Genomic DNA, 108,788 nt, shown 5'->3' with positions numbered 1-108,788 from the left:
TGGTGCGGGACCCGGCGACCCGCCCTCCGGAGAGTTTGGAAAGCACCTAGCGGGCACTGCCAGGAAAAAGTAACCCGCTAGTTCCCTTCCTCGCCGGGCACGTTCTGACTGGCCTGGGGCACCGGTCTGAGTGTGCCCAGCGCCCTCCCTCCCCCTGGCTTTTAGCTCCGTGCCCAGCCCTACAATGTCATTAGCTCCGTGCCCGGCTCTACAATGCCATTAGCTCTGTGCTTGGCCCCACATCATGGCACGGGCTGAGCAGTGTAGGACCCATGTCAACATGTTCCCACCCTGCCTTTAGCTCCCCTTGTGGCAGGACATGTTCTGATGGCTATGGAACACAACTCAGAATGTGCTCACCCCATGTTTTCATCCTCTGTCCATAGCAGGGTGTATTCAGAAGGAGATGGGACACCTCTCAGAACATGCCCACCCTTACAAACCACCACTTGCACCTGATACACCAGCTGTTGTTTGCCATCTGAGGTGTGGAGCCAGAGAGATTAGTGGGTCAGGGAGGTATTTCTGATGGGAGGTAATATGGGGGATGTGGCTGAGGCAGGTAGGAGTGGGGCAGAGGATAATATGAGGGACATAAATGGGGGGTGGTGGGAGGGTGCCCCCAATAGATGATACCTAGGGGGCACAGCAGCTGAATTGGTTTAGGACAGTGCAAGTACAGATGATATGATGTTATCCAAAGATAATTGAGCCTGGTGGGTGTGGATGCACTGAACCAATTGAATTTAAAACAAGTTCAATACAACTGGTGGCTTAATTAAAAATGTTTCAGGTCACTAGCATAGACAAGGCCCTAATGGTAAAGCCAATCCTAAATCTCTAGTTTGCATCAGATAAGACTGCTGCTAGTTGAAAATCAAAACCACTATTTATAGAAAGACCTGGAGTTCTACTCACTGAATGAAGATTCTGAAACAATGACAGGTATTTCCAACAACTTTTAAAAAAGGAATCTTCAAAATACATTGTAGCTATAATTATACTGAAAGCTATAGGTAAGATTGCAAAATGGGTTCAATTATGCCATTTCCATTAGATTCTGAAAAGTTTTCCTTTTAGGATGAAACTGCTCATATTTGGCCTCAGGCTAAAGGTTGGTTTTGTTTGTTCAGTAAGAGGTAAAAACTATATTCTCTTCCCATTAAAAAACATGAATCATAATAAAAAAAACATTAGCCAGAGCTACAGCAAAAAACTTCTATAGTGTGAAAAATTGCATGTATAAAATAGTACCTATTAAATAGTGCCTTTACAAGTTGTAGAAGACAATGTTTGAAAAAGAATAAGATACCATATAGACAACTAAGAAGAAATGGGCATTTAAGACTGGCTTGTTGATTTTAACAGTGCCTGAGCAGGCCTGTTTGCTTCTTTGTAATATTACTTTTGTATATTTTTCTCTCCATCCAGCTGGACAGATGTAGGGCTGATAATAGGATTAAACTATACAAGATTGAGAATAGACTGCTAAGTGGTTTCAAACCCCCTCTCCCCTCCTCAAAAAAACAAACCTTGACAACTGGGATAGGAAAAATGTCAGGAGTGAAAGTATTGTGGCGCTAGTAATTTTATTGGTTTTGGTGTAACCATACCTCTACAAATTCTGATTTTTTTTTTAAAGGCCCTGATCCTTTAAGCACATGAATAGTCCCATTTACGCTAATGGAACTGTATGGTTGCTTAAAGTAAAGCACATATGTAAATATTTACAGGATTGTGGCATCTATTTCTTTCTCCTTCCATCATGAGAATAGGAGTCCCAGTGAAAATATATTACTGTCCCTTTAATTCAGCCTAGCAGAAAATATCTCCAATCAAGCAAACCTGGGAACTCAACATCTTCTCTCATTTCACACTAATGGGATGTGAGCCTGGAAGCATAATTGGAATCCCATGAATACTAACATTATACATAGGAATTTCTCTTTAAGAATGATGAAAATAAAAAACTCAAAAGGTAACAAACTTACTCTGCTGCAACATTAAGGTTGTAAAGTTGAACTCCATACAGAAGTTAACATTAACGTGGTCCACATTGCACACCAGGTATGTTTTATTGTCTAAATAGATATGCATTAAACTACACACTTAGCAGGAATGAAAATACACTGCAATGTAACTGAGTTAATATTCCTGGAGGGTTAACTTCTACATTTCCTTATTTTTAATTTTAGCTCTGAAGTCATAACCATTACTTTGCATTAAAATATTTTTTGCATTTAATATAGCTTGCTCAATATATGTTTTAGATATGGTATTAAAACTAAGCATATCCCTCCTCTTAACTCACCAAGTAAAAGACTGTTTCTAAAGAAGCCAAAGCTAATGAGTGGTGTTTTGTAATTGGTGTATTGATGATGTCATCTCTATGCATGCAGGTTAAAATGCCATCTTATAAATTTCGTTCCTTTAATGGTCAAAAATGGACTGCCACTAGAGCTATTTGCTATTCCATTTGGTCCCCAGCAGGTGTATTTACTTGGTGCAAAGACCATGCATCTTGGGGTGCCTCACTGGGAAAAATGTGCGACTCCCTCTGCAGGGTGGCCACCAGCATGACCACATCAGCTATCTTATTCTGAGCAGCAGTCTGGCCGTCCTGCTTAGAATGCAAAGCAGTAATGATCTATCACACCCTGTGCAGCTCATTTCATATGTACAGTCCACGTGCCCCAGTGAAGCAGTGAGCCTCTATATGCTGCCTTTGTAACCCCGCTATCTGCCACACCATGGCCTTGTTCTGGTTCACCAAGACCTTGATGCATTCCTAGGGATTTTACTCCTGAGAGTCCTGGCCACCCATCATCAGGATTAGGTGTGGGATCCGCTAGCCTACCAGATCCTCCTTAGGGGCGGCATGGGACAAGCACAGGTGGGTGGCTGTGGAACTGCTCTAGTGACAGATTTCAGAGATGCCATTAGACAAATTTAGTCCTAGGGTGTCAGAGCCTTCCTCTGATGACAGGTATCTGTATTGCTGCTCGAGGATAATGATAGCTGGTTGGGTGGCGGGAGCAGGTCATCTGGTGTGGTGTTTGGCATACTTCTAAGGGAGCTCAATGATCAGGGGGTGGGGATGGTGTGATGGCTGCAAGAGAGTAAACATACTTTGCTAAGTCTGTGCTTGATTTCATTGGTGCAAAATCAGCCCCAACACCTAGTGATTCAGGATCCATGGACCCATGCAGTAATGACATACAGCTAGGACTATCCTTAGGCTGCTTTCCGGGGATGGGAGAAGGGGACATGCCCTGGAGTACTGGACAGTATATTACAATAGTGCTGTTGTCCATGCACAGGCAGTGGGACATATAACGGGTGCATCCATGGCCTGGAAACTAGGTTGATGTGACTACTCACCATTAAAGTGCATGATTGGCAGAATTGCATTGCACTCTCCTGCTCACTATGGGCTGCTGTGAATACTTACATCTTGTACGTGACCCACTGGGCATGTACAGTACTAGCTCTCCCTCCCCATGAAAGACATCACAGGCCTAGGGGAGCTAGCCACTTGTAGGTATTTTGGCAGCTGGTTGCTCTGGCACCTATGCACTTTTGAAAATCCCACCCAGAGTCTACCTGCATCTTTAGGTGCTTAAATACCTTTTGAAAATCTGGTCCTAACTCTCTCATGGAGGGAAGAACCATGAATAAATCATTCACAAAAAACTCTGCAGACTCACACACATACATAGCATAGGAGATAGCCTCACTTGCTGTAAAGTGTTTATAAAAGCTCAAACCCCTATCTTGCAACTGGTTCTGCATGAGCAAGTCCCCCGGCTCACGGTTGCAGTGGGCAATTTAGTGGTTTACAAGGAAGTGGGCAATCAGGTAATCCAGGCCCTAAATCTAGGGTGTGTAGAGGGGAAAAACATACCAAACCATTTAATAGAAATATTTTAATTACATTAATAATGGTTAATTAAACAATTGTATTTCTTGATATTAAACATTCTCCTGTTGTGTTTGCAACCAGTACTTTGGAGCACTGTGCTAGTTATGAGAATAGGAAAGTAAAACAGGGCACACTTCTTTGTCAAAGCCAATCAAAGGACAAAAAGTAAGTAGTGAATAGTAAATTTAGATTGTTTCATTTTAAGCTGTTACTTTTAGTACTATAACCAAGGAAGCATTACTTTAACCTGATAACATGCCTTTAGAATTGTAGTATATGGATTATTTTTATCAGCTGGTACAACAGATAGAGGGTTGATTTATACTGCTGCCTTCCATTTCTAAGCTTTGTTGTGCCAATCATCAGGGCTACAGGTTATTCCAGGAATAAGGCATAATGGTGTCTTTCTAACAAAAATTAAGTTTTTTTCAGCTATAGATAACAGAAGAATACGGCTTACAACAGGTAGAGCACAAACTGAAATTATAGACAGTAGGCCTGATTCTCCACTAGGCTTTACCTTGTGTAGTTGTTAACACCTATGTAAAGAGGGTGTTAAATGCTAATAAATTAAAATTCTCTCACTTTCATTGGTGCTAATATGTTACACTCTCTTTACACAAGTGTAACAAGACAATGAATCTGACTCAGAACTTGCAGTTTAAAGGTTAAACATCTGTATGGTTAAACATCATGAGCCGCATTCAGTTTGTAACTTGTTTCAGCTGCAAAACACAGCCTGTCCCTGCTGTTAGTTTGTAGTCATCATCCATATACCTGTGATCAGTAAGGCTAAAGAACACAGGAAATTGTTGGGGTGTAATGCTCATAAGCCTAATTTGTTAGATTGCTGTGAGCAGCTGTGGGGTTTCTAACTGCCTACTCTAGGGCTTAAACCCTGGCTTGCAGGCACCACCTAGGCTTTACTCATGCTATCAATATTTTATTAGGCAACAAAACCATGGGAGAGTCAGTATTCACCACCATGCTTAGCAAATGGCCTTGAAAAGATTATTATTAAGCTAATGATGTATTTCTCTATTAACAAGCCTATCCCTATGAGGGGAGAGAGCACCCTAGTTCTAGAGGCTTAGCTCCCCAGTTTGAGCAGTGTTTGTATAAAAAGCCCTGCAGTTCTGGCTTCCTACTAGTAAGAGGTACTGAGGGACTGCTTTGTTGATGGCTACTTCACAGCAAGGCACGGTGTCTGCTCCACAGATAGCTGTCTCCTCATCTTGCACTGTGCCTTTCACTACAAAACAAGAGAGGGCAGAAGGAGTAAGTGTGGGAGATGCTCCTGGGGCAAGGGCCTCCAAGAGGCTGAGGAGAAGGAGGAGGTGGAAGAAACTGCCAAGAAAAGTCACAGTTGAGGTAAGCATGTTTAAAGCTTAGATGAGGGGTTGGTTCGGGGGGCTGAAGTCCTAGTAGGCTGCTGGGGATGGCAAAGGCTCAGGGTGGCTGAATATCTGGGGGTGATGGCGAGGGTATGCCTTTGTATGTGGGGACAATGAAAGGCTGGGGCTTGTCTGTAAGCACAAGGGGTACACCTCTACCCCGATATAATGCTGTCCTTGGGAGCCAAAAAATCTTACTGCCTTATAGGTGAAACCGCATTATATCGAACATGCTTTGATCCGCCAGAGTGCGCAACCTTGCCCCTCCCCCCGGAGTGCTGCTTTACCGTGTTATATCCGAATTCGTGTTATATTGGGTCGCGTTATATCTGGGTAGAGGTGTATTTTGAAATTCTTTGGGGATGCTGAAGGGCTGATGCACCAGGAAGGGAAGGGGGAGAACCCCCAGAAGTAGAAAATTGAAAGACAGACCTGGGGTAGGAAGAGAATGGGGCAAGACCTTGAGCATAAGGAAGAACATGAAGGAGTGGGTCCTGAGAAGGTGAAGAGCAAGAAATGAGGTGGAAGGGGGGAAGGCAGCTTTGGGGAAGGAAAAAGGGGAGACTGGGAGGAGGACCCTGGAGGGGGAGAACACTTGTGAAAAGAAGAGAGTGGGACCTGGGGAGGGAACGAACATTGTAGAAGATGGTAAGTGGGGAGGTCTGTGATGAGAGGGAATAGAAAAGCCTGGGAGGAAGACTGGAGAACAGAGGTGAGAGGGAGGAAGGATTGAAAAGAAGAGTTAACAAGAGGGAAATGAAGCCAAAAGAAAAGTGGGAGACAGCAGACTGGAAAGCAAGGTAGACTAACTTTATTTCTTCTTGTCTTATAACATGTTAGATGTCAAAACATTCCAAAAACAGTCTGCTTGCTTATATAGCTCACCTGACATTGGGAAATGTGATTCTATAGGTTGCTGGGTCGATAGACAGATGTGGCTGTGAATTGGAAGAGGCTAGAGAAGCCTGGTGTTCCTCTGAGTGAGGGAGAAAATATCCTGCTTTGGTGTCTTTTATATCTCTGTCTTGAATATGTTTGTTTCCATTTGCAGCTGAAGGGAGAAATATGAGGTGCATTGCAGGGAATGTGGGGGGAGGGTCTAACATAAGAATGGCCATACTCGATGAGGTCAGTTGTCCATCTAGCCCAATATGCTGTACTCTGACAGTAACCAGTGCCTGATGCTTCAGAGGGACTGAACAGAACAGGACAATTATCAAGTGATCCTTCCCCGCTCTCATCCAGTCCCAGTTTCTGGCAGTCTGAGGTTTAGGGACACCCAGAGCATGGGACTGCATCCCTGACTATCTTGGCTAATAGTCACTGATGCACCTAACCTCCATGAATAAGAGCTGGTTTGGTTGGGCGGGCTGCATGATGTGTGTGTAATGGTCTAACTTTTGCACTAGCAACTTATTCTAGTACAGAATTTCAGATGCTATATGGGTTTATTTAGTTCATTATCTTGAATTTTTGAGCCAGATTATGGTAGGTTGTGCAGAAAGGATGGGACAAGGGCACCAGGAGCCTTCCTTCCCCAACTCCTTCCCCTAGGCTAGCCACAATGGGCTTGTCTTTGCTAAAATAAATAAATAAACGAATGACTAAATCAGGTTGTGTTATGACAATCTTGAAGAGTTGTGGCAACTAACATTGTTAAACATGAGTTTACAGTCCGTAGACAGGACAAGTCATCCCTAATCTTGATTAAACCTTGATGGAACCATGAGGTCTGTCTGCAACCAGCTGACATGATACTAAACACAAAGGTCGCTGTCTGAACTGACTGCAAATTTGTGTTTAACACTGAATTAATATGACTCCTCATTAAAGGTTATAACATGATGCGATCTTCTAGAGTTGTTGATCCCAATGTGACTAGAGAGTATAGATGCTGTGTATGGCGTAGCACTACCAGCCTCCCCAAAAGATCAAGGGCAGTGCAATGTTTGCAGTCTTCAGTGGTCAGCAGAGCATGTTGTTCTCTGTCCCAGGGCAGTGGAATTCTCACTTCAGTATGTGCTCCCTAGAAGAGTTAGCCAGAATTCTTCCTGACCGCACTTGTTGCAGCGTGGCCTGCTGCACAGACTCTGGTTAACTCATATAGTCTAGAGCCCTTGGTTTTGAAATGTTTTTAAAAACATTTTGTATATTTGTTACAAGCTTAAAATAAAAGTGCCCCTTCTTGCTGACTGCAGGAAACTTTGGAATTTCAAAGCCTTCTGGGGCAGGAAGCCTATATCTTTCCTTTTTTAATGCCTCTCTGTGTCTTCTCAGTCTCGCTGCTTGAACCGGTCTGGTTGCTTGCCTGTTTGTTGGCTCCATTTTTGCCTTTTAATAAATCAGTTTGATTTAACAGTAACATTGCCAACAAAACTGAATATTGAGACTAGGCAATTATTGTAACTAGATAATTATCTCTGGCTGCTTCTGAAAATATGCTTTTCAGTTGCACTTCAATGTTTGTTTTGCTGTAAATGTCTCAGCATTTCCTTTTGCAGCAGGAGACCCATTGTTCTGTTTCAAAGTTTACTGCCGGTGACATTTTTTGCTTCATTTTTTATTAATAAAATGTATCTCATCACTTCTGTTGTGATGAGACTGTATCTGATAGTAAATGGATAAAACAGAGAGCAATGAAATTATGGGATAATTCTTCCAATATATATAGATATTGCACTTTAACATGTTCAGACTTATGATAGCTATGCTACCTTCCCTCACGTTAATAGAATAACATCACTTTATATAAACAAAAATTAAATAGTTGAAGCACACACTTCTGTCCAAAAGAATAATAAATACTCCTGTTAAGGCGCTGGACAGGGATTCAGGAGATCTGGATTCTAATATCGGCTCTGCCACAGACTTCCTCTTTGATCTTGGGCAAGTTACTTAATTTCTTTGCTTCCATTGCCCTTCTGTAAAATAGGCTAGTACGTCAACAGATACTACAGTGCTGGAGAGGTCATAGGTAAGACTATAAATAAAGACTTTAGATAAAATATAGATAAATGCATTCTGCACCCGTATGTTGTAAGACTTGTTAGAAATTAAGGGGTTCTTTGGTAAATGTTTGACAGTTGTGGTGGCTGAAATCCTCTATCCACAGAACAGGTACAGTGTTAGTGCAAGCTTCCTTATATGTGCTACCACTTCCTTTCATATGCCTTAGTCCAGACCTAGAAGGATGGTTTGTGGGGTGAGGAGGTAGTTTCTTTGTTTTTTCTAACTCCACGGACAATAGTGCCAAATAACTCCTGGTCTTTTGGCTTTTGTGATCTGAATGCTTATTCACTAAGAAGTGAATTCACCAAATGGACAACCAACACTTTTCAGTCATTATTTATCTGGACTAGATTTGAACTAGAGCTAGTTCAAGACTAGCTACTCTAAGATTTTTGTTGTGCTTATCTTTCCATCATGTCAAACAAGATTTGGAAGTCTTGTGCATTCTGTGATTTTTCTACTTCAGTTGTAAGCTTTCTGGGGCAGAGACGTCTTTTAATATATGTTCTGTGAACAAAGGGGCCCTGATCCATGACTGAGGCCCCTAGGCACTGCTGCAGTACAAATACATAGCAGTTTTGAGGAAGACTCCATTGTGAATTAGTTATAAAGCATTTTAAGGTATTTCCCTATTACCACATATAGTGGTAGATTACTCTTTTGAAAACAACTATCTTGTATATTTCTAAAACTCCTTTTATTGTGGTATGAGATACAATATACAACACTTGTAAAGGTTTATGGGGCCTTACAAACATATATGGTGATGTTCCCTGACCAGTCCAAGACAAGAGAATGGACAGTCATTCAGAAGAGGGAGGGTTTGAAGATGAGGGATTGGTAGAAGTGGTGGATTTTATAGGAAGATATTCCAGGCATGGGGGCACTTTACAGTGTGACATGGTAGATTTTAGATTGTAAATGGTTTACAACAGGGACTGTCTCTTGTTATATGTCCACATAGCAGCTAGAATACTTTGGATGCTATATACAATCAAGAATAGTTATATTTGGAGGTTGTATTGTGATGATATTCTGGGAGAGTGGGACAGTAAGTAATGCTGTGGTGTGAGGGGAAGCCAAGTGTTGAACTACACTGCAACACTGCAGTGGGGTCATGGGGGGGGGGGGGGGGGGGGGAGGGGCAGGCCATGGTGCTGTATGAAGGCCACATAATGTGGAAGGACGGTGCCTAGTGGAGAAGATGTGATGCTGTGTGGAAGCCTCATTGCAGGGGGCTGCCAAGAAGAGGAGGGGATGATGCCAGGTTGAGAGGGGGGCATGATGGGAAGGCCATGCTGTAAGGAGGCCTCATGGGGGTGGGGGAGGACAACAGTGACAGTTGTGTTTGGGACAGTCATAGTGATGTCTATGGGGTGGCCTTGTTGCAGGGGGGACAGTGCCAAGTGGGGAGGCTATGTGATGGGGGATGTAGCAATTCTGAAGGGAGGGGGTGTGTGGTAAAGAGGATGGTGTCAGGTGGGCAGGGTATGTAGTAGGGGCGAGACCCTACCCTCTACATCATCATGTATGTGGCAATGGGGGATGATGCCAGGTGGGCTGTAGGGAGGATATGTTGTTGGGAGAACAGTGCCGGGGGCGGGAGGGACGTAGTGGGGAACACAGGCTATGGGGAAGGATGTGGGGGATATGGTGTCAGGTCAGGGAGAGATGGGGGACATTGTGGTGCTGTGGGGAGGGTATGTGATGGGGGCGGGGGGGAGGGAACTGTGATGACATGGGCAGGATATGCTGTCAGGTACTAGGTGAAATGGTGATGCTGTGGGGAGGGGCTGTTAGGTATGGGGGTGCTGTGAGGAGGGCATGGGGGTGCTGTGGGGAAGGGACACTGTTAGGCATGGGGGTGCTGTGCAGGAGGGGATGCTGTCGGAGAGCATGAGGGGGCAGGGGGATGCTGTCGGGTGTGGGGTGGGCATGGGGTATGAGGGGGCAGGTGGATGTTGTGGGGAAGGGGGGGTATGGGGATGCTGTGGGGAGAGAATACTGTCGGGTGGGGTGTGAGCTGGTGGGCGGATGCTGTGGGGAAGGGGGATACTCTTGGGTGGGGATTCTGTGGGGAGGGAATGGGATGTTGTGGGGAGGGGGTGCTGTCGGGTGGGGTGTGAGGGGGCAGGCAGATGCTGTGGGGAGGGCATGGGGTGCGTGCTGCCGGGTATGGGGGTGCTGTCAGGTGGGGTGAGAGGGGGCAGGGGGATGCTGTGGGGAGGGCATGGGGTGCTGCCAAGTACGGGGTGCTGTCGGGGGGGGGGTGAGGGAGCAGGCGGATGCTGTGGGGAGGGCATGGGGTGCTGCCGGATACGGGGGTGCTGTCAGGTGGGGTGAGAGGGGGCAGGCGGATGCTGTGGGGGAGATGCTGCCGGGTACGGGGGTGCTGTGGGGGAGGGGGTGCTGTCAGGTGGGGTGAGAGGGAGCAGGCGGATGCTGTGGGGAGGGCATGGGGTGCTGCCGGGTACGGGGGTGCTGTGGGGGAGGGGGTGCTGTCAGGTGGGGTGTGCGGGGGCAGGCGGATGCTGTGGGGAGGGCATGGGGTGCTGCCAGGTACGGGGGTGCTGTCAGGTGGGGTGAGAGGGGGCAGGCGGATGCTGTGGGGGAGATGCTGCCAGGTACGGGGGTGCTGTGGGGGAGGGGTGCTATCAGGTGGGGTGAGAGGGGGCAGGCGGATGCCGTGGGGAGGGCATGGGGTGCTGCCAGGTACGGGGGTGCTGTGGGGGAGGGGGTGCTGTCGGGTGGGGTGAGAGGGGGCAGGCGGATGCCATGGGGAAGGGAGATGCTGTGGGGGAGCGGATGCCGTGTCCCCTCAGCCTGGGCACGAAACCACCCCTTCTCCCCGCACCCTGAGGGGCCCGTGGCCGAGCGCCCCCCTCCCCTTCTCGTCCCGCCCCCGTGCGCAGCGGGGCCGGATGGGCTGCGGAGCCCGCCCCGTCACGTGGGGGGCGCACAGAGGGTGCAGGATGGTGGCGGCTGCGGCGGCGCCCGGCGGCGGCAGCGGGTAGAAAATGGCGGATTTCGAGGCGTTGAGGGTGAGGAAAAAAAAATCCATCCCTAGCCCCACCACCCCCATCACCCCCCGCCATTGCCATCCAGAGCGGCCGGGCTCCCCGCGCCCACAGCTCGGGCGGGACCTCTCAGCCGGGGCCGGTCATTGATATAGGGTCTGACCCCCCACACTCCTCACCTGCTCCTTCGCGCCTTTTGGGGGTCCCCCGTCATCTGCCAGTCCCCCCCAGGGTCTTGCCCCTCCCCCCCGACCTTCCAGCCCCGCGGGGTCTTGACCCACTAGCCCCCCCCCCGTCTCCTTCACAATCTGCGCCTCAGGGTGCGCCCCCCGCCCCCCCAGTGCTCCCACACTGCTGAGGGTCCAGGTTGCATTCATGATTCTCAAACGGAGACTGGGGGCAGGGGCAAAGTGGAGGTGCCCTACTCCTGCTCCCCAGATCTGGAGCTTTCTGTGATTGCATGCCCGGGCGCTGATCTCTCTATTTATTATTTACCAGAGTTAGATGGGGAGTGGGGAGAGAAATCCTTCCTCCCCCCCCCCCCCCCCCCAATTCAATGTGAATGGGACTTTTTTTTTTGTTTTTTTGTTTTTTTTTTAATCTTTGGCTAGGATAAACTAATACTAGTATAAAATAGCCAGTTTTTTGGGGGTGGGGGGAGAAAGAAAGAGAGCTGCCAGTAATTCTTACCGGAAAATAATCAAAATTATTTTAAAAAGGGAGGACACTTGAGCTATCTTTTAAATGTGACTTGAAGTTAGAGATGAATGCAGGCCTCAAATTAAGGTGCTTTGTGCGCGCACACACACACTATCATTCATTAGCACATCTCAACGACCTTGTAGTCCTCACCTGTATGTTCTTTGACTTCAAGAAAAATGCTTTCTATTGTCTTACTTTTTTTTTAAGTGGTGGAGGAGTGGAAAACTTGCAAATCCTGGTTTCCATTTTCATGTTGAGATTGTTTTCCGACATCTTGAAATCATCCTTATGATTACATCCAGTTTACACTAGTATAGAAAATTTCTGCCTACTAAGTGAGATGATTTGCAATTGAGATCTGAAAGGAAACAATTCTGCGGTCATGTATGGCACAGTTTTTCTCTGTTTCACAGAAATGTGTATCATTTTGTATTAATTGTGGGAGAGGGCGACTCAAACTGATTTTTAAGATCAGATTTGAGAGGTTAAATTTGCCATGGAAATAAATTAATTGAATGCAAATTTGTGAACAATATGCACAAATCCAAGGGCTATGGAAATCCGGTATTTTTTGTGGCAGAACTATTCCATCTACCCACTTTCACTTGATGTCTTTTTACACAGTTACATTGAACTCCTGTAAACACTTTCAATATCAAGCACATTTCTTTCTTTGAAATATCTGTTAAAAGTCTAATGCAAAGAGCTGACTACTTCTGCTTTTTTAAAAATATAAACATCTTTTTAATTCCCTTAAAACATCTGCAAACATCTTTTTTTGGTATATGACATTTTCTTTTATATTCTTAATTCTAGTAAGTAGAGCCCAAGTCTGCAAGAGTGCCATGCTTGCAGTGGGAGTTCTATGTGTAGGACGTTTGCAGAACAGCTCTTAAACTTTGTCTGTGGTAGGGATTTCTGCTGTCACAATTAACATGAACCCCAGGGCTAGCACCAGTGGGAGCCCTGGTGTAGAGGAAGCTCTAGTAGCCAGGCCACTTTTCACCACTTTTAACTAACATGTGGGAAACACTGTCAGTTGCCAGAGCTCTGCCTATGTTAGGGCTCCTGCCAGTGCTAACATTGACCAATTTGTTGGAACCATAGCTCTGGTGGGGGAATTTTTTCACACAAAATTCCTAATCCAGATATCAAAGGGGTAGCTGTGTTAGTCTGGATCTTTAAAAGCAGCAGAGGTGCCTGTGGCACCTTATAGACTAACAGATGTATAGGAGCATGAGCTTTCGTGGGTGAATACCCACTTCTTCGGATGCATGCAGATTTTTTGGGGCGGGGGGAGTATGCATCCGAAGAAGTGAGTATTCACCCACGAAAGCTCATGCTCCTATACGTCTGTTAGTCTATGGCCTGGTCCCCACTAAGCCTCCACTTCGGACTAAGGTACGCAAATTCAGCTACGTTAATAACGTAGCTGAATTCGAAGTACCTTAGTCCGAACTTACCGCGGGTCCAGACGCGGCAGGGAGGCTCCCCCGTCGATGCCGCGTACTCCTCTCGCCGAGCTGGAGTACCGGTGTCGACGGCGAGCACTTTTGGGATCGATCCCAGAACATCGATTGGTTGCCGCTGGACCCTCCAGTAAGTGTAGATGTACCCTATAAGGTGCCACAGGACTAATCCAGATAGGATCTGAGGGAAGAGCAGAGTTTGGTCTTCCCGAATATGGGCTTTCTTTCTGATTTGATTTAGTAAGACTTCTTCTTTTTTTTTTTTTTTTTTTTTTTTTTTTTTTTTTTAATGCAATATAGGTGTGGTTTTGTTTTGTTGGCATTTTTGGGTTTGCTTGTTTAGTGTTCAACCCCCCTTCCCATGTCATACTATCGATTGTCTTGTCTCTCTACAAACTCTATACCAGGAAACGTCAGTCTTTTTTGTTTTAGCCCACCTGCAGTTTGCAATAGAAAGGAGGATTTAGCAAAATGGGTGTTGTCTCAAAGGAGGTATAAGATAAAAAGTTCCCATAAAGTTCATTCCGTCTAGTCCGTAATTACGTTGAGTGAATTGGAAATATACATCTGAAATGTCAAGTGTGAAGGTGGACATCCTGCATTTCTTCACTAGACGATGTAGGTTTTGAGACAGCTTAAATTATTAAGTTATTGTCGGGAAGGGACTCTTCCTTCTCCATACTTCTATAGATGGAAACTTCTGTAAATTTCCCCCTTCTACAATTCGATTGTTGGTAGTGCTGCTTTATCTTCCCCACTATCTTCTATCTCCTCATAACACCAAATAGCAGGAAGTAAGTTGTATGTGGTTTTTAAGCATATTACTACTGTGCAGGTGCATAGCTAAAGTAGTTTTAACTGTAAGCCCTTTGAGGCAGGGATGTGATTTGTATGATGTGCTAATAAACCATACACACCTCTGTAGATTGTCCCTTGCTATGGCTGATAGAGGGCTGTATGATCCAAGAAAGCTTTATATTATTACTAATGTGGTGAATTAAATGATCCAGTAGAGCAGTGGTTTTCAAACTGGGATACGCTACTCCTTAGGGATACGTAAAATTTCGTCGAGGCATGTGAGGAAAAAGCCTGTATTGGCAGACAATGCATCATGTGATCCCTTACAGACCTTAACCTCTCCCCCTCCTCACCCCCCCGACCCTCCCCGTTTTCACAGGTATATTATGACCCTTCCTCCAATGGGGGTACACAGTCAACTGCATTATTTGGAAGCTTAAAAAGTTTGAAAACCGCTGCAGTAGAGAATAGGGGCAAGATCATATTCGTTGTAAATGATAGGAGCCTCCAACTTCCATGATGAGGGTAGGATTTGATGAGAAAAACGATGCTTTCCCTTATCCTTGTACCCAGTTTATATTCCTGCCTCAGTTATTGGTTTAGATAAGATACCTTGCTAGGAAAAAAAAAAAAATCCCCATTATCATAGCACCTCAGTGCCTCACAATCCTCAATGTAGATATTTTCAGAATACTTCCTCTGAGGGAAATGTTGTTATCCCCATTTTACAGATAGGACAGTGAGGCACAGAGAGACTCAGGTACAGATTTCTAAGAAGTATTTCAGCATTGCAAGACCTAAGTACTATTGACTTCAGTGAAACTTAGGGTCCTAAGTCACATAGGCCTTGCATTGCTGAGCGAGTAATGTCCATATTTTTAGATGCATTTAGGTCTTAATGACTTGCCCAAGGTCACACAAGAAGTTTGTAGTGGAGTAGGGACCTGGGTCTCTTGAGTTCCAGGCTAGTGCTTAACCCCTGGATTACCCTTTCTTTGTAAAAGTTGTAGGGTAATGCTAGATAGTGACTGTTGGTCCAAAGTGATGGCTGTGATGTTTCTATTTCTATTTATCTTACCTGTAAACTGGGGTGTCAGTCTCTGGACTAGAAAAGCCAGATCACAATCTTGATGTCTGTTTAGCACAGGGAAGGTGGTGATTTAGGATCCCTTTTTGTGATCCTATGTGGCTGCTGGAGAGAGAAGTGCAGTTCATGTCTAGCCATTAAGGCCTTTACTCCCACTGATAAATCACAGTTTAAAAAACTGAGCATGAAGCTCACCTGTTTGGATTAGTGGATTTGAATTACAGAAATTCAATTCACAGGTATGAAGTTGCTTATTGACAGCCACTCTTGCATGCCCCACAGTCAAGGAGGAGAATGGCTTCTTCTCAAACCGCTTTTATGAATTAACCTCCAGAAATTTCCTCCCTAAATTAGTGTTTTGTGGATTAATCTACAGTATTGTTTGTTTCAGAGTGGTAGCCGTGTTAGTCTGTATCAGCAAAAACAACCAAGGAGTCCTTGTGGCACCTTAGAGACTAACAAATTTATTTGGGCATAAGCTTTCATGGGCTAGAACCCACTTCATCAGACGCATGGCAGAGTTGCTTGCTGCACTGATGCCGAGCACGCTGTTCACCTCAATATGTGGTCTCTATCTGTCTTGTGAAGGGACAATAGGGCAGCTTGGAAAGCTCAATTTTTATTAGTAAGCGCGCTTGAAGTTTAGAAGCAGCAGATCAGATTTCAGACTTCAAGCTTGATTCTGGGTTTTTTTTTTTTTAGGCCAGCAGAGTATGGGGATGCTGTAGATGCAGTGTGCTCGGTTTTCTGGGGTGAAGGAGCATTTTTATGTTGTGTTTTATGATTGTGGTATTAACATACTGTGTGGGGAGCCACAACCAAAGGGTTGGAGGCAGAAAGCCTTTGATTGTGGTAAAGAAAACCAGGAAATCTTGTAGGAGCCACCATATTCCCAATTTTTTTGGAGAGGTGTCACGGATTGTCTCAGTACAATTTAGTTTGTAAAATTGAATGCTTTTTATTATACTTCATACAAATACACCAAAGGCTATTGCATTAAAGTATAAGCTGTTGTTGTCTCTTGTAGAAATGGTCATTCTCTTTCCCGAGCAAAACAATACTCTGAATTTAGTTTCAAGAAAGTCTTGAGAAAAGTTGTCACCAAAACATCCAGCGTAAGCCTTACCTCTCACAGGCCTTAACATTCTGGAAAGATCAGATGAATTCTGATCAAGATGGTTTAACTGTATAATATAATGGTGTTTCTTTTAAAAGCATTTTAGCAATCTGAGGAACTTTTAAGGTTTAGGTTGAAAGAAGCACAATTTTGTGCTTCTCTTAATATTTTGTCTCTTGCAAGACTTCCATTTGTATGGACAATAGAAAAGTTTTAGGTGAACCAGAATATACATGTTAATTCCTTTTACATTAGGAAACATTAGGTGTGACATTGGGAACCTGTCATGCCATTTGGAAGGAAAGAAGAATGTGCCAGCAGAAAGAAATTCAAGTGGATCCACATTTCTGTACCTAAAAAGAAGTTTGAATCCACATCAGGTTTCGTTAGGGCTTGTAAACAATGGAAAGTAAGTAGCATCTCATTTTAATAACTACATCTGCTTTCTGACTGGGTAATACTTGCTGACACACATCTAATCAGTGAACAACGCAAGGGACTAATAACCTCCTAGTCAAAAAACACGGAGGAGTGTATGCAAGTTTGGAAGTCTCAGACTTCTGAGTTTTAAACTTCAGTTGCACAACAGAATCCTTGTGCCGCCAAAGACAAGATACTTAACTTTTCTGCATCCATTTCCACACTTTGTAAAATGGGGAGAATAGTTGCCTATTTAACTAGGGTATTGTGAGGATTAGTTAGTATTTGTACAATGTTTATAACATGTAAAGTGCTATATGTGTCCTTAGTATTAAGAAATAGAGTAAGAAAATGGTTATGGGATGTGCAGGTATATAAAACATTTTTGTATATCTACAGTATACTGTATTATTGCCATACTGTGTAACATTAGTTGTTCAAGTATAAAATTTAAAACCACTGCACTTAACACATTTAATTTTATCCAGTAGAATACTGCATTTTAAAGCGTGGGTTCTCAGTTGCTAGCCAGGAAGGAAACAGCATATTATAAAGTGGATGAATTTTGTTTATCTTGTCATGTCCCATTGTGCACATCTTTCAGTTTTTGTAATGTATTACTTGCATCAAGGGCTCTGGGTTTATGATTTCTAACCCAAAGCCAATGTGTAATTCTTGATGAAACTTGAGTGGTGGAATGCAGCTGTGACTAGACAGTGAACAATTGTCTGTAACTATATGCTGTAGAGATCTCAACATTGTTTAGAGCATTCCATTCATTATGTTTAATAAAATAACCGATTGTAGCTGTAAGGTAATCTGTAACATTTGGGACTTCATCCTGCAGTCCCTGCACACACACATCCCACTGATTTGAACAGAGATTTTGTGTTACAGGTTTGATACCTTAAATATTAAATGGGGGGAGGGGGAAGAGATGAATTGTAATACTCTAGAGTTTTAAGATCCAGTAATTCACACAAGCAGTATTTAAAGAATGAAAAGTGAGATCATCCATTTCATAGGATAAAAAAAAACTATGGGTTGCTCCTTAATACCTGAGTGATGAGCATGTAGGGCCACGTTTTCAGAGATTTGTGTGCATCCAGCACAAGCATGCAGTTATGGTTTACAATACCATGCACTGGGATGCATGCAGCTTGGAAAACCTACTGCTTAATTTATACATTTCCTCATTAGCTATCAATTGTATTCTTCTTCTTGCCCTCCCTTTTAGGGCTAGATAATCAGATGGTGTAAACAAGCATAGATCCATTTATTTCAATGCACATACTTATTTTCGAGTTAATCTTGCTAACATAATTTTTGTTACATGAGTGTAGAGCAGAGAACTGGAATCAGGCAGCCTGGTTCTGTTCTTGAGTCTGTCACAGTGTTGCTGAGCCACCTTGGCCAAATCACATAAACTCTCATTGCTAGGGTCCTTCCAAATTCCTGGCCGTGAAACAGGTGTCAGACCATGAAATCAAGCTATTGGATGGGAGGGGCAGGGCTGGGGGCACCCCAGCCAGGGGCTCCTACCTGGTCCCTGGCTCCAGTTGCTAGTCCCTGCCCTCCTCCCCGGGCTGGGAATGAATGGGACTTAATCTTCCCCTGCACAGCTGCTCAGGGGGATCAGACCCACCTCGGGGTACCTACCCCAGCTGCAGGAAGATCTGGGGCTGGGCAGGGAAGAGCAAGTCCTGTCCCTCCCCAGCCCAGCTGGGACTAGCAGCTAGGAGGACTCCCAGCAGCATGGGGGAGGTCAGACTCACCTCCACCTCCAGTAACCTCCTGTGACTGCAGGAAGTTCTGGGGCTGCTGCCTTCAGAACCTAGCTCTGAAGGCAGCGCAGAAGTGAGGGTGGCAATCCCATGGACCGTGCCTTTTCCCCCTCCCCCCCACACACAACAGCTTTGTGACCCCCCACCCCCATGACTCCCTTTTCGGTTGGGACCCCCACGGTTACAACATCCTGACATTTCAGATTTAAACATCTGAAAATGTGAAATTGACTAATTTTCAAATTCTGTGGCCTTGAACTTGACCAGAATGGACTGTGAATTTGATAGGCTCTACTCATTGCCTGTGACAGTCTTGAGATCTTTGGATGAAAGGTGGTATGTAAGTGCATCAGCAGCACTATTAGCAGTCTGCAGACTGCAAAATGAGTTGGGAAAAAAAATTTAGAGATTCAAGTACTTCTTGGCTGAGGTTTTTTCCAGGTGGAGTAGTGGATTTAGACATGTCTTCCATTAATTTCAGTGGAAAATACCTAAATTCCCTAGATTGTTTCAATTCAAGTCTTAAGTTTAGCAAGTGAACAGGGACTGAGCTTTCAAAGCAATCATGAATAGCTTTTGAATAGTAACTACTTCTTACTTGATTTCAACTTCTTTTTAAATGGGTGAAACTTTCCTGTCTATATTATTTGGATCTAATGACCTTCAAAATCTTGTTTTTGCAAAAACACACTTGAATTATAAAAGCACAGGAAAAATGCTTGAAGTTCCCAGACTATTTTTCCTGTTTAAAACTTAAACATGGTCCAACAGAACTTCCTTCAAACTTTCTCCTCCCCCCCCTCCCCCCCCCCCCAAAAAGAGAAGCTGATTGGGTGAAACTTTTACAAAGCATGAAGTCGTAGCTTGGAAGAGATTTGATTTTTACATCTGAAGCTTGCATCCTCGATTAAAAAAGGGTGAAGGTGGTTATATGTAAGAGAGACTGGAAATTAAAAGTAAATCATGAAAGTACCATCAATAGCCCAGATCAGTAGTGTGAAAAACACGCTGGTAACTAGGCTCTAGTTTTGCAGTGTCTAGAGAACAAACAAAAAAATGAAAACAACTTTTTGGAACCTACATTAGGTCTAACTTGTAAATGGAAATATTTACTGGAAATTACTAAGGCATGATCTTGCAAATAGATGCACAAGAGTAGATGCTTATGCCCCTACAGGCTCCTGTTGATGGGAATCCATAGAAACATAAGGTCCATTCTGGCAGATCTGTTTGCAGGATCAGGAAATAAATTATGAAATAAGGACTTGATCCTGCATTCCTTACATATCCAAAACTACGTTGACTTAAAGGGAAAGCAGAATCCAGCTCTAAATGGAATGCTCTGTTAATGAGCGTGTTTAATCACTTGCAGTAAAATCGATGTTAGCAATATTTTTCTTCAAAAGCACAAGTTTTGTGCATCAATGCAGTGTACATGGTTTTTCTACTTACAAGATGCATCTGAGGTGCATTGACTCTCCATTTAACTTGCGGGTTGTGACATTGATACTAATATGCGATAGCAAAATGCTAGTCTTTAGAATGTCCACATTAAGCATGAGTTGTTTCTATACATGCTTGACTGCAAATTTTGCCTTGATTAATTTTCAGGAATGCACAGAAGCAGCAGTAAGGGAAATGGAAAGTGTACTGTAAGCCATAGCCTGTTTCTTTAACCCTTGCGTGAAAGAGTTCCCACATTACATTTTGGTTTAAATTCTGTTAGTCAAAATGGATTCCATAAATACTATCAGCAAAAAGTTTTGTTCCCTAAACCTAAAATAAGAACTTCACATGGCTATTAAATTTCTTTGTTGCATTTTGTATATAAACAGTCTGACATCCAAGAGCATGTTAAGCCAATTAAGTATCTTTCTTTTAATATAGGAAAATAATAAGATTTTAATATTTTTTCTAAATTTGAAATACATTGTAAGACTCTTAATTAAAACTGTTAACTTAAGCTAATTTTTAAAAAGCCCCAACGTTTTCTTTAAATCTCTATCCCAAGCCCAAAAACAAACCTTAAAAATTTGACTTCATAGGGAGCATGATTGGACCTGAAGGAGGGAAATATGTTGAAGGATTTTAAAATATGTCCTTTTGACAGTTTGGTAGTCATTTCTGGATGGCTGGATATGTATATCTATCTCTAATCTATTTTTTTCCATGTGTAGTTTTTGGAGATTTTCTGATTTAACTGAAGGGAGTGAGAATTTGAGGTGATTTTTAATTTTTTTTTTTATTGGGGGGCAGTCAACTTGAGAATTCTGAGTGTGTGCTAATTTTAGCAGATGTATTATACTGTATAGTGTGAGAATTGTTACATATCTATCCACAGTAAATTTATTTGAAAAATAGAAGTTCAAAGATCATGATGATAGTGATTCTAATACCAAGTTGTTACAGAGAAATAACTGTATAGTGAGTGATGTGAATTGGACATGCAGAGCTGGGAACTATATAACCATAGGGGATGGGGGGAAGAGTAGGATAACAAATCAGTAACTGTGTTACATCTCTGTTCTGGTGGAGGCAACTGTGGTTTAGACTAAAAATAACTTTTTCCCTACCTACCTTGTCCACAATTATATGATGGATTTATCTGCTCTAATACCAAAATAAGGGATAAAACTATCTTGAAATGTATTGTCAACCATTTCCAATATCAATATTTTATTTACTTTCAAGAATTCAAGACCATTTATGATTTGGCAGTAAACAAATAACGTTTTATAGAATCCTAGGTCCCTGCCATTTCAAACTCCTATTTAGGTCATCTGGTTATCTCCCTGATAGTTAGTATTGTTACTTACAGTACATTTAAAGCTATCCTGGACAAAATACGAGAGTGTGTCAGATCATGGGACTCCCTCTACTTCCCTGGAAGACTTCCACATTCCACACCTTACTGTGTTTCACTCTCATGAAATTTCTCCTGATATTCACCCTAATTCTTCCCTTCAGCAATTTCGATTCTGTAACTTCTAGCAATATCATGTATCATTCTACATAATTCCTCTCCATATTTATACTGTTGAAATAACTGTTGCCAGTTATCATAGTACGTTTAGATGGCATCTGTTAGCCAAGTATTAATGGGAATTCCCACTAAAAAGATTTCAAGACTGTCCAAGACATAATCGCACACTTATGAGAAACTACCTTTCCAATCACAATTACTGTCAACTGCTAATAGTCTAGGAAAAACACACCCCACTTCAAACATTTAAATTGTAGATATTCAAGGTTAGTAATTAAAGGATAAAATTGAGGTTGAGTATTTAATGGTAATAGGGAAGAAATAATAGAAACTTATGGTCTGGTTTTCCTGTTTTCCCTTAATCTTTCTCCCTCAATTCCAGCTGAAGTCAATGGGAAGTGTGTGTGCTCCACACCTATGAAAATGAGGCTCTTAGTTGTCGTCCTAGTAAGATAGAGGGACATGCTTTACAGAACGTTGTCTGGGAACCAGGAATAAACTACAGTAGAACCCCATTTAACCAAGCCTCCATTATCTGGCTCTCCATATTTATCAAAGCACCAGCTGCCCGGGGCAGACAGTGGCCGGGGCTTGAGAAACCATTCTCTCTGGTTTATCCGGATTTTTGGTTATCCGATCTGGCTCTAGTCCCAGATAGATTGAATAACCGGGGTTCCACTCGAGTTTTAATACCAGCTCAGCAACTGGTCCCCCTGTTGTGTTGAATGAGTCTCTTCAAGGAACACTCAACTTGCAATTTTTTTTGTTAAACTGACTAGATCTCAAGTAGCTTCATGTACTAACCTGCCTCTGATTTATTCTCTCCCCCCCCCCCCGCCAATCTTGTGGTTTTGCATAAACATTTTTCCAGTCATGTTTCCTTCTCTCTTTAAAAATTATCTTCTCTGTGGAATAGACCCCGACTAGCAGAATATGTAGGAGAAATAGTAAACAGTCTAAACACAGAGGACTCTCAAATTCACAAAGTAAACAGTCTGAAGAAAGGTTTTATTTTTGTAGGTGTTACTTGTGATAATAGGGGGAAAGGTCAGGTAGGTGTGAAGTTTTAAGTTGGCAGTATCCTTTTAATTTTCTCAAGCATAAAATCAGACCGTTCCGAAAGTTAATGCGTTAATTATAAAATGCCATGTAATAACTATTTTTTGGAACCTAGATGCACTATGATGGGTACTAAAAAAAAAAAAAAAAAGTCATCAAAACTACCTTTTAAATGAGTTGCTAATCCTTTTAAAATTTTATTTTACTGATTTTTTCCAAAGTAAAGTTGAATGATAATTCATAATTCATATGAAATTTTGCAAAATTAGTTATCTGTCTAGTTCACTGTTTCCCTAACTCTGGAAAGTTGAGCCCTTCTTCAGGAGAATGAAACGAACTGCACCTCCTTTTGATCCTGCCTGAGGAAGTGATCCCACTTTTTAGGAAACACTAGTCTAGTTGAATAGGCAACATGATACTCAAATTTTGAAAATGCGCAAGGGGCAAAGCTATACTTAGGGAGAGGCACTACCGGTTTTTAAAGAATAAATATTAAACCTGAGCTATAAAAATCTATTTACTTTCAGAAATGAATTTTATATGCTATACATATTGGGAGTACTGTGCTGACCTTAACTTTTTTTCTCCCTTTAGAATATGGTATCAAGTTTTCGAGTTTCTGAACTACAAGTGTTGTTGGGCTTTGCTGGACGTAATAAAAGTGGGCGCAAACATGACCTCCTGATGAGGGCACTGCATTTATTGAAGAGTGGCTGCAGCCCAGCAGTTCAAATTAAAATCCGAGAGCTTTATAGGCGTCGGTACCCAAGGACTATTGAAAGTCTGTCTGACTTGTCACCTATAAAACCTTCAGTTTTCAATTTGGATAGTAGCTCCTCTCCTGTGGAACCTGACTTGGCTGTTGCTGGAATCCACCCACTACCTTCTACTTCAGTCACCCCTCAATCCCCTTCGTCGCCTGTTGGTTCTGTGCTGCTTCAAGACACTAAGCCTCACTTTGAGATGCAGCAACCATCACCTCCAATTCCACCTGTCCATCCTGATGTTCAGCTAAAAAGCCTCCCATTTTATGATGTGCTTGATGTTCTCATTAAACCTACAAGTTTAGGTAAGTGTTTGCTTAATTTAAGACTGACTAAAGCAACCATCATTTTGATCATTACATCTGATCAGAAAATCCAGATCCATAAAATAGTGAGCTTCCCAAATTAGACATTTGTATAGAGGTCAATATTTCCACTTTGTAAAGACAGTAAATGCTGCTTGGCATTTTATAAATTGCTTTAATTTCCACTCTCAGAAGCAATAATGTTCTTTACCTGCAGCCAAGTGACATTCAAAATCATGGTTCTTTTCTGCCTTTCAAAATACTAAAGAAATTACTTCCTATATGATCTTTGCAGCAAAATGTACCTATGATCAGTATAAGCAAGGAGAAACCTACAAGGGCCAGTAGAAAATGGATTTTGGAAAATAATTTTTGATCCTTGTGTGTGATCACAAATTGCGCTGTCACGTTGCTAGAAGGAAGTTGTCAAGGCTAGCTTGTCCTCCAGCTACAGAAAATTTGAGATGTTTGTTTTCAGGGTAGGGTCTGAAGAGCCTCGCTCTTCCATAATGAATCTGACATTATACCAAATGAGTGAAGTAGATTTAATCATTTGATGAATGTTGGTTGTGCAGAAATGATTGTTCACCTTACCTGTTATTGACTGAGGCTATGGCTACACTTGCAGAGTTTTTGCGCTGTCCGTTTCACCAGTGATAGGGAACCTGTAAAAGAAAAGTGCCGGTTTGTGTTCTCACTTACTTCCACAGGCATCAGATCGTGTTCACATTTGCAGCACTTCCATCGCCGATGAGAGCAGCGCACTGAGGGGAACTATCCCACAGTGCAGCTCTCTCCATTTTGAGGCTAGGCCTTGTGGGAAAGGGGGGTGATCGCGGGGCATCCTGGGTCCCTGCACAGCCTCCTCTCCCCAAACACTGATCAGCTCCAGTGGCTCAGCATGGCTCTAAGCAGGGGATCGTTTGCTCCGATAAGTGAGCGCTTGCCAAGAAAACAGGAAGGGGAGTTTCAAAGTTCCCGGGGCTTTACAGGGGGAGGGTCGGATGTCTGTTTACCTGGCAGCAGAACTGCTCGCCAGAGTGGTCACCTTAGACACTGTGGGATATCCTCAGGACGCTAAAAGCTGTGTGAACAGGAAGAACGTGTCTTCACTTGCGTATCACCGGTAAGAACTGTACGCATCTCGTGGAAGTGGTTTTCTGTTTGCGGTGAAACTTTCACCGCAAAAAGTCATTGGAAAGTGTAGATGCTCTCGCGGTTTTTGCATGGAAAAAGGGACTTTTTGTGCTTTAAATGGCAAGTGTAGACATGCCGTGACTGTTTTTATTGGAGTACAGAATAGAGCTGTTGTGTGCACTACAGCAATTTGAAGTCCTGCTTATCCTCAGGCCCAGATTTTAAAGGTATTTAGGCCTTGGTGCACTCAGTGTTGCAATGCTTATGTGATTTTAGGGGCCTAAATCTCATTTTCAAAAGTGATCTAGTCCAAGGCTCTAAGTGCCTAGATCACTTTTGAAAATGAGATTTAGGCTCCTAAATGATATAGGCGTTGCAACGCTGAGTGCACTAAGGCTTAAATACCTTCAAAATCTGGGTCTAAATTCAGCTCCTTGAAAACATAATATTGTATCTTTGTGAATGTTGGTTTCTGCTTCTCCCGCGGGGGGGGGGGGCCCAGTTCAGTTTGTTGCATCACATTTAATATTCATGCCTTTAAGACTGCACATAAGGTGGTCTCTACCTCTATCTTTGCTCTCATTTTCCCTCACGCTCCCTGCTTATTGTGGGGATTTTTCTTTTCCTAATTACTTTCTTTTTTTCCCCTCCCCTCTTCTGTACCTGCCCGCATGACTAGGATAGACTATTTTGTCGTTCGTTAGTAGCTCCCTCTTTCCTTAAAACCCATTTCTTCACGCAATCTTTTATAAGTGATCCCTATACTCTCTCTCTCAATTGAACTTAATCTTTTGAATTGTAAACTCCACAAGGCAAGGATTGTATCATTTTCTGGTTTTGTACAGTACCAAGCACGCTGGTGCTGAGCGAGTGATATAACAACTAGGGCTGTCGATTAATCAGTTAACTCATGCAATTAACTAAAAAAAAAATAATTGCGATTAATTGCAGTTTTAATCAAACTGTTAAACAATAGAATACCAATTGAAATTTATTAAATATTAGTGAATGGTTTTTCAACATATATTGATTTCAATTACAACACAGAATACAAAGTGTACAGCGCTCACTTTATATTATATTTGATTACAAATATTTGCACTGTAAAAATAAAAAATAGTATTTTTTAATTCAGCTCATACAAGTACTATAGTGCAATCTCTAGCGTGAAAGTGCAATTTACAAATGTAGATTTTTGTTATGTTACAGAACTGCACTCAAAAACAAAACAATGTAATACTCTAGAGCCTACAAGTCCACTCAGTCCTACTTCTTGTTCAGCCAATCGCTCAGACAAACAAGTTTGTTTACATTTACAGGAGATAATGCTGCCCGCTTCTTATTTACAATGTCACCTGACTGTGAGAACAGGCGTTAACATGGCACCTTTGTAGCCAGCATTGCATGGTATTTACGTGTCATACATGCTAAACATTAATATGTTTGCTTGTAATGCTTTGGCCACCATTCCAGAGGACATGCTTCTATGCTGTTGATGCTCGTTTAAAAAAAAATGCATTAAATTTGTGATTGAACTCCTTGGGGGGAGAATTGCATGTCTCTGCTCTTTTTTTTTTTTTTAACAACCTGCATTCTAACATATACTTCATGTTTATAGCAGTCTTGGATGATGATCCAGCACATGTTGTTTGTTTTAACAACACTTTCATTGCAGATTTGACAAAACACAAAGAAGGTAACAATGTGAGATTTCTAAAGATAGTGACCGCACTTGACCCAAGGTTTAAAAATCTGAAGTGCCTTCCAAAATCTGAGGGAGGAGGTGTGGAGTGTGCTTTCAGAAGTCTTAAAAGAGCAACACTCCGATGCAGAAACTCTAAAACGTGAACCACCAATACAGAAAATCAACCTTCTGCTGGTGGCATCTGACTCAGATGATGAAAATGAACATGTACTGCTTTGGATCGTTATCGAGCAGAACCTATCATCAGCATGGTTGCATGTCCTCTGGAGTGGTGGTTGAAGCATGAAGGGACATATGAATCTTTACCGCATCTGACACGTAAATATCTTGTGAAACTGGCTACAACAGTGTCATGTGAACACCTGTTTTCCCTTTCAGGTGACATTGTAAACAAGAAGCAGGCAGCATTATCTCCCGCAAATGTGAACAAACTTGTTTGTCTGAGCAATTGGCTGAACAAGAAGTAGGACTGAGTGGACTTCTAGGCTCTAAAGTTTTACATTGTTTTATTTTTGAATTCGGGGCGGGGGGGGGGAGGTTGTACATAAATCTACATTTGTAACTTCAACTTTCATGATAAAGAGATTCCACTACAGTACTTATGTTGGGTGAATAGAAAAATACTATTTCTTTTGTTTTTTACAGTGTAAATATTTGTAATAAAAATAAATATAAAGTGAGTGCTGTACACTTTGTAATTGAAATCAATATATTTGAAAATGTAGAAAACATCCAAAAATATTTAAATAAATGGTATTCTTATTGTTTAACTGTGATTAATGACGCGATTAATCGCAGTAAATTTTTTTTAAATCGCTTTACAGCCCTAATAATAACTGTGTGTCTTATTTGGCTTGTTAATTTTTCAGAGCTGTGAACATGTCTTAATGATATAATAAATTATTGATGGTAAGTAATGGCTTGTTCCATTAGTGTGAATAACTACCACAGTTAGATCTTCAGCATGATCGTGTTCAACTGGCAACCTTTTTGGAAAAATACTTCTATATGGATACAGAATTACTTTAAACAAGGATGCAAGTGTAATCCAACTATTTATATATCCCTATAGCATGCTTCATTGGGTTACTACTAACCAGGTAGTCTAACGCAGTTTCTTCGTGTATTGGTACAGCCTGGAAGAGAGTAGTGCACCTGTCTTGGTTTTAGCCAGTGGCTAGATCTGGTTTTGGAAACATTTTAGATGTTCCAGATCTTGGGGTTGGTTTGTATGGTAGTATGTGTAATTTTTCTGGGTTGGTTTGTTTTTGTTTTTGAGGAGGAAGGTAGAAAACCTGCATGAATTTTTTTTTTCTCCCCAATATTTCAACCAGCTCTGGCAGCGTCTGTATCTTCCAGGGTGCACAGCATGCTGTAAGTGAGTTTGCTGACAGAGAAATGTGAGGCAATGAACACACTAAGTGTTTTTGTTTTTGTTTTTTTTGAATCTACATCAATGTAAACTGTTTCTCTACAATGGCTATGATAAAAAGGAAACTGATTAGGTCTTGAAAATGACTTGATATTGAGTATTGCAAGCACTGAACCAAGAACAAACAAATCAACATACTGCAAGGAAGTTGTAATTGAGATTTGGTGGTTGTCAGTTTTTCTTTTAAATTAAGACATTTATTAAAATAAATTTTACTTAAAGTTTTGTGGATTGTTTATAAACAATCTACGTATATTACTATTCTTAAATGGCAGGGTACAGGATAACTGTTTTTTCACTGTTGTATATCCTGAACCAAAAGTTGAAACTAGTCTGAAGTACTCTGGAAAATATGGCTGTATGTAGCAGGTACTCAAGCCATGGCTCAAATGAAAGTCCCCATGTGCTAGATTAAAGACAGAGGTCCTAGCCTTTGTAGATATTGGATGTTTATATACTGTGGTGTTGGGTGCCAATATAAGGACACAGATCATTAACAAGGAAAAAAGAACATAAGAATGGCCATACTGGATCAGACCAATGGTCTTCTCTAACTCAGTATCTTGTCTTCTGACAGTGGCCACTACCAGATATTTGAGGGAATGAAGAAAGAGGCAATTATTGAGTGATCCATCCCTAGTCATCCAGTCCCAGCTTCTGGCAGTCAGAGGCTTAGGGACATTGGAGCATGGGGTTGCAGCTCTGACCATCTTGGTTAATAGTCGTTGATGGACCTATCCTCCATAGAATAACCTAGTTATTCTTTTGGCCTTCACAGCATCCCCTGGCAATGAGGTTTATAGGTTGACTGTGAGTTGTGCGAAGTACTTCCTTTATGTTTGTTTAAAACCTGCTGCCTATTAATTTCATTGGGTGACCCCTGGTTCTTGTGTTATGTGAAGTGGTAAATAACACTTTCTTATTCACTTTCTCTAATCGGTTCATGATTTTTTTCAGACCTCTATCAGGCCTCTCTCTCTCTCTCTCTCTCTCTTCCCCTCCCTCCCTCCCCCCAGTTCTCTTTCCTAAGCTGAATTGTCCCAGTCTTTTTAATCTCTCCTTGTATGGAAGCAGTTCCATACCCCTGATCATTTTTGTTGCCCTTCTCTGTACCTTTTTAAATTCTAGTATGTCTCTTTTGCAATGGGATGGCCAGGACTACATGCAGTATTCAAGGGGTGGGTGTACTATGGATTTATATAGTGGCATTATATTTTCTCTTATGTATCCATTTCCTAATGGACTCTAACAAGGACCACTTTTGCTTTTATAATACTAATGTCAATTAGTAGAGTCAGCATAGGAAACCTTCCCAAAGAGATCTGGGGTCAAATTTTGATATACATGTGCATGGCTTGTTGGCGGGGATAGCATTTTCCTTACAGAATTCAGTACATTTTCTTTAAAAGATGACTAATATTGGAGTGAAATTTCACTTATTTTTTTTGCATCTGTATGCCCTTGAAAACAATGAAAGTGAAACCATATCCTGCAACTGCAATGAGATATGGCATTCCAGCTCTATGTTTTGAGAGCAATGCTAGTTAAGTACCTCTCTATCTTCTAGTGGTATTGAAGCTTCATTTTGTTGTTAGTATTTCTGTAGGGCGTTTAAATTTTAAAAGTACTGTGCATTGTGCCTCTAGTGATCTCCACTTTCGGGTGGCTTGTGGAGCTGCTTTTGTTTTAGTCATGATGAAACACTTAATTTTGATTTAGGGATATTCTTTTGTAGCCAAGTGCAGATTTCATATAGGATTTTTAGAAGGTTTCTTTACCATATAAAGTAACAGAAAAGCTCCTGGTTCATGCTTATTTAATCTGTTGCAGGTATTTATTTGTAAAAGTAACTGATAGTCTTGACAGATAACGTTAAATTAGACAGAGTATAGAACCAAACAGCAAAGTTTCCTTAAATGATTATTACAGTGGGAACGACCGGTAATATGGGGAGACTGGATAAAAATTAATGCTAAAACTAGGAAGAGGAAATGGACAGGTATTCCCACCTTGAGAAGCTGGCCACAATATAAAAGCATAATTGTGCTACATGTTTGCATTCCTGAAGAAATTAAACCCTTCTCCTTGTTCCCTACCGGGTATCATGCTTATGAAGTCACTTTTTAAAAAATGTGTTCAGCTGCAATATTTTTCAGCCTTTCAAAGCCATAAGCATCCTCAAGGATGGGGTGAGATGGGCCAGTAAGACCCTCTCCATTAACTTGCAAATTGTGAAGAGGAGTGATATCGGGCAGTTGTTGGCAGCATCATTTGTTGGCTTCCCACGTTTGAAGAGGGCAGTGACTATCACTTCATGACAGCTTTTTAGGCTTGTCACCTGCTAAGTATTACTAGCTATCTTTTAAGAGTTCTCAAGGTGAATAACGCTGCTGATAATCTATCAAGAAACTCATGCTGCAAACTGCAAGATGCAACATTCATGGTTATGAACTCATTGCTACTGTGAATGATGTTAAGTGTGGCCTGGGCATGGTCTTAAAGATGTCTCAGTCCTGGAGGACCTCAAGACCATGGGAATTTCTGTTGCTGCAGTAAGAGCTTGGACAACTGACCGTAATGAATGCTTGCAGACCTCCAAATCTTGAATGGCTGAAGCCTGTATTACCATTCTCTCCCCTCTCCTCCCCTCCCCCCCCCAAATTTGGCTTTGTACTTTGGTGACTTAAATAGCTACCACTCACAATAGGGCTATAGCAGACATGATGCAGTTGGTGGACCTCATTTGCAGATGTCTACCTTCTTTGTTTAAGTTCAAAATCAGGGACTTTTTGCTCTGGCAGATAGAACACTGAACACAAACCAGACCTCTGCTTTCTGATGAAAGACAATAGTGGTTTTCCTCTGAAAGCTTCACGAACAGTGCTTGGAAACTTTGCTTGCGGCCAACACTGCTCTGCTATTCTGCATGTCCGTTTAGCTGTGCATTGCATATGCCACAGTAATTATAGAAAGGATACACCATATCTGGTCAGTCCCAGGAATCTCTGACCGCCTTGTTTATCTTTTTACCAAAGGTGCTGTGAAACATGTTCCTCATAGCTATCGCATGGTCTATGCTTCTTGCTGGCAGCTGAAGAGTATGAGAAGAGCTATGATCTGGGCACAGCAAAAGCACTAATAGTCATTGAACTCTGCATGCCTGAAAAGATGGAACAAAATAATGGAGGGTCTTCACTACGCTTATTCTAGTAATAAAGCCTGGGCACTACTCTGTGAGCTTGAAGTCACTGACCTGGGAAAAACACTGTCAACCAAAAGTGACAGCCAATGCTGTCACCTCACCCTCCTTTGTAATTCAAAAACCAAAACTGACCTGTTTGGCTAGACAGAAGGTTTAGAAAGAGCTCTTTCTAAACATCCAACAAAGTTCTGCCACTTCACCTATATATCCCCGTATTGCATAGTAGAAGAAATCAAGGGTCTTGTAGCCACTAAAAAAGGAAAAGCTGCTCGCAAGGATAGCATTTATCCTGAATTCCTGAAGAATTTGGTGTCAAATGATGAGCATGGTTGGCAAATGTATCCACTGCCATACGTTCAATAGTAGAACAGTCATAGGTGGTTTCAGCTGGTGTCCATGTTAGACTAAGGCTGTACAAGTGATTTTGGGCGGTGGGGAGGAACATCACCACTCTTACTTAGCAAATGTGTTCTCTGTGCATATTCTGATTTAATAGAAGTCAATAGAAGTGTTTTACTTCTGTTAGCCTTGCACAATTGTCAATGAGTGCAAGAATTTTGCCTGATGAATTATTACCAGTGATGATGCAGAAGTCAAGAATTTTGCTTGACGTTTAGCTCCCAGGCTGTTTGCAGGACTGACCAGAAAAACACTTAAAAAAATTAAAAAATAAAAATAAAATTTGTAAACCAGGCATGCTTGAGCTAGAGTTTTATTCAGAGAGAGTGAACCCTTAAAACGCCATTTTTACTGTCCGTTTGAATGAAGTGCACATCAAGTTCTACAAATGAATATTTAGAGATTGGCTACAGCCAAGCCCTAAACAGGGCTTTACTTGGTGTAATTAGTTCCATATGAGGTTTTTTACATGAAATCTATCTAGATAATTAACTACTGGGGTGTGTGTGTGTGAGAGAGAGAACTGTTTTTAAAATAAAACAGACTTGGATTATGCACAATCCCATTTAGTAGACCCAGGAAGGCTCTTGAGACCAAGAACAAACAACTCACTGTGTGTATTTGAGAATTAGGGATTTGGAGGGTAAATAGACTCTTATGGTTGAGCAGCTAAGGAGTATAGTTATTCCCACATGACTTTTTGAAGGGATGAGTAGTTCATATATTTGCATACTAGCAATATAGTGTGGTGGTGGTGTTGGTTTTTTTTATCTTAAAAAACCAAACCGCACATAGGCAGGAGTATTACATTAGCCTTTCCAAATGATCATGAGAGTTTTACCAGCTCAGGCCCCAAAAAATACCTACAGGCCCCACCATTAACTCCCCTTCTGCATAGTAAGAACAACTTGTAATATTTTCTGGATCCTGACCTTTCCCACAATCTGAGATTTCTGGACTACTCCCTTCTTTAAATGCTGGCAGTCCAGGCTTTTCGAGGAGGCTCAGAGGCTTGGCCATGCCCCTTTTGCTCTTTCCCCAAATTCTCTGCCTCCAATGGTACAATCAATGTGGCAGTTCAGTGCTTCCAAGTTTGCCTGTTGCAATCCTAGTTTTTATAGGCAATTTTCGGAGCCATAGTGGCAAAATCTCTAAACCTTCACCCACTCTTCTCTGCTTTTAAGAGATGAAAATGTCATGGGCCTTTTCTCACTGACAGGGAGGACAAATGGAGAGCCCCTTGACTTGTCAACAAGTCTGAACATTCTACAGGCCATTATCCTCTGATCCCACTGAGGATTACCAAAAGAAACTACACCATCTGCTCAAGAAACTCCCTGAAAAAGCACAGGAACAGATCTGTACAGACACATGCCTAGGACCCCGACCAGGGGTATTCTATTTGCTACCCAAGATCCATAAACCTGGAAATCCTGGACACCCCCTCCCCCCCATCATCTCAGGCATTGGCACCTTAACAGCAGGATTGTCTGGCTATGTGGACTCTCTCCTCAGGCCCTACGCTACCAGCACTCCCAGCTATCTTCGAGACACCACTGACTTCCTGAGGAAACTAAAATCCATTGGTGATATTCCATCCTGGCCACTATGGATGTAGAAGCCCTCTACACCAACATTCCACACAAAGATGGACTACAAGCTGTCTGAAACAATATCCCCAATAATGTCACAGCAAACCTGGTGGCTGAACTTTGTGACTTTGTCCTCATCCACAACTATTTCACATTTGGGGACAATATATACCTTCAAGTCAGCGGCACTGCTATGGGTACCCACATGGCCCCACAGTATGCCAACATTTTTATGGCTGACTTAGGGGACGAGAGCTAAGGAAGCATTGTTCTAACACCCCTACTCTACTTGCGCTACATTGATGACATCATCATCTGGACCCATGGAAAAGAAACCCTTGAGGAATTCCACCATCAACTTCAGCCCAGACCATTCCACACAAGCCGTCCATTTCCTGGACACTACTGTGCTAATAAGCGACGGTCACATAAACACCATCCTATACCGGAAACCTACTGACCACTATACTTACCTACATGCCTCCAGCTTCCCTCCAGGACACCCCGCACGATCCATTATCTACAGCCAAGCTCTAAGATACAACATTTGCTCCAATCCCTCAGACAGAGACAAACGCCTACAAGATCTCTATCAAGCATTCTTAAAACTACAGTACCCACCTGCTGAGGTGAAAAAACAGATTGACAGAGCCAGAAACAGTACCCAGAAGTCACCTAATACAGGACAGGCCCAACAAAGAAAAGAACAGAACACCACTAGCTGTCCCCTTCAGCCCCCAACTAAAACCTCTCCAGCGCATCATCAAAGATCTACAACCTATCCTGAAAGATGATCCCTCACTCTCTCAGATCTTGGGAGACAGACCAGTCCTCACTGTCAATCACTTACAGACAGCCCCCCAACCTGAAGCAAATACTCCCCAGCAACCACACAACAAAAATGCTAACCCAGGAACCTATCCCTGCAACAAAGCCCGATGCCAACTCTGGCCTCATATTTATTCAAATGACAACATCATTAGCCACGCCATCAGGGGCTCGTTCTCCTGCACATCTACCAATGTGATGTATGCCATCATGTGCTAGCAATGCCCCTCTACCATGTACATTGGCCAAACCGGACAGTCTCTATGCAAAAGAATAAATGGACACATCTGACATCAGGAATCATAACATTCAAAAACCAGTAGGAGAACACTTCAACCTCTCTGGTCACTCAGTAACAGACTTTAAAGGTGGCAATTTTGCAACAGAAAAGCTTCAAAAACAGACTCCGAGTAACTGCTGAGCTTGAATTAATCTGCAAACTAGATACCATTAACTTGGGTTTGAATAGAGACTGGGGGTGACTGGGTCATTACACACATTGAATCTATTTCCCCATGTTAAGTATCCTCACACCTTGTCAAGTGTCTAAAATGGGCCATCTTGATTAGCTCTACAAAAGTGGTTTTTTTTGTTTGTTTGTTTTTCCTCCCCCTGATAATAGCTCATCTTAATTAATTAGCCTCTTACAGTTTGGTATGGGTACTTCCACTTTCTTATGTTCTGGTGTGTGTGTGTGTGTGTGTGTGTGTATCCACACACATATATTAAAAAACAAAACAAAACAAAAAAACTCTTCTTCTTACCATATGTTCCATTCTGTGCTGTAGCCCACGAAAGCTTATGCTCAAATAAATTTGTTAGTCTCTAAGGTGCCACAAGTACTCCTGTTCTTTTTGCGGATACAGACTAAGGCCTTGGCTACACTTGCAGATGTACAGCGCTGTGAGTTAAACCTGACTTCGTGCAGCTGAGTAGGGAAAGCGCTGCAGTCTGTCCACACTGACAGCTGCCCAGGGCACTGTCGTGGCCGCAATTGCAGCGCTATTGGGAGCGGTGCATTATGGGCAGCTATCCCACAGAGCACCTTTTCCCATTCTGGCACTGTGGGTTGTGGGAAGGGGGCGTGGGTGCGGGGCATTCTGGGTCCTGTCCCAACACCCCGTGATGCATCACTTCGCATCCCAGAAATTCCTTTGTTTCCGTTCACCTTTGGCGCCATCTTTCAACGGTTTCTGTGCAGCGTGATCTGTCTGCGGGAAATGGAGCCCAAATTGCTGAGGCGTATGCTGACTTATCTCGCCAGCACGTCACATTTGGTTGTCCAACTATTCCTTAAGATCCAAAGTGACAGTGACAGTGAGGAGTCAGACGATGCTATCGAGCCGCATAACGCGTATGACACGAAATTGCTTGTGGCATTCACGGACATGCTCAGTACCGTGGAACGCCGCTTTTGGGCTCGGGAAACAAGCACCGAGTGGTGGGATCACATCGTCATGGAAGTCTGGGATGACGAGCAGTGGCTGCAGAACTTTTGGATGAGAAAAGCCACTTTCATGGGACTGTGTGAGGAGCTTGCCCCCACCCTGCGGCACAAGGACACGAGATTGAGAGCTGCTCTGCCAGTGGAGAAGCAGGTGACTATTGCAATCTGGAAGCTGGCAACTCCAGACAGCTACCGGTCGGTCGCAAACCAGTTTGGAGTGGGAAAGTCGACCGTTGGAATCCTGTTGATGCAAGTTTGAAAGGCCATTAATCGCATCCTACTCAGAAGAACTGTTACTCTGGGTAACGTGCAGGAAATGGTGGATGGCTTTGCACAAATGAGGTTCCCTAACTGTGGAGATGTGATAGATGGGACGTACATTCCTATTCTGGCACCACCCCACCTAGGATCCGAGTACGTTAATCGGAAGGGGTATTTCTCTATGGTTCTCCAGGCGCTTGTGGATCACCGTGGGCGTTTCATTGACATTAACACAGGCTGGCCCAGAAAGGTGCATGATACACGCATCTTTCGGAACACTTGGCTGTTCAGGAAGATGCAGGCTGGGACTTTTTTCCCAGAGTGGAAGATCACGGTAGGGGAAGTTGAAATGCCCATTGTGATCCTTGAAGATCCCGCTTACCCATTAATGCCGTGGCTCATGAAACCCTACACAGGGAGCCTTGACAGCAGCAAGGAACAGTTCAACTACAGGCTGAGCCGGTGCTGAATGACTGTGGAGTGTGCCTTTGGCCATTTAAAGGCCTGCTGGCGATCTCTGTATGGGAAGCTGGACTTGGCCGAAAACAGCATCCCTGTGGTTATATCTGCGTGCTGTGCCCTCCATAATATTTGTGACTGGAAGGGTGAAAGCTTCACTCAGGCATGGACCTCTGAGGTTCAACACCTGGAGGCTGAATTTGCACAGCCAGAGAGCAGGGCTATTACAGGGGCCCAGCGTGGGGCTGCAAGGATTAGGGATGCCTTGAGGGAGCAATTTGAGGCTGAAAACCAGCAGTGATATTTGGTGCCCTGCATGGGAGTGAAGTGCAGTAGTTCCAATCTTTAGGAATCAGTGTTTGCTTAGCAGACAAGCAGACTTGCAGTACCTGTTTATTTCCTGGGCTAAGGAGTCTTTTACTTTATGCAATAATAAAGAATGTTTTCAAAACCAAAAAATCCATTTATTGAAAAGAAACAAGGGGGTGGAGTGGGGAACAGTACAATCCCAGATTCGCGTATGTCCTGTCTGGTGTGCTGTGCAGTGAGTGCTGCACTTCAGGACAGCTATACTGCATGGTGATGGGGGTTGAGTGCAGAGGGTAAGGGTCGTGGTTTTCAGGGCTGGGTGGAGAAGATACTGGTGTTGGAGGCAGCAGGTGGCGTGAAGAACATGGAGGTTGGGGAAAGTGGGTTGGAGGTGACAGTGGGGCACAACGGAAAGAGTTTTGGGACAAGGTCTGTAGGGAGGGGTGGCGTTTGCGGTACTGCTCCTCTTTCTGCATGGCTACCAGCTCCTGGATAGCGTCTGCTTGGCGCTCCAGGATGCTTATGAGCCTATCACTGCTTTGCTGCCGGTGCGCGGTGCTTTGCCGCTGGTGCGCTGCGTTTTCCTGGTGGATCCTGCTTTCTCTCTCCCTCCAGTCCTGTGCTTTCTCATTCTCTTTAATAGATTGCCGCATCACTTCTTGCAGCATGTCGTCTTTGCTTTTTCGCGGTCTCTTCCTGAGTCTTTGCAGTCTCTGAGCAGGCGATTAGAGGGACGGCTGAGGTCTCAAGGTTGCAGCTGTATAGGCAAAATGCAACATTTAACAGAGGCAGCATTGTTTATACCAGACAGAGTAATGATTCCCCCCACGCTTAAGGAGTAGAAAACACACAGGGTCTACACAATAGCATAACTTTCCCGTCCGAAACAGCACACACATCCCACGGGAGCCTCAAAATGGTGAGTAAGGGGGACTGATTGTTTCAGGGCTGCACTGTCCTCTGGGTTTCTGTGCCTTGGGGAGAGCCAATAGCTTCAGGGGGCACCTACACTGAACACTGTCCCAACATTTTCCACAGACGCTATCCAGGAGCTGGTAGCCATGCAGAAAGAGGAGCAGTACCGCAAACGCCACCCCCCCCTCCCCCCAGCCCTTGTCCCAAAACTCTTTCCGTTGTGCCCCACTGTGCCCCACAATCGTCCTGGACGATATCTCGGTGCTGAGGGTGACCTGGGAAGCAAGGGAGGGTCTTCTACTGCAATGCGGCTTCCGCCCTGGCCCATATGCAGCTTGCCTGTGTGCAGCAATGGTGTCCTCCCCCCGCCCCTCGCGGCACAGTGGCGCGGACTTGTTAGCCTGGCTGGGACAAGGACCACGGTGGCTCTCCCAATAAACCTGCGCAAGCGCATTGCACACGTTCTGGATGAGACATTTGAGGAGATTACCGAGGCCGATTACCGCAATGTGATAAACCACATCAATGCACTATTCCACATCTAGGCATGCAGGCCTAACCCTCCTCTCCCAAAGAGCCCGCACCGAAAAAATTCCTTCCCGAAAAGGAAACCCGCTTACTGGGAACTTGCTCGTCTGTCTTGTCCTCCACCAAGTACCGGCCACTGTGACTGGCTACCTTCCTCCTGGCTCGAGAAGAGCTCCTGGCTGCATGGTTCCAGGGATTCCGGGGTGTCTCCATCCGGCCCACCACCATCACTCCCGTTTTCCTCCTCCTCCTCCTCTCTCCCCCCTGCTCCCTCCCCACCGGCTCTGAAGTGTTCATGGTGGTGCTGGGAGTGGAGGTGGGGTTAACCCCAAGTATCGCATCCAGCTCTTTGTAGAATCGGCAGGTCGCGGGGGGAGCACCCAAGCGGCCGTTTGCGTCACGGGCTTTGCGGTAGGCACTCCGCATCTCCTTCACTTTAATCCTGCACTGCAGGGCGTCCCGGTCATGCCCCCTTTCCATCATATCCTTTGATACCTTCCCGAAGATATTGTAATTCCTATGGCTGGAGCGCAGCTGTGACTGGACAGCTTCTTCCCCCAAACACTGATGAGGTCCAGAAACTCGCCATTGCTCCATGCTGGGGCTCGCTCGGCATGTGGAGGCATGGTCACATGGAAAGATTCGCTGATAGCACTCCACGCCACGCTGAGCTGAGCAAACAGGAAGGGGATTTTTAAAATTCCCGGGGAACATAAAGGGTGGGTCACATAGTTGGTTACCTGAGGCCAGGGCAGTAGAGTTTGAACTGATGACAAGAGTGGCTAGAACAGGCATTGTGGGATACTGCCGAATAATTCTGGAGGCCATTCACAGCGCATTGGGCGGCCACACTGGCGCCGCAGCGCTGCAGCGACAGCGCAATACTCACTATTCTTCTCAGGGAGGTGGAGTACATGCAGCGCTGCAACCACGGAGATACAGCGCTGCAAATGCCTTGCCAGTGTGGACGGGGAGTGAGTTACAGCGCTGGGGGCGGCTTTACAGCGCTGTAACACGCAAGTGTAGCCAAGGCCTCACACGGATGCTACCCTGAAACCTAGTATTATGGGTGCGATTGGTCCCAGAAAAGAAATCCATAAGGGAACACATTTTACACCCTGTTCTCATGTTAAAATAATTACCATCACAAATGGCCAAGTAGGCGTATGTAAAAGGATTCTACCATTAGTCTGATTTCCTCCCTGCCTCCTTAATTATTCACAAGGGGGATCCCCAGGCACGTTTAGGCCTTGTCTACACTACAAAGTTTTGTTGGCAAAAGTTATGCTTCTTTAATTAAAGCACTTTAATTCAAAAGTGCTGTGGCGTGTCCACACTAGCTCCTTGTGTCACCAGAGTGCATCCACACTAACAGCTCTTGCATCGACAGAGAGCAGTGCACTGTGGGTAGCTATCCCACTGTGCAACTAGCTGCGGGGTGCTTTGGGAAGGGTTTGCAATGCCTCATGGGGCAGGTACAACGTCACATGACACAGATTTCTCAGTCACATGTTCCAGGCATCCCAGTAGATTGTCAGCTGCTTTTCAACTGAAGTGTGTGGGGGGAGGGAGAGGATAGTGGTGTCTGGGACAGGGGAGACAGCAGGCTGACTGACCTATCCTGAGGCAGGGGGAGGGGGACACCCCCCCCACACACACACACACGCCATTCCCCCTGCTCCGCACAGCAGTCTCTTCAAGTCTCTTCCACTCTGCCTGCCTGGGGTTCTGTGATTCACTCCGAATTCTCCGACCGCTTCCTCAGCTGCTGGGAGCGGCATCCTGAGCAGCTCTCCCTGCTGAGGAATGTCAAAGCAGCACAGCAGTTGTTTCCTTCTCCCCCCCCAGTCCCCGTGTTCCTAGTGCAGGGCAGAACAGGAGCATTCCACATTAATGATTTGCTCTTTGTTCCCCAAAGGGAGCTGCACACTCAGCTGTCAAATGCTTCCTGGAGCTTTCAAAGGGGAGGGGTGCATGCCTGCAGGGCAGCGGAGTTCAAAACCGTGAACAGAGAGGTCACGGCAGGCATTGTGGGATACTGGTGGAACTGGAAGCCAGTTATGTCGGCAAAACAACTGATTCTTTGTCATTTTAACTTTGCCACAAAATGCTTTATGCCTCTCGTTGAGGTGGTTTTATTTTGTCAGCAAAACAGCGGTGTTTTGCCGCCAAAAGTAGCTTTGTCGTGTGTGCACGCCGCCCCTGTGTTGTCGGCAAAAGACAGCTTTTGCTGACCAAACTTTGTAGTGTAGGCAAAGTCGTCGTATAGATGGTTTTCTTTAGTATTGAGGTCTGGTACTTTCCAAAGGTGTAACTTCCTTCACCGCTCCTGGGATTAAAGCAGTTTTCCAGTGAATCGTTATTCTCCATCTGGCCAGTAACAGCTTCTGCACATGCTTGTCTGATAACTACTTACTGTAATATCTCAAACTCTACTTCTTATATTTTTATGAGGCGATGTGGGAGGAAATGCAGGGTTGCTGTTTGCTTTGCATGTTTGCCTGACACCCAGCGAAAATTTTGGAACACTTCAACTCTGTATAATCCCTTGTAAAATCTAGGAATAAAATAAACCTAGTTTTCCAAGCTTCTGAAGAAGGCAAAAATGTCACTTTAGTATTAAGTGTAATTTTAATATTAAGCTATCTGACTGTAATTGAATGATTCATATCCATTCCTCATTGACAAATGCATGTAATCAACAGCAACTCCATTATTATGTGACCTTTGTTTTGTCCAAGAAAGCAGAGTTGTGGACTCTTCTATTAACTCACCACCCTTGCAATCATTTGGACTTTTGTTAGTGGACCATTCTGTTTTAAAGCTGCTTTGCATGTCTTCTCTCAGTACAGAGCAGTATTCAGAGGTTCCAAGAGAAGTTTTTTATCTTTGCTTTAACACCTCAGCAAGTCAGAGAAATCTGCATTTCCAGGTAAGAGGGAGTGCTTGGCATTTATTTGTGAGCATGTGTCAAATCACTGCTTTTGCAAAGTTGCAAGGGAGTTTCAGAAAAATCTTCCTTCACATCTCTTCGCCTGTGGAACAATCTTTCAAGTGAAGTGGTGGGTGGGAGCCTATTATTCAGTACACCTAAAACTAGTGTTTGTACAAACACATAATGGTTATGTTGGGGAACAATCCTGCATCATCAGGGAGTTAGATAAGAAAATGAGACCTGATTAATTGAAATCAAATAGCCTTCATGGCTGCTGCAAGAGTGGCAGACTGTTTTCTTCCCCATGTTCCCTGGTTGCTGGTAGGGATGTAAAATATTAAGCGGTTAACGGGTAAGTAGTAGTCTAACCGTTAACCCCCACGACCGTTAGCCCCATGCACGTGGGTCTTGACCAGGTTCTGGCAAGAGGTGATTATGGCAACCAGGAAAGGGTGGGCATCATTCCCATCTTAAAGGGGCCGGGTCGATATTAACACTCTAGCCCAGCAGGGTTTTCTCCCCGGGGGCTTCGCGGGGAGGAGGGGGCACGGCCAGCCGGGCAGGGTGTACACGTTTGGCCACGGGGGTTGGCAGGGGCTGTGGGCCCCGTCAGGGGAGTAAAGTCATCCCTGGCTTCTCCCTGTGCCATTGGAAGGGGTTTGGCTGCGGAGGTGGTCAGCACGCTGGTAAGGGAAGCTGCTGCTGGCGTGGCATGGAGTGTATGCGGAGGCCACATTGCGACAACTAGGTACCTGGGCCCCCCCTCCCTTTTCCTGGGTACTGAGGATGCGAGGGAGGTGCTGGGCCCCCTCAACTGCCCTAGGCTCTCCTGGCTAGGCCTGTTGTCACCCCCAGTATGAGCTCAGCTGCCCTTCCCATCTGTCAGGGGCAAGGGGGGGGAGGGGAGATGCGCCATCCTCGGAACAAAGGTCCTGCCTGAAATGGAGAGAGGCCCGAATCGGTTAACCTATTTAATAGATTAAACAGTTATCTTTTTAAACAATATTTACATCACTAATTGCTGGGGTGGGAGGCTGCTTCTACCCTCTATCCTTGTTTGTCAGTGGAATGCAGTAGGGAGGACCTCCTTCGGGCTGGCTTCCCCCCTCAGGTGGTGTCAGATTTTTTTTTTCCTCCCCTCTCTCTACACAACCTCCTTGGAGTCCCAAGACCTGGCTGGAGGGAAGGCACAGACCTAGTTTATCCTTTTAATACAAATAGATTGTTTTGGTTACAAGTGCTTTGTTCTTGTACTACATGGGTAGTGTAGTAATGAGAAACTTAAGAGTCTTGAAAGTAACTAGAGATGTTGGAGCAGGTCTGTCCTTTTTTCCTATGTGATAGATTGGGGTGTGAGATTTTGTTTCCCCTCCGACCCCCTCCCCTCCCTCTCTCTCAATAGACTCTCTTTTTTTTCTTTTCCCCCCAACAGGGACTTCTTGCCAGGGGGCAGGAGGGATTACACAGTCCAAGTTCAGCTAAGGTGATTAAAGGTTTTTCTTACATTAAGTTTGTACTTCATTATTTTAATTCAAGTATATTTTAACATATATAAATAGTTTTCTGAGTGCAACGTCACTTAAAAATGAAATTTCTCTTTTGGAAATAGGTTATGCCTAGCAGAGACTAGCTGCCCTCAAGAAGATAACTATCCTAATAGTTTGTGCATTAAAGTAAATGGGAAGTTATTTCCATTGCCGGTAAGTTATTGAAATTCTATTCAATATGTAGCTTTTGCTGATAGATTAGTTTGCTTAAAGTCTAAAGTGGGGAAGAAAAAGGGTCTGACTCTTTTTTTAAAAATTTGCTCACAAATTTATGTCTAATTTGCCTGTGTAGTTACCGATCTGTACATCGGGCATTTGCAGGCACTGATGATCACTAAGATACCAATGCTAATATTTAGCATTTTACACGTTAAAAGTACTATGTAGATATTAATTATTTCGGTCCATTTGTGACAAAGATAAATTGCAGCATAAAGATTCTTCTTAAATAGCTGTGGGGATATAGCAATATTCACGGTGAGGATGAAGGACAGACACATTCTAGGGCTTCAAACATTGCCAATAGTGGTGGAGCCAAACAACCGTAGGGAACTTTTTGCAGAATCTCCCTAGCACAGAGAAGGCTAATGTGAGACTCATTTCTATGGGCAGGTATTTTCATAACAATTAACATTTGGGCAAGGTTGTGACTCGTATGCACTAGAACTCTGAAGCTTGAGGGTAGATGAAAAGGGAGGAGAACTTTACCCATTTACAGGTAATCTTTGTACAGCTCTGTAAAGCTGTACAGAACTTTTCTATATTGATAAGTTTCAGGACAGAGCATGTAACTTGATGCGTACCCAGTCACTAGAGGGAAGTAAAGGTCTCTTTGCTAATGATTACAAGACGCTTATTGGGGTGGGAGAGAAGGGTAAGTAAGTAAATGATTTGTGATTGCAAAATACAAAAGGAGTGCCAAAAACTAACTTCAGAAAACAATATTTTTAACTTGGTATAAAAACTTCTGTTTTCCAAAAACCTTGTAATGGTGTCTCTTCAGTAGATTTCAGAGTACAGTCGGAGTTTGACCAGAGTACAGTCTAAAATTTTAGAGAAACACTTCTTTTCTTCCTTATTGCAGGGATATGCTCCACCACCAAAAAATGGGATTGAGCAGAAGCGACCTGGCCGCCCATTGAATATTACATCTCTAGTTAGATTATCATCAGCAGTGCCAAACCAGATCTCCATTTCTTGGGCATCTGAAATTGGAAAGGTAAACTATGTTCTTTGTAGTATGAGAGTAACCTCACTCAGTATTACTCCTTTTCCCTCTTTGATTGTTGCAGGCAAGAGATGTGCTAACATAAGTTGCCTGTACTCCTTCACTATAAAGATTTCAACTCTCTTCCCATCCAGTAGCTTGATTAATGACTATAGGAGAAATCCTGGTGCCATTGAAGTCAATGGCAAAACTCCAGTGAGTTCAGCAGTGCCAGCATTTCACCTGAAACTTATTAAAGTAAAACAATAATGTAAAAGGCTTTAGAATTGCTTCAGAGAACAATTTTTTTATTTTTCACTGTTTGTAGTGAGATGAAGAATAATAAAAATGAGTAGTAATGAGAGGAACTTGCCATTTCCTAACTTGATGATATAGTTTGTGACAAAGAAAATGCTCTGTAGCATGAGTCTTCTATAGGCAGTTGGCCATTAAGATTAATAAGAGAAGTTCAGGGGCACAGGAGCAAACATTTTGAAAATGACCAGACGTGCCTTGTCTCCAGCCACCCTCATGCAGACATGTTTGAGTTTCCTATTTTCTACCTAAATGCTGTTCATTTATAAGTAAAATTGGCTTCATAAAAACATTAATTTCACAATTAAGTTAATGTTTAAAATCAAATTTACACAAATTAAGAAGGAAGGTACTGTATATCTGGGGTCAGGCTTGGGTTATGTGGGATTACAAGTGTCGGTTACAGTGTTCATAATACACATACACATACACATAGTACATAACCAGCATAGACCCAGATTGGGGTGTGGGAGTTTTTAAAATGTTACTACAACTGATGCTAAACATATCAAGCCATCTGCATAGCAACATGGATTGCTGCACATGCATCAATGCGGTATTCTCTCTGCATTGGTTGCCAAGGCTCCTTTGTGCAAGATGCGAAGTACTCTGACACTGAAGCCTATGGGACTACTTATAAGATGTAATATAAGCACATGGTGAAGTGCTTTGCTAGATCCATGTCAGAGTGCTCAGCATCTTGCAGGATTGAGCCCTGAATTCAGTAGTCTGGTTCAGGGTCTCTGTCCTGAAATTGGAAACCTTTCATGGTATTGGACCCAGCTTCTGAGAGATCCCCTCTCCCACAGTGATCATAACCTCCCACAATAGCTACATTCACCAGTGATACATCTGTTAACTGGTAGTGGAAGCCTCGTGAATGCAGAACTTTCACAGGAGCTGGATCTATATTGTGGAACTTGTGCCTGCAAGAGATAAGTGTGATCCAGACTGCTTTAGAACTCATTCAACACCCCCACCCCCACACACACACTTGGCTTCCAGGGAGACAACTTTTGTGCACTCAGATATAACTATTCCTCCAACAGGTTTCAAAGGAAGAAATGTTGTTTTCATTTCTATTTTTAAATACTTAGGAGTGTTTCTGTGTTTAAATAGAAGGCACTCTGATACTACAGTGATGGGAGCCATAAGACCATAGCTAAAAGGAAAGAAAACTGGCTATGAAGAACTGTAAACAAAGGGTTATAAGCAGCACATTTTGTTGGAGGGGAAGTGTCTAGTGGGGGTACTATAGTGTCTTAATCTTCATCAGTGATCTGAAAGAAGTGATAAAGTGAGTTAATGAAACTCGCAGATGGTATGAATTAGGGAGCAGTGGTAAACACCAGTGAGGACCAAAAATTGCAAACTGAGATCTGATTTAGAAAATATAACCAAGGAAAAATAGACCAAAACAGATCAATAATGGAGAAACCTCAAAAGTAGTAATGGTACAAGCGTACACCAGACTAGGCTTGATTTTGCCATATGATACAGTAGTAAATAGACCAATACCTTCCATATGTAGCAAAAAGTTATATCGTATCACAAGAAGGAAATAGGTGTGACCACACCTGAAATAGTGTGCTCTGCTCTGAGTTTGACCAAAAAGATGGTGACAAATTGGAGGGCATTCAGAGGAGAGCATTTAAAGTTCTGAGGCCAAGAGTGCTTAATTTGCAGGAAGAGTGAGTTAAATATTGTTTCATTCATTTGAGTGACAGTTGAATGGGATATGCCTTTTAACATTGACAGGGTGTAAATAACAAGAACAGGTGGAGGTGTTATTTGACATAGTAAAAGGAAGTATAACTGGGAGTACAGGGTTGAAGGTAAGAAGGGGAAAACTTACGTTAAATCGGGAAAATTTTATGATGGTGAGATCTGTAGTACTGAGGAATAGTCTTTCAAGTGAAGTACTGGCATCCAGTTCTTGTACCCCAATTTAGACTATACAAGATATTAATAACTGTATTATAGAGAACTATTGCACACTGGAGGGAGGATAGATTATTCAATTTTGTCTATCTGTACATTATTACTTTTTCCCAGAAGCAAACTCCCATCTTGAGCTCTGATCCACTCTACTACTGGTATTGGAGATGTCTAGACGTAATATTACTCTCCTGCAGTTGTTCACTTGGGAGCCTGCTAAAGTCGTGGGAGAAAGTAATTGTGTTAGTATTAGTCTGAAATGTGCACTAATAATGATTATGTGGGCAGGCATGTGCTTTTATATAAAACAGTTTTATATTCTGTTTTGGGTCACATTTTGAGATACCTACCATAAAACTGCCAAACACATGACTTGACATCTGGCCAAGTTCTCTGTTGGTGTAAGAGGGTGGAACTTTATGAAGAGGTGCACTGTCTTGAACCAACTGTGATTTTATCCCACTGATTGCAATAGCTTCAGACTTTGGTCAGCAAACTAATAAATAGCTTTACTTAGGAAGAAATTCCATTTCTGCACCATCATTAATCTATAAAAATATTTCAAAAAGGTGTGACCATTTGTTTTGTTGAACTAACAGAAAATTGATTTACGTTTAATTCTGCTAGCATAGTTTATAATCTTACTGTATTGTGAGGTATGTCTGTTACTGCATGAAATAAAACTGGTTGTTTTTTGTTTGTTTTCAAATAAAAGGCAGGGAAACTCCCATCCCTAATCATATTTTTCTTCTTTTGTAGAATTACTCCATGTCTGTATATCTTGTTCGGCAGCTCACCTCAGCCATGCTTTTGCAGAGGTTAAAAATGAAAGGTATCAGAAACCCAGACCATTCCAGAGCACTAAGTAAGTTGGTTGAATTTTTCTACTTTTGTTGCTTTTTACTCTAGAATTGGTGAAAGATACCAAATTTACAGCATGCAGATTTACAGAAGTCTTCTATCTCCAGTAGAGAGAGAGAGAGAGAGTTTGCAATGCTTTTGCTCATTCCAGACCATGAGGGGAACAACTACTCAGTGTCTGGACTCTCTCCTGATATTGCTAAGAGCACCTCTGCAGTGGTGGGCTGTAAAACGTAGCGCTTGTGTTGACATCAATATCCATTAATCTCTCCACATGTATGAGGTGCCGTTCACCTTCCTGTGAAGTGTAAAGACTTTTTTGGAGGCCCCCTTCAAAGGTTGTATTTGATTCAGCCTATATATAGGTTAAGGCGCGCTCCTGCAAATACCATTGTGCCTAGTGCTAACTGCTGTGGGTCATCAGTGGGATTACTGTTGATGGCAGTGAGTACTCTGCCTGCCAGTGTTTGCAGGATTGGGCCTAAAACTAGGAAATCAATGCAAATTTGATACTTGCTGTAAGCAAATTTCCCAGCTTCTCAATTTAGACGACTTTACATGAAAATTAAGCAGTATATTAGTGAGTATCATAGAATATCAGGGTTGGAAGGGACCTCAGGAGGTCATCTAGTCCAATCCCCTGCTCAAAGCAGGACCAATTCCCAACTAAATCATCCCAGCCAGGGCTTTGTCAAGCCTGACCTTAAAAACCTCTAAGGAAGGAGATTCCACCACCTCCCTAGGTAACCCATTCCAGTGCTTCACCACCCTCCTAGTGAAAAAGCTTTTCCTAATATCCAACCTAAACCTCCCCCACTGCAACTTGAGACCATTACTCCTTGTTCTGTCATCTGGTACCACTGAGAACAGTCTAGTTCCATCCTCTTTGGAACCCCCTTTCAGGTAGTTGAAAGCAGCTATCAAATCCCCCCTCATTCTTCTCTTCTGCAGACTAAACAATCCCAGTTCCCTCAGTCTCTCCTCATAAGTCATGTGCTCAAGCCCCCTAATCATTGAGTATCTACTCAAACACCTGAGTGGCGAGAATGGCATTTTTAATAATGATTATGTAATGTAATTTAAATTGTGTTTTTCATTGTACTAGTTAAAGAAAAGCTGACGGCTGATCCTGATAGCGAAATTGCCACAACCAGTTTGCGGGTATCTCTGATGTGTCCTGTAAGTAAAGTTGTGAAGTATAATATGCAATTAAATTTTTGGGGTGGGGGTGGGGGGAGGAAATCATTCTTTATTTTTGTTCATCTTACATTCAAAGTTGGATTATTGTAAAAAGGGCCCACAACTCAGAACTTCATAAAATAGCTTTTACTGTTAGAGGGATTTCTATAATATAATAAGTGGTATTTTTTTAAATACAAACAGTAGTCAACAAGTTAAAGCATAAAAGTGCTGTGAGAGCATCCAGTGCAATATACTTGATCATTTGTACCTCTCAAGACCTTTTAAACAGGAGAGGAAGTATTGTTATCCCCGTCCCCCACCCCCCTTTTTTTTAAGAGGGTGAAACTGAGGCATTAAAAATTGACATGACTTGTCCAGAGTTTCTCAGCAGATAAATGGCAGAGCAGGGAATAGAGTTTAGATCCCCTGATTCAAATGTCCGTCCTACTATACCAAACTACCACCTTTTTATAAGAATAAGCCAACTCTTGACCACTTTGACACTGAATGTCATAAGACCTACAAATAACTTTGGGATTCTCTTTGAGCCTGTTTAGATTGAAATAATGCTGCAAGTCTGTAGTAGTGTAATCTTTTAACAAGAACAAGATGCCTGGGAGTCAAAACTTTTATTCCCAGCGCAGTCACAAATTTGTTTGTGTGTCTGTGACCAGCTAAGTGATCTGCTTTGTTCTTCAGTTTACCCATATAAAGTGGGTATAATACCAATTCAGAAGTCAGACTTCACTAATCCGTGTTCATAAAGCACGTTGAGATCCTGGGATAAAAGGTACAACATATTATGAATGCTTCAAGCATTTTACTGTAACAAAATCATAGCAATAGAACACTGACATTGTGCTGGCCCTATCGGCTATTAAAAGGCCTCTGCTGGGCCTTGACATTTAGAGGCAAAACCAATGTCTCTGTGAATGACACAATCCTGTATTCTTTCTGCACATACAACTCCTGTTGATTTTGATAGGATTTATGGGCCTACCAGGACCTTGGGATTGGGCATTTATTTACCAGCAGGAAACCATTCTTATCCTGTGACTGGTTTATTTCATTGTTATCTCCGAAAATGTATTTTGGTTCCCTCTTGTCTGTCATGCTGATATTTGTTTCTATTGCATCTCCTGCAGCTGGGAAAAATGAGACTGACAATCCCATGCCGTGCTGTTACCTGCACACATCTGCAATGTTTTGATGCTGCTCTTTACCTACAAATGAATGAAAAGAAGCCCACCTGGATTTGTCCTGTCTGTGACAAAAAGGCAGCTTATGAGAGTCTAATATTAGATGGGTAAGAGATTGAGTTTGTCATTTACCTTTTTTACAGTAGTTCTGTGTCTTAGAATATGAATACAGCAAGTACAAACCTATGCTATGGTTTCAACATTGAGATTTGCAGTTTCTGGCTATCTTATTTCAATGTTAACTTATTTCCTTGAATATTCAGAGATATCAAGGCCAGAAGGGACCATTTATGATCATCTAAAATGACCTCCTACATAACACCAGACCATAGTGTTCCTCATCCACAGACAACCTGCCAACTTTGCAAATTTGACACCATCAGCTCAGGATTAAACAAAGACTGTGAATGGCTATCCAACTACAGAAGCAGTTTCTCCTCCCTTGGTGTTCACACCTCAACTGCTAGCAAAGCACCTCACCCTCCCTGATTGAACTAACCTCGTTATCGCCATACTGATTTATACCTGCCTCTGGAAATTTCCATTACTTGCATCTGAAGAAGTGAGGTTCTTACCCACGAAAGCTTATGCTCCCAATACTTCTGTTAGTCTTAAAGGTGCCATAGGACCCTTGATTGTAGAGTAATGTTTTAGAGGGGTAGCCGTGTTAGTCTGGATCTGTAAAAAGTGACAGTCCTTTGGGTAGTCCTTATAGACTAACAGAAGTATTGGAGCATACGCTTTTTGTGGGTGAATACCCACTTCATCAGATGCATGTGGTGGAAATTTCCAGAGGTAGGTATAAATATGCAGGCAAGAATCAGTCTAGAGATAACGAGGTTAGTTCAATCAGGAAGGATGAGGCCCTCTTCTAGCAGTTGAGGTGTGAACACCTAGGGAGGAGAAACTGCTTTTGTAGTTGGCTAGCCATTCACAGCCATTCAAATGAACTGAAGCTCTGCAGTTTCTCTTAGGAGTCTGGTCCTGAAGTTTTTTTTGCTGTAAGATGGCTACCTTTACATCTGCTATTGTGTGGCCAGGGAGATTGAAGTGTTCTCATACAGGTTTTTGTATATTGCCATTCCTAATATCTGGCTTGTGTCCATTTATCCTTTTACGTAGGGATTGTCCAGTTTGGCCGATGTACATAGCAGAGGGGCATTGCTGGCACATGATGGCGTAATATTACATTGGTAGACGTGCAAGTGAACGAACCGGTGATGTTGTGACTGATCTGGTTAGGTCCTGTGATGGTGTCGCTGGTATAGATATGTGGGCAGATTTGGCATCGAGGTTTGTTGCATGGATTGGTTCCTGAGTTAGTTACTATGGTGCGGTGTGTAGTTGCTGGTGAGAATATGCTTAAGGTTGGCAGGTTGTCTGTGGGCAAGGACTGGTCTGCCTCCCAAGGGCTGTGAAAGCGAGGGATCGTTGTCTGGGTTGTAGATCACTACTGATGCGTTGGAGAGGTTTTAGCTGAGGACTCTAGATGATGGCCAGTGGAGTTCTGTTTGTTTCTTTCTTGGGCTTGTTTTGCAGCCGGAGGCTTCTGGGTACACATCTGGCTCTGTTGATTTGTTTCCTTATTTCCTCATGCGGGTATTGTAGTTTTAAGAATGCTTGGTGAAGATCTTGTAGGTGTTGGTCTCTGTCCAACTCTGAGGGATTGGAGCAAATGCGGTTATAACCTCAGCGCTTGGCTGTAGACAATGGATCGTATGGTGTGTTCGGGATGGAAGCTGGAGGCATGAAGGTAGGCATAGCCGTCGGTGGGTTTTCGGTATAGGGTGGTGTTAACGTGACTATCACTTATTTGTACCATGGTGTCTAGGAAGTGGTCCTCCCGTGTAGATTGGTCCAGGCTGAGGTTGATGGTGGGGTGGAAGCTGTTGAAATCGTGGTGGAATTCTTCCAGAATCTCCTTCCCATGGGTCCAGATGATGATGTCATCAATGTAGCGTAGGTAGAGAAGGGGCGTGAGTGGATGAGAGCTGAGGAAGCGTTGTTCCAGGTCAGCCATAAAAATGTTGGCATATTGTGGGGCAATGCGGGTGCCCAAAATAGTGCCACTGGTCTGGAGGTATATATGGTCACCAAATTTGAAATAATTGTGCGTGAGGATGAAGTCACAGAGCTCAGCAACCAGTTGTGCTGTGGCATCATCAGGGATACTGTTTCTGGCAGCTTGTATTCCATCTGTGTGTGGGATGTTTGTGTAGAGAGCCTCCACAACCATGGTGGCTAGGATGGTGTTTTCTGGAAGATCACCAATGCATTGTAGTTTTCTCAGGAAATCAGTGGTGTCACGGAGATAGCTGGGAGTGCTGGTGGTGTAGGTCGGAGTAGAGAGTCCACATATCCAGACAGTCCTTCAGTGAGAGTGCCAATTCCAGAGATGATGGGGCGTCCAGGGTTTCCAGGTTTGTGAATCTTGAGTAGTAGATAGAATAACCCCGGTTGGGCCTCTAAGGGTATGTTGATTTGTTCCTGTGTTAGTGTAGGGAGTGTCCTGAATAGATGGTGCTAGGGAGTGTCCTGAGTAGATGGTGCAGTTTCTTAGTATATTCCTCGGTGGGATCTGAGGAAAGTGGCCTGTAGAATTTGGTATTGGGGAGTTGTCTGGCAACCTCCTTTTGGTAGTCAGACCTGTTCATGATGACAACTGCACCTTCTTTATCAGCCTCTTTGATTATAATGTCAGGGTTGGTTCTGAAGCCTTGGATGGCATTGCGTTCTGCACGACTTAGGTTATGAGGCAAACGACGTTGTTGTTTTTCCAGAATTTCTGCCTGTGCACGTCGGCGGAAGCATTCTGTGTATAGGTCCAGACTGTCATTTCGACCCTCAGGAGGAGTCCTTGTGGCGTTCTTCTTCTTGTGCTGTTGGTGTGGGGGGGTATCTATGTATCAGTGCGCTCTTCAGTGTTACCTTGAAAGTATTCTTTGAGTCGGAGATGGCGAAAGTAGGCTTCCAGATCACCACAGAACTGTATCATGTTTGTGGGGGTGGTGAGGCAAAAAGAGTCCCCGAGATAGGGCAGACTCTTCTACCAAGTTGTGTGTGTAGCTGGATAAATTGACGATATTGCTGGGTGAGTTAGGGATACCACTGTTGTGGCCCCATGTGGCAGGTAGGATTTTAGACCGCTTACGATCTTTTTTTCCTTTGTAGAGAGGTGAAGTGTGTAATGTAGATCTCCTGTCTTATTTTAGTAAAGTCCGTTTGTGTGGAAGGTTGGTTATTTATGAAAGTCTCCAGGTTGGAGAGCTTTTTTTTGATGTTTTCCTGTTTGCTGTATCGGATGCTGATCAGGTGGTTCCTCAGTTTCTTTGATAGTGTAATGTAATACCCCAGGTAGATGAAATTTTTTTTTTTTTTTTTTTTTCTCCGTAGCTTCCTTGATGCAATTCACACTCCATTACAGCTGGCTTTTAACTTCATCACTTCTGATTTAGCTCAGGACCGTAAACAAAACCAAAGCAACTCAACTTTATTTTCCAGGCTCTTTATGGAAATCCTTAATGAATGTTCAGATGTGGATGAGATTAAATTCCAAGAGGATGGTTCTTGGTGTCCTATGAGGCCTAAGAAGGAAGCTCTGAAAGTGTCCAGTCCTCAGTGTACCAAAATAGAAAGTATGTATATTTGTGTACTGAATATCAAATGGATAAAAATATCTAAACGTTATAGACTCTCAGATGTAACTAGGATAACCCTTTTAGCTACCAGTAGTGAGTTTGGGGGCTTGGTATCCCTTCACCCATTTAGATTTTAAAAGAACATCCCTTTCTCTCTCTTAAATTTTTTTTTTTTTTTCATGTTGATTCTTTTGGGAAATGGACTGTTCATTATCCCTGGGAGAGGCACAAGAAGCAATTTGTTCCCCTCTGGTAACACAGAGATATACTGGATGATCTAGGTCTTTTGGGGCTGGTCTTCACTACAGCGCTAAATTGGCACCACTGCGATTGATTCAGCGCGTCAATTTAGCGGGTCTGGTGAAGACACAATAAGTTGATGGGAGAGCGCTCTCCCAGCGATATAGCACGGTGTAGATACCACATGAAGTTGGTGTAAGTTACGTCACTCGGGGTCTTTTCACACCCGAGTGACGTAACTTACGTCAACTTAAGCGGTAGTGTACATAAGGCCTTTGTGGCTCCCAGTCTTTGGTGCAGGGAGTAGTAATCCCAAGGTTGCTTTTGAATTCTGATTTCCTATATAGAGGCCAAAAGGCCCATGTTTCAGTTAAGTACAGTAGAATTTGAGAGGCTATTCATACCACAAATGGAAACGGCTGATGTTAACATTGCTTAAACAATTATGCTTCTCCTTTTAGGTTCCACTGTTGTCAGCAAACCATGTTCTGTGACAGTGGCCAATGAGGTAAACAAGAAGAAAGTAGATGTTATCGACTTGACAAGAGAAAGCTCTTCTGATGAAGAGGAAGATCCTCCTGCCAAAAGGAAATGCATATTTATGTCTGAAACACAAGGAAGCCCAACCAAAGGGTTTGTTAATTTTAAAGTTAGCTTATCTGAGACATTACAGAATAACAACTAACATGTGGATGGACTTGTAAATATCTCTTCTGGATGCAGTTCCAAATTTCCACATCAGAACTTCTGTTAGGTTACTTCTTGCAGAAAACTGTATTAATATATGGTATCTTCGTACAGGTGATTATTTTATATAGTTTTACATCACACGGAGATTTGCCCTCACTTGTTGTGTATGCAAGAACGTACTCCCTTGGTGTGATAGCTGTGGCAGAGGGCGTCCCCAGTGCTAAATGCTAATACATTCCTGCTAAACCAGCTTTCATTTAAGAGTTGAAAATACCACAAATAGTGAAGGGGGTCTGCATCCTGAAATCCTATAGTGCTGTTTCATTGATATGCTGGACTTCAGCATGTCAGCTTTAGAAGGGAAACACTGTACTGTGTTGAATCAACTCCTAGATTTTCCTTCCAAAGTCTGTATGCAGCTGAATTTCTTAAACCTGATCATCAACCAGAAGAGAGACAGAAAACACTGTGTGAGAGAGGAGAGTTAAGTGGGTTAGAAGAAGCAGCAATGGGAGTTAAAGACCCCCCAAAAAACCACAAAACTCAACTCCAGAAGATTGGCAGAGATGGCAAAAAGCCATCCTGCTAAAAACAAGGAGGCCATATTCATTCCTGGATACAATTCTGTTGTTTTAATAGAGTTACAAGGGGGATGGATTTTGTTCAGTGGCTTTTGCCAGGCCCTGTCAGAAGTGCCACTTCCTAAAAGTTCTCTTATCTCATCATCCCCCTGTTTTTCCCAGCTAGACACAGGATTCCCAACTTCCAGTGAAATTACTTACCATTACCAACATTTTTCTCTTCTGGGTCCCTCCCATTTTTTATATCACTCAGCAACAGTCCCAGGCTACATCTTCCTATCAGGGCATTTCAGTTGGAGTACTTTGGGGGCCTGAGAGACCTTTAGATACTCATCTAAAGAAGGGGAGTACAGTACCTCCTCGCTTAACGTTGTAGTTATGTTCCTGAAAAATGCGACTTTAAGTGAAACAATGTTAAGCGAAGCCAATTTCCCCATAAGAATTAATGTAAATGGGGGGAGGGAAAAATTTTTTCCAGACAAAAAACTATATTATGTATACATATACGTATAGTATACGTTTTAAACAATTTAATGCTGTACACAGCAATGATGATTGTGAAGCTTGGTTGAGGTGGTGAAGTTAGAGAATCATAGAATATCAGGGTTGGAAGGGACCTCAGGATGTCATCTAGTCCAACCCCCTGCTCAAAGCAGGACCAATTCCCAACTAAATCATCCCAGCCAGGGCTTTGTCAAGCCGGGCCTTAAAAACCTCCAAGGAAGGAGACTCCATCACCTCCCTAGGTAACACATTCCAGTGCTTCACCACCCTCCTAGTGAAATAGTGTTTCCTAATATCCAACCTAGACCTCCCCCACTGCAACTTGAGACCATTGCTCCTTGTTCTGTCATCTGCCGCCACTGAGAACAGCCGAGCTCCATCCTCTTTGGAACCCCCCTTCAGGTAGTTGAAAGCAGCTATCAAATCCCCCCTCATTCTTCTCTTCTGGAGACTAAACATTCCCTGTTCCCTCAGCCTCTCCTCATAAGTCATGTGCTCCAGACCCCTAATCATTTTTGTTGCCCTCCGCTGGACTTTTTCCAATTTTTCCACATCCTTCTTGTAGCGTGGGGCCCAAAACTGGACACAGTACTCCAGATGAGGCCTCACCAATGTCGAATAAAGGGGAACGATCACGTTCCTCGATCTGCTGGCAATGCCCCTACTTATACAGCCCAAAATGCCGTTAGCCTTCTTGGCAACAAGAGCACACTGTTGACTCATATCCAACTTCTCATCCACTGTGACCCCTAGGTCCTTTTCTGCAGAACTGCTACCTAGCCATTCGGTCCCTAGTCTGTAGCAGTGCATAGGATTCTTCCGTCCTAAGTGCAGGACTCTGCACTTGTCCTTGTTGAACCTCATCAGGTTTTTTGGCCCAATCCTCAATTTGTTTAGGTCCCTCTGTATCCGATCCCTACCCTCTAGTGTATCTACCACTCCTCCCAGTTTAGTGTCATCTGCAAACTTGCTGAGAGTGCAGTCCACACCATCCTCCAGATCATTAATAAAGATATTAAACAAAAGCGGCCCCAGGACCGACCCTTGGGGCACTCCGCTTGAAACCAGCTGCCAACTAGACATGGAGCCATTGATCACTACCGGTTGAGCCCGACGATCTAGCCAGCTTTCTATCCACCTTACAGTCCATTCATCCAGCCCATACGTCTTTAACTTGGCAGCAAGAATACTGTGCGAGACCATAGCTTTGCTAAAATCAAGGAATAACACATCCACTGCTTTCCCCTCATCCACAGAGCCAGTTATCTCATCATAGAAGGATAGTCAGGCACAACTTCCCTTGGTGAATCCATGCTGACTGTTCCTGATCACTTTCCTCTAAGTGTTTCATAATTGATTCCTTGAGGACCTGCTCCATGATTTTTCCAGGGACTGAGGTGAGGCTGTCTGGCCTGTAGTTCCCCGGATCCTCCTCCTTCCCTTTTTTAAAGATGGGAACTACATTAGCCTTTTTCCAGTCATCCGGGACCTCCCCTGATCGCCATGAGTTTTCAAAAATAATGGCTAATGGCTCTGCAATCTCATCCGCCAACTCCTTTAGCACCCTCGGATGCAGCGCATCCAGCCCCATGGACTTGTGCACGTCCAGTTTTTCTAAATAGTCCCGAACCACTTCTTTCTCTACAGAGGGCTGGTCACCTTCTCCCCATACTGTGCTGCCCACTGCAGCAGTCTGGGAGCTGACCTTGTTTGTGAAGACAGAGCCAAAAAAAGCACTGAGTACATTAGCTTTTTCCGCATCCTCGGTCATTAGGTTGCCTCCCTCATTCAGTAAGGGGCCCACGCTTTCCTTGACTTTCTTCTTGTTGCTAACATACCTGAAGAAACCCTTCTTGTTACTCGTAACATCTCTTGCTAGCTGCAACTCCAAGTGTGATTTGACCTTCCTGATTTCACTCCTGCATGCCTGAGCAATATTTTTATACTCCTCCCTGGTCATGTGTCCAATCTTCCACTTCTTGTAAGCTTCCTTTTTGCATTTAAGATCAGCAAGGATTTCACTGTTTAGCCAAGCTGGTCGCCTGCCATATTTACTATTCTTTCTACACATCGGGATGGTTTGTTCCTGCAACCGCAATAAGGATTCTTTAAAATACAGCCAGCTCTCCTGGACCCCTTTGCCCTTCATGTTATTCTCCCAGGGGATCCTGCCCATCTGTTCCCTGAGGGAGTCAAAGTCTGCTTTTCTGAAGTCCAGAGTCTGTATTCTGCTGCTCTCCTTTCTTCCTTGTGTCAGGATCCTGAACTCGACCATCTCATGGTCACTGCCTCCCAGGTTCCCATCCACTTTTGCTTCCCCTACTAATTCTTCCCTGTTTGTGAGCAGCAGGTCAAGAAAAGCTCTGCCCCTTGTTGGTTCCTCCAGAACTTGCACCAGGAAATTGTCCCCTACACTTTCCAAAAACTTCCTGCATTGTCTGTGCACCGCTGTATTGCTCTCCCAGCAGATATCAGGGTGATTAAAGTTTCCCATGAGAACCAGGGCCTGTGATCTAGCAACTTCTGCTAGTTGCCAGGAGAAAGCCTCGTCCACCTCATCCCCCTGGTCTGGTGGTCTATAGCAGACTCCGACCACGACATCACCCTTGTTGCTCACACTTCTCAACTTTATCCAGAGACTCTCATGTTTTTCTGCAGTTTCATACCGGAGCTCTGAGCAGTCATACTCCTCTCTTACATACAACGCAACTCCCCCACCTTTTCTGCCCTGCCTGTCCTTCCTGAACAGTTTATATCCATCCATGACAGTACTCCAGTCATGTGAGTTATCCCACCAAGTCTCTGTTGTTCCAATCGCATCATAGTTCCCTGACTGTGCCAGGACTTCCAGTTCTCCCTGCTTGTTTCCCAGGCTTCTTGCATTTGTGTATAGGCACTTAAGATAACTCATCGATCGTCCCTCTTTCTCAGTATGAGACAGGAGTCCTCCCCTCTTGCGCTCTCCTGCTTGTGCTTCCTCCCAGGATCCTATTTCCCCACTTACCTCAGGGCTTTGGTCTCCTTCCCCTGGTGAACCTAGTTTTAAAGCCCTCCTCACTAGGCTAGCCAGCCTAAGGATGGAAGAGGGTGGGATATTCCCCAGGGAATGCTTTACTGGTAAATGATGAACTAGCAGTCGGCTGAGTCCTCAAGGGTTAACACATTGTTAATGTAGCCTCACACTTTACAAGGCAGCACGAATGGAGGGAGGGGAGACAGCATGGCAGACAGAGACACACCCTGTGTGAGAGAGAGATGCTCATTGCCCCTTTAAGTACGCTTACACCACTCTAAATATATTGCCTTTTTAAGTAGATCAGGAAGTTGAGACAGCAGCTGCAGCCAGCAAGCTCCCTCTGTCCTGCTCTATATGGAGAAGCGGTAAGCAGGGGGGCAGGAGCAGGGGGGAGGGACACACCCGGACAGCCCCCTTCTTCCCTCCCCCCCACGCACAGCAAGCAGGAGGCTCCTGGGAGCAGTTCCAAGGCAGAGGGCAGGAGCAGCACATGGCAGTGTGAGGAGGGACAGCTGAACTGCTGGCAATTGGTAGCCTGCTGGGAAGCTGCCACACAGGGAACTTAGGGGAGCGGGGAGCTGATAGGGGGGCTGCCAGTCCACCCTGGTTCCAAGCCCCCACCAGCTAGCTGCAAAGGGCTGCTCTTCCTGCAAGCAGAGGACAAAGCAGGTGGCTGCCAAACGACGTTATAAGGGAGCATTGCGCAATTTTAAACAAGCATGTTCCCTAATTGATCAGCAACGAAACCATGTTAACCGGGACGACTTGAAGTGAGGAGTTACTCTATTGTTAGGCTGACCATTGCTCCGCCAACCCACTCCAGAGGGTCAACCTTCTGGCATCACTAACTGGTCATGATCAAATTTCCTACAACATCTGAGAGTCACAGCATAGTAGCTCATGTCCTTTCCTCAAGTAAATTCTCCACTCCATGCCCAAAACTTACTTTTCTCCTTTCTGCCACCTGCTGAAGTACTGAGCATGTCCTGTTCACTCTGCAACAACAGGTGTTTACTGCTCTTTGGCAAGTCTATAGTAGAAATTACTTTTCATAGATTTCCAGTGGTGACCCTCTTTGAAGTCCCATAACTTGTTGAGAGCAGCAGAGGAGTCCTGTTGCCAGACTTCTTCCTCTTTCAGTACTGATTGCAAATGTAAATAATTCTAAATATCTTCAGGAAAGAATACGTTTAATAGTAACATCAGATGCCAGTGACTTCCTTTCATAATGCTGCTGCTGCCACTTTTTGGCAAGATGGGTGCAACCAGCCATATGTTTCTTATGTTGATCTGAAGTATTCCTGTCTGTTTTCTGAGCACAAAAACCTCAGACATGCTTTTGTAGAATTAAGATGTCTCTGAAGCAGTCTTTTTCAGTGTCTAGAAATGTATGCATTCTGGCATGTTTCCTGTGTAAGGTTCTATCACTGACTTGGGGTTACAAAAAGATCTTATTCAAATATTTGAGCGGATAGTTGGCCCAGTGGATTACTGTACTGTCTTGCACCTCTGGAGAGCTGAATTTAACTCTTGCTTTAAGTTGTGAATGAAGATGAGTTTGTTGTTTTCATACCATACATTGGTCAGAGAGGACTGATAAATGCTGGACCAACTTTATGTGGCACTAGAAGTCAGCATTGAGAAACATGGGCGTAGTGATATGTGGGGAAGCTTAAACAAGTGCCAGCTTGTCCTGTTCCTGGCTCCAGTCAGTTCTGTCAGTTCCTCACTTCCCCCAGAGTACTTAATTCACTTACAAATAGCCATTTATATTCCTGGATGATAGTGTTCTAAATGACTGCAGCACTGTACTTTGTTTTAATGCCAACTAGCTCTTATGTCACAGCTGCTGTTGAGAGCCAAGATACGTTCATGTTATAATGAAGACTGTTATGGAAGAGGAGATTAGAGTGGAGTACTATGTAGTGAGTAGCCACACTATAGTTGTGTTGTAACATAGTGACCTTGTGAATGAGAATGCACTGTGGTGCAGAATTTCTCTCCTCTTAACTAACAGCCAGATTGTTTGTTTGTAATTTCCCATGCTGTTTAAAACAGGGTTCTCATGTATCAGCCATCTACCGTAAGAGTGCCCAGTGTGACAACGGTTGATCCTGCTGCTATTCCTCCTTCATTAACAGACTACTCAGTACCATTCCACCACTCACAAATATCCAGTATGTCGTCAGACTTGCCAGGTAGGTGGTGGTTAATTTTTTTAACATTTTCCAACACTCTCATTAATAACTAATGAGGTATTGCCTTACTGAGCACTGCACTGATGCTACATCTAAACCAGAACCGTGCAAGCAGGTCACTAGGGGGTCTTTTCATGTTCAGATTCCAGTCGTATAGCTTCCAAAATGGTGAAGTCAAAAACATTGCTCTAATGAGCACAAACTCGAGTTTGTGTGTTGGTAAATCAGCTAGAGGAGAAGTCTCTCACTATGATGGATTAAGTTTCATTAGTGTGATCACCTGGCTGATGTGCTTCAAAAACACAAGATAGGGAGAGTAAGCATCTAAAGTTGTGACCGCTCACCTCAACCTTACCTTGCCTCTAGACAAGGAGAGAAACCTTTTACCTCGATCTAGCTGGTTGAGGTTGTCCCTAGTGTTACTCTGCCTAACCTAGGAAAAAGGTTAAGGTGAGCTACAATGTGTAAGCTCTGACCTCTGTTGCCTTTTTTATCTAGACATCCCCTAAATGCCCATGATGCATTCTTCAACACTGCTGCTAATAGCAATCAGAAGGTGGGAAATGGTGGTATTTTCTATCCTCGCTCTTTACAAGAATGCGGTTTGTGAGGATTTTTGGGATTCCTTCTACCTACACTAGTACACAGAGCCTTGGAAAATGGTTTCAGCCAACACCCACCCCTTTCCCTGACCTGTCCATATCCTCCCTGCTACACTTGTGGCTTTTTTTCCTGTTCCAGCCCCCACCTGGATGATGGCATTGCGATAGATCACCACCTCTGTGTTTCACTGCGCTCTCTGGTTCTTTTATTGCTCCCTCCCTCCCAACATGCCTCCCTTAAGAAAACCCAGCGTCTTTCTGTAGAATACTCAGAAAAGCCTTCGGTTCACCTTTAGTTCATTTTAACCTTAAGGAGAGAATTAAAGTTCTAGAATTTCACAATGAGAATTGTGGATCCCTTATGGGCTCTGTAGAGATATATCTCCTGAATCAAATCTCCCATCCATTTTCTCAGAGGGTGGGGGGACAGACAGCCTGCTGGTGAGGGAACACCTTTGCCTAGATCCGGTTGGAGGCCAGGGCTGGCTGGCAAGGGAGGGAGTAGGAGGTGAGTTCTACAGTAGCCCATTCCATTCTCTATTCTTTTATCTTTCTTTCTGTCAATATGGAGAAGGCAAGGCCGGGATTTTCAAAAATACAAGACTAAAGTGTCTCTAGCATTGGTAGGCTTCTGTTTTTGAAAGTTCTGCCCTAAATGCTTAAGCACTGAAGGTGTATAAGATGGAAGAAATTCAGTCACCGCTCCTTGAAGCTTGTAGTTTGAACTGCTTCTCCATTCCTAATGTTTCCAGACTGCTTCAACACAATAGGGTTGATGTTAGAAGTGTTTCCTTGCTGGCTGCCTTTGGATGGAGGAGAGGCCTGCTGTTTGGTTGTGGACTTGGTCACGTTGTGACCTTTCTTCTCTACAGCATGCTTAATATTGACACTCTTTATGTCCAGTTTGATTAAAAGTTATGGTCACACAGTGAATCTTGTGCTATGCTAGACTTGCATACACTTGCAATATCTCCAGTTAGCTACCTCCTCATCTATGCAACCATGTTAAAATCACCCCAGTATATCCAGTGAATACACCACCATCACTCTACCTACATGTAGGGAAAAAACCCACTTGTAACTAGACAACTTTATTTTTCCTGGCTCCTGATAATTTGAGACAGGTATTACCATGTGTCCTTCACTAAGTACTCTGTAGCTAACACTAAGCAATTAATGGTGATAAAATGTTTCTTAAAGCTGTACAACTATTGATAACAGAGGAGACAACATTAATCTCTTATCTTTCTAGGTTTGGATTTTCTTTCACTAATCCCAGTTGATCCACAGGTATGTTTCCTGGCTACATTGATGTCTGTGTTTTGTTTTTTGTTTTTTTTCCTGGTTACACACTTCAGAAAAATTAATTGCAAACTAATCGGACCACCCGACTGGTCCAGACTGTCAGGAATCCTGTCTCAAACAGTAGCTAGTATCAAACATTGAGAGGAAGGCACAAACCATCCCATGATAGACCAGTATAGAATCCCTTTTCAATAAGGGAAGACTCTCTTCCCCCCCCTCCTCCCCCCCCCACAAAATCCCCAGATAGGTAGGTAGCTAGCGTCCTTTTCCCAGAAACATGAGTTTCTATCCCTTTGTAACGTAACTGACTCTACATAGTGGCCTATTATAATCCATTCCCCTGTGTAGGTAGGAGGCTATATCAGATATTAAATGGATACTACACTTGATCTTAATTAAATAGACACGATGAGATTAGGATTTGAGAGCGATTCTGATCCTCTCCTGAGCTTTCAGGACAGCTGTCATCTGCCCAGCCCTGGGAGAAAGAGGAAGTACTTACTGTAGCTGTGTCAGATGGGCAGGGGCATGCGCAAGAATTTAAATTCCAACACTTTTGAAGGGACACTAAACACACACACATGTGTGGCCCCTCCCTTCCCCCCATTTCTCAAGATGCCTCTGGTGGGGAAGCCCAGCAGTGAGGAAGCAGCATCTCCCCTTGCAGCAGAACTCTCCATGTCCCTGCTGCATGGGCACGGAGGAAGCAGCAGGGCACCTGGTTGCAGGCTCCTCCCCCCACTCCTATAGCTGCAGCCTGCTGCTGCTTCCGTGCTCCTGGATTCCCAGTGCTGCTACCTGCTTTGCAGACACCGCTGAGGTGAGTCGGGGCCTGGAGGCAGACGCAACAGGGGACTCGGAAAGCAGGGAAGGAGAAGCTGCAGCTGTAGGGGTGGGGGGAGGAGAAGCTCAGCCAGCAGCCCGGCCATTTTCTCCTGGCCCAAGGCTGCAGAAACACAGATTGGGGGGGGGAGGGGAGCTCTTGCCCCCCTTTTTGCACACCCCTGCAGATGGGCCATATAGTAGGGGACTCTGAGTTGGGGATCCAAAGGCTGCCAGGCTGGGATTGATAGAGGCTGTACACAAAGGATATAGATTGAATATATTGCTGTAAAGCAACTCCTCCAGCCAATTCAGACATTACAGTTTGATTCCAAACTATTGCTGTGACCTGAGGTCCCAGGGTGGGGTGGTTTTGAAGACACCACAAAAGTAAGAAATGAATCCATTTAAAAACTAGTATAGTACATTTTTAGGGTACATCAAGTAGGTAAAGACTGAAGATGTTCAGATCCCTTTTGGGTATGGACTCATTAAAACCTACTAGAGATTTAGTGCCTTAAACGCTCCTTGCTGTATTCAACCATAATAATGCTAGTTTAAAAGGAGGTTCTGCCAATTCAGGAAACCTATTTTGAATTTGCATGAGTTTGATTTTTTTTTTTTTTTTTGGTAAACTAGACTATTACAGCCCATTTGTCATTGGTAAAATGTTCTTAGAAAGAGTCAAATATCTCTTGCTGTTAAGTGGCTGCACTTCAGTGGTGTGGATGAAGTGATTCTTGTAGACATTGAATTTGCAAAGCACATTTGTCATTAAGGACTAAAGGTGCTATGTAAATATAAGGTGATTACACAAATGATAGGAGACCCTCTTATACTTGCACATCTGCAAATTATGAGGTAAATTTTCCACTAATGAGATGTGGTAGCAACACAAGACCTTGCTACAGCTCTGTACTAAGATTTCATTGTATGCCAGTAAATGTTCTGTAGCATATGTATTAAAAGTAATGAAGTGTTATTAAAACTAACCTAGCCTTCTCAAATAAATGAGCAGAATATAGTTTGATGCATTCTTTGCTTGCTGTGTTCTTGCTTGCTGGTTTGTAAAAATCTGGTTCTTATTGTGCATGTATTAGCAAGTTTCTGTTGTAGTTAACTTACTTGTTGTAGGGAAGATGCATCCTCAGAGCTTACTTTTCCCTTGTGCAGTTAAGTCTCTTCCTTATCGGCATCATTGTTTGTTTCAAGCAGTACTGTCCTCCCATGTTTTTGGATAGTCTCACTTCAACCTTAACAAGCAGCACCCCAGGCAATATCATCACATCTACCAGCCACCAGGAGAGCAGCACTCACGTTAGTTCTTCAAGCAGGAGCGAGACAGGAGTCATAACCAGCAGTGGGAGCAGCATTCCTGACATCATCTCATTAGACTGAAACACTGGCAGCAAAAAAACTCTAGGAGTAATTGCACAAAGCTGCTCGTCATGACTGGAGAAGGAACTGCAGTGTCTTGGAAGCTATTTTGATATTTATTAAAAAGACAGATTGATTCTGTTGCCTTCTGAAAGTCGAGTAAAACTACATCTACAGTAGGAACTTGAAATGATTAGAACTTTTTTTTTTCTTGGTCACAAAATATTTGGAGTAAAAAAAAGACAGTCAGAACAAACATACCCTTTGGCTTGTTCTGGGGAAACTGAATTTGTTTTGTTGTTGGATGGATTCCTACACAGCAATAATGTAAAAAACAACAACTTTTTTTAAATAAAAAAGGCACTTAACCACTCTAGAATGAAAACAGCATATGTTTATCCTGGATACAGGAAAAAGGTGCAGAAGTCTGCAGTGCTGAATTCTTTCACTGCAGCCTGTAATAAACTTCATTTAGAATAATGAAGGTTTGTGAAATAGCCATGATTTGTGCTATATTTGTTTGTTCCTTACATCCTTCTTTCCCCTTCCTCCCCCTTCCATGGCAAAAAAAAATTCCTGTAAATAGTTTTTTCCTGATTGTGGTGTTCACTTATGAATGCAAATTCCTAAAGTGTTCTTCCTTGTGTATTTTGGAGAAAAACTATGCAAACCCTTCATCATACAGATGTTAATGTGTGCTTTCAATTCATAGTGTAAACACAACAAACTGCTATGCAGAACCTGGCTGTAGTCCTTTAACTTCTGGCCAGGCCTCTTGTATAAGGTGGAAAGTGTAAAAAAAACAAAAAAAAAAAAAAAAAAACTAAAAAAAAAGAAATCCTTGTTCTTCCTTCATGTAATTGCCTACCCATACTAGTTCATAAAACTAAACTGTCTGTCCTTCAGTGCAGCTGTTGGAATCACAAAGTCGTTTATCTGTCTAGTCTGTCCTTTGTCCAGTGCAGGATTGTTCTTGGTGCATATTTGCCAAAGCTTTGTCTAGTTGAGCTTTAAATGATTCAAACAGCTTCACCCGCCTTTTTGCTATTGCACAGTGTGACACAACGTTTGGGAAACTGTCTTCACTCTTTCAGCCCATTACTCCTTGTTATAACTTCATGGTAGACTAGAGGGTTTCTTTGTTGTGATAATCATCAAACCAGTGTAGACACTGTCCCTGCCTGGTCAAAATATACATATAGGGCCAAATCATGCAAGGTTTCTTAACAGTACTATTGTGTATAGTGTCTAGAAGGGTTTGCTGATCAGGACTATAATTAATCTTTCCTCCTAATCCCTCCCTTTAATATTGTTTTAATCTTTGCTTTCCTCTTATCTGATATTTTCTTTGGTGGTACCCAGAATTGTACATGATATTCTATGGATGATCTCAGTGCTGTATGTTGGAAGGGGTTACAGACCAGGAAAGTGATAAGGAAATGCATTGCTTTAGAGCTGGAATCTTGGTATTGTCTGTCTTGACATTGCACCTTTTCCAAGTATAGTGTTTGTTGACTATATTTAAAATTCTTCCCGTAACAACTCACTTTCATTCTTTCCTGTCTCTTCCCTAATATCTTTTAGGTACTAGATGGGGAAGTGTTGCATTTGGTTCAGTGTGGTTTATGCCTCCAAAAGCCATACTTACGGCACTTGTTACCATAGTATTTGAACTAAGTGTAAATACAGGAGATGTTAAAACAGGGCTTATTGCACATCCCTTTGCCATCCTCCACTCCCACCCCAAATAATCGGCATCTGTTACTCGTAGCTTTTTTGTATGCTCTTTCAGCTAGTCTTCAGTTCATGTCAATCTTAATAGTGCACCCCCCCACTTTTTTCCCTTTGTCCACTAACTTTGTACCTATTAAATGAGCAAGGTTTTTTTCTGGCATGATTTGTTAATAAAGCCAAGCTGCTTATTGTTTCTAATTTTCTTTAGGTGATTAGTGTTTTTTCTCTATACTAATTGCATAGTTGAAGTAAAAATAGCATAGTCATGCTAATTTTGGGACACTAAAGATAAACAATATTTTTAAAAGTTCTCTTGTACTAAGAACACATGGTACTTTGCAGATGCACTAAGTCACTGGCATGGATCAGCATTTGTCACACTCTGTCAGTACCTGGGCCGGGGAAGCTAATGATCCAACCAGCGGACCAAATTCAGTGGTGAATCCTGGTGATGTGCCGCCTGAGGCATGTTGTGGATGACTGGAGTAGAAGTCAGTGACCAACACCGGCATTCTGATAGAGTGGATCATAAACTAACATGCGAAGCACTGAATTGCAATATGCAGTTCTATAATTTCCTAGTCTGTTGTATCTGCTCAATTAGAGGGAAAGGGTATTTCTTGTCTCTGAGCAGCAGACAACTGAGGAAACATACTTAGAGTTGCCCGTGATCAGCAGATTTGTTCCGTGCTCCCTTCCATTTGAGCAGGGTGGAAGGGTATGTCTGTACTGCATAGCGTACCTGTGCCTCCTACGCTTGCTTGGAACATCCATACTGCAGCCGTGAAATGAAGTGACAAGCTGTCCCTTCACCATTTGAGAACTATATGCGGAAGGTTTTGCCAGTGATGCATGCAGTTCTACAGCAACTAGTATAGTCTGTTTTTCCACTCATTCTCAGACGGATGTCTAGTGTATTGGCTTCCATTGCCAGAAGCCAAAGTCGTGTGGTATAACTGCCTTAGTCCCTGTCCAGAAAGTGATGTCTGGTTTGACCTGTATAGCTGAGTGAAGATTCTTTCCTGTAAGTAAAACTGGATCTAGGGAGAGCCAAAAGCCCACAACAACCCTTTGACCTGGGCTGGATTTGAAGAACTGGCAGTGCAGCAATGAGAAATAGCTATGCGTTGGTGAAGTCCACAGGACAGATTCTGTGCCATATCTCCAGGAGACCCAGCACCAAACATACCCAAGAGGCAAAAGGTGGCTTTAAGCTACACTTTTTTCCCCTCTGCCCAATTCTTGGTTGGCAGGAAGCTTGCTGTGGGCCGAGTGTAAATTAGAGTTGCCCCCGGGATACACTAGTATACAAGGGGCTCTAAAGGGCTGCTCTGCAACCAGGGACAAGAAAAAATGATTCACCTGACAAACCCACTCCAACGGTGGGCTGCATGGGTGCTTGATGGCCTAATGTATCCTGACAGACAGCCCCCTACAGAGGCTGCAGTAGAGGGGGATAATCCCTCTTTCAGCTTTTCTTATGCTTTGATCAGTGCTCAGTTTCTCAACAGTACATTCTTTGTGAGAGACCAAGCAATGGAATTTGCAACAGAATTGAAGTTTTTCCTTGGCACCACTGGTTGGTATGTAGCAAACGCTTCATTAGTATAAATCAGGTGCATGGGGGAGGGGAGCTGTTCAGCCGTATAACAATGATCATTACATTAAGTAATTGGGGGGGCAAATGCAGTCTCCACTTTCAAACACAGCTCTTCTCGGGGAAGCTTACAAGCACTGACAGGAAGTCAAGTTTGAGCTGTGTGGTTTAGCTTGACAAATGTAATTCAATTTTGACCATCGCTGTTTTCCTCGGCAGTTGCAAACTGGCATTGTAGAATGAGAGAGGAGTTATGGCAGTTGTTTTTCAAAGTTGGGCTTATTTTGTTTTAAAAACTGGCAAAACTTTTTGATGGATGCCTATGCAAGGTTTACATTCAATTAATAGGAAAGCATAGTTCTAAATATCAGGTGCAACCCTACAGTGACAGTCATGAAAGCAATTGAAAGACTTCCATGGACAAACTATAGCTGGCTACAGTTCTAATACTATACAGCTGTACATACAGCAGCGACTAGCTAAGACATTTGTGGACGGTTCCTAACAGACTGCTTTGACATGTCAGTCATACCAACCCTTCTGGTAGAAAGTTTATATTGAATATTTTGAGTACTCTAGGGAACAGAGTTCATAGTGTTGGAGAACATGCTGAATTGGGCAGCCTAGGGTACCCTTATTTCACCCATGCACTAGGGGGAGAAGGGGGAACATTTAAGGCTTTGTACTTCAGCATGTTTTTGCTTCATAGCAAGATTGATGTATATTGAGTTTATTAGTGTAAAAAATGTATGGAGAAAAGAGTGCTTCCATTTAGCTTCCACTATAAAAGAACCTGTTTTTTTTTTTCTTCTTCTTCTTCCTGCTTTGAGTGGAACTGAACTGAACATAGCCAGATACTGTTCAGCTGCTAGAGGAAAGTAGTTTCTACCACTGTTTTAAAAAAAAAAAAAAATTCCCTACCACTATTACCTACTCTAATGGGTAGAGAAAATAGTGGTAGAGAAAAGCCCAATGAGCCTCACCCCCACAAACTGATGATCACTATTATTTGGAGGAGCTCTGGAGCAGGTGTCCCCCTAACACCTTTTTAGTTACATTATTTAACTCTTTCAGAAACTGGAACAAGCTAGTAAGAAATTGTGGGTTGTTTTTTCTAATTGTCTAGTTCAGTTTCCCTACTACCAAAACAGATGTTCTGAATGAATCTAGATTATTAATCTTGTGTTAAAAGGCTTGGTTTCTAAGATCACTTTCACTATATCTTTAAGAACATGTAGGTTTTCAAAGGGGTATGTGAAATAGATTATTAGCTTTAAGGGGACTAAGAAGAAAAACCTAAATTTAGTTAAGAATTCTTGCATAATTCTGTAGTAAAACGGCTGCCTCCACTGTTTTCTACATCAGGACAGTTGTGAAACAGACTACATGTTAATGGAGAGAATCTCTTCTTTTAAAAGAACTTCAGGCCGTTAGTTCCCACTTACCTACACTTTTCACAAAGGTAACTACAGAGTGGCCTGCTTACAAAAATAACCCCTCTAATCAGTCAATGTAACTTTTTTTAATAGATTTTATTTTTTTTGGCAATGAACATGATCTAACTGCAATATGCTGGATTGTTTGTATTCAATGATGTTCTCAAAGCTTCCTGGTTTTGAGGAAATGTAACATATAAGCAGAGAAGGTGGTTACAATTTATCTAAGAAGTCGTCCAGAGGTGGAATACCCTCCTTCAAGCCTTTGCGCTTGCGTGTTTCAGCCACAATTTGCCCAAGACGAGAAGTTGCATCATAAGGATCTCCAGCCAAAAGTTGCCAATGATCAAAGATACATTGCGGAAAAGCTTGACCACCAGTGTTGGACCTCAAGTCAGCAGTGAAACCTGGTGGGGGGAAGGAAGCAAAGTCAGCCAGTCATACCTGCTGTGTCTAGGCAGAGTTGGAAGCCCTACTGTGCATTGAATAGTTTTTGCTAGAATGGCACAGTTGAGTGAGATTCTTGAAGTGTGCGTTTTGCTCTAGAGCAGAGCACCCAGAGAGAAAACAGTGTGAACTCCAGTTACTGTACAAGAGAGAACCTCTCCTTTCTAGCTGTGTAAACACCAAGCTGCTAAGCTCAACTTGGGAAGAGCATGATTAAAAAAAATAAAGCACTCAATAACTAAAATAGCCAGTGTTGTATTGTAATCCCCCCCATTGTCCACTGTTTAATTCTTAGAACAGTAGTGACAATCACACAAGACACCTCTAATCCTTCCTTCACACCTACCGCTCCTGCTCCCAATGCAATCTGTTGCTCTGTGCTGGTTTCTTAGTGGAAAGCAAAAGCAATGAAACCAGAAAAAAGGTTGGGGGATAGGGTGGAGCAGTCCTATCTTGACCCTTCCTTTCCAACAGCCAGAAAGTATTGTAGGGTTCAGTACTGTATGCATGTGCTTTCCCAACTGCAACCTCTAGGAAACTGACCAGGCTGATGCCTGAAGTTTACCATTTTGTTTTTTTCCAGGTTTCTAACTGAACACATTAACCTCTTATTTACTTTTCACCTAATTGTAATTACAACTGAACTGCTAGTACCAGTATTGCAATGGCTAACTCCTAGGCACCCCCCTTCCTGGGGGAATCTCAGACTCTACTTAGGCACCTGTATTCATTGTACTATGCACAGGGGAGACGTAAGCACTGCAGAAGCCAGCAAGCTGAAAGGGGAGCTGCCTAAATTAGCCATGAGTGAAATGCCAAGAAGAGCGGGTGGACGGGGGAGAAGAGACCCACTCCATTACAACCAGGGTACTCACCTGGGCTGAGGGGCAAGTCAGGTTCAGGCCCTGCTGGGGACTTGAACTTTACTCCCTCATGACAGATGAGAGTACCCTGACCCCTGGGTTATTGTGCATTCTGGACCCACACACTTGTCTCATGGATGGGGCCCAAACCCACAGCTGTGCCTATACTATCAGGCCCTATGGGGAGATAGGTGGAAGACAACTGACATGAGAAACTGCAGGGTTTCAGCAAAAGCTGTGGTCCCAGTGTCAGGAGTGCTGCTGGCTTTTGTGCATGCCCATCAGCAGAAACGTAGGTGGCAGCTGAATGGCAGACACACCTAAATGATGGACTTAAGTACCTTTGTGGATCTTGCCCTTTTTCCCTAGGTGAGCAATTCCTATGCATCAGAACTACTTCGGATGTAAGTATGTTCATTAAAAAAGGATGACTGACTTTTTCACCTTTCCCTCTTCACAAAACTACTACTGCCTTGTCTCCCCTCCCCTCCCCTCCCCCCCGCCGCAGCAATTCAGCTATGTGACTAGCTCCTTACTAACTGCGATATCAGTACTCCTGGAAATGCAACTTAGTATGAACTATAGGGAAAATATCAGTTTTTTGAACATCTTCAGTTCATCAGCTGAGAATGACAAGCTGTACCTATACCAAGGAAATCTAGGTGCAACTGTTTCGGAATTTGGGTTTCAACAAGATGCTCTGGTTTAAATTATGACTCAAGGTACAGAATAATCTGCAACCTACACAGTGTATCCTATCATTAGAAAAAGTTTAAATGTCTAATTGCAAATAGCACCTTCCAAACAGGAAACAAAGAAACCCATGTAATGTCTGTCTGAATCTCCAGAGAAACAAATAGTTCTATTGTGTGAATTGCCTTATTCTTACAATGTTAACTCTGAAACCTAAAGATGATCCTTTAAATACTCATTTCATACGGATAATTTCAGCAGAACTATCTAGTTAATATGCTTCTCACAACAGCTAGCTGTCTCAGACTATGTCAAAAGCCCATCTATTATCTTGTCCCCCTGCCCTACAGCTGGCAAAGCCTCCAGCTTCACTACTGAACACATCCCCACTGCCAAAGGGCAGTTTCAGTTTAAAAAAAAAAACTGACAAGTTATGGGCAGTGACGGAAAGGGATATAATAAGTTAATCAGTAAGGCTATGTAGATTGTATTATTCGTTTAAAACATCAGGCTACCTCCTGGGCTGTGGTACGCTGGTGTAGCTCTGCGTTACACACAAGTTTGCTACAGCATAAGAGGGGCCTTAGGTCCTGCTTTTAATAAATATCTTTAGTGACAGAAGTAGTGTCCTGGTCACTCTGGAATGTCCTCAGCTGGGAAGAGTAAGTTGCATGTGTCCGCACAGGGTGCCAAGAAGTTATTAAAGCCTAGCGGAGAAGGTGGTTGAAGATGCAAAAAACAGCAGGAAGGAAGTCAGATGTAAGAATTCCCATTTCATTAACTCCCAGCCACTTTGGTGGAAGTCTTCCCCCACCTCCAGACCTACTTAAGGAAGGTACAAGGAGTTGGCTAAAGACAATTTGGCGGCCTTACCAAAAGACTCATTTACAGGTAGATAAGCCTTGACCACAAACATCGGGGTTCCTGCCACTTGGAATTCGTCAAAGACATGACCCCGTTTCCTGTTCAGCACACCATAGATACCACCAACCACTTGTTCGGGGCACTATGAAGAAAAATGTTACTAAGTTACATACAGATAGCCGTGGCTTGGTCATTGAACATAGCAGCACTAAACTTAGCACCAGACAATCCCTTTGGATTCTTCTCCTACCCTGGAACCACCTCTCTGTGTGCCTGCTTCCCTCCTCCAAATCTCTCCAAGGCGCTTCTTCCCCAGTCTCAGGTTGTACAATTCCCAGCACGTCATTTGTGTCTACAATAGACTGGACTGCTGCATATGTTGGTGCCACACTGTCCAAAGGTTGTCGTGTTCAGTAAAGAACTGCTGCTCACTTTTTTACCCAGAATAATAATTCTCTACATCTTTTAGTGAAAGGGCAGATCAGTGATAGGCAGGACTCCCATCATTTGTCTAAAACTAAGTGCACACTAAGGTAAACATGTAAATGGAATTATGTAAAAGAGAGCTTGACACACACTGATAACGCTATTTAAAACAGTCAAGGTACTACTACAGGTGCTAAAAAGAACGGTTTTGCAGCAGTAGCCACTGCGAGCAGATCCAATTCTTCACTGCGATGCCCTCACTTGGCCGGGGGGACTGCGGGAAAGTGAAGTGATTCAGGCAACTCTACTGATAGTGTCTTCTGGCAGGGGATTTTTACCAGTACACATTTCTAAATGATGGCAGGCATTGAACTTGAGGGGTTTTTTTGTTTTGTTTTTTTTAAGGCAACCCCGTGTGTGTTTTGCTGTAGCAAGTAATACCTACTTTTAGTACAAATAGAAATTTCCTGAGGTCTTGTATTTACCAAACAAAGTAATTTGAACCCTTCCTCCTCTTCCCCCCCAAATAAAAGCGAAGTCAGCGGAAGGCTTGGTCTACACTACAGCGTTAGGTTGACATGAGGTAGCTTACGTCAACCGAACTATGTCAGTGTCTGTGCTACAGCCTTGCTCCCACCGATGTATATGCCCTACTATACTGCCATAACTCCACCTCCACGAGAGGCTTAGGGTCGATGTAGACACTGTGTTCCTTACATCAGAGTTGTGAAATTGATAAGAAAGCCAGCTCCCAGCTGGGCTGCTGCCTGATCTCAGCTCCCAGCCTCCCAACGCTGCCCCTCTTCAGTTGGTGGAAGTGCTCCTGGTGACTGCGGTGGCTATACAGGTTGACTTAAGATCACAGTGTAGACATGCCCTTACAGAGTAGGTCAAAACTCTAGAAAAAACTGCTGGTTAAGTATACAGAGACATATTTAGAGCTAGAGCTGCTTATACTGCCCTCTTTTCTGCTCTGGTTTAGGTCCTCAGGACACTTGCAGGGAGACCCTCTTTTTTCAAGGGTTCAGTTACCCCTGTTTTCTCTTGAATGTCCTTAGTAATAAAGGACAGAAGAGAAAGGCAGAACAAGTTCTTAGTTTCCCTGAGTGGCACTGGCAGTTCATGAAGAACAGTGTGATTTAACGCAATGCATGTAGCTGTCACTGCTCAAACTCGACCCTGTTCCAAACACACAAAACTCAAACTCTACCATCTTCAGAACACAGGACCAATTTCTAAAAAAAAACAAAAACACAGCAAGTGCAACATTCTTAACCCAGAAACAATATTTGTACAATGATATTCCTTTCGTGTCTCCACTACATCACCCTCTGACATACCTGGATCTCCAGGAGATAGATGGGCTCCATAAGTCTGGGCTGTGCTGTCAGAGCAGAGGCACACAGGACACTCCTGGCAGTGGGAAGTATTTGCGCACCACCACGGTGGATCGCATCAGCATGCAGAGTAACATCATGGATATCAAAACGAACGCCCCTCATGTTCTCCCCACACAACACACCCTGCAAGAGAGTCAATGGCCTTTTACAGAATTGAAAGGAAAATGGTGGATTTGATACTGTAACTTTTTACTACTTTGAACGTTTTTACAGATATGGGAGTTCACTTGGAAATCTATTTGACCATGTGCTTACACTGACACCTTGACCTTCAACTTAGAGTCATAAACACTCCTTTTGGTAGTGAGCAGATACCCTGAAGGAACAGAAGAACTATTCATTGCAACGTGGAAATGCAAGTTTTAAGAACACAGACGTTTTCACAACAAAGCTGCACTTGGAATCAAAGTTCAACCACTCGTAGACTGCAAACTATTTAATATTTGGGTGGAGGAATTCCAGGCATTTACAGTCACTAGAAATCTTCCATCTAAATAGAGTTTCAATTTTTTTTTTTGTTTTTTGCTGAAACTGTTCATAGTTTTGTGTAATTTCCTAACAGTTCTAATAAACAAGTTGTCTTTTCCTAAAGGTTACATATATATTCTATCACTAGATAAAAAGGTGTTTGGATAATGTGAGCAATATTTAATAATATCCTGCATGTAAACTATTATTCATACTTACTTCCTTTGTTGCCCACTGGAAGCCAGCAACAACACTGTCTTTGATTTCATTTAGGTACTGGACACCCTTGGTGATGTCAACCAAGATATTTGGACCAGTTCCATCAGGTCCAAAGCACCAGATCTTACGAACTTCAGACACATCCCACTCATATTTCTCTGCCAGGTAATGGGCACGCTGCTTCATTTCTTGACGGGAACTGACTTCTCCTTTGTCTATGTCCTCTGCCAAGCCATCAGGGAAGGGCCGAGCTTTCATATACAGCCTGTTGTGTTTATTGGCAGATTTGGACAAGCACATCTGGCTCGACTCTTCACTGACAGTTTCACGATAAGATACAACTGGGTCTGATTTCTGTGAGGTAGCAAATAAATTCCAATAAAATTGTAATAGTGAACGTCCAACATTTTACACTAAAATTACAAAAGGAACCTATGTCCCGTCATTCCCACATTTGTATTGTTTACCCTTTTTATAACAAAGTTCTAAAGCATTTCTTTGCCTTAGGCAGCAGGTTTTATTTTGTACTCCTGGGGGAATTCTATGCCATTGCACATACACAGTAATCATATCCGGCGCAGATTCCGCCCCCCCCCCCCCCCCCCCCCGAAAATACATTCTGCCCAAGAAGTGCTGCAGTTCTGCCTTTCGACCACCAGAGGCTGCTGTGGTGCCAGAACACGTGACTGACCCGCAGAAACAGCGTTCATCACAGCAGCCTGCCTGTGGAACCAGGTTCAGAGGCAGAGATGGGCACATGGGGCTGTTGGAGGGGGTGTCACAGACTGAGGCTCAGAAGGGCTAGTGGCGGGAGGGGGGAAGACAGACTGGGGCACGGGCTCAGACAGCATTGAGCCAGGGGCTGGATGGGAGGGTGACTCCAGGGCCACATGGCGATAGGGGCAGATGTGTCTGACTGAATGGGAGAGGCTCGAGGTCAGCTGGAGTCTGCATGGGGGAGGCCTCCCTACTCTCTAACAATCCTCTTCTCCCCAAAAAGAAACTTCCATACTTTTCCCACCCACACCCAACAGTCCTCCAGGATTCATTCCCAGGCTCCTTCCCTCTGCCTCAGCTCCTTCATTACCCCTGGCTCCCCCAAGCCTTTGCACTGTTTCTGAGGGGTACAGGAAATACGTTTCTGTATAGTAGTTTAAATGAATTACCCAAAGTTTTGTATTAATATGCCTAGTAAGGAATCTTATTTGTCAAAAAAACATTTCCTGAATCTTTTTTTTTTTTTTTTGTCTGTATTGTTACAGACATACTTGCTGACAGGTATTTTGAAATAAATTATCAAAATAATTGAAACTGGTGTGATTATATTGTGTTATTTTGACAAATAAAACATGCAGAATTTTAAAATATTGGGCACAGAATTTTTAATTTTTTGTCACAGAACACCCCCCAGGAGTAATTTTGTTCAAGGCAGACTTTAAAGCCAATTTCATTCACTAGTACAAGTGTTCCCTGACACAGACTACAGACTGCTAATTTCATTGAGACAATAAAATGCAGCAGAAGAACTGTGCTGTATTGACAAGTAAGATTATTATCTTCTGATTCCAAGATTTTCTGTGAAAAAAAACTCAGGACTTATAAATATGGAAAATATCCAGTGAGAAGGAATCCTAGTAACAGAAATATTTTTCCACGGCCAAATACGTTTCTTAGTGCAAATGAAGATGTCTGTGAAATTAGCATGGTATTTTCAAAGAAGCCTTAGGAAGTTAGGTGCCCAATTTGCATCAAATACCCTTTGAAAATCCCATCCTTAATGTGTAATCATATTCTGTACATTGCAGATATAAACACAAAAGAAGCCTTTTATACCTTGATTGGAATGCAAGCATGATCTTCTTCCAGATCTTTAAGGCAAATTTCTAGATGCAGCTCACCAGCTCCAGCAATGATGTGCTCACCCGACTCTTCAATAATACACTAGAACATGAAATACTAGTTGTGTAAGAGTAAAAAAATTATTTCTTAAATTAATTTAAATCAGAACATTCCACAAGCATTTTCTGTTAGATTAATCTGTGATTGATTTTTTCTAAAATTGCTTAGTAATGGCTGTTATTGTGGAGATTAACCAAATATCATTACATTTATGAAGTGCCTTTCATCCCAAGGATTTAACAATGAATCACCTTACCCACCAGTGAAATGTTGCAGGTGGTCTAACATCATAGAGCAAAACTACACAGTAGCTTATGATAGGAAGTGAAGAGCGCTCCATAACATTGGAACTGTATATGGAATTCAGGCAGGCAGAAACTGCCCACACTAATTTAGCCAGACACTAAGACTAATACCATCCCCACATTCCCACACTTGGAAAATCTGTAATGACAAGTAGTCAGGATCTCGGTTTTACAATCTCATCTGAAAGATAAGCAACTCCCAACATCATGCTGGGACATTGTTTCAATACTAAATCAAAGGGAAGAGTGCTGCCTAATGAATAACCAATACTACTCATTGCAAAACCTGGGTTTTCCTTAGAGACTTCCTATCCAAGTTCTGACTAGGCCCATCCCTGCTTAGCTTGTTGAGTTTCAAATGATTACAACGTAAGTGGTATGGCTGCAGATTCTAAACATCAGATTATGAAAGCTATCATGAATAAGTCTCTTTCTGAATAAAGTCTGAGTACTTCACGGCAAACCAGCAACTCTAAAACTAACACTCACCTGAACACTAACACTCACCTGAACCATGGGATCAGACTTGGCCAGACGCCTTAGACCTTCAACTAGTTTTGGTAGATCAGCAGGGTTTTTAGCTTCAACAGCAATACGTACAACGGGGCTAACACTAAATTTCATCACTCGCATGTTGTGTGCATGCTCAAAGGTGGTAATTGTACCCGTCTTCACCAAAAACTGGTCAACACCAACTAGACCAACAATGTTGCCACAGGGTACTTCCTCAATGGGCTCAACATAACGACCCATCATCAAAATGGTTCTATAAAGACAGAGATTGGGTAACAATCCTTAAATAGCTGTTGAAACGATGCCTTTTTATACCTAAAAGGCAGTTATAGAAACTTCCTTGTTTGCCTGCATTCCTTCTGGTACTCATTTTCTGTTATGTAAGCCAAAAAAAAAAATAATAATACAAATTTGGTATTTTAATAGAAAAAAGTAAACAATCCTCCTTTACTTAGGTTCCCAAAAATAGGCTTTGCAAGCATCTTGACCTTTTTTTTTTTTTTTTTTTTGCATGCATGCATTCTTCTTCAACAGAAGCAAACTATTTCCATCTACCTTTGAATAGATCTTAGGTAGAGATCTTCCTTCTTGCCAGGTGTGTAGTTTGGTCCCATGATTCGAACTTTCTGTCCAGTGGAAACAATACCAGAGAAGACTCTTCCAAAGGCATAGAAACGTCCCTTATCAGTTGTGGGGACCATTTTGGAGATGTACATCATCAAAGGGCCCTTGGGATCACAGTTTTTGACACCTACAGTAAAACAATGCATTTCAATGAGGCTTCAAAATCTGTTTAAAACTAGGCCTAACACTTTACTGAGCATTTCCTTCCCCTTCCACTTTATAAACCTTGTTTTTCATATGGTATCCATTATTGTGAATGCCTTCCAAAATTAAATATGCCTAAAGTTATAATTAACAGCTCTCCTACTTTCCAGTCCAGAGGGCACAGGTCTGTGTATGTGTGTGGCAGGTGTATAGTGTGGTAGACTAGCTCAAAGGAGTGGGTTTTGGGTTTTGCTCTTTAGGCACGGTGGTTTGTGGTCAACGTTATGTCTTCCATATGTGAGTTCCAGAATTCGGCCAATCATCAATAAATCTCTGTCTCCTGCAAGCACAAGTTTTACTTTTTTGGTTGCAAGTTCCATTGCTCCAGTAGAACACACACGTTATGGAAAGCCAAGATCACAGAGTGAGGTGGTTCCTCATGTAACTTGGCCTACTTGGATGTAGATCTTGAAGAGGAGGGCAAAAGCTTTGATTTTGATTCACCAGGAACCAAAGCAGCACACTGAAGTCACATGTTGCCAGTGGTCTGTTACAGAGGAGATTGCCTGCCATTAGTGACCAACTGATTTGTTTTTAAAGAGGTCACCTGTTTCAGACCTAGGTACAGAGAGTTTCAGAAATCAAGTCTGGAGGTCATGAATGCCTGGTTCACTACGGCTAAGTCCAGATCCAACAGGAGGCCGCGCAATCTTCTTGCCAAATCTAGATGGTTGTTGGATCCATATTTATTTGGGTTTCTAAAAGCAGTGAAATGTCAGGTGGACACTGAAGCTGCAGACTGTCTTCGTGACCTAAGAGAAGAAGCTATCAATGAAGGGCAATATTATAGAGACGATGAGTTCTGCACAGTGCCTCCTTCTCCCTACCAGCATCATTTCAGTCTTACCCAGGTTCAGCCTCAGCCATTTACTCTTTATCCAGTTGCTGATCTCAGCTAAGCCTTTGGAAGCTGGGAGATGGCACCATTTGCCTCTGATGTAATGGTAATGCACAATTTCCCTTAGTGGATTCATACAGATGTTGAACAAGATGGAGGTGATGATAGTTTAATATGGGACTCCACATAAGGAGTTTGGAAGTGGAGGAGCAGGTGCCCATCATGATTCTCCAGGTATGGTCTGATACAAATAACCAAGACATCTCAGCATGATGGGGTAGTCTGCCCCATTATGCATGCTGAGGCCTACAGATCAACCCATCCCCATCATCTGTTGTGGCCTTCTAAGATTTTAGGAGGTCTGATACAAGGACCCTCGGATATATTGGTAGAGAGAAAGTGGTTCTGGGAATTAGTGTTGGGAGGACATACCATTACCGTTTCTTTAAGGGACCACAAGCGTTGCCGAGTGGGTGGGACAAGGCTCTCATCTCTCCCAGCCAATTGGAATGATCTTTAGGAAGGGGATCAGCATATATACTGCCTCGTTCACAGCAGAAGGCCTGCCTGATGAATCTGAGGACTAATTGGGGAAAAGGAGCAGCTGGGTAAGGCCCTACAGCTGGCCTAAGCTACCACCACAGCTCCAAGAGGGGAGCTGGGGAACTCCTGCTTGGGAGAAACCATGTGAAGTACAAACCCAGCTCCAGGAAAGAGCGCCTCCTGAACAGAGGCAAGAAAACCTATCAAGACTCTTATATGGAGCCAGAGTGGGCATAAATTCCAGCAACTAAAGAAGTGATTTAATAGATCAGAACTCCACAAAGTGGGTACGTGCTCTGAACTAATCCAGCCTGGGTAACTGACTGGAAGAGTCCGAGTGGGTGCTGTGAACAGCGTACTTGCACAGCCCCCTAACACGTCATGTCTCTGGGGTGGGACAGCAGGATTCCATATTTGATAATAACCAATGCTGCAGTGATATACTTGCTGTTGTGTTGCTTCATGCTGTACATCCAAGGGTTAGTGCACACCGTCCTCCAACTCATCCCACCCACGTATTCTCAGAGACTGAATTAAAGACCATCCAGCAGATAAGGAGTTACAGTGAATTGTGCAGCAGCATGAAAACATTCAATTATTATTACTGAACAATTGCATTGTGGTAGTACTTAAGCGACCTCAACCAGTTGGGAGCCCCATCATACAAACACAGAGTAATGGAACAAATTAAATTTAAAAAAGGCCAGCACAATGTAATAACTAACTCTGAGCCAGATTTATGTGGCTTGTCACCTAGTCAGTTTTACTCCACGGGTTGGGGATAACAACATATTTTTAATCTTTGTTATGGGCATTGTGTAGTTAGTGTTGCAAAGTCGAAGAGCAGCCTCCTTACCCATAGCAGCTTCATCGTCAGGTGGCCCCTCATACAGAAGTTCACAGCGATATTTCTGTGCCGTTACAGGGGAGGGAAGGTGCATGGTGATCATCTGAAGCAAGGCATCTCCAGCAGGCAGCCAGTGGCGCATCACAGCCTGAGAAACACAAAAGTTGCATCCTCACTGAAACTAGATTTGAGATGATAAACATAACAACTGACCCCAGAAATAACGAATGCCCTTCTACACACTATCCAAAAATAGAGTTGGGGCAAAAACCAGGACAACTAATCAAAGCTCTTCTGGGACCATTTAAAAGTTCAAAAGACTTTAATCTAACTAAGCAGTTATTCCACTCATTGCCTGTTTTTTTTCTTTTTTAATGAAAACCTTCACATTTGAATTATTCAAATGGAGCATTCTGAAAACTCAGTTTTTTCCAAGCTGGTGCACTACATTTCAGGAGGAAGTTATGCTTCGGGCCACCTTAAACTCTGAAGCTGTGAATGGAAGCAGCAGTTTTAAGGTTTATTGACAAACCATTAGTATAACTGTACATTTTCTATGTGTAGTTTTGCCATCAAATTTAACTAATCAGTTGTGGAAAATTGTAGAAAGGACACCCAATTACACCATTATTCATGACATTTGTATGAGTTATTAATTCTGTGCTCTACAGTAGTAATTGCAGTTCTTTGTGACGGCTGGCTCTGCACATCCACACCACCCACCTGCCTTTCCCTCTTCCATGGAGTCTTATACCCTTAAGGACTCTGAGGTTTAGCAGAAGAACTGAGATAAAGCTTCTTACAGCCTCTGCTCTGAACACTGAGTGCTGCAAAATGGTACCTGTGGAGTCCCAATAGTCACTGCTTTTCTAGACATTTCCCAAAGCTCATCCCATACATGGGAACATGCAGAGGCAACTTTGAAATAGTTATAGTTCTCAAGGCAACCAATGTAAAATACACACACACACACACACATATGTGTGTGTGTGTGTGTATGTTGCATTAGCAGTTTTCTTCAGTTATTTATTTATTGCTTAATCCAAGTTCTCTCCCTCTTAACCAATATGCCTTTGTTTGGTTGTGCAGTATCAGACTCAAGTCCTGTTCTCATATCTCAAGGGCTCACACTTGCAAATCATTTATTGTCAACTGGGGCACTCTAGATACACAAGGTTGTCTTTGTTTGGCCCCCTATGTCTAGTTGATAAACTTTGAGATTTGCCACTGACAAATAAGGTAAGTCCTTCTAAGACCCACAAAGTATTCTAGAAGGCTGTGCTGTGTAGCAAAAATAGAAGGGGACCAGCAGCAAATGTTACAACTCCATTAATCCTGACTGTTGGGTTAAAGGAAAAAAGTCAAACTGAATGATTATATTAAATCTTTTTAAAATACCTTCAGAAGTGGTTTGCCTTCTTTGTCTCGATCTTCAACATCTAGCTTGATGTTAAGTTTCTCTATCAGCTTGGCTGTCTCTTCCTTGTTAAAGTTCATAACAGCATCAAAGATCTACAGAGAAATGTTTGGTAAAAGAAGATTTACCATTATACATCTTAAATCTGTTCCAACATATTGCTGTAAGTAGTGGATCTGTAACATGCAGATTGAAAATGTCCTCACACTGTCTCCAAATTTAGGTTTTTATTTAATAATTCTTTGTTCTTTATAAAAAACACAATTCACGATTTCCTGCAAAGATCTGAAAAATGATAGTTACACCAAACTTATTTTCTAAACCTCCCAATGAAAGATAATTCCTAAACCTTTGATTTGGATAACACCAAAATAATTTCTTTTGTATATTAAAACAAATTCACTGCACTAACAATTTTTTTTAATGCAAGACCTATGCCACATTCCATTCCTCTTTCAGACTTTGTGTTGCTTTCTTTCTCCTTAATGCTGCTGTATGTAGTTTACCTCGACCATAAATTCCTGAATGCAGGGACTGCACACACTCTGTGATATACAGATAACCAGCTTTTGGAGCCCACGTTTGGTGAGTGAGCTTCTGTCTTTTTCTAGGCTGAATCCTACAGTTATACCACTGGATGAAAATGCCAGAAGTTGGGACAGCTACAGATTAACTTTCTGTTTTACCTTAAAGATGGGATCCAGAACGAGCTGGCAGAACGTCCGTGGCAATTTCTTTCCATCTGGGCTGGTGGCTGATTTGCTGAATTTTCCGGTTGCTGGATCAAAATATCTAAATAAAAAGTTTAAGGCAGAGACAAATTAAGATTTAGTTGGGCCCTGGGCACAAAGAACATTTGGACCTCCCACACTCCAGGGACCTGAGGGCACCAGAACTGGGTGGGCCAGGGTGGCCATGGCCCACCCACTTTTTAACCTGGGTGTAGTAGCCTTGGGCAGAGCGCCCCGGGGAGCAGGGACATGGGCTGGGGGCTGCTCTCAGGCACCCCAGCCCCTGCCCAGGGCAGGTGAAAGGTCTGGGGCTCCCCACAGTGGCCCAGGCTCCCTTGGTGACTCTTACCACAGCCCAGCTCCAGCTTCCAGCCTGGCCAATAGGTGGGGCCCCAGGGAGAAGAGGAGCAGGGGTGAAGCTACCGTTCCAGCACCAGTGGGCCTCCCCGCCCCCACTTTTACACAGGTGTGGTTAGATGTTCGGCTGCGTGTGTGTGTTCTCCCTGTGTGCTATCCCAGCTCTACGCAGACAGCCGGCACAGCAGACCTTGAGCGAACCGCTCAATGACCACAAGATCCGTTAAGGTACAAAGGCACCAGGCCAGGTTTACTGTCAACAAAGCACAGTAATAGCACCTGGCAAACTCAACGAGAATACTAAGACATGTATGCCTGTGACAATGGACACAGCTCAGTGAATGACGGGACTTTCCATTCCCCCCTCGGCTGGACAAAAGTACTCCCTCTGAGATACATCTTTATACCCTAATACAAACAAGTTAGTACTGCTTCTGACATAGTTACTGCCCCCTGACGTAGCTATTTATTACCCAACACCTTGTACATGTTGGTTCAATTAAAACATCTCTGTTACGTACTGTCATCCTAGCCTTATCTTTAAGAAGGGGTCAGTGTGTTCCTGTTATCCTTGGGGAATGTTTTTATACCATCCTTAATATTGGGATGTTCTGGTACCACTTAATATTGGAATATGTTTGCATAAGTACTCTGGTGCTTGGCACTTCTTAGGAATGTGTATTTCTGCATTATTAGCCCTGTTCTTGCCAAATTTTGTAAGCAGGTCTTGCCTCATACCAGGCCTCTAATACAAGGGCTTATGTCTCAGGCTCTCTTCCTACTACAACAGGTTCCAGATTGGCCGGGTCCTCTGGGCATGGGGCCCATGCATTAATCCGCCACTGGTTTAAGGTGCTTTACTCATCCAGTTTGAACTTTAGAGGAAAAATATTTAAAGAGATGATAATCATCCATGGTTTGAAAAGTTTTCCAGATTTCTACTGATCAATCACTTTCTGAGAACAAGACTGTGCTTCAGTGTGGAACACCTTGAATTATGTACAGGGCACTAAAATAGTAGGAAAAGGAGAGATTCCTACTTGGAACATTTCAGAGCTGTTCCATTCATAGGGAGAAGAGTTAGTTGCTTTGGATAAAAGAAGTACAGGGAGCAAGTGTTTTTTGTTTTGTAAGCGATACCCATGCACTGGAATTAGATTTGTGTTTTCAATCACCGAAATTGGTCTAGTGGCTTGAGCAAAGAATTGGGTGCCAGGAATTCCTGAATTCTAATCTCAGGTCTACCTAAAATACCTTTTGTTATCTTGGATAAATCACTTCAACTGTATGCTAAATATCCCCATAAACTTGCTTATCTCATGAATAGGGCTTTACCAAATTCATGGTCCATTTTGGTCAATTTCAGGGTCATACGATTTTAAAAATTGTAAATTTCATGATTTCAGCTATTTAAATCTGAAAGTTCAGGGTGTTGTAATTGTAGGGATCCTGACCCAAAAAGGAGTTGTGGGGGGGTCACAGTACTGCTACTCTTACTTCTGTGCTGCTGCTGGCGCGGTGCTGCCTTCAGAGCTGGGCAGCTGGAGAGCGGCGGCTGTTGGCCAGGAGCCCAGTTCTGAAGGCAGAGCCGCCACCAGCAGCAGCGCAGAAGTAAGGATGGCCTGGTACGGTATTACCACCCTTACTTCTGCGCTGCTGCGTACAGAGCTGGACCCTCAGCAGCCACCGCTCTCCAGCTTCCCAGCTCTGAAGGCAGCGCAGAAGTAAGGGTGGCAATACTGCGATCCCCCCCCCCCCAAATACACTTATGACCCCGCTGCAACTCCCTTTTGGGTCAGGACCCCTAATTTGAGAAACCCTGGTCTCCCCTATGAAATCTGTATAGTGTAGGGTAAAAACACAGAAGACCAGATTTCACAGCGGGAGACCAGATTTCACAGTCCATGATGTGTTTTCCATGGCTGCGAATTTGGTATAGCCCTAGTCATGGAGTGATATTAGATTTTATTTAACATCTGTAAAGCACTTCCATAGTGCCTTTCACCTGAAAATTTCTTACTAAGCATTAATACATCTTCTAATAAGTAGCCTGTAACTTCCAAACAAGGCAGTTATAATTCATTTGTGCATAATTATTCCTCCTGCTATAAGGCATGGTCCAAATGTAACCCCAGAACTTGTTATTACTGCAGTCAGCCATTTTGTGTGTCCAGCCATTTATAGCTGAAAACCAAATACCACATAGCTAGAAATAATTTTAGGGCTCTGAGAGGCAAGGCCAAACAGCTGCATGATTGCAGTTTTGCTAATCAGAATCGGAGGATGGGACAAAAAGGTAAGTATCATGAAAATGGAAAGAATGTTTGGACAGCCAACGTTGGTGTTAAGTGCTCCTGTTTGATTGTTGTTATAACTAGAAATACCAGAAATGCTTTAATAAGAAGAAATAATGAGTAGTTTGCTAAAATTAGGAAAATTGGTGATCCACTAGGGGTTAGTATTGTGACCCACTAGGAGTCACTAGGAGTTATATACTTTGTTTAAGTTAGCTATAAAAAAATTAAGCAAAAGAATATGCTTTGGAGCAGTGGGAGGAAGCTTTTCTTCGGGCAAGGAGTTGACGCCTAAACTCCCCAACAGCTGGACAAAAGGAGGGCCCCCCAAAGCCTGGCTGTTGATCACGTGAAACCATTTCAAACATTGGGTAACTATAATATTTGGGATACTCTGAACCTACCGCTAGAGCATATATGTGTGTGTCTTTAAAACTTGAGAAAAAAGTACTGCTGGGTAAAAGCACTCTGGTTTGTGCCAATCATTTAGCAGACGGAGGAGCTGTGTCCCCACTGATTTATTCCTGACACCGCCTGGAGAGAAACATTTAAGTTACCACTGCTTTGGGTTCCGAAAACCCTGGGTAACACAAAGCCCTCTGAATTCAATAGAAAGATTGCCACTGATTTCAGTGGGCTTTGGAGCAGGCCCATAATCTAACTTGCTGCACATTCATTTTATCCACACGTTGTAATAAAAGCAAACTCCATCCTCAAGTTCTGGCAACAATCCAGTCTCTCTCTCTCTCCCCCACCCCCCCATGGTTTATGCCATCAGAATCCCCCTCTGGAATATATTTGTATCACATACGTGTAGTATTCCTAATAGTTTTATATATACACACACATGCGCACAGACATATTGTTGAGCCATACATGTTAACTATGTCTAGTTCTTCAGGCTGCTCATTAACATTTATTTTTTGTAAAAGCATAAGCTACTTCTCCTCAAACTGTCTGCATTAAATATGTATTCTGTAACAGGGTGCCTTGCCCAGGGGCAGGAGAGCCTGGGGCTAAACCAGCCCTGATTACAAAATGAGCCCCACCTGAGAGAAATCAGGGGACTCCTATATAAAGTGCAGCAGGCAACACAGGGGATGGTGGATGAGAGAGTAACTGAGACTGCTAGAGGCAGGAAGCCTGATACTAAGCTGAGGAAGTTCAGGAGAAAGCTTTCAAGGCAAGGAGAGATCCTGCCCAAGAAAAAGGGGACAGATAGCAAAGGCCTGCAGAGAAGGACAGACTCCAGGCAGGAGGTAATGGGAAGCAGACAGGTCCTCAGGCAGGACGGGGCTGTGTCTAGCTGAAACTGGGGTGAAGATGGTGGGAGTCTGTGTTCTGTTTTCAAATACACTGTGGTATTTTTGACTAGAGAGAGAGAGAGAGAGACTGAACTGGGGTTGGGGCCTGGAGGCCAGTGAGTACCCTGTGGACTAAATAAATGGGACCCCTTGTGGGGACTGGTTGAACTACTCTTGAACTATAAGTAGGGGTCTACTTAAATCGTGGAATAATCACACATTTTTTGCAAGTTGGTCAAGGCATAAATAGCAAATTTCATGGATGTGTTCACACCATGCTACCCTTACTTCTGGGCTGCTGCTGGTGGCAGTGCTGCCTTCAGAGCTGGGCACCCAGTCAGCAGCTGCTGCTCTCTGGCCACCCAGCTCTGAAGGCAGTGCAGAAGTAAGGGTGGCAATACCGCAACCCCCTGACAATAGGCTTGTGACCCCCTTTTGGTCAGGACTCCCAGTTTGAGAAACGACGTGTACTTTTGTATACTTTTACAGTATAGGGTAAAAGTACCCAAAAGACCAGATTTCACGGTTCGTGACACATTTTTCATGGCAGTGAATTTGGTAGGGCCCTAATTATGAGTTCTTAAAGGTCCTAAAGAGGGAGGGAAAACCAAGCCACTGTGCTAAATATATACACTTCATTAAGATATTCCTGAACAGCCTATCGCTGTGATAGCTAAGCATGTGCCTATGTATACATGTGTATTTCATCACTCACTTGTCTCCCCAAAGCTTTTTCATCATATCTTCTACTTTCTTTGAATGTTCGGCTGGAGGGAGTTGTGCTTTTTCACCTTTGGCAGCAAATTTGGCCACATACATCTCAGCAAACTGCTTCAAAGTAAATGCCCAGCCATGTAAACCAGAGCCAAACCCAACAGTACCAATAATGGGATCAATCTAAAAACAGAATGATAGTTAATGCCTGTGACAAGACACTTTGCTTTCAGTGGGATGTAGCACGTGACTGAGACTCCCAAAATATTCCGTAGTCTTGACAAGACTGGTCTTCTTGGATCTTACGTTGAAGCAAGAGTTCTATTTTGTCCCATTTTGCTAATCCAATTACACCCAAGGAGTTTTGATTATATTTTACAAAGATATCTACAGCGAAAGTGGATTTAAAGCCTTCCAAATATTTCCATGAATTTCTGTGAATTTTTGGTATTGAATTACCTCTGGAAGTTGAAACCTACGTGTCTAAAGTTAGGCAAAGTGGTCTGAATTTTAGTGGCTGGGTATCTGCAGCTCCACTGAACCCCCGTGTGGAAGAGCCTAGGATACAATCCTAGCTAATAAACCCTTGTTCTAACCACCAGACCATGACATAGTAGGTTGCGACAGAGGCCATCTGGTAGTTCAGTACTCTTTGCAGCAGCTCTTGTCAGGCCTGACATACTTACTACACCTAACACACTGTTATCATAATCTGTATCTAAAAGATATTGTGTAAGATATCAGTGCAAAACTAATAACTCACTGATCATTAACATTCTTGCATGATATAGGTACCGGGTGCATAGAAAGTTATGAATATATGCTAGAGTTATGTGCTTGGCAAGCAATGAATAAGCCCAGTCTGCCCTAATGGACCAGTGTATTTGTTTGTCTGACCAGCCTGGCCATCAGACAGAGCCAATGAAGGTGCATTTCCTGCTCTGCATGAGGATGAAGCAATACAGGCAGCAGGGGGCTGATCACAGGTATGTTCATGTGCTAGGCCAGAGGATCTTGAGTTCAGGAAACTGCCAGCTTCCACTGTGGAAATATTTTAATTCATTCTCCTATATAAAATCTACGAACACGTTTGCGACGAGATCCTGATAAGGAAGTGTGAACTACCACAGAAGCTTCTTGATACATTAATTCTTGGTATCATTTAAAGCAAAACTTGCGTTTTCTTTACCATAATATTACCCATCGGTCCAGTTTCACCTTCTCCATAGGTGGAAATGATGACATTGACACTTTCCACAATACGCTGGAAGGTCTGATAAAGTTCCTCTGGTTTTAGCTGTAATTCCAACAGAGCACGATCCATCTTGTTCATCATCAGTACTGGCTTGATGCGCTCAGCAACTGCTTGACGCAGAACAGTTTCTGTCTGAACACACACCCCTAAGAGGAAAAAAAGTCAATGGTTCAGATTCTTCAGTCTGCTAAGACCACTTTACGCTATATAAACTGGCCAGAGAATCCTAGCACAGAATTCCTTGTGTAGCCTCAGTGCTTCGTGCAATTGGCAGGGACAGGCTGCAGCCATTATTCCAGTCTATAAAATGGGATAGCAATTGTAAAAGGCTGGGAGGAGAAATGGGGAGTCTGAGCGGCAGCCTTGCACTCTGATGCTGGGTTGGAGGATGGATTTCACTTCCCCAGCCACTCTGCACTTCACCCACAGAGCCTGAATGGTCAGATTCATCCCTTGTAACGTGAACAGGAGAACATGCTAGGGACTAAGACCCACCATCAATTCATTTTCAGCCTAGTTCCAAACTGAAACTAAACATTCAGAGCAAGAAGGCCAGTGCATTAAGTCACCCACCAGGTTTTTTTTTTTTTTTACTGATGCAGCAAAACCTTGTAGTTAAAGCACACTCACCTGAAACACAGTCAACAACTACAAGGGCACCATCAGTGACGCGAAGAGCTGCTGTAACTTCGGAGGAGAAATCTACATGTCCAGGGGAGTCGATTAAATTAATAAGAAAACCCGAACCATCTTTGCTCTCTTTGATAAAGGCCAAGTCATTGTCCGAGAGTTCATAGTACAGAGAGATTGCTCTGCAGGAGAGAACATTTTATTTCAGTAATTTTAAACCTACATTATGTAGTCTCCTGTAGCTCCTCTTTAAAAAACACGATCATCATGATATACATAAATTAAAGGAAAATGAAAGAGGAACTACTCAACACTATTTTGGGGCTCATAAAATTCTTGGGATCCAATATTTTGCTCTGACTGTAAGGAATTTCTATTTTGATTCATGACCAACATAGCAGAATAGCTGTCACCAAATCATTTGCTCTATAAACTTATTTTCAACTGGTTGACACTGCTGCACTGAGTCATATGTCACATGTCGAGATGCTATTCTCAATCATCACAAATGGCCAGATTCTGCCATCTCTGGTCAGTGAGTAGTATCTTAGGCCTGGTCTACACTGGGTGGGGGATCGATCTAAGTTACACAACTTCAGCTACGTGAATAACGTAGCTGAAGTTGACGTACTTAGATCTACTCACCGCGGTGTCTTCACTGCAGTGAGTCGACTGCTGCCACTCCCCCGTCGACTCTGTCTGCGCCTCTCGCATCGGTGGAGTACAGGAGTCGATGGGAGAGCGCTCGGGGGTTGATTTATCGCGTCTAGACTAGACGCGATAAATCCTAGATGTGATGAATCGATCCCCGCTGGATCAATCGCTGCCTGCCAATCCAGTGGGTAGTATAGACATACCCTTACTCTACTGCAAGTAATCCTGTTAAGATTAAAGGAACTACTCAGAGTAAGGTACTATTCATTATGAGTAAAAGTGTCAGAATCTGGCCCAAAGCAAGTAGGAGAGACCACTACATGCGTTTATAAGCTGAACCCTGATATCCTCCATTTTACTGAAGTATTTGTTACAAAAATAACTCTAATATAATTAGCACTACCTACAAGTTATCTACAAACTAAAATCATTTAAAAACATTCATATTAGATTCTTAAAACTAAAAGCCATCACAGTATTTAAATTTAAATTCTAAGTGCTCGAGTGAAGAAAAGTGGCAAAAATTTAATACTTAAAAAGAATGAAATGTCAATTAGTGGATTTCATTTTAAATGTGTGCTGTTTCAAGTAACAAATAGAAAATATTACATTAGGAGAAGAGTGCACCCATAAGACTCCACTTGATGATTTAGCACTTTAAAAATAAAGATCATCACATCAATATGGAGAATATAATATATATTTTCAATTCAAGAAGCACAGCTGCAAGACATATTGACTCAAAAGAAACAAGTGGAACAGCAAATAATTAACAAAGAAGATATCCCCATCTATCCTGTAAATTAAAGGTCCTGGCATTGATGTAGCAATGCTTTGATAGTCAGTTGAATTAATAAAATGAATATAGCACTAACATTTGTATCTTCGGTAGGTAAGGAATTCTGAAAATAATCGCTACTATGCTTTAAGCAAAGTATGGTGATACAGTCATCAGACAGCATGGCCTATTAACATTCATTCTATTAACAATAACATTGATCCATGTATGAATATAATATAATATATGGAGATATACCTATCTCATAGAACTAGAAGGGACCCAGAAAGGTTATACGAGTCCAGCCCCCTGCCTTCACTAGCTGGACCAAGTACTGATTTTTGCCCCAGATCCCTAAGTGGCCCCCTCAAGGATTGAACTCACAACCCTGGGTTTAGCAGGCCAATGCTCAAACCACTAAGCTATCCCTCCCCCTATGCTCAGAAAAATCCGAGTGTGTGGGGGGTTGTGAGGAGGAAATTTTACAGTGTTGCATTACAAGATTCAGACAAAGGTTAAAAATAACTTTATGGTACTTACGTAGACTTGATTGTGATACATCTTTCTTGTTCATCTTTCCGAGTGTCCGTGAATCGTGTTTCACCAGCTTTGGCTGAAGCAATGATACCTGCTTTAGATACCAAAGAGTCTGTCAGTGTCGATTTGCCATGATCAACATGAGCAATCACAGACATATTCCTGATATTGGATTTTTTGTCCATGATCCCTCGGATCTGGTCTACGGTGAAATTCACCTGAAGGGGGGGAAAGAAACAGCACTATATATGACTTCTATAGAATAAAAAGATAGTATTTTATACTTCAATGACATCTGAAGCAAATTACATACACATTTCCCCTCATGAAAATTGCTTATTTTGTATTATTGTTAACTGTGACATTTTAAATCATCATTAGGCTTCAGAGTTCAAATACAAAAGAGCTGAATGGAGTAGTTTCTAACTCTCTGAACTATTGTTACAGACATCACTGCACTGAGATATACTCAGTTCACATTTTGCAGATAAAACAACGAGGAGTCCTTGTGGCATCTTAGAGACTAACAAATTTATATGGACATAAGCTTTCGTGGGCTACAGCCCACTTCATCAGATGCATGAAGTGAAAAATACAGTAAGCAGTATATATATTACAGCACATGAAAAGATGGGAATTCCCTTACCAAGTGGGGGAATTTTGCAGATAGTTTTTGTAACTATGAAGTCTAGAAACTTCATTTTAAAAATTACTTTGATTTCACAGCACAAACTGGCAACTTCTTAAAAAAATGTATCAACTTGCTGAGGCAGCATGAGCTGGCCCAATGTCACCCCTTCCTATTTCCCACAAATCAGGAGATACAGAGTTTAGGTGGAACAAGTGTGGCTATAGATAACTAACAAAACAAAAGTATTATGAGATGTGCTCTCACTAATTAAACCCTTTCCTTCTATATTGTACCCTTACTTGCATGTCATAGGAATCTAGGCCAGGCCTACACTAAGCCGTTTTATTAATTTATGTAAATATTGTATCTTTATTTCCTTTAACTTTATCATTTATTTTCTCAAAAACATACCTGGTTTGCTACTCTCCCACCCAATATAATGCTTATATAAGTAGAAAGTTATTTCTACACATACACATGCAAACAATGTACTGTATACTCCCATTTATCCAAAGGGCCTGGGGGACATCCCAAACTTTTGGCTAACTGGGCATTCAGATAAGCAGAAGTTCTAGTGACTAACATGGGGATGCACCTGGATTCAGATAACCAGGATTTTCAGACAAACGGAATTTGGATACCTACAATTATACTATATTTGTTTTGATTATTTGTTTTTTGAAATAAGGGTCAGAGTCACATTACCCGTTTAGGCCACATCTACACTACTGAACTTACAACAGCACAGCTCTCCTATCGACATAATAAAACCAATAAAACCACCTAAACAAGAGGCAGTAGCTATGTTGGCTCTGTGCACACGAGTGCTTACGCTGGCGAAACTTATGGTGCTTAGGGGAGAGTTTTTTCACACCCCTGAATGACATACATTTTGCCAACATAAGTGGTAGTGTAGACATGGCCTTAAATTTTCTGTATTCTTTGCTTTAACACAGTTGCTTTCCATGCAGCTGTTTAGTTTTTCAGTATTAGTTGTCAGCTTGAATAAAAGTATTATATTTCACACACTTATTTCGCAGGACTGGATGTTCTCTAAAAGCTGTTAAATCTGCTCCTGTCATTTGAGTTACACTGATATCAGTGAGAAGATTTGTACATTGCAGATTTGAAATGCCATGTATTTCCAACATCACTATTTATATTACAGTAGCAACCGAAGGCCCAACCAGGAAGGGGGACAGGGGGCTTTGTATTAAGTGTTGTAAAAACATATAGGAAGATACAGTCCCTATCCTGAAGAGATCTGAAAAGACAAAAAACAGATGAAGGACATGCTCTTCAGGGCAGGGACTGTCTGTTATATATCTGTACAATGCCTAGCACAATTGAGCTCCCGTCCCTTATTGGGGCCTCAGATGCAAACTGCAATGCAAATAAATAATAATAATTAATGACACGGGAAAGGCATACAGCATACAAGCAAAGTGATCCAGTTAATCCCACGCACGTGGAATGTCAGTTCTAAGGGTTTGTCTGCTTTTTCATGTTTAATATATTATTTATATTACTATTGCTTTTGGGGGAATGGCTGAAGGGGGTACGTAAACAGTAGAGGGAAACAGAGGAGAGTGGTAGAGGGGAAAGGAGATAAACACAACAGCAGAAGAGTGAAGTTAGGCAGGGTCAAGGCGGGATGAAGGGGACCAACAGAGCCGGCCCACAACATTTTGGAACCTGAGGCGGGGAGCTCAAATGACAACCCCATGCCCCATCACTTGGGCCAAAACTTTGAAAGGTCTCAATTCTGCCTTCTTCCTTTTCTACTCCTCTCATGGTACTGCTCTGCTACCTACGCCAATAAAGGAGAACTAACAACTTAAAATGCCTTGTTCAAAAATTTTAAGTAACACTTCACTTTCAAACGCCAGAACAGCAAATGTAACTTTTCTTGTCTGCATAGTAAACACTGGCATTTTTATTTGTTTGAATAATCAAAGTGGTGATTTCCATGCCTTCTTGGTTGCAAAAATTTGAACTGCTTCCTGAAGGTCCACGGTCTGGGCCAGCTCATGCTCTGTTGAGATGGTAGCAAGGCCGACCAGCCTCTCCTGTGTCATTGTGGAGTGTAGATGTGTTTTTATTAACTTCAGCTTGGAGAGCTGCGTTCTCCACTGGCAACTGTTACAGGAAGTGTTAGAAGTATGCGCAGAGCAACAAAAGCATTTGGAAAGAGGGTGGTCATCTTATTTGTGCACATATATTCCAGAACATCCTTTGGAGTTGATCCTGCTGAGATGTATCTTGAAAGGGCTTTCAGTTCATCACCTAAATCACTCGCATCAATATTGCGCATGTCATCATGTGTCACCACTGTCTCTAGTGCCCTGCCTTGCTGGTGTAGGTCTTCTTCAGGTATAGTGAGGAGTTTTGGAATATCATACAACATCCCAAATATACTGCGGTGTTCTTTGAGCTGCATGAAACGTTCTTCAACTGACTGTATTGCACATTTATTTCAAACAGTATGTCATGCCACAACACTAAGCCACACAGAAATTTGAAGTTATGTATGTTTCTGATGATTCCATTTCCCTCTGCCACTGTTTTCCCACGAACAGTTCCTGTCATAGCATTATCCTCCATTATGGGAACTATGGCATCATCTATCTTCCCAATTTGGTGTTTGATAGGCTTTATTGCCTCCACTTGACTTTCCCATCGTGTGGCACTCAGTGGTTTCCAGTGTCAGAGAAGTTGTTCCCAGATGTTGCTTCAAAATTTGCCATCCATTAGTTGATGCAGAGAAAAATACATAGATGCTTTGAATTACATTAAAAAAATTCAGCAGCCTCACTAGAAGCTGATGCTGCATCACTGACCACAAAGTTTAATGAATGAGAACTGCATGGGACAAAAAGAACTCGAGGGTTTAACTCTCAGATCCGTGTCTGCACTCCTCTGTTCTTTCCTCTCATGTTGGCACAATTATCGTAGCCCTGACCTCTCATGTCAGCTATCGCAATTCCCGACTCTTCCAGCTTTTTAAGAAGCACATTTGTCATACCAGTTCCTGTAGTATAATCGATGTCAATAAATTCTAGAAAATGCTCTCTGACAGTCACCATTGCAGGGACATTTTCACTAGGTTCTGTTGTTGTTACAAAATGCACCATTAAAGTAATTTGTTTCAATGTCAGGTGTGCAGTCCAGAATAACAGAGTAATATCTTGCTGACTTCAGATCTGCCACAATCTTCTGTTTGACTTTTGTTGCCAGTAACTGTAGGATCTCAATTTTGAATTGTTTTTCCAAGGTAGTGGTATGTGTACATTTCTTGAGTGGTGACTTTGCTTAGATGCCCCTGCATCAAACTCAGACATCAGCTCCACAATTTTAAGGAAGTTTCCAGTGTTTGGCACATACAGTTGATCTGAAGTGCCATGCAATGCTAGGTTTTGGGTAGCAAGCATTCTCACAATGGCAATGAGCCTTTTCAGAACATTTTGTCAGTAAACAGATTCTGATGCAATCTTCTCTTGATGCTGATAATCTCTGGTGGCCTTTAACCTTAGTCTCATCTCAAGCTCTTTCCACCTATGGAATGCTCTCTGATGGTTTGCAGCCTTCTTATAGCATGCCAGATTTCTAGCCAGATTTTTCCAGTCCTTTGTTCATGTAGAACCCAATGTGGCTGGAATGTTAGACTGGAAGAGTTTGCAACAAAAACAGTATGCAGCATTCTGGGTTTTTGAGTACATAAGCCATGGCCTCTCCACTTTGTCACCATTGGGGATTTCACGCCAGTAATGTGTTGGATGGAAACTTCTATTTTCATTGTCTTTGGGGAACATGAAGTTTTTCACTTGCTGTGGCCCATGCAGTACAAGGAAGTCCCTCAGGCTACTGCTCAAGTGGGTTCACAGTCCTGGATCATCTAGACTTAAGGAACTAAACTCAGCAGCAGCAGTTTCTTGTGCCTCCACCCCACTCTTCTCTGATCTACACTTTTCTTCAGGAGTGTGCATGGTTACATCCATTTGAGATGGAGATATGGATGCTGCAGTAGCTGCCAGGTCACCTGCACTCTGACTAACTGGAAGATCAGGTATCTCCTCACCAGTCACATCCTCACGGGGGCCGGAAGGCTCACCACGAACATTTGTGTCTATTTATCTCAGGAGAGCTCCTTCCTGCTTAGATAGAAAAGCTTCCTTTGCTTGCTTTCTTTTTCTGAATGCTGCCCCAGTGGGGTGTTTTCTTCTTTCACTCATGACTGCTGTTCTGTGCCAGCTATAGTGGCTCTCAACACTCAATTGAAGGGGACAAATAAGCAGGCTGGTAGCAGGGCCTGAGTGAGGGAAGATATCAGCATCTTAAGGGCCTAACTGGCAGGGCTGGCTCCCAGGTTTTCGCCGCCTCAAGCGGTGGGAAAAAAAAAAATAAAGGCAGCTCCACCACGCTGCTTTCTTCTTCAACGGCAATTTGGCGGCAGGTCCTTCCCTCCGAGAGGGACCGAGGGACCCTCCGCCAAATTGCCCCTGAAGAGTCCAATGTGCTGCCCCTTCCCCTTGGCCACCCCAAGCACCTGCTTGCTCAGCAGGTGCCTGGAGCCGGCCTTGCTAACTGGCTTCTACTACTTCAGTTGACTGCCTGTTCTCCTCAAGTGGGTTCAGGGAAGCGGCAGGAAACAGGAAGCTCCCTGAGAAGCTGGTGTGAATCAGTCCAGGCTCCTGGGGGTGCTAGAGAGGTACATAAGAGGCTCCTCCTCTCTCCCCCTGCAGCTCCTGCTGCTTTCTGTTATTCCCTCTCATCTTTTCTCCTGCCTGTCGGTTATGTCTCTTGTGCCCTCCTTCCTCCAGCACAGCACTCCACCATCTCTGTGCATCTAGAGTAGAGAGAATACATATGCACCAGCAGAAGACACAATTTTCTACACTCTGAGTCCTAGTGGTGCCCCCCCCACCATCTGGCACCTGAGGCGGCCGCCTCAGTTTGCCTCAAGGTAAGGCCAGCCCTGGGGACCAACAACCAATGGAAGTCAGGGGAAAAAATTCCAGGGGAGTTGCTAGTGTAGTTCCACTGAAGTCACTGAGTGGAGAAGCAGGCTCCCAGACATCAAGATTCAGAGTTGAGTGAATATTGGTGTCAGAAGACCTGGGAGGCTCCTCCTGGTTTCTGTCTCCCATGGGGAGGAGAGGCCACTGGTCCAATAACCAGGGCAGATCTCTCTGTTTCAAGTGCATGTGTCCGTAGCAGGTGGAATGTAAGAGAAGTGGAAAGCCCTGACTCTGTGGCCTTGGCTGTGGTTGGTGCAAGCTACTTTAGGAAAGGAGCCCCAAGGATCTGGAGATTTCCATAGTCTGTCCATTACAAGCTTTCTCACTACTGCTCAATATGTGGAGAGAGGAAGAGGGAGGCTGCTGGGCATGCTTCCCTGGGCAGGCCCCTCTAAGTCCTTCTAAAACTTGCAGTGAAGACTAGCTTCTCATAAGCTGAAGAATATTATATGTTTCTATGTATCATTGTAATCAGTGCTAGTAATGCATTTACGATAATATAATCACAACTGATTACATTCTCATTTTCTTAAAATTGGAAGGATTTTAGAAAACAAAGAAATTACAATTGTGCCTTTTTTGCTTACAATGTATAAAGGTAGCCTGCAGCAGGGTTACACTGGCAAAATCAACAAACTTGGAGTGAATCTGGCCCTAAACTTCAGCTATATAAAGTCAAACCAACAATGTTAGATATACAGGACAGGAAGAGGGACTTGTAAATCAGCAGCATAAAGATGAAAGTAGAAATTACAAAAGCAGATGACAATACCCAGGAATAAAGTCTAGAGGGAGAAGAGAAAGGAGCAGAAGACAGAACCACCCTGTAGGGTTCCCATAGAGAGCTTTCCTCCCACTCCATAAAGTCTTCCTGTTTCTTCAGTTCAATTTCAGGATGAAATGCGGGGTTCAGTGCTGCCTCTTTAGCAAAATAAGTGTAAATGGGTCTTCTCTTCTGAACACGAGCTGGCCCACCCATATGCAATTCAGGCTTCGTGGCATCTGTGGGCGTCTTGTAAAAGGACATGGCTGTTGTGTCTAGGCTTTTAAAGCCGCAGTTCGAAAAAATACGTGGCTTTGTATACACAGTCAATGCTCATTGGTTAGAGTTTTTTAAATAATCAACTCTGCAATAGCCCATTTCTGAAAGGCTCTTGTTTTAAAGTTTTGGCATGAAAGGACTGGTTCAAAAAGTGTATTCTGTGACGTAGCCGTAAAGCAGCGTCTGATTGGTCCACCAAGAGGCGGGGATAGTGCCCAAGGTTTGTCTCCCAGAACAGTTATCATTTCACAACCGGCAGTCGCTAGGCTAGGATGTTTCGCTCTGCATGTGTTCAGTAACATAGACTCTCTTATTGCGTTATTTTTTTTTATTCTCTAAAACCTTTTTTCTTTGCCCTGTGCTTATTTTTTCCTCTCTTTCTATTCTTTAAAAATCATCTCTCCTTACTAAACCTAACCAAACAATCTTTCTTCTGTTTAATAAGCTTTCTTTCCTTTTTTCCTCTAAAGCAGGGGTGGCAAACCTTTTGGCCCGAGGGCCACAGCTGTAGGGAAATTGCATGCAGGGCAATGAATGTAGGGCTGGGGCAGGGGGTTGGGAGGAGTGCGGGGTGTGGGAGGGGGGCGGTGTTCAGGAAGGGGCTCAGGGCAAGGGGTTGGGGCAGAGGAAGGGTGCGGGGTGTATGGGGGGCTCAGGGAATGGGGTTGGGGTGCAGGAGGGGGTGTGGAGTGCAGGAGGGGGCTCAGAGCAGGGGTGCAGGGAGAACTGTGGGAGGAGATTCAGGGCAGGGGGTTGGGGTGCAGGAGCGGTGCGGCGGGGGCTCAGGGCAGGGAGTTGGGGTGCAGGAGGGGCTCGGGGAGCAGCACGGGGCCTGTGGCACCATGGGCGTGGCAATCCCGCAGGCCGGATCCAAAGCCCTGAGGGCCTGGATCCGGCCTGCAGGCTGTAGTTTGCCCACCCCTGCTTTAAACCTAACCAAAAAAACTCATTTCATTTAAGCTCTCTTACTCTATTCTTTCAACCTTTTCCTCTAAATAATCAACCAAACGTATCAAAGTACAATCACACAACATTCCCCTGACCAAACATAAAAAATAAGGAAAAAAATTAGAAATGGCCGACTGTGCCAAACCTCGACACCAATGGAAATGGGAACGGAGGGCAGGACAAAAGCCCAAAATGGGGTGTAGAAACCTGTCAAAAATATAGTGATGAATGCTATCGAGCTGTATACTACTCACATTCCTCCCAAACTGCGTCCCAAAAGCCCCTTCTAAAACCTTACTCAACTGTAAAAACCTCTAAAACCACCCCTGACAAATTCTATGTTACTGTAACGTATTCCTCATACAAATTTTTTTGGCATAAAGAAAACTGGAAATATGGACATAGCATAAAAAATGTTATTCTTTATATTCAATTAATTTACAGGATTTTGTTTTACATTTCAACAAAACTGCTGCCGAGTTTCCAGTATGCTGCACCAGACTGCCGGAGAAAAGAATCCTGCCACAAAACGTAGGTCCAGCTTGCAACAGAGTAGATGGGGCTTAATAGTATGGAGACAGGGCAGGTGAAAAGGCAATCCAAAAATGTAGAGTATTTTTCTCCCTTCCACAAGTAAAACACAGCAGATTTTCAACAAAACCCACAAATTTTACAGCCACAACTGTGAGAAACCAGAATCACTCCTGGGCAATTACATGACATCATCTTGGCTGCATACTGCAGCAGTGCTTCTCACCGGCTCAGCAGCACAGGCACACAGGAGAATCAACCTCCCTCCCCCCATAACAAGCTTCCCCCTCTTTTCTTGGCTTCCCCACTGTAAGGCAAGGAGGAATGACCCACGACCCAATTTCAAGTCAGGAACAGACAGTGATATAAAGTAAATATGTAAAACCCCATCTAAACTTATTGCTGATGTAAACACAAGTAAGGGAGGTATACGCCAGTAAAAGGTGTACATATTGTCATGCCCCCCCCTCCAAAAAGTTAGAAATAGAAGGACTGAACTGAGAGATCTTAACAACATTAAAGAAAAGAGCAAAATCGTGATGGCATTTATTTATCTCAGAACCAGGCTCATTACCGACTGATCCCTACGATAAAAATATTCAGCAGAGATGAGATGCATTATTAACAGCTGGTGCTATTTAAAGTAATAGGGCTGGCTTGCCAACAAAATAAACACAAATAAATTAAAAAAAACCAACAACAACCCAGCAGTGTCTCCAATTTCCTAGGAAACCCCAGATGATCTGACTCAGGCACAACAGGTCTGAGCAGGTATAACACAGGATGTGTACTGACACACACAAAACCCCTTTCAGATCTCGTCTAACGTGGTGTGGTACCTATTACCTCCCTTACCCGTGTTTCTAAACCGCTTTCTACCTGCGCCGGCTATTATTTAACTCCAGAACCGTATGGGAACTTGTGGCTCAAGGAAGGATGGGCAACATGTACAACACAAAACGAAGTCCTAGCCTGTGTCATGATCTCCAGCACCCTTCACCCCCTAAACACAGAGCAGCATTTCTCTCTGCTGCCTGACTCACACGCCTGCCATCTTTATGGAAACAACAGGGATTATCAGGGGATCAGAAAGAGAACCCGGAAGTGAGGTGGAGCACTAGCACCGTATAAACGGCCCCAAACCGGAGTCAAGGGCCGTTCAGAGCATTCTGGCTCCTGCATACGCAGCAGTCAGGCTCAGAGCAGCTGTTTGGGAAGGTCCCGCCCCACTGTAAGGCTCCAGCAGCCCCGGGGCGGGCTCTCCGGGGGGCTAATCCCGCTCGGGACCCCGGGGCCGCAGGCAGACTCAGCGGCCCCCAGCCAGCCCCTGGCCAGACACGCCGCGGTGTGAGGGACCCTGCGGGGAAAATGGCCGCCCCGGCTGCCCTCTCCTCACGCCCCGGAGCAGGCGGGGGGCGCTGCCCCAGGGGCGCGGCGCGGCGGGCTGCCCCCGCGGGCTGCGGAGCCCTTCCGCCCGGGGGCACTCACCATGGCGGCGGATGGCTCCGGATGCTTCCCCCGCCCTCAACCCGGGGCTGCCGCCGCGCTTCAGGAGCCTCCGCCCCAGCCGAGACCCAGCCAGGAGGAGCCGGGCCCGGAACAGGGAGAGTCGGGATGGGGCAACACAGCCGCGCTGGAGCGCCCGCCTTCCCCGCGGGCGGGACGTGCTCCGGCTGGGGGCTGCTCCTCACCCAGCGCCAGTGGCCCCTGGTACCACAAGTGCTGGGGGTGCAGGAGCACCCCTGGCTTGCAGGGGTTTCCATCACACACAGGGGGGTTACTTGGGTTCAGTGGCTTTCAGCACCCCACAAATGGTTCCCACGCTCCTGCAGGTACCCAGCGATTCCACCTGCCCTTGGTTCCCCTCCCATGCCAGCTCCCTGCAGTATCCAGCGATTTCACCTTTCCCTGCTTCCCCTCCCATCCCTTCCCGTGCCAGCTTCCCGCAGTATCCAGTGATTCCACCTTCCCCCAGTTCCCATGCCAGCTTCCCGCAGTATCCAGCGATTTCACCTTTCCCCGGTTCCCCTCCCATGCCAGTGACCCCCATCCCCTCCCATGCCAGTGACCCCCATCCCCTCCCATGCAGCTCCCCCCAGTACCCAGCGATTTCACCTTTCCCCGGTTCCCCTCCCGTGACAGTTCCCCCCATCCCCTCCCATGCCAGCTCCCCGCAGTATCCAGTGATTCCACCTTCCCCCGGTTCTCCTCCCATGCCAGTCCCCACTCCCATCCCCTCCCATGCCAGCTCCCCCCAGTATCCAGCGATTCCACCTTCCCCCGGTTCCTCTCCTGTGCCAGTCCCCACCCCAGTCTCCATCCCCGTCCCCTCCCATGCCAGTTCCCCCCAGTACCTAGCAATTCCACCTTCCCCCGGTTCCCCTCCCATGCCAGTTTCCCCCTTCCCCTCCCATGCCAGCTCCTGCAGTATCCAGCAATTCCACCTTCCCCTGGTTCCCCTCCCATGCCAGTTCCCCTGTGTCCCCTCCCGTGCCAGCTTCCTGCAGTACCCATTGATTCCACCTTCCCCCAGTTCCCCTCTCGTGCCAGTTCCCCCATCCCCTCCCATGCCAGCTTCCCACAGTACCCAGTGATTCCACCTTCCCCCTGTTCCCCTCCCGTGCCAGTTCACCCCGTTCCCTCTCGTGCCAGCTCCCCGCAGAATCCAGCAATTCCACCTTCCCCCCCTCCCCTCCTGTGCCAGCTCCCCCCAGTACCAGCTATTTCACCTTTCCCCTGCTCCCATCTCCTCCTGTGCCAGCTTCCCCGGTACCCAACTATTTCACCTCCCCCCCATCCCCTCCCATGCCAGCTCCCCCTAGTGTCCAGCTATTTCACCTTTCCCCAGTTCCTCTCCCATGCCAGCTCCCCCTGGTACTCAGCTATTCCATCCTCCCCCTGCCCTCCCATACCAGCTTTGCCCCTGTACCAGCTATTCCACCTTCTCCCCCTCTCCCTCCCCCTCCCATGCCAGCTTCCCCCCTATTCCCTCCCATGCCAGCTCGCCCTCGGTACCCAGCTATTCCTGGAGGGGAAGGGGGCGTGGTTTGCAGTGGTGAAAAGTTGACAGGCCAGGCCCGTCCACTTTTGAAAAGTGGGAGGGCCATGGCCCCCTGACCCCCTGTTCCGGCACCACTGCCCTACACCCCCCCCCACTATGAGCTTCCTCCTACCCCCTCCATTGCCACCTTACCCCCACCACCTAGCTCCTCCAGCTTCCCTATGCCACTGTGACAGAACATACCCCTTTAGTCACATCCTACTCACTATTGTAATAATCTTTGTACAGAGTACACTTTGTAAGGTGTCATTTGAAAACTCATCATTTGCTTATCAGTATAATCCTGTTAAACTATGTGTGACAACATTATGTGTGAAGTTATAAGACTTCTCTGTATGGTGTTATTAACACATGTTCCAAACTGAGGTTGGCAAACAGGTCTGTCTCAAACAAGGGAATGTGTGTTCTGCTTAATTTGAATGTAAGCAGTAAACAGAGTCATCAAATAGGAAGGGAAACAAAGGAAGCTCAAACAAGTGAGAAAAAAAGTAGCAGGGAACATCCTTCCACATAGACTTTTTGTCTCCAGGTACCCAGAGGGAAATGTTCTTCAGGCAGGGGGACAAACATCCCAAGGTACATCCACCCCTCATTGATTTGCTGCACCTGGAGGGACAAAGGAAGCAGCCATTGAACTGGGGAAGGGATCCTGACCTAAGATGCTTGGATGATAAGACTGCTGAGAGCATGTGGTGAGGAAACTTTGCTTTGAATTTAACATAGTTTGTTAAGTTAGGCACCAGCAGTGTTTTATATTTATTTTTCTTGTAACCATTTCTGACTTTTATGCCTCACTACTTGTACATACTCAAACTCTATCTGTTTGCAGTTAATAAACTTGTATTGTTTTATCTAATCCAGTGTGTTTATAGTGAAGTGTCAGGGAAGCTCTATTTGGGGTGGCAAATTGTGTGCATATTATTCCTTTTAAAGAAATAACGGACCTAATATAACCTGTACTGTCCAGGAGAGGGCTGGGCAGTACAGGACTTACATTTCTGGGGAAAATCTAAGACTGGGGGTGTGTTGAGGTCATCCTGCAGTATGACCCAGGCTGGTGAGAGCCCAGAGTGTAACTGAAGTGTGGCTGGCAGGCTGCAGTTACACACAAACACTCAGGATGTGGCTTGACATGCTGTTAAGCTGTTTGTGAGCCGCCCAAGTGGGAACTACTTTAGCAAGGCATTGTAAGGCACCCAAGGTTGCAGAGCAGAGGTGACACAGCTGCTCATTAGTTTGGATTGTACCCTGGCATGTCACAGCCAGCATCTTGTGCCAGCTTTCCCCCAGCTATTCCACCTCACCCCCTCCAGTGCCGGTTCCCCCCCACTACCCAGCTATTCCCCCATGCCACCAATACCGTTTCAAAAGTGTTCTGTGGAGTTATTTATATTATGGTAGCACCGAGGTACCTCAGTCAGGAACCAAGACCCCATTGTGATAGGGGCTGTACAAGCAATAGAACCAAAATAGCCCCTTGCTCCCAAGGACCTTGCAGTCTTAACTTTAGTTGCCTGTAAGGGGAATTTCAGAAGCAACATTTATTATTTTGTATATCAGTAGCATGCCAGCCGTTTCCCCTGCTGGGGGAGTTAAAAACATTCTTTTGATAGTTTATTGCTTTGATCTTGAAAATATGGTGGCATAAGGTTTTGTGTGAAATGTTGGTGGCACAGTGCTAGACTTGATTGGTTGCTTGCTTTAAACAGATATTTAGACTCTACCTGTCATAGCCATTAGCTATGGAACCTACTTTAAAATTATTAACTTAACAGTTTCCCTTTAAATACAAAGAAAACATTCTGTTCCTATGGAACTTTTTCTTTTATTAAAGATATTCAAGTAAGAACGGGCACTGTCACTGTGCCTCCATGGGTCACCACTGAGAATACCAAATTCAGGACAAGCTGCTGGGGAAAGAGGACAGATGCCCCAAAACTGGTGGTTATTCTTCCATGAGATGTACCAAACCAGCAACTAAAGTAAACTTCTGTCTCACCACACTGGCTAACAAGAAGTCAGAAATGCAGCCTCCTTAGGTATTCCAGTCCTGGATTCAACACCCAGACACTAGACTTAATGAGGAGTGGTTATTTAAAACCAATTTCATCAAACAAAAGGGTACTTCTGATCCCAAAGGACCAGCCACATACCCAGGTCAATCTACAACTCAGATCTTATCCAATAATCAGACTGTTGTCAATCCCTTTAGTATCTAAAGGTTTATTTATAAAAAAGAAAGAAAAGTGAGAGTTAAAATTGGTTTAAAGAATCAAATAAATACAATAAATGCAAAATTCTTGGATCATGCTCATAGTAGTGATGGAATAAACTGCTGGCTTGTTAAGTCTCTGGTTGCTTCCAAATCGTTGGAAGGTCCTCAGTCCCTTGGTTAGAATGTTCCCATTAGTATAAGTCCATAGTCCAGACGTTTGAGCAGGAAAGAGGCAAAATGGAGCTGTTTCCAGGGCCTCTTATAGCTTCTGTCAAGTGAAGGGAAACCCATTGTTCTCACTGTGGAAAATTACAGGGAACAAGATGGTGTTTGGAGTCACATGGGGAAGTTACATGTCCATGCATGCTTCGCTTAGTCACAGTAGAAGCCATCACAAGAAATTCCATTAAGAGTAGATAGGCATCTCCCACGGTCCATTTTGAGTTAAGTGTTCTTTGATGGGCCATTCAACTTAAATAGTTCCTTCACAATGTGCTGGCTAAATATCTCGTGTGTGTTACCCAGAAGCAAACACATTTGAAATACAGATATAGAGTCAAAACTCACAACTTCAAATACAAAAATAATACATGCATGCCAATAGCATAATCATATTCAGCAAATCAACTTTTCCATAGACATTTTACATGCCACACTTTGTACAAGATTTGTTGCAATTATATAACAATGGTAGCAACAAAGATCTACGTGGTCATATTTTAATTAGATAACGTCACAGGCACTTTATATTTTTTCATACAGCTTTTCATTCAAGAATATCCTTTATGAATATCAACGATCTAAGCTTCAGACCAGGCTGTGAAGTGCAGAAAACATGTACATAGATCTCTTTATCCAATTCTGAAATGCAGCAGCCTCTGGGTTGGAACATGGCAGCTGTTTCAAAACTATAGAGCAACATTATGCAAAAATGTAAGACAGGAAATGAATATTATTTATTATTATTATTATTATTAATTTATTAACATGCTATCTATATAGCTCCAGAGATGTACCTTTACAATCACGTAGAAAGACTAGGTCCTTGTCAACAAACATCTTTCAACCTAAAACCTTGACCATGTGAGCTGTCTGCATGTGGAACTACCATTGAGTTTCCCAGAATATCTGCCCATGAAGGGCTTGTAGGATCATGCCCCAAATTAGACACATGCAACAAAAGCAAAAATGTTGCAGAAGCCAGAGGAGCAACAGAAAGCCCCAAGAAGCGATCAGTTTTGGATGTGCAAGGGTGTTTAGAAAAGCAGAATGTAGGAATATAACTAGCACACCAGGGTTAGCACCCTGTGACCGAGGGAGTCCCTCAGTGCCAACTGACAGTGGGCATACCATACTATCACTCACATCAGGCCTGGCACACTCATTGCCCCAACTTTTGCCCTAATCTGTATCTAAAAGGTGTCTTGGGATGTATAGTATTCAAATTGGTAGAATGCTGGTTATTATTATTTTTGTGTGATGTATGCATGGCGGTATGTGTAAAGTATTGTAGATGTATGTGTGACATTGCACTCTATATGATTTTATGAAAGTATGCTAAGTGTGAATATAATGTAACTAAAATATGCTTCATGCAAAAGGTCTCTTGTAAAGTATCATTACAAAGCTTATAATCTACTGAGTGTGGTCATCCTATTTGTATAAATGTATCACTCTTGTATCTGAAACTAGAAATATGAAATATAACTCTGAGGGCCTATTGTAATTATGCAAAGTGTGGGGCCATTAATGGTGGTTTGGAATCTTGATGGCTCCCATCAACCAGGACAATTGACTGTGGATGGCTCTGTTTGCAGGCAGGCCTTCCTGTGAGTCAGGCTGGGAGGAATGAAGGCTTGGGGTCTTACAGTGACATGTGATCATGTCACCTGAACTGGAATCCATCTTTAACCTGGTGTTTTTCCATTGAGAAGGAGGGGTGGGAACCCAGAGACAGGGCCACCCAGAGGATTCAGGGGGCCTGGGGCAAAGTGGGGGAGCTGCGGCGCTTGTACTCACCCGGCGACGGTCCGGGTCTTCGGCGGCGGGGGGCCCTTTAGTCGCTCCGTGTCTTCAGCAGCACTGAAGGGCCCCCCACCGCCGAAATGCTGCCAAAGACCCAGACCGCCACCGGGCCAGGGCTCGCAGGGCCCCGGGTAAATTGCCCCACTTGCCCCCCCCTCTGGGCGGGCCTGCCTAGAGGGACAAGGATTCCCTCCTTATGCAAAAGATATATAAGTGGCTGGAAGAGAACAAAAAAGGGGATGGCCATCATGAGAAATCCCCTAGCTACCACCTGAGCTGGAACAAGGGCTGTACCGGGGAAAGGATTGTGCCCAGACTAGGAAGGTGTCCAGTCTGTGAAAGAAAAGTATTGAAACATCTCTAAGGGTGAGATTTTATCTGTATTCAGTTTTATTACTGTACTAGACTTAAACTTGCGTGTTTTATTTTATTTTGCTTGGTAATTCACTTTGTTCTGTCTGTTACTACTTGGAACCACTTAAATCCTACTTTCTGTATTTAATAAAATCACTTTTTACTTATTAATTAACCCAGAGTATGTATCAGTACCTGGGGGTGGGGGCAAACAGCTGTGCATATCTCTCTATCAGTGTTATAGAGGGTGAACAATTTATGAATTTACCCTGTGTAAGCTTTATACAGGGTAAAATGGATTTATTTGGGGTTTGGACCCCATTGGGAGTTGGACATCTGAGTGTTAAAGACAGGAACACTTCTGTAAGTTGCTTTCAGTTAAGCCTACAGCTGTTAGGGGACGTGGTTCAGACCCTGGGTCTGGGTTTGCAGCAGGCTAGCGGGTCTGGCTCAAACCAGGCAGGGCACTGAAGTCCTAAGCGGCCAGGGCAGGAAAGCAGGTGGCAGCCCCAGGGGGTTTCTATGATCCAACCCATCACAATATGCTGGAAATATGTTCTTAAAAAGTGTTTGCAAGCAGTGCATAAACCAAGCCTTCCCTAGACAAAGGTATGTTGTTTTTCTTGTTTCCCCGTGTCTCTGATGTAAACTGAACCAGATAATGCCTCCAAGAACAATGAAGAGTACATGTACATATAAAGTAAAAAAACCCCATCAAGTTAAAACAAGAGGAGCGGAAATACCATTTAGCAATTAGGATGAGTGATGGAGCCTGTACTCCCCAGGAAAGCTTCCTGTCTCTTGAACAGACATCATAGACCAAGAGTGGCCAAATAGTGGCTCGCAAGCTGCATGTGGCTCTTTTACAGGTAAAGCACGATTCACGGAGTCCTCCCTCCCCCCATTACCAACCTACCAGACTGGGGTGTGGGGAGCTAAGGGTTTCTGCCCCATGGTAGGCACCTACCAGGGCTCAGAGCTTCAACAGGAGTGCCGGCTCTCAAACTTCTGAAGATTATCGTATGTGGCTCAGAGGGTCAGTACGTTTGGCCACCCCTGCAATAGACTTTGGGAAATAGAAGCAGAAAGCCATTTTGGTATCCATTATCTAGGGGACAAAGGGAGAGCAATGCCCTATGAGCTCATGAAAAGTGTATCCTCTTGGCCTGAAATCCAAGAGTAGCTGGAACTGACTATACACGAGAAACCTGTTTAGACAAAGATTGTAACATGCAGAAGTTATAGTCCCTTGTAAGCATGTTTGGTTTAGTTTTACTTGTAACCATATCTGCGTCTTCTATTCTTGCATATTATCATTTAACTGTCTGTTCTTTGTTAATAAATGTATTCTTGTTTTATTACAAAACTATCCCAGGATGGGTGGTTGATGCCACCTGGCAAGGAGTAACTGGGTGGTGGAAGCTCAGGATAAGACCATTGGGCTGTGAGCATGCTGTTGGTGTGGGGGCTGTGAACCAAAGCTGCGCAGCACAAAGGCTCCCAGGGTTACAGGTCAGGCAGTGACAGAACCTTTTGGTGGTCTGGGTGAAGTCCCATAGCATCATCCTGGTGTAGTCGAACAGGATTTACACACAGCCTGCTATTTGATGAGGTTTTTAATTGATTCTCAGGTGAGAAGGCTGGGAACAGTCAAAGAAAAGTTACAGTGTTATTTTCTGTTTGTTTATTTTGGGCGAGGAAATAGAACAAAAGAAAGTGTCAAATGAGTAGATAGACTAAAGTAACAAAAGAAATGGTGGTCAAAGAGACAGCCCTCAGCGAGGCAGCCATGCAATTCAAACTGGCTGAGACAGAGGTACAGAACTTGGAGGTAGCAGAGCGGACCAACAATTTGGAGATGGCTAAAATGGAGAAGGACCAAGAGCACTAGAGGTGGGAAGCTGAGCTCAGAGCCAAGGAGAGGGAGGCAGCAAGGACGCACACCAATGAACCATGGAACTAAACAAAAAGGAAGCCCAAGAAAGGGAGAGAGAATGGCTGTTATAATCTGGACATGATGAAGAAGCATGACCAGATCCCACAGCCCGGAGGTATTCTCTCTTCCCAAGAATCACCCAGCTGGGACAAGCTATGGCCTGCATACAAAGAATCAGATTGTACTTTGGAATATCTTACTACTTTGAAAGACTGAGTTCCATAAAGTCAAGACA

At 43.6% G+C, this 108,788-nt stretch overlaps 2 protein-coding genes and 2 long non-coding RNA genes across 23 annotated transcripts; 2 read left to right on the top strand and 2 right to left on the bottom strand.

The window, feature by feature from the left end:
• The first annotated feature begins 4,742 nt into the window (after window positions 1-4,742).
• PIAS2 (protein inhibitor of activated STAT 2) lies at window positions 4,743-69,376 on the top strand. Of its 20 annotated transcripts, none has more exons than XM_065549978.1 (16): window positions 11,273-11,366; window positions 16,771-16,924; window positions 20,897-20,941; window positions 23,356-23,830; window positions 40,892-40,976; window positions 42,412-42,462; window positions 42,589-42,679; window positions 43,611-43,745; window positions 46,746-46,851; window positions 47,953-48,026; window positions 49,175-49,335; window positions 52,730-52,863; window positions 53,568-53,739; window positions 59,956-60,095; window positions 61,950-61,987; window positions 63,998-69,376. In XM_065549978.1, the coding sequence occupies exons 4-16, from the start codon at window positions 23,359-23,361 to the stop codon at window positions 64,220-64,222; spliced, it is 1,884 nt and encodes a 627-aa protein (XP_065406050.1). In that variant the 5' UTR covers window positions 11,273-11,366; window positions 16,771-16,924; window positions 20,897-20,941; window positions 23,356-23,358; the 3' UTR covers window positions 64,223-69,376. The 20 variants fall into 20 exon arrangements, 18 of the variants coding, with proteins under 18 accessions (XP_065406037.1, XP_065406038.1, XP_065406048.1 ...); XM_065549975.1 differs by having other exon boundaries at window positions 11,289-11,366; window positions 52,622-52,863; window positions 64,040-69,376; XR_010588758.1 differs by lacking the exons at window positions 11,273-11,366; window positions 16,771-16,924; window positions 20,897-20,941 and adding exons at window positions 4,745-5,293; window positions 60,594-60,651 and having other exon boundaries at window positions 52,622-52,863; window positions 64,040-64,140.
• LOC135972340 (uncharacterized) lies at window positions 36,735-42,593 on the bottom strand. Its single transcript, XR_010588761.1, has 2 exons — window positions 38,137-42,593; window positions 36,735-37,358 (listed from the first exon to the last, which is right to left on the bottom strand). It is a non-coding gene; the product is annotated as an uncharacterized LOC135972340 (long non-coding RNA).
• LOC101938496 (elongation factor 2-like) lies at window positions 69,046-100,674 on the bottom strand. Its single transcript, XM_008166050.4, has 15 exons — window positions 100,451-100,674; window positions 90,796-91,010; window positions 88,824-89,005; window positions 88,128-88,339; window positions 86,940-87,121; window positions 82,225-82,330; window positions 81,520-81,633; window positions 80,131-80,269; window positions 77,621-77,816; window positions 77,060-77,318; window positions 76,182-76,289; window positions 74,349-74,702; window positions 73,602-73,784; window positions 71,845-71,977; window positions 69,046-69,375 (listed from the first exon to the last, which is right to left on the bottom strand). Exons 1-15 carry the CDS (start codon window positions 100,451-100,453, stop codon window positions 69,182-69,184), a joined length of 2,580 nt encoding a protein of 859 aa, XP_008164272.2. The 5' UTR covers window positions 100,454-100,674; the 3' UTR covers window positions 69,046-69,181.
• On the top strand, window positions 100,668-107,242 carry LOC135972339 (uncharacterized). The gene is made up of 3 exons (XR_010588760.1): window positions 100,668-100,794; window positions 102,553-102,715; window positions 103,858-107,242. It is a non-coding gene; the product is annotated as an uncharacterized LOC135972339 (long non-coding RNA).
• The last annotated feature ends 1,546 nt before the right edge of the window (window positions 107,243-108,788 follow it).

This window comes from Chrysemys picta, chromosome 6 (assembly GCF_011386835.1).
Source record: "Chrysemys picta bellii isolate R12L10 chromosome 6, ASM1138683v2, whole genome shotgun sequence".
NCBI classification, from domain to species: Eukaryota; Metazoa; Chordata; order Testudines; family Emydidae; genus Chrysemys; species Chrysemys picta.
This window is presented reverse-complemented; position numbering and strand designations above follow the sequence as displayed.

What these genes read in the sequence shown, in the direction of transcription:
- PIAS2 (XM_065549965.1), top strand. Translation starts at nt 5,102, where the DNA reads ATGGCTACTTCACAGCAAGGCACGGTGTCTGCTCCACAGATAGCTGTC. An exon ending in GAGAGTCTAATATTAGATGG is followed by an intron (nt 49,336 to 52,621) that starts GTAAGAGATTGA and finishes TTTTCTCCGTAG; the next exon opens with CTTCCTTGATGCAATTCACA. An exon ending in TAATCCCAGTTGATCCACAG is followed by an intron (nt 61,988 to 63,997) that starts GTATGTTTCCTG and finishes TCCCTTGTGCAG; the next exon opens with TTAAGTCTCTTCCTTATCGG.
- LOC101938496 (XM_008166050.4), bottom strand. An exon ending in TGACGATGAAGCTGCTATGG is followed by an intron (nt 77,817 to 80,130) that starts GTAAGGAGGCTG and finishes GTTTTACTGTAG; the next exon opens with GTGTCAAAAACTGTGATCCC. An exon ending in TCCAGTGGGCAACAAAGGAA is followed by an intron (nt 73,785 to 74,348) that starts GTAAGTATGAAT and finishes ACTCTCTTGCAG; the next exon opens with GGTGTGTTGTGTGGGGAGAA.